Below are 139,020 nucleotides of genomic sequence, written 5' to 3'. Positions count from 1 at the left end.
GGCTCTTTGGGGGTGACTATTCTGGTCCCCAGAGGTGAGGGGCAGGGATGGTCTCTCAGGCGTCCCTGGAATCCGTGGGAGGTGATTAAAGGGATGGAACAAAAGGCACAAGGGAGGGGACAGCAGATGACAGGCCTGCCTTCAAGGGTCGAGAAGGCTGGTGAGGGCACCAGGAAGAGACTTGAGGACATCCTGTGTGGCTAGTGACATGTGAGCTACAGCAGAGGGCCCAAGGGTCAGTGGTGGGGGTCAGTGGTGGGGCCGGGGAGCAGAGGATCAGAGAACTGGGGTGCAAGGGACAGAATGGAAGAAAGATCCACAGGGAGAGACAGGAGAGGGAATGAGGGCAAAGGCCCAGAGGGTCCGGGGAGAAGGTGGATTAAAGGCTGACCAACCAGCGTGGTCAGGTGGCCCAGAGCTGGAGGAGGAGGAAAAGGAGAAAGGCGGGCATCGAGCCTTCGGCAGAATTACCTGATGAGGGGGCCACAGCCACTCCACCGCGGCTGGCACTGTCGGTGGGCAGCACTGGCTGGGCCTGCACTGATGTGCCTGTCAGAACAGTTCTTCCAGACTTCTCTTCTGAGGGGGTCTCCAGCTCCCTGGTACCCACAGGGGCCCATGTCGCCGGAAGGAGGGAAGGGCCATCCTCCAAGCTGGAGCTCCCTGCCTCCTCGCTTTCTCGAGGAACCCCAGAGAGCTCAGGGCTCCCAGTTTCCCCCCCTACTTCTCTTGCCCCATCTGGAGTGGATGTGAGGCTTCCCTCCCTTGGGGGTTGCAAAGTCTCTGCAGGCGGTCCATGGACCCTTGGAGGCCTGGGAGAAGGTGATGCACCCAACTGTAGAACTGCCTGGGCTGGTGGGGACACCTGGGAGAGTGAGTGCTCTGTTTCCAAGCCAGTAGGGAGAGGGCTGCTGAGCTCCGTGGGCCACACCCACAGGTTCTCCTGCTCCTTCTCTGCCTTCGGAGTCTCTGTGTCTTTGAATCTTTCTTCTTCCTCCAGGGCTTCGCCTTCCTCTTCTGAGGACCCGGTAGGTGGTGCAACGGATTGGGTTTCTGATTCTGACCATAGCAAGACAGTTCAGCACCAGGGACAGCGTCCCAGATCAAGCAAGGGAAGGTGGGGAAGGGTGGGGCCTGAGGGGAGGGGAAGAAGTGGTGCTTTTGGCGCGTTGCCTGTCGGGAAGAATTCTGACCTGCGGGACTCTGCCTTTTACTCAGGCAGAAGAGGCTGTTGCATCTCCCTCTCCTAGACTGCCAACATTTTCCAATCTGTCTGGGGTAGGTAAGGAATATAATTCCTTTCCAGAGAGCACCCTCTAAACCAAGTTTCTCTAGCTGCAGAGAATGGGGGACGGAATTTACTTGAATACTAAATTTTGGAGAGTGATAGGAGAGATACCTAAGGCAGAATTATGCCAGTCATGATCCCAGTATCCACTAGGGCTTACCCTCCTACCCCCAACTTCTCTCATAGTGAGAACCCAAGGTAAAAAGGCTTACAGTTACCTAGAGGAGTCCTGGGGGCCTCTGCTGGGTCTTCTGGGGTAGAGCTTCCTCCTCCCCCATCTTCTGTGATGGGGATGGAGTAGATCGCCCCACGAGACTCACTCTCCACAGCTTCCTGAGGCAACTGCAGTTCCTCCAGCTTCTCTGTCACTGTGACAATGGCCTCTAGTCCATCAGAGGCTGGGCTGGAGGTCTCAGAGAAGGCAGAGGGATGGGCAGAGTCTATGGCAAGAGGAAAAGGCCAGTGGCAAGCTAAATATGCACCTGAATCCTCCCAGGGTATGCCCTGCGTCTGAGGCTCTAGGCTAGAGCTCCACAGGTTCTGGAAAATGCTTCATCCTTCCATAGCTCTAGATCACAGGGAGTTCGAGGGCCCCCTGGAACTTTACCAGTCATCTCTCAAGTACTAATGGAGTGTCTGTTAGTTTTAGGCCAAGCATTCTCTGGGTATGGTATAGAGAATGCTAGGGAAAACCCATCCTGAAGAAAATAGACATAGGCAAGAAACACAATACACAGTAGAAAGAACACTTGGGAAGTAGTAAGACAAAGTGGAGGCTCGCTTTCCTTCAGAGGGGTTCGGAAAGGCTGAGTGAGCTGCTCTGTGTGAATACGGAGGGGGTGGATGGAGCAGGCTCTGTACCGGGCAGGCTAGGTTTGCATGGAGAAGGGTACAGACTCCACACCCAGGAACTGTACTCAATGGTCACTGTCTGAGGAGCTTGGAGCTCAGCAACAGGAAAGGGAAGGGACCATCTTTTGGGTGCGGTGCTCCGTGGCTCAAGGTAAATTACCTCATCCTCTGGGGAGGGAACACAGAGCAGAGAGCCAATGACTCCAAAGTAGAACTGGGCTAAGAGATGCCCAGAGGGCTATCTCTAGTCAGGACAGACAGGACTTGCTCCAGGTCACCACAGACCAGCAAGCCTACATCTGTCCTCCATCTTCCCTCTGCCCCTCCACACTAGTGCCTCTTACTGCTTCTATCAGGACAAAGTGCTTGGCTCAGAATCTGCACTCAGCTGACTTCCCAGTACTACCCTCTGTCCCCTCCTCAATCCTCAGTGTTGAAAGTCCTGACACCGGTAAGCTGTAGGATCTGGAACATTCTAAGGGGTGTTCCACTCCCACATGCATTTTGCTCACTGAAGAACAGAACAGTTCGTTCATGGAAGTGAAAGAACGTCAGCCACCTCTGTTGTCCAATATGCTGGCAGACACAAGGATTGAGGCAGCTTTAAAACCAGCAGAAGCTCGTACAGACTACTGAGGGAGCAGCAGGTGAAGTTATGCAGAGACTGTAGAGGAGGCATGCAGACCCTAGATGACAAACTGTCACCACACCCCTGTGGTCAAATGACCAAGAAGATTGGTGACAGCAAGGCTAGAATTCTCGGCCTGGCACTGTGCCTGGCGCTCACCTCGGAAGCAGTAGACATTGAAGCGGTTCTGCTTGCTCGGGAAGCCAGTCTGGTTGGGAAAGAGGAAGAGGGTCTTGACTCCTGGCAGGCCTCCCCCACAGCGTTGGCTGGGTGTGATGATGGGGTACCGCACACTGCCATCAGCCAGCCAGCCAGGGCTACATCTGTCCAAGCCGCCATTCCATGCTGCGTATAGCTGGCCCGTGCTAGCTATCTGAGCACCGCGTTCCAGACAGTAGTCCCGAGCCTCCTCCCATGTCAGCTTGCTGGGAGGGGCGCCTAGGAACAGTTCTCCTAAGTGAAAAGAGGAGCTGGGTCATCAGGCAGTTGGCAGTCCTTCCACCCTAGACTCTCACAGGTCCCTAGGCAAGCTCACTCCTAGCATGGGGTCACCTTGCCCATCTGATAGTACCAAAGTCTGCCTGAAACCCAGGATGAAAATTAGTGCTTAAAGGAGCCTGGCCCCAATTCCTTACTCTGTAGGACTGCTGAAACTCACTGCCCCAGCCCTAGTCCCAGCCCCAACCCCACCCCCCCCCCCACCCCCCAGCCTCACTCCAGCTCCAGCCCCACCCCCAGCCCTAGTCCCAGCCCCACCCCCACCCCTACCCACATTGGCTGCTATTAGCTAGGTTTGCTCAAAGGCATGCCTCTGGGACAGTGTTTGGAGGAGTACATCAAGTGCCTGCCTAATCTGCCTGTCCCCTTAGACACATGAGGTCTAGTGGAGGCCCCAAGGGCTCCCAATCACCATTTAGGTCTTCGGCATAACAGTAGACATCGTAGAGATCATCAGGACCCACCACTCCGTAATTCCGCACTCCAGGGTAGCCATCCATGTCTCCATAACAGGCTTCTCGTGGGTTCTGGATGGGGTACCTAACAGAAGAAGAGGCTAATGACTGGTATCTTCCTCCAGAAGGCTGTCCCATATCAACCCTACTGCTGTGTGACAAGTGGGGAAGGGGCATTTGTCAGGATGCAGGAAAGTAAGCCCCAGACAGGGCCATAGGCCAATTTTCTTTCCAGAGGCAGGAAGTCCCGAGGAACCTCAGTGGAGGGTGGAGGCAGCAAGCACCCTGATGTGACCAGGAGTTCCTGGTCCACCCCCCAGCCCACCTCACGGTTTGGTCGGACAGCCAGCCAGCATCACACTGTTCATAGCCGCCGAGGTAGGCAGCATACAGCTGCTCAGGGGTGGCAATTCGGGCTCCGATGCGAGCACAGGCTTCCTGGGCTCCAGCGAAGGAGAAAGCATAGCGGGCAGAGCCCTCTCGGTAGAGGAAGACGACCCCTGAGGAGCAGAGAGAACTCCTGAACTTGGTGGTCAGCTGCACACTGACCTCTCCTCCCCTCTCTGTCACTTCCTGTTCACAAAAGGCAAAACCGTGTTCACTCTACAGCTTGTGGAGCTATCTCCTCACAACTCCCATCCCCGACCCCTGTTCAGCCTGTGCCTCCCACTGCAGGGTTTGCTAAGAAGCCTCACACTCAGCTCCGTGGGGGACGAGTGGGGGGGTTTCTGGAGTCCTTTCCTCCCTCTCTTTAGGGATCTCTACTTTGTCCTCTCACCTTTGACCTTGACTTCCACAGCATCACTGCTGTCGTCGATACCGTGCTGGACCTCGCAGCGATAGACCCCGGAATCATTGGGCCGCAGTTCGCTCAATACTAAAGACACATCTGTGAGCGATGCGGGGTACGCAGGCAGCGCCACGCGGAACCGATAGGCTTCGTTTACCTTGACGCGTAGCCCGCGCGCCACCAGCACCTCCACCTCCCGGTCCCCGGACAGGAAGGTCCATTTGACTCGGGGAAAGCCCGGCGCGGCCCGGCGGCTGGGCGGCGGCCTCAGGTGGTGGACGTGGCATGGGATGGCCAGGGCACCGCCCAGCACACCCCGCAGCTGCGCCGCACCGATGCGCACCCGAAAGGCTCGATCCTCTGTAGACAGGGGTCAATGCTGGCTGCAGCCCGACGCAGGACGCAGTGCGCCTGTGCGCGTGGCTTCAAGCCCCGCCCCCCAGGACCAACACGCCTGGGGTGCAACGCCGGGCTCAGGGTGCTGAGCCCTGCCCAGGGTCCTGAATTTGATCCTTCACCCTTAAGATCCTATCTTGTGTCCCTTTGCAACCCTGCTAGGGTCCCCAATTCATCCCTATTTTGCAATCGGTTCCATCCCTTGCTCACAGGGCTTCCCTATCTGTCTCCGTCCGTGTGCCTAGGCTGGAAGCAGGTGACTGGGGCTGCCCTCTGCCCTGGGAGAGATGTAGCAGAAGCAATGGCCCTCCGGAGGGTTACTCACCTGAGCTGTCTTCTTTCAGGTCATCAGCGAGGGCTGCAGGGGCTTGGGTCAGGACCAGAGCTGCCAGCAGGGACAGAAGCAATGGGATCATGCTGCAAACTTGGAAGAACTTGAAGAGGAAAGATGAAAGTTGTTAGACTGTGGGGTGGACTTCCATCCAGCACATACCAGATTCACCCCTAACTCTCTATCTATTCCTATCTCAGCGGACAGCACCAAGAGGTGTCCCCAATCAACTCACTGTGTGACCTTACCATCTCTGAGTCTGTGTCTTCTTAATTGGAGAAAAAAAAAGCACCATTATTATCACCTTATGAATTTTGATGGGGCCGTATGCTTGAGTCATGTCTGTCTACCTATCTAGCTGTCATCTACATATAGTTACCATTATCTATTAGCTACTTACCTAACTATCTATAATCTACAACAAAAACTGCCCCGGGCATATGCCAGCACCAGACACACAACAGATGTCAGCGAATATGTGTAACACGGGGACGGGTGGTACTGTGTAATCTGCTCTCTGTACACTTGTATTCAAAATCTATACATCCAAACCAGCCACCCGTCAAACATGCAGAAAAAAGAGTTTGTACTGAACACATACAGAGGCTTTTGTCACTGTTCCCTAAACAGCATGCATACTCTTAGGAATTACAAATCACCTAGAGACCGGTTCCTGTGTATGAAAGACATGCGTAGGTGAGATGCAAAGACATCATTTTCTATGAGGGACTTGAGCAGGTCCAGGCAGCTACTGGGGGTTGGAGACCCAAACCCACAGATGCATGGTGTGGGGAGCACAACTGTGGTCCCACTTCACCCCCTCGGCCCCACGCTCAGGTGCCAACTAGGGGTTTCTTTCCCCCACAGTAAAGCTCCAGTCTTCCTTGCCTGACACGTCCTCTTCCAGGAGGGCCTCCTAGACTGAATCCCGCTGAAACTGCAGCTTCTCCTTCTGCTTCCTCTCCACCAGGACTGACTTGTAAGGAAGCTTCCCTTGGCGCTCAACATCCTCTGCCCCTTCCCTCCCTCCCGCTTTGCTCCCAGCCATTCCCCTCTGCCTGGCACAGGCTTTCCCACCGGATCCCCTGGCTCAGAAGCCAGCCGGGACAAAGACCCTGTCCCTGCCAGTCTGGCCTCCATCCAGTTGCTCCTTCCCCCACCCATCTTTTGTGAAAGCCTACAACTTGGAGTGTACTGGAGAAGGGTACAGGGAGAGGCCACCCCCCAACCCCCCTGGCCATCAGCTCTGGAAACAGTTTCTCTTTCTGAGGAGCCCATTGCTCTTACATAGGGAAAGTGAGGTGGATGCCCAGAGAGGGTTAGGGCGACCTCTGAGCCAAATCAGGATGCCCTCAGGAAGGAAATGAACACACTCTTTAAGAGCCAGGCCAGACTTGGACGTATATGGGGGTCCAGGTCTACAGTGCTGAGGATGCATCCAGGGTCAGTTACGATGTCAGGCAAGATTTCCTACCGATTACACTTATTCTCACTGGCTACGTCTCCCACTCCATCTGCCTTCATATTCTCTTCTTGCCTAAGCCTAAGCGGTCCTCCCAGATCCTCCCAGGACAGACTTCCCTGCTAAGCCCTGCTCTGGCCTGTGCTGTGCTGCAGGTCGTGTGAGCAATAACTCGGGTTATCGCTGCGAAGTATGAAGGGAGCAGTCAGGTGCTGGGGCTTTCTGAGGAGGGGAGGCTGGGAGCAGGAGCTACTCACACGACGCCCGGCCCTGTAGTCACCTCTTTTACCGGTGTTGAGGCAGCACAAGACGAGGATGGAAGCTTGAGATCAGAGGACCCGACTGCCCTGAGACATGAATTTCCAACACGAGTGGGCCAAGAGTGGCTCCTGTTCAGAGATCGGCCGCTCTGACACTTCCGGGAGGAAGGCCACCCACCACAAGGACCCGAGCTCGGCAGCCCCCTGTCTCCAGCCTGGGCATCTTCAACCTCTCCTCAGCCCAGATGACCCCTGGCTTCTAAAGGCTGCGCGGCGGCACCTTGTGGCTCAGGGTGCCCATGCCGAGAGGCGCCGCTGCCAACCGCGCCCCCGAGTGCCTATGGGACCCCAGAAATCTACACTGGGTGACTGTCCCCGTCGCCCACAGCATCCTGGCTTGCGGTCGGCCCTCGCCCACGCCCGGATCCTCAGGCTCAGAGAGGTCAAGAAACTTACCCAAGGTCACACAGCAAGTAAGCGACAGACAGGGCCAGGCCTCCGCACTCACCTTGTGAGGTCCCCTCCACACACCGCGCGTCCCGCAGCCGCAGCCGAGACTGCGGCGCAATGCGCGGGCGCGAGCAGGGCCGGGCGCGCGGGACGCAGACGGGGGCGCCAGCTCGCCGGGAGCCGCACAAAACCCCCTTTCTTCCCACGCGCCCCGCCTTCCCCGCCGTCCCCGGCCTTTGCCGCCCCCGTGGGGGGCTCTGCGCGGTCACGGGACCCGCTCCCTTCTCTGCGCGGGTTCCGGGCGACAGTGGCCAGAGCGAGGACAAGCGAAGTAGGACAAGGTTCCTTCCGCGGATGGGAGCCCAGGACTTGCAGAGGGGAGGGCAGAATGGGCGGGGAGGGAGCGATGGAAGGCGCTGTGGCGACGCAGGATGGAGAGTTAGAGCACCGGAGGGACTTCTCATTGGTTAAAGGGAGGAGGATCGGCTCAAACTTAGCCGCACAGAGGATGGAGGGACGGTAGGAGCTTTGCTCCGGGAAAGAGGGCACTGCTGGGTGAAACAGGGAAGCCCTTTTCTTAGGCCAGAGAAGATGCACGTGACCACAGCCACCCCTCTGGAGGAAGCTTTGATCGGACTGTGCTCCCCTGGTGCTCCCTCTCCCTCCACAGCGGAGAAGCTGACTTTGCCCTCATTGACCAGGTGGAGGTTGAACCTCAGAGCCACGGGTTAGGCAACACAAGTCAAGAGAGTCTAGGCGCGCGGAGCCAGTGGCACAGTGAGCGATGGAGCAGGCATCACAGGTTGCAGGCGAGAGCTTGCTAACCCTGGCTGGGCTGCCCAGTGTACAGCCAGGCGCCTGAGGGACGGGCCTCGAGGACGGCCAGTTGCCCGCCTCCACTTCACCCGTTGCTTCTCCCTGCTTTCCCAGGCTCCCCACTTTCCTCCTCTCCTCCTCTCTCTCTTGGGACTCCAGGCAAAGCCTTGGCACCAACTGTAGGCCACTCAGCCAGATCCCTGTCCTCAGTCCTCTGGACGACAGCAAGGCTGGTGTGGGGGCTTTGACCTTATCATTTCTAGATCCCCAAATGCAGCCTGCTTGCAGACACCTTAACCCCCAACTCAGGGGTTAAGGGTCCTAACCATGCCCCACCCCCATGCTGTGGATGGAGTTCCAAAAAACGCCTTCAGAACCTCTGGAAAAAAACAAACTCCTCTCCAAAGCCTTACAAGTTTAAAGAGAGGGTTCCAGCTGATGCCGCCCACTGTAAGGACAGGACAGAAGGGCCTTGGAACCCGGGGCAGAGTCACCCCGGGAGACAACTGCCAGGCAGTGGTGCCAGCAGGAAGCAGACAGAGTGGGGCTCCTGAAGAAGCTGGGCAGGAGGCCTTCATTTATTCAATCCTTAAGTTTGAACCAGAAGTCATCCGTGTACCAGGCCCTGTTTGGGGTCCTAAGACTGGGGGAGTCACCAGCTAGGAAGGACTTTGAGGTTCTGGGTGCAGGATCTGGGTTGCACCTGTATGGCTCACCAACACATGGGCTCCACAGGGCCTCAGGGCCACCAGATGGAGCTAGGAAAGAAACTAAGGGACTGCTGTAATCGTCCCAGTTGGTGTCTCAGATATAACACAAATCTTTGCCTGGGAAAAACCTGACAGTGATGAGGAAGACAGGAAAGAGACACCCCTCACCCTTGCTCAGAGTTACCAGTGTGCCCATCCTGGGGGATCCTGAGGGGGATTCTGGAGACAGGGGAGCCAGCAGGTAACCATCTGTCAGGGATGCCCCGGCCTCTGATCCACCCGCACTCTTCTGCTTCTGGTATATAACCCCACCCACCCAGCCAGCAGGGCCCCGCTACTCCTATGGAACCCTATTCTGCATCATCCACACACTTATGAGGGTCTACCTGAGCGTTCTGACTAGGGGCTCGGCAACCCGTGGGGTTTGAGCCTTTGAGAGAGAGCCCTTTACAACGACCTCTTTCTCTCTCTCTCTCTCTCTCTCTCTCTCTCTCTCTCTCTCTCTCTCTCTTGTTGTTGTTGTTGTTAGCCAGGGGGCATTTACACTGAGTTCTACCCACACAACTCTAACCATGGCTGATAGGTACTTTTTCTCCGATTATGGAGTCTGGCATCTTGACTCATAGCCAAAGGACTCTGCTCATTTCAATTCTCCATCTGAGGTGCTGCTGGACCCAGGCCTGCTCCTAGCAAGCCTTTAGATCTCAGACAGAGATCCTGGCACTGGAAGCCAACAGAGTCGGGAAAGACGGCTTTCCTGCACAAACCCGTGTCCTAGCAACAGGGCATGATGGTTCTCATAGCCTCATAGGTCTTCTGGATGCCAAATGGTAAACTGTGGTATCACAAGGGTCAGGCGGTTGAATCAGAAGCAGCCTGCCCTGGACTGCTGCCCCGAGGGCTCAGAAAGAGAGCAAGGAAGAAAGACGAGCTTGGAGAAGGCCAGACAGTGACTCGCCTTCCTTGTCCCCACATGGTGCAGCTGGCTGTCTCCCAGCCTGTCCTGGAGACTTTTCCAGGCTCTCTTGAAGAACCAGCAATCTCCTGCTGCTTCCACAGGCCAATAGCTCCCATACAGGCTAACACTGTGGCCTGAGGTGAGAAACCACGCTGCTCCCAAAGCTCCTGTCTTCCAAACATCCCTCTTCAGTGCTGGCTGTTGCTGTGTGCCCATCTGAAATGGCCGCCCAGAGGGCTGTCAGGACTTGTGCCCTCTCCTACATTGGCGGCCAGCCCTCTCAGGGCCCGGGCACCTGGCTTCTTGGCTGGGAGGAGCCGAGTGCTGGTACAGCTGTGCTCAGAGAATGGGGGCTTTGATAGCCTCAGAAGGGCCCAGAAGTACAGCCCAGCTTAGAAATGCCAGGGCATGGCTCTGAGAAATGGTAAAGTTGTGGGGGAGCCGAGGCCTGGAGCTGGATCTGCAGCTGAGCATCGGGCCACCCAGGGGCAGGCTGGGAGACCACAGAGGTACCCGGTGTGCATCACCACACGCTCACTGTGGTGTCGGGGTATAAACCTTCTCTCTGAGACTCAGACTCTCTACATGTGAGACGTGCCAACACATTGTGGAGTGGTCTTGTTGGAGCATGTACATGTGGTTTTTAATTTAATTTAGTTTAAATTCTATCTCTATGTGTGTAGGTGCCCCTGGAGCCCAAAAAAAGGGCACTGGCCCCCCTGGAGCTGGGGTTACAAGTGGTTGTGAGCCATCCTAGTGAGTGCGAGGAACAGAACTCAGGTCCTCAGCAAGAACACCGAGTGCTTTTGTTCTGTTTTGTTTTTGGAGCCAAGATCTCTCTCTCTCTGTAGGCCTGGCTGTTCTGGAACTCAGTATGCAGACCAGGCTGGCCATGAACTCACAGAGATCTGTCTGTCTCTGCCTCCTGAATGCTGGGATTAGAGGCATGCGCCACCACAGCCAGCAAAGCAGGCACCCTTAACAGCAGCATCCCCTCCACCACTTCCCCCATGCCGTGACCCAGACTTTGTGGACAGCCCAGCCATCCCATTTCAGAAGGGAGAGGAGAAACAGCCAGGCTTTGTGCCCATGTCAGGGCACACACTCTGGGCCCATAGACAGAGTCACCAGTGTGTGTGTATGTGTGTGTGTGTGTGTGTGTGTGTGTGTGTGTGCGTGTGTGTGTGCGTGTGTGTGTGTGTGTGGAGACTCTGCTGGACTCCTCAGCAGGACTAGCTCCTCACCAGGTCTGCCTCTGCGCTCGGTGCTGGAAGCTTGCCCCTCCACAGGACGGCAGTCCTTGAGACCCACCAGCTACTTTGGGGCACACTGGTCTGGAAGGGAACAGATGCTTTGCCAATGCTTATCTTGACCCAGAATTGCCGTTCTGACCTAGGCCAGCCCTGATGTCCAGGGTGCAAAGGAAATGATGAACCCTGCAAGTCCCCTTCAATCATGGCCCATGAGCAAGGGGTTCACTCTACAGTGGAGAGGCCCACAGGGCCACTGGCTCTTCAAATGCAGGGAGCTACTCACCCAGGACCCTCACGATCTATTTTTCTTTCTCTCTTCCCTTCCTCTCTCCCTCTTTTTTTTTTTTTTTTGCTTTCCCTCTCTTTCATGTGTGTACATGTTCATGTGCGTATTGCTAAAATTCTTTCCCAGGGAAAACATATACACACCTACCCCTTCACTGTCCCAATGACAAACTGTAACTTTAATTTTTTTCCAGCCCTATTTCTAATGATGGTTCTTAAACACTTTAACCTCCCTTCTAGCCCACCACCACGGGGAAGTGGATCTGCTTAGAAAGGTTCTTTGGAGCAAATCCCATCTGAATTGTCAGGAAACCAGCAGTTCAGATCACAGGTCAGCAGCGGCAGCTTGATCCACTTGCAAACACGCCACGGATTCACCAGTAGTCAGCTGGGTGAAGCTGGGAGGGCAGCAGTGGTGGCATGACCTAGCAGAAAGAGCCAGGCCTCAGCCAAATCAGCATGTGTGAGCAGGAGAGACCAGGGCCAATAGCAACGCCAGGAAAAGTCCTCGGCTGTGCCTCTCTCAGCGAAGCAAAGATCAGTGAAGATGTGAGACCAGCAAGGCTTGCACAGCTACCTCCACCAGCAACCCTCTTTTCACTGCCCATTGAGTCCTAGCCGTCCTCCCTCCAAACGCCATGTGTGCTCTACAAGTCTTGCCTCACCACGTGTCTTCCCTCACCATGAGTCTTGCCTCAGCAAAACTCCACACGAGTCTGTCTCAGCTGACATCACTCTGCCAACCGTCTGAGTCTATGGAAGCGGCAAGAAACCGCAGCGCACCACCAGAAGTGTTTTGGTGTGTTTCTGTCTATGGAGCCCTGACAAATGGCGTTCAACTACACAATGTAAGGTGGACCGATACATGTGTATTGGTAGCGAAGAATCCTTCACCCCGTGCTTGCTTTAGCAGAACAACATCCTTTCACCTGTGTCCGCTTCGGTGAAATGTTCCTACACACGTTTGCCCTAGCAAAACACCATCCAGCACAACTGACTTTCCAAAGAACCCTTAAGTTTCCACGTCAAGAGACTGAGGTTCAGCTCCACCAATGTTCATTCTGGGGGAGCCAATGAGTTCATGGGCTGACTACCAGAGCACAAGTAAGGGAACCTTATGGGAGTGTGGGTCCTTCCTTCCTGCCAAAGGTCACACTGGAAAGTCTTTACCTAGCAGGGATGCTGGCTTTCCAGTAGCTTTTTTTTTTAATTTTTTAAAGATTTTTTATTTATTATATATATGAGTTACACTGTAGCTGTCTTCAGATACACCAGAAGAGGGCATCGGATCTCTTTACAGGTGGTTGTGAGCCACCATGTGGTTGCTGGGAATTGAACTCAGGACCTCTGGAAGAGCAGTCCTCGCTCTTAACCACTGAGCCATCTCTCCAGCCCTTTCCAGTAGCTTCTTAGATGGAGCACCATGCCCCTCATCTTCCCTGACCCCTTCCCAGGCCACTTGCAACGCAATTGGGGCAGAATGGCATGGAGAGAGGCTGGAACTCAGGTGAGAATCTCCTGACATTTACAGTCCTCCCTCTACGAGGGGCGAACTGCTCAAGATTGGCTCAGAGGACAGTTATGTGTAGCAATGTGTGCATGTTTGTATCTGCATGCTTATGTGTGCATGTATGTGTATGCGTGCATAGGCGTGGATGTGTGCAAGTCAAAGGTCAATATTGAGTGTCTTTCTCTATGTCCCTCCACCTTATTTTTGAGATATGCCTTGTTGGGTGGGGCATGGTGGCACTCATCTTTAATTCCAGCACTTGGGAGGTAGAAGCAAGGAGATTTCTGTGAATTGGAGGCCAACTCGGGCGTTCCAGGACAGCCAGAGCTATACAATTAAGAGTGTCTGTCTCCCCTTGGTTCGGTCCCCAACTCCGAAAAAAAAAAAAAAAAAAAAAAAAAAAAAAAAAGAGTGTCTGTCTCCAAAACAAAAGAAACAAAAGAGAGTTAAGCTATGTCATTGTCTTAGGGTTTCATGGCTGTGAAGAGACACCATGACCACAGCAACTCTAATAAAGACAATTATTTAATTGGGCTGGCTCACAGTTTCAGAAGTTTAGTCCATTATCATCATGGCAGGAAGCATGGCAGTGTGCGAGCAGACATGGTGCTGGAGGAGCCAAGAGTTCTACATCTTAATCCAAAAGCAGCCAGGAGGAGACTCTCGCACACTGGGTGTAGTGTGAGTTTATTATATATGAGGCCTCAGAGCCTATCTCCACAGTGACACACTTCCTCCAACAAGGCCACCACCTCCTAAGAGGGCCAAGCATTCAAACACATGGAGCTATGGGGGCCACACCTATCTAACCACCACAGTCACTAAACCCAGAGCTAGGCTGGCTGCTAGTGAGCCCCAAGGATTTTCCTGCCTCCTCCGTGATGGGATCACAGACGCTCACGGCTACACCTGGCTTTTATGTAAGTGCTGAGGATCCGAACTCATGTCATCATACTTGCTTATGTGATAAACACTTTTTACCTCTGAGTCACCTCCCCACCCCACCTCAGCCCTCTCCTTGCTTCCTTCCATCTCCCCCAACCCGTTCTTTCCTCCCCCTTTGTTTTCCCTTTTGAGACAGGAGTTCCTCCCTGTGTAACCCATGCTCCAGGGAATCCCACACCTTTGGGGTATCCTTACACACAATGTATACAGTCACACAGACATACTACATACACCCGATTTAAGATAATTTTTTTAAAAAATTCAAACCAATTAGAATTGTCAGATCTGGGCTAGAGGAATGGCTCAGTGGTTAAGAGCACTGACAGCTCTTCCAGAGGTCCTGAGCTCAAATCCCAGCAACTACATGGTGGCTCACAACCATTTGTAATGAGATCTGATGCCCTCTTCTGGTGTGTCTGAGGACAGTGACAGTGTACTTATATATAATAAACAAATAAATCTTTTTAAAAAGCAAATTAAAAAATTGCCAGAACTAGTGGCACAGGTCTGTAAGCCCAGCATTCAGAAGGCAGATCCCCATGAGTTTGAGACCAACCTGATTTACGTAGAGAGTTCCAGACCAGAACCGCACAGTGAAATTCTGGCTCTAAATAAATAAATAAATCAGAAGTTACAGCAGGCCACCACCTTGAAGTGTCAGGGGCAAGACAGATGGAGTCAGCATGAGGCACGGATGATCCAGCAGAGCTATGACCCGTGTCCTTCAGCCCTCACCCTCATGAGAAGTCTCTTGACACCATCTGGGCTTTTGGGAGGTTTTGTTCTGCTGAGGGTACCTGTCTGGGTCAAGGGCAAGACAGGAATGTCAGTTTAACACTGCAGGAAAGTGGTTGCACTCTGCAGGGGAGCTGCTAGGTCACAGATGACTTCCTTTGCCATGGAGGAAGGATTTCAGAGGTAATCATCTGGTCTCCCTGAGTTCTCCAGTGAACCCCCAGTCTTCCTGCCCTGCAGTACTCTGACTTTCTGCCCCACCTCCCCATTCCTGTCCAAAAGTCTCTTCGCACCTCTTCCCCAGCATGCTACAAACTTGTTCCCACCTCAAGCCCTGCTCCAGGGGAGCCCTACCCAGGACGTGGACGGAGGCCAAGCACAAGCCTCCTTTTCTGAATGCTGTATCTAGGACAGCAAAACTTGGAGGAGGGACATATGTGGTAAGTGACGCCATTGTCACACGGAAAGCTGTGGGCATTGGCTTTCAGGGTGGCCTTTCCTAATTCCTAGAACCTGTGATTCACTTGCTTTAAGGCGGGGTCTTCTTGGTGTCTTTTGTTGCATGTATGTGTATGTTTTAATGTGTATTGCCTGCTTGTCTGTGCACTGTGTGCATGTAGTACCTGAGGAGGCCAGAAGAGGGCGTCGGAGCCCCTGCAACTGGAGGTACAGATGGTTGTGAGTCACCATGTGGGTGCTTGGAACAGAACCCATGTTCTCGAAAGAGCAGCAGCAGTCTTTCCTAAATACTAAGCCAGTGGTTCCCAACTCATACAGTTCCTCATGTTGTGGTGACCCCCCCAACAATAAAATTATTCCAATGTTACTTCATAATTGTAATTTTACTACTGCTATGAATTGTAATGTAATATCTGATATGCAAGCCCTGTGAAAGGGTTGTTTGACTCCCAAAGGGGTCACGACCCACAGGTTGAGACTACCTGGGATAGCAAAGTGGGCAGATCTTGAGGCGTATCCTTCTGAGAGGCAGAAGAGGCAGTTGCGTGAAGAGGAGGAGGCATAGTGACCACAGTGGTAGAGCTGGCATGAGGAGCTAGAGGAAGCAAAGCTGTCCCAGAGATGTACCCTTGGTTCTGACCTCTGTGGTTTAAAACCAAGTCTGTGGTCATTTGAGAAGCCACAAGAGACTTCCAATGGTGCACTTCAAAAGGAACGGGTCACAGAGCATCCCCAGCAAGTCTGGCCGGGCCAGCCTCCGTATCATGAAGAGCAGCTGTCATAGTGTGCCTCCCGGTGCTGCAAAAGAGGAGCCTATGATGTCATTTATAGACTATTTCTGGGGACAGAAGTGAATGGAATTTAGTAAAACTTCTAAATATAGTTACAAGGGACAGAGGAATGCAAGGACACTCAGCTACATCTAGAATGGGGAACTCCTAGCTTTGTTCTGCTTTTTTCTTTTTTCTCCTTCTCTCTCATCACTGGTGTGTTTACTCATGTGTACACATGTATGTGTGCACTCGTGTGCATGCAGGGGCCGGAGGTCCATGAGGAGCATCTTCCTCCATTGCTCGACCCCTTACTTTCGACACGGTCTCTCATTGAGCTGGAGCACTGGCATACTTGGCCTTCGTGTGGATGTTGGGGATCCGAACTAGGTCCTCATGTTTGTGAAACACTTTACCCACTGAGCCATCACCACCAATCCCCACTGAACCCAAGGATGACCTTGAGTTCTGATCCAGCCTTCCCTTCCATGAGCTGAGATTACAATCGTGCACCATATTCAAATTTTATTTTCTCCTTATTCTTTTAAGGATGTTATATTAAACTTTTGAGCCATCTCTCCATCTCCAGCCCCTAAACTAAAAACTTTAATATAGGGTCTCACTGTGTAGTCTGCACTGGCCTGGAACAGATATCTGATTGTATTTACTTCCCATGTGCTGGATTAAAGGCTTTCACTCCCATACCTAGCATTCAATACAATCTTACCATGGACCAGAACTCCAGAAACTCTGGGTGTGTAAAGGGCAGCTATCAATGCGTCCCAGAACCCAGACTACTTAATGCAGGCCAGGAGCTGGTGCTGCTTGGGCTCCCCAGCAGGAGTAGGGGTTTTCTCTCCTGCCCCTTTGTGGGAGGGAGAAGCTATGGGCGGGAACCCCCGCAGTGTTCTTTCCTCCCTCCTTCTTCCTGGATGACTGACTGGTGGTATTTGACTATCTCTTTACAAAAAGATTTATTTATTTATTTATTTATTTATTTATTTATTTATTCATTCATTTTATGTATGTGAGTACACTGTCCCTCTCTTCAGACACACCAGAAGAGGGCATCAGACACCATTATAGATGTTTGTGAGCCACCATGTGGTTGCTGGGCTTTGAACTCAGGTCCTCTGGAAGAGCAGTCAGTGCTCTTAACCACTGAGCCATCTCTTCAGTCCTTTATTTTATTTTATTTTTTTTATTTTTTAAACTGTCCTGAGACAGCTTCTGACATTGTAGCCCAGGCTAGTGCAGAACTCATTCTGAAGCCTAAGCTCTACTCTGACTCCCAGCTTCGCCTCAGACTCCAGCGTACTGGATTCCAGGGCTGGCCAACACACCCCCAGTGACATCGAGACGCCTGGAGCCTGAATGGCTACGGTGAGAAGCATTCCTCACTGAGGAAACAGAAAGCTTGGGTTAGAGGAGGACCTTTGGGGGACCTGATGGTCTAGACAATCCTGATGGCCTTTTTTTCTTTTCTTTTTTTTCGGAGCTGGGGACCGAACCCAGGGCCTTGCGCTTGCTAGGCAAGCGCTCTACCACTGAGCCAAATCCCCAACCCCATTGCCACCGTGTTCTTGTTAGTAGTTATTAATTGCTAGGAGCAATTGATATTAGTAATAATACATGCACCAGGAATTTACTGGTTTGTGCAATGTCTCAAACCCACAGCACATCCAGGAGACCAAGCTGAGGAGACCGAAGCCTGGCAACCGGGCTGAAGTGCCTCCCCTGCTGTTGGCTATTGGAAGTGCTGTCTGTCTGCTCACTCCTTGTCCCTTACAAACTGTCCCATGGGATGAATTCGTTCTTAGTGGTTATAGTAAATGATTTAGTGATTATCACCTTGGAAAGCAATTTTAAAGGATTTATTTATCATTTGTACTTTATGTTTATGAGCATTTTACCCGCATGTGTGTATATGCACTTAGTGTGTACCTGCTGTTCTCAGAGGCCAGGAAAAAGACGAGACCCCTTGAAACTGGAGTCTAGGACAGATGGAAGCTGCCATGTGGGTGTTGGGGACCGAATTCTGGTCCTCTGCAGACAAGTGCCCTTAACCACTGAGCCATCTCTCCATCCATACAGCATTTCATAGGATACCTCAGGCACCATTAGAGTCCTCCCACCACTGCACTGATAGAGTCCTCACTCCACTGCACACTTAGTCCTCTCACCACTGCACAGTTAGTCCACCCAATTCCTGTCTTATCTAACGCTCTTCTCCTGTGGTACCTGTGGTGTGGCCACGGCTTCAAGAGCAAGTGCCTTCTTGGACCACACAGCAACGTTTTCACCAGTGCAGGCCACGAATACCATAAAGGCAATGGTTCCAAAAGACTCGGCTAGAGTGGCGTCTTCCTACTTCCTGCTGAAGGGGAGAGAAGAGGATCTGTGGAAGAAAAGAAAACTCAAGGAAGGGGGTTGGGGATTTAGCTCAGTGGTAGAGCACTTGCTAGGAAGCGCAAGGCCCCTGGGTTCAGTCCCCAGCTCCAAAAAAAAAAGAACCAAAAAAAAAAAAAAAAAAAAAAAGAAAGAAAACTCAAGGAAGACTTTTGCAGACCTCACTTGGCCTCTGAAGTTCAGAAACGAGGAGATTTGGTGCAACAGAGGGATTCTGGGTAGAATATGAGTGCACAGGAGAAGAAACTGGCAGAGCGACAGCGTACTACCAACCCAGTAACCGACCTGAAACTATGGTCTTGTTTGACCAATGCTGGCTGCACACTGGCATATAGTCAAGTTGATCTTGAACTTCTGATCCTCCCACCATCAGTTGGAATTCCAGTTGTGGGCTGCATTACCGGATTACATGGTGCTGGGTGTTGTCCCACCCAGGGGTTCATGAATGCTGGGAGAACACTAACGACTGAGCTACCCTCTTCTCGCTCTCATTTTTAAAGTGGCCGGCCTAACAGTGTAGACAAGTTCCAGGTTCTCCAAACAACAGAGTTGAGAACACTGGTTAGGCTCAGGCACGGTGACGTACATGTGTAACACAGCACTGGGAAGGTCAGAGGTCAGACAGGAGCTCAAGGTCAGCTCCAGCTGTAGAGTCAGTCTGAGCACAGCCTGGGCTGTGGAGGCGCGTGCCTTTAATCCCAGCATCCGGGAAGCAGAAACAGGCAGATCTCTGAGTTCTCGGCCAGCCCTGGTCTCCAGATTGAGTTCCAGGATAGCCAGGACTACACAGAGAAACTTTGTCTCAAAACAAGAACAATAACAACAAAATTGAAAATATATTCTGACACAGAAGAGTTTCTATAACAAATAGAAAAGGGTTTTGAGATTTTTACTGTTGTGTTGTTGAGTTTTGTTGTGTTTGAAACAGGGTCTCACTATATAGCCCTGACTAGCTTGCCTGTGCTGAGATTAAAGGCATGTACCACCATGCCTGGGCCCTAATAGAGAGAAACATTAGTGGGGTGTTGTCTGTTCATAAGCAAAGTCAGTTTTTAGTTTGTTTGGTTTTGTTTTGAGAGGAAGCCTGTCGTGTGACGATTCCTCTGAATTAAAATACTCTAGGCTTCAGCCTCAGTCCCTCAGGAGGCAGAGGTAGGTGGATCTCTGTGAGTTTGAGGCTAGCCTGATCTACAGAGAGAGCTCCCAGCCAGCCTAGGCTACCCAGTGAGACCCTGTTTCAAACAAAAACCCAAACAACTTTAATTAAAATAAACAAATAAGCAGTTAATCCTCAGAGGATCCAGAAGAGGGTGCTGTGACCACAGGAGATTGGAGCTGCACAGGTTCTATGGCCCCTCAGGCCTTTCCATGGGACAAAATGCAAGTAAAATAGGGATGACCATGAACCCAACCCCAGGCAGGCCCTGGCTAAATTGTAATTATATGTAATTATGTCTTATTTTTAAACAAGAAGTTTAAAGAATAAAAAAAAATAAATAAGAACAGGCTAGAGACTAGGACATAAAATATTTTTGCAATAGCCATAGAATGTATTTGAGTTGAAACCTAAGTGTTAATAAAGGTGTAAAAAGTCACCCTGGGGGCAGGGCATGGTGACACACAACTTTAGGCCTTGTCTTAACAGTGAGTTCCCTCTTCTGAGTCCTCTGAGGATCAACTGAGGCTTATTTATTTTAATTAGAGTTGTTTGTTTGTTTGTTTGGAACAGGGTCTCACTATGTAGCCTAGGCTAGCCTGGAGTTCTCTATGTAGACAAACTCACAGAGATCTACCTGCCTTAATAGGGAGTTTCAGTTCTGCACAATAAGATTGTCTAAAACCAAACCAAACCAAACCAAATCAACCAAACAAAAAGGCTCCAGGTAGGGGGGCAATAAGCTTATTATTGGAAACACATTTTAAATAATCTTACTATATGTATTCATGGGTGAGCTTGGTGTACCATGCATGGCACTTGTGTGGAGATGAGAGGAAAACTTAAGGGGGGAGGCTCTCCTTTTCTAATAGGTCCCAGAGATCAGATTCAGGTCGTCGGCAAGTGCCTTTACCTGAAGAGCCATCTCAGCTGCCTGGGAAACTGATTTTAATCACCTTAGTGTATGTAGCCTGGGTAGAGTCATAGGGTGTACCCCGGGCTCTCCCTACATCACCAAGGACAACTCCTGGGCAAAGACGCTCTGTATATGGCTAGGGTCAGAAAGAGAGGTGTCTGCCACATTTTGGCTGTAACATTTAGAGACAAATGTTTACTGTAACATTTAGGGGCAACTGTGTCGCTAGTGTCTGCAGCATTGAGTTCAGTGCTGTCCAGCTTACAGCCTAGAAGCACCAGGCTACTCCACGGAGCTGTGTGGAGGCTGCATCATCTGAGCTTTGGAAATATATTCTGCCATGTCCATGAAAAAAGAAAATCACCCAGGATGTTTCTCACAGCATATTAGCCCTGTTCAGCAACCGTGTGTATAAAATCTGCACATATGTATGCATAAGTAACCAATGGAGGCTGGCCTTTGACTCGATAGCTATGCTCTTGTTTTGAGACATGGCCTCTATGTAGCCCAGGATGTAGACTTGGCTAGCGTTGGACTGACAGAGATCCTTCTGCCTCTGCCTCCTGTGTACTGAGATTTAAGTATTAGGCCACTAGGCCTGGTTAGCCACAGTCTTAGGATGCTAGTCACTTGCTTTGGTGATATTTTTCTCTTTTTGCAGGATTAATTCCCTGCAAATCTAACCATCTGAGGTTGTTTATTTGTTTGTTTGTTGACAACATCTTCCTATGTAACCAGAGCTGGCCCTGAACTTTGCAATGTAGATCAGGCTAGACTGACCAAGTAGTTCTTACCTCAGGAGAGCTGTTCTCAAATGCTGAGATCACAGAAACAGGAGTGAGTGAGTGACTGTGTAGAGACATGGCCTCTATGTAGCCCAGGATGTAGACTTGGCTAGCGTTGGACTGACAGAGATCCTTCTGCCTCTGCCTCCTGTGTACTGAGGTTAAAGGACACAGTAGAGATGGACTTTACTATCTTTTGGGAGTGAGGTTTATTTTATTGTATGTGAATTAGTGTTTTGCCTTTGTATGTGAAGTGACTAAGGTGTCACCATATCCTGCCTTCATTTTCTGTCCTCTTAGGTACTTCCCAGCCCCTACCCATCACCTCTAACGTTCATGTCTAACTTGGTACACACTTGGGACTTCCCTGACTCTGAACATGTTCTGGATGTATTAACCAAAATAATTAATGTTTACAATAAATGAGGAAGGTATAAATAAAAAATAATTGCTATATTGTGCATGAAATAACCACTATGTTCTTTTTTTTATTCATTTATTATGTATAAGTACACTGTAGCTGTCTTCAGACACACCAGAAGAGGGCATTGGATCTCTTTACAGATGGTTGTGAATCATCATGTGGTTGCTGGGAATTGAACTCAGGACCTCTGGAAGAGCAGTCTGGTGCTCTTAACCGCTGAGCCATCTCTCCAGCCCCAACCACTATGTTCTACCAAAAACAAATGTTGCAAGTTTACTCTGACCCTCATCTTTGGCACTAAGAGACGCAGAGGCACAAACACACACTTGATCACAGGCCAAAAATAAAGGGCTCCTTTACTTTTAATATTCTTAGTCAGCTTTCTTGAGTGGATTTACTACATTTTTGTGAGGCCCCAGCGAGACAGCCCCACACAGGAGTCAGCTGTAGCCGTTTGTGTTCTTATATTAATTTGTGTCCCCAAAACTGTTTGCACAGAATATCTGCACACACATAGCTCCTGGGAACCTGACCCCAGTTGGTTCTGATTGACGAATAAAGATGCCAGCAGCCAGTGGCTGGGCAGGGCAGACAGAGGTGGGACTTTTAGGATTCCTGGGCTAGGGACAGAGAGGAAGGAGGGCGAAGAAGGAGATCCACCATTAAGAAGAATGAAGAGGAGAGGAGAGAAACCGTACCTGAGAAGGTGCGGGACAGAGATCATAGCTGCCATGTAGGAGCCAGAGGAGAGTGGCCCAAGACAGCCAAAATGAAATATAGGATTTAGTAAGGTAATAACTCGAAGTTAGGAAGTGGCCCAGCCACTGAGCTGATTAAGGCATATCAAAATATAGTGTGTGTGTGTGTGTGTGTGTGTGTGTGTGTGTGTGTGTGTGTTTCATTCGGGAATGTAAACTACTGGGATGGGTGGCATGGAACGCACTACTGCCAAGATTTATATTTAAAATGTTACTACTACAGTCAGCCCCACTCGGGACCTCCCCAACTAGCGTGGCGGATACAAGGGAGGCGCCCTCTGAAGACATTCCAGGGCCTTGTGCCTCACATGGAGCCTGGAGGGCTTTGGAATGGTTTCCTAAGTTCCCAGACACCACAACGGATTGAGTCCTTCTGATACTCCTAGGGGGCTGGATACTGAATTCAGTTCTGGTTCAGTGAACCAGGCCTCTTGAGGATCCTTCTTAGTGACAAGAGGGACAGGCCTCTTAGGGATATTCTTAGGGTTAAGGAGAAGCCTTCTACTAATGTATATGAATATACAGTTATCTTCAGACACACCAGAAGAGGGCATTGGATCTCTTTACAAATGGTTGTGAGCCACCATGGGGTTGCTAGGAATTGAACTCAGGACCTTTTGACCACTGAGCCATCTCTCCAGCCCAGGAGAAGCCTTTTTTTTTTTTTTTTTTTAAGATTTATTCATTTATTATATATGAGTACACTGTAGCTGTTTTCAGACACACCAGAAGAGGGCATCGGATCTCTTTACAGATGGTTGTGAGCCACCATGTGGTTGCTGGGAATTGAACTCAGGACCTCTGGAAGAGTAGTGGGTGCTTTAACAGCTGAGCCACCTCTCCAGCCCCCAGGAGAAGCCTTTGGAATAAGAAGTCAGACCTCTAGAAGCCTCCTTAGAGAAGAGGGTGTATCCCCTCTGAGGTGCATTCTTAGGGGTTAGGGAGAAAACCCACGACAAGGAGCCTTTCCTGTCCTCTTATGCTAAGTTGGGAAAACAATAATAGAGGACCTGGTTTCCTGATTCATTCTAATTCTCTCTGTGTGTCTCTCTGTGTCTCTCTGTCTCTCTGTGTCTCTCTGTCTCTCTGTGTCTTTCAGTCTGTCTCTCTGTGTCTCTGTCTCTCAATCTGTCTCTCTGTTTTTCTGTGTGTCTCTGTGTCTCTCTGTCTTTCTCCCTCTGCGTCTCTCTATCTCTGTCTCTGTGTCTCTCTGTCTTTCTCCCTCTGCGTCTCTCTATCTCTGTCTCTGTGTCTCTCTGTCTCTATCTCTCTCTGTGTCTCTGTGTCTCTGTCTTTCTCTCATAGGAATACATTTTTTGCAACCTACTTTTAATAATAGTTCAACTTCTCCTCTAGCCCACCACCTAGCAGAGGGGGAAGTGGATCTGTTCAGCAGTAGTTCTTTGGGGGAAGAGCTCAAACTTCTCTGGCAGCAGTTCAGTCCTATAGCAAACACCAAATCTGATTCAGCTGCAGACCAGTCCTCCAGGCAGGCAGGCACCACACATGAACTAACGACTTCAGTCCAGTCCTTTCAGCAACCAGACACCAGGCACAAACCAGCCACTGTAATTCAATCCTGAAGAAACCGCCAGGCTCACCAAACCGGCCTGAGGTGAGACCGCAGAAGCAGCAAGCTGCTGCAGGAGCCTCTAGAGCAGTTCTTGGGAGAGCTTCTCTCAATGGGCGAGCCTCTCTCAATGGCAACATTACAAGTTGAGCTCAACAACGCTATACTAGGCAAAACAATACATGTGTGTCTTTAGCGAAGAATAGCAAGGCAGAGCAAACCAAACCAATGCTCAGTGCTCGTCTCCCACTGTCTGTGAGGTCATCTCTACACTCCTTCATCAAGCGTCCTTTCATGTGTCTGCTGTGTCCAAACATCCTTTCACCTGTGCACCCCAGCAAAACATCATTTGACATAACTAACCTTCCAAAGAACTAGAAGTTTCCACTTCACTTTCTCATTTTTCGAGTGTAGTTTTGGCTGTCCTGGAACTTTCTCTGTAGACCAGGCTGGCCTTGAACTCAGATATTCACATGCCTCTGCATCCCAAGTGCTGGAATTAAAAACCTATGCCACCACCTTTCAGCCTGACTCTATCTCTTATGATAGATCTATGTTCAGAGCTAAGTTGGGATGAATGGCCAGCCAGCTCCATGACTGAACTCAGTGGGCAAATTCTGCTTGGTGGGATATTTTGTTTTTGGCATCTCTGTCTTGTTTTATTCCTTCCCGTTGTTGGTCCTCAGAGGACCAAGAAGTCTACTGTTCTCTAAGCTCACTTTTGTTTAGTGGCAACTGGAAACTCAGACATTAGGGAGAGATCTCTAGCCCCATCACCTGTTCCAAGAGTGATGCTAACCTCTTCCTGGGATTATATTTACAGTTAACTCCAGGACCTGACTCCCCTACCTTTCAGTTTGCCTCTGTGCACTTCCCGGCTACCCCTCCTCTTACAAAGGCCTTTCCTTTCCAACTACTTCTTTCTCTGCTTCTCTCAGCTCTCTACCCTTCAGAGTCTCATCCTAATTCATTCCTGTTACTCTTCTCCCACTTATGGCCATGCCCAGAGCCTGAATTTGATCAATTCCCATCCCCCTTCTCCCAAAGGGCAAGCCATATCTTGCCAGTCAATCTCTGCAGGATAAGGTCCCAGACAGCCTGTAGCACAGGGCAAGTGGTGGCGGCTGGAGCCACAGGGCAGGATTGCAAGATGGACAGGGGAAGAGCAGCCTTCCCAATTCTGTAACTCCACAGAGACTCCAGCATCCTGGAGCCTTGCCAGCTTGTGAGTCCAGGACTGTACCTCAGAGTGGCCGGAGGAAGCATACAAGACGATCTGTGTGGAAGAGGCAACTGTAGGGCTCTAGAGGGAGAGTGGAGACAGCTATCCTTGGTACCATGTCTGCCCCTTCCACTGGGTCTCCAAGCCCGCTTCCTCTGGGATAGGACAGTCTATCTGTTCTTGAGACTCCTTTGCTTTATGCCTGTGGTCTGCCCTACCAAGTCCAAATACTCTTGCTGAGAAACTGCCAGGATTCTATGGTGGAATCAGGAGCCATTTTGATTCTGTAGCCAAGTTAAGTTTCTGTTGCTGTTTGTGAGTGGCCAGCCCTACCACATGGGGCCATGGTGAGGTCCCAGCCTGAGCTGGCACTGAGAGCTGGATCTGGGTCTGTGACTGTGCAGTGGCAGGGGTCAGTGTTGATGTTCATGGCTCATTTTATCACTAGAGAACATGGGGATATCCAGGGACTATGCAGAACTGTCCTCGCCCCTCACTAGAAGCCAGGCTCTGGAGAGCTGGCTCACCTCACTGCTGGCAGAGTGGGCCCTCTGCCTTGCCCAGGGAGCACAGTGGAACTGGCCCTAATGGCAGGGATGTGGGTGACCTGACCCTGAGGGCATGTGTGTGAGAGAACTGACTCTGCCACTTGTGTGGTATGGGGCGGCACAGGTGCAGAGGTGCCCCCCAGTGGAGCTGGCTCTGGGGAGTGAGTGCAGGTGAGTCGGCCCCCAAGGGCAGGAGAGCAGAACTGACCTGTCACCTGCGATGGCAGCACTGGGTGGCCTAGGCGGAGCTCACCTTGGTGGTGCCATTAAGGGAGGGCTGGTGGGCTGACCAGCTCAAATTCCACCCAGGCTTAGATCCAGGGCTCTGAGGTGGCCCACCCCAAAACCTACGTCATCTGCAAAGGGTTTGGTTGTGTGAAAGGTCCAGTTCTTCTGTCCCAAAGCTGCAGGATCTCCATGACACAGGGCAACAACAAGAGGAGTCCAACAAGATGGGGACCCAATATTGATGGTGTTGAAGAAGCCAGAGACGTCAAACCAGATCAATGACTCATTGCAATAAGCATTTGCAAGTGAAGATGTGTGGACAGAGGGATATACTGTGGAGTACACTGAGGTATTTTCTATGACTTTTTGTTTGTTTGTTTGTTTTAAAAAAAAAAACAAAAACCTGGCTAACTCTTAAATAATTGAGATGAGACCTATTGATTTATTCAACAAGCTTTAGGCACAATAACTGAGCAGATGTTCCCAACCCTCTATGCTATCTTAGCTATTTCCCAGCCAAACATCCTGAGATACTAGCATTTAGTCTCTCCTTGGCTCCATCCACTGTAGCTGTCAGTCCTCATGAAAAACTCCCTCTTCATGCCCGACTTCATCCCCACTCCCTTCTTCCTCCCTCTGCCCCAGTCCCTTCTTCTCCTGGCCCCTTACCTGCCTAGTGGTGATCTCCTCCCTGACTCTTCTCCCTGGGACCCCTGGCCAGTCTTTATTTCCTCTTCCCAGTCATTGGCTGTTCAGCCTTTTATTAACCAATCAGAGATAATTGAAGGGCAGTCTTTACACCGCATTAATACAGGAGATTCTTCAATCTTTATGACAAGGCCCATGTCCAGATTGTAACTAGATCCTGGGGCACAGAAATTAGCATCTGAATACACAGAGCACAAGACCCTCCTCCAACAGCAAAGGGTGAATATGAAGGGACAAGAGATGAGTAGGACTGGGGTACAGGGTGTGAAACTCACAAAGAATCAATAAAAAGGTCTGTAAAGGCCTGGAGAGATGGCTCAGCGGTTAAGAGCACTGGCTGCTCTTTCAGAGATCCTGAGTTCAAATCCCAGCAACCACATGGTGGCTCACAACCATCTGTAATGGGATCTGACACCCTCTTCTGGTGTGTCTGAAGACAGTTACAGTGTACTTACATAAATAAAAATTAATTTTAAAAAATTTAAAAGTTTTTTTAATAAAAGAATTAGAAAAATGAAGTCTTTCAGTTTCTCCATGGAATATACCTATGAATTAAAGTTTATTTTGATATTAAATGAGATTCGGTTTTTAAAAAAATTATTTATTTATTTCATTTATATGAGTGCACTGTCACTGTCTGGACCCAAAATTGATGGTGTTGAAGAAGCCAGAGACGTCAAACCAGATCAATGACTCATTGCAATGAACCATGTGGTTGCTGGGAATTGAACTCAGGACCTCTGGAAGAGCAGTCAGTGCGCTTAACCACTGAGCCGTCTCTCCAGCCCCCTGATCAGATGTCTTTAATGTGTCCCAAATTGTGTTTGTAATCAAGCTAAGAACAAATGTAATTCATTTACAGAGACAAGCTTAGAGAGATCAATTTATATCTCCATTGTATAGTCTTCCGCATATATTGTCAGTTAAACCTAAAACATGTAACTCAGAACAATTTGAAGGTAAACTTAAAGTTTATTGAGTATAAAATAACATTCAAAATCAGGTATATTTTAAAAGCTGGTTATGAAAAATGGAAAGCTTGAATAAAATGGGTTAAGTTATACTTCACTTGCATGGCAGGACATCCCCAGGCGCAAGTAATTCCCTTTTCCTTGGATGGGACCCAGACCCCATCAGCATAAATTGCCTCATTACAGGAGAAAGGCTCATGGGAAATTATACTTCCAGGAAGCCTGCTGCTCCTGTCTCTGGCTGTGTTAGCCCGACCTGGAAACCCTCCTCATCTCTAGGGAAAATGAATTACTGTTCATGTCTCACATGACAGGGGGATGAACTCTCTCACCCAGCAGCAGATCTTGCAGTCTGCATTTACATCCTAAATATCTCCAGCAACAGGGAGACAGAGAGTAATTACTCTGCCCTCAATGTCTGCCCAACTGACATTTGGGGATGCTGTGAACAGGGGAAGCCTGTACCAGCCACCTGACTGGCATGGGACCTGCATGCTCGTTCCGTTGGCTATGCCCTCTACTCTGGCTTTCAATTATTTCTCCTAGTTGACAGGCAATTATCTGATTCTGTCAGAGTCCCCTAGAGAGTTTCAAATCCTATAAGACAGAGACTCCACCACAGGGCCAGTCAGCCTAGCAGGCTCAACTACAGGCATTCACGTAGCACTGAGCTAGGGGTGTCACCTGGACCCACCGTTACTGGGTCCTGAGGAAGAAGAAACATGGACTGTGAACCCTGGAAACCCATATTAAGGCTTAAGAAATCCAACAGTGGACATTCGGAGCCAGGTGTGGTCCTGAGGCACCATAAGGAGACAGAGGCAAAAAAAGACCAGTCTAACCTTGCCAGAGAAGGCCTTTTATTTCAAACAGCGATGGACAGACATTCTCCTGAGGGAAAAGGGGTGCCTTTGAAAAGAGAAGGAAACAGGCTGGAGAGATGGCTCAGGCTGGAGAGATGGCTCAGAGCACTGACTGCTCTTTCAGAGGTCCTGAGTTCAATTCCCAGCAACCACACGGTGGCTCACAATGTAATGGGATCTGATGCCCTCTTCTGGTGTGTCTGAAGACAGCTACAGTGTACTCATAAAATAAAATTTAAAAAGAAGAAGAAAGGAAACACTTGGAGTTTTATAGGGGAGCATGGAAATGGAGAAGTTAAATGTAGCTGCAGGGCTACCATTCTTCCCTCTCTATTTCCTGGAGGTACTTGTCCAAGGCCATTTCAGCTATCAAGATGCAGGCGACAGTGGGGGGTGGAGTTAGATGAAGGCTGTGGGGGGAGGGGCTGGAGTGCCAACAAAGGGACAGAGATCTCAGCAAGTCTTAGGGCACCTGAACTTCCTGGAGTTTTATCTCTTCAAGGATCTTGATGTTCCTTTCTCCCCTCGGATTCATAGTCACGTGAGACATAATGCTTCCTATCAAGGTAACCCTGACAGCTCCCCAGCACTGGCCTCGGACAAGATTTTATTAGCTCTGCGGGATCTAAAAACAATAGGTTTAATATTTTTTAACCTGGTTTCTTTAATAATTCAGGTCTGACTATACACCTAATAACAGTTGGCTCTTAGAAATAATGAATAAGGGGTTGGGGATTTAGCTCAGTGGTAGAGCGCTTGCCTAGCAAGCACAAGGCCCTGGGTTTGGTCCTCAGCTCCGGAAAAAAGAAAAAGAAGAAAAAAGAAATAATAAATAAAAGAGACCAAAAGTCCCCCGTTCCATAATTGGTTTCATTGGAATCCATGGCCAACAACCTAATTCACACGCTCCAGGGGTCTGTTTGTCCTTGCCCTCCTGGGTCCAGTGAGCAGGCCCTGCCTCATTAACTGATAGTTACTCTTCAGAAAAACCAATGATTTAAAAGTAACTTAAATAAATGGATGAGTGAAGAGTCCTAGGTAAGACTGTCTTGTCTAGACTCCATTTTGTCTGCTTAGACACTTCTCAGCCCCTGCCCCTCCCCACAGTCTACACATTGGGGACGTCCGTGACTCTGAGCATGGTCCAGATGCATTAACCAAAATAATTATTTTACAATAAGTGAAGAAGATATAAGTCAAAAATAATTGCTATGTTGTGCATGAAATAACTATGTTCTGCCAAAAACAAATGTTGCAAATTTACTCGGACCCTCCTCTAACATTGATGCGACTATGGTTTGTATCTTTAAAAGTGCTGTACGCCTGAGCTTGAGCTCAGAGCCACTCTTGATCACAGTCAAAAGTAAAGGACTCCTTTACTTTTAATTATCTTTATCAATGGCTGTCTGTATCTTTCTCGAGTGGATTTATTAAAGCATGCAAGCTCCCAGTGTGTCTGCCTGGTGCCTGTCAGAGAAGGATGTTGGATTCCCTGGAATTGGAGTTACAGATGTTTGTGGTCCTGGTCCTCTGAGAGAGCATCAAGTTAGCTTAGCTGCTGAGTTCTCAGTTCACACAGAATTTACTATCGTTAATTGTAGACTTTGATGTGATCCCAGCATTTAGGAGGTAGAGGGAGGCTGATCTGTGTGAATTCAAGGCCAGGGAGTTCCAGGACGGTCAAGGAAAACTTGAGAGACCTTGCCTCAAAATAAAGAAATTAACAAACTAAATAAAGCAGACCTTGGAAGTGCTAAGTACATTTAGAAATGAGTTTAGACCCATTGAATATTTGTTTTGTAGGGGCCAAAGAGTTCTGGATGTTTGGAGTGCTACTGGAAAATTTGGGTGGCTGGTTAGACATAACAGCAGCCTAGGTTCTCCCGTGTAGATGACCAGGCCTGCTGAGACTTCCTCTCCTCAGTCCTTCGTGCTGTGGGTGCTCTCTAGTCACAAACCCAGTGCATGGCCGAGCCATAGACTCAATAAAGCCTCTTTTCTAGATTGTAGGCCTGCAGTAGGTACTTTGAGTCCAGGGCCAGACCCTCTAGCACAGGTACTCCAAAGCCTCCAAGCCCTAGAGCTTATCGAACAAAGAAGGTGCCATGTTATTTTATTGGTCAGTTAATGCCCAGGAAGCCCCTTTACCCAGGAGCCCGGAGCACCTCGCTGGCCTGGGAAGGCAGGTGTGGGGGGCTCGGCCTTCGTCTGTCCAGAGGGGACCCGCCACTCTGTTGGGCGTGGCAGGGCAATGCACTCCTACTTCTCGGCATAGCAGTAGGTCCCGTAGGCCGCCTGCTGGGGCCGTGGAAAACCGAAGCTGCGCACCCCGGGGTCAGGGAGACCCCCGCAGCGCGGCCGCGGCGTGGTGATGGGGAAGCGAACGCTGCCGTCCGCCAGCCAGCCTCCGTCGCACCGATCCAGCCCCGAGAACTTCCAGGCGGCGTAGAGGTGCCCGACCTTGGCTACTACAGCTCCGCGCCGCCGGCAAGCCGCGTGGGCTTCGGACAACGTCAGCCGTCCAGGCACGAAGAAGACCTGGCCTGGGAACGTGAGCGGGTGAGCTGCGTCCAGAGCAGCTGGCCTGGGACAGGGACCTGGCCGCGGAGCTCCAGAAATGGCAGCACGAGAACCCCTCCCAGGACCGTGTAGAGGAAGGTTGTCTAGGACGCGGTCGCCCTGACACCAGACCCCGCCCACACCCTTTCTCTCTGCCTGGCTTCTGACACTGGGCTCCGCCCCCAGACCTAGGCCCCGCCCCGGGCCCAGGCCCCGCCCCGTTCTTCCTCCAGGCCCGGCCCCTGACACTGGGAGCAAACTAGACCCTGCTCCGCCAACAAGTCGAGCTTCTGCCACCTCCTGGGTCCTTTCTCCCGGCCCGGGAGTCCTCTTTCCTGGCCCAGACACCGCACAGACCTTCCTGCAGGCAGAGCCGCCTGCCAGCAGTTGGCTCACCTGCCAGGGCCGAGGTGAAGCAGAAGGCGTCGTAGCGGTCCCGGCTGCGGTCGCGGGGCCCGTAGCTGCGGATGCCTGGCCGCCCGTGGCCGCCGCATGGAGCCCGCGCGTTGAGCACAGGGTAGCGCACGGAGCCCTCGAGCAACCAACCGGCGTTGCACCAGTCCAGCCCCTCGGTCCACGCTGGCGGAGGAGAGGGTGGAGAGGACAGGAGTCACCGGCGCAAGCCAGGCTCTAGCTCCCCGCAAGAGCGCCCGGGCCTATATGCAGCCGGGGGCGGGGAAGGGGCGCCAGCCGGGAGGGAGGCCGCCGCTCACCCTGGTAGAGTTGGCTGTAAGTGGCCAGGCGTCCGTCCTGCTCCTCACACGCCCGCTTCGCCTCGAAGTAATTGAACTGGTAGCGGCCCCGGCTGGGTTGGTACGGAAACACCACACCTAGGGAGCGGAGAGCTTGGGCAGGGTAGCTGGGGAGAGCGGGGAGCGCAGGCAGGGGAGGCCGGCAGAGGTGAAGTGCCCCATGCAGCTAGGGAACCTCAGTGCCCGCGCAGAAAATCTCACCCTCCAGGCGCAGGGTCAGTGCCACGCTCTCGTCCTCGATGCCATTGATGAGCTCGCAGCGGTACCGACCCTCATCTTCCAGACGCACGTTCTTGATGATCAGGGAGGCGTCCAACCGATGCCCTCTCCGCAAGCTGGCGCGCCCTCCCAGGAGCCCGTAGTCCCGGGCGTGCAGTCCGTTGGTGATGAGGATTAGCGTTTCCCGGAGCTCCCCGGGCTCCACTTTGCTCCAGCGTACTTTGTAGCTGGGAGGCGAGGTGCCCAGGACGCAGGGCAGTGTGGCCGTGGCCCCACGACGAGAGTGAATGACCTCGTGGATGGGGGGCAGGAGGTAGTGGGGACCCGGATGGGGGGCTGAGCAGAGGGGCCACAGTGGCAGGCTTCTTATCTTCCCTGCCCCAAGTGCCCACTCAGACCTAGTCCCCAGAGACTTTCCTCGGGCTCATCCTTACCTCTCCCCACTGATTCTCACTTCCTAGGTACTTTCAACAGCTGCCCTTTTTATTCCTCCATCCCTTGATCCCCTACCCCAGTGTCCTGGTTGGGGGCTGGGCTGGGGTCTTACCGGGGTTCCCCAGGGTTTTGTGAAAGACGGTGAAGGCCCAGGGGAGAAGGAGGCAGCAGAACGCAGGGAGAGGGATCCAGCTTGGCATGGTGGTGTCAGCAAGCACTGTCTGCAGGGCACAGTTGATGGGCACGCCTTAGTACTAAAGGGAAGGATGGGGGCGGGGCAGAGATGAGGGTCGGCTTCCTGTTTGATGCATGGAGGCATTTGTCAGCTTCGAGCCAATAAGCCAAAGGGCTGATGACAGGTCATCTCGGCCAGCAAGTCCTGACTTAGCATCTCCTCTCTGGGTCCCCTCATTCCAGCTACTTCCCAGTCTTCTATTGGGATTTGAATCTTGCTATTCATTTGCCAGCACCACCTTCTACCCGGGAGCTAAATTAAATATGATTTCTCTTGCTTGAAAGAGTGGCGCTCTCCCCAAGCCCCTCTCTCATGCCTCTCATAAAGTGGAACCTTCTTCACCCCCAAGGCTCCAGGATCCAGCCTCCCCTGCTGTCAATGATGTCTCCCCTAACTGACCCCTGATTCTGTACTGGAGTCCGGGCACCCTGCATTTGAGAGACATCAAATTGGACCTGACCTCTGGAAAAACCTTCCCTATCTCCAGTCTGTCTCATATGAAGTCTCCTGGAGCAAATGAGGAACTTTTTCCTTAGACCCTTATTATAGCCTAAACTCCCATGCACATGATGGGTAGGCTGTGTCACTAGGGTTTTCCAGAAGTTACACTGCATGATGCCGGAAAGTTACAAGAACAGTGTGAACTGCAGCTGTCTGTCTGGGCTATGGAGTCTCCTCCCAACTGGACCCTGGTTTTGTTTTTGTTTTTTGTTTTTTTTTGTTTTTTTGTTTTGTTTTTGGTTTTGTTGTTTTGGTTTTTTTTTTGTTTGTTTGCTTGTTTGTATTTTTTTGGTAGTTTCTATTCTTATCACCTTGAACTTTTTTTTTAACCAACTGGTGAACCGATGACCCCTTGTTTTTATTTATTTATAAACTGGGCTCTTCTATTATACTAATTGCATAACTTTAAAAGAGCAGCTTGACCTCAGCCTCAGTGTCTTGGTTAGTAAAGTAATCATCTAGCATCCTGCCTGTGGTAGCTAGTCCTCATTGCCAACTGGAGAGGACTTAGAATTACTTAGTAGACTTTGAGGCAAACCTCTGGGCAGTCTGTGAGGATGTAGTCAGAGAGAATTAGCAGGGGAGGAGGTCACTGAATGTGGGCAACACCACTCCATGGCAGGAGCACCAGACAGAATGAAACAGAGAAGGAGGAAATGGGTCAAGGCCCAGGATTCCCTTCCTGGTCCATGCCAGTGAGAACTGCTATTACACCATTCCTACAAGGAATTGTGAGCCAAAGCCAATCATTCTTTAAGCTCTTTCTGATGAATATTTTGGACATAGGAACAATAAGCAAAAACTAACACACTGTACTTCATAGTTGCAAGAATTAGATGAATTAATCATGTATTTGTATAACACCCAAAACAGTGCCTGATGGGTAATATGTGCTATGGAGTACAGAGTAAGGCCAACCTGTGCGTGCAGTGCTATGAATTAACATTAAGCAATTAGGGAAGAAGGGACAGTAAGGAAAGGTCTCGAAGAGTACCCAATGCACTGGGCCCTAAAGACTTGTAGCTAAAGAAATAGATCAGTTACATTAAGAACTTCCCTGGGGTTGGGGATTTAGCTCAGTGGTTGAGCGCTTGCCAAGCAAGCACAAGGCACTGGGTTCGGTCCCCAGACCACGAAAAAAAGAAAAAAAAAAAAAGAAAAAAAAAGAAAAGAAAAGAAAAAAAGAACTTCCCTGCCAGGTGGTTGGTGGCACATGCCTTTAATCCCAGGTGGTTGGTGGCACATGCCTTTAATCCCAGGACTTGGGAGGCAGAGGCAGGCAGTCAGCCTTGTCTACAGAGAGAATCCTAGTGCTATACAGAGAAGCCCTATCTCAAAAAACCAACCGACCAAACACAAACAAGAAAAAACAAAAAACAAATAAAACCCAAACAAATAAACAAACAACCCCTCACCTTTCCAATGGGGGTTGGAAACACCAGAGTTTGGTGCCCAGCACCCATGCCAAGCCAGTCACAGTTCCAGAGAATTTGGCACCCTCTTCTGGACTCTGGGGGCACCTACTTTCATAAGCAGACACCACCCCCAGACACAGGTAATTAAAAAAATTCCAATAATGAAAATGCCGTAGTAGCACATGTCTTTAATCCCAGCATTCAGGAGGTAAAGGCGGGTGAATCTCTGTGAGTTTGAGGCCAGCCTGGTTTATATAGAGTTCTATGACATCCAGAACTACACAGAGAGACCCTTTCTCAATTCAAAATAAAAGCGTGTGGGACAGGAGTCCATATGGGGCAACCTGGTAAGTTAGAGTGATCCTTACCTGTAGGAGCTGCCAAGATAGCTCAGCGTATAAAGATGAGTCTCACCAGGCCTGATGACCTGAGTTCATTTCCTAGGAACCCATATGCTTAAAGGAGAGAACCGACTCCCACAACTTGTCCTTTGACTCCATTCATGCAAGCACGGCACGAGCACACCATACATAAACACAAATAAAAATGCAATAAAAATGGGTGGGGAGCGATCCAGGACAAGCTACAACGGGCACATTCAAAGTCCAGTCTGACTTGGGCACTTTACCATATACTTCTATTCTGGCCCCTCTGGCTCTCCAGGGCATTGATAAATGCCACAGGGACAGTCACAGAGCTATGAAAGGAGGGCTGGCTGAAATTTGAATCCAGATTGGACCAGCTTGAGCTCTTAGTCATGGATCTAGAGTTTTGTATTTCCAGAGAAATACACATGTAACATTTCTACACCCCTCGCAGAAGGAAACAGCACAGTAACCAACAGCCTGCTGCCTACCTACCTGCAAGATGATCTCTCCTCAGAGGCAAAGAGAGCAGTGCTCAGCAGCTTCCTGTCCTGCAGAAGGAAGAAGTTGCAGTGGGGGTGCATTAGGGATCCCAGCGGTTCAAGGCACTGAGGCCTAGGTTCACACAGCGCACTAAGCCAGCTGTGACTGAATCCACGGTACTTGATGTTCTGGAGCCAGGGCAAGACTCCAGTGGGATGGTGGGGAACAGACTAAAGCAATCCAGGCAATTACCTAAAAGAGTGTGGAGAGTGGGCCTTGCTACTTGTCCTGTCCTTAGACCAGGGGTGGGACAGACTGACTGTAAGTACAAGAGTGCTGGGCCAGGAGGGGTGGGGACCCAGCTCTGTATTTCCATATGGACCCCATCCAAACAACAGAATTGCCCTTCCCCCACAAAGCCCTCACCTGTGCCCTCTGCGCCAGGCCACATATGGCCTTTCGGAAGAGGCTCTCAAGATGGGAATCAGACTTTCAGGATGTCCGGCTGCTTCAGGACCCTGACCCTTTCTGTCTGTCTGTCCTTTTCTTTTCTGTCCACACCCTATTGGAAACACAATTTCCCATTGTCTTTGTCTTCTTCCCTATTGTTGGGGAACAGGGGCCCTTTATTCATCCCCTGGGCAATGGCATGGAAATGTCAACAGCTGGGGATGTGGGATGCAGGACAGGCTGGCACAAACCACCGGAAAAAGGCCTGGGTGGGTGATTGGCTCAGAGCAGAAACTGACATCCAGGAAGAGGATAGGAGAAGGCTGAAATGGGGCACCCTCAGTACTCCAAATTCCAGGATTATAAAAAGATGTGTGATGGAGAACCACCTCATCTGCAGGGCACAGGGGAGCAGCTAGAGTTGTTGCTGGAGAGGTAGAAATCACATGAAAATGTTTCTGTGTCTGGGAAGGGACTCTTAGCAAGGACGGACTATGGACGTTCTCTCACTATTTTTATTTTATTATTTTAGATGTATGAGTGTTGCTTTTAGATGTGTATGTATGTATGTGCACCATGTCTGTAATACCTAAAAATGCCAGAAGAGGGCACAAGATACCGTGGAATGAAAGTTACAGACTCAGACCTGTAACTCGGGTGCTGAGAATGAAACCTGGGTCCTTTGAAAGAGCAACAAGAGCTCTTAACCCCTGAGCTCTCTCCAGCACCATGGGAACCTCTCTAACATAGTCATCTGATTTCACAGTTCCTCCTTCCTCTGCACCGATGTTTAAATTTTCAGGACTGGTGAAATGCTCGGTAGGTAAAAACCACATCCCGGCAACTGAATTCAATCACCAGACCCATAACGGAAAGAGAAGATGAATTTCCAAAAGTCATCCTCTGATCTTCATACCCAAACTCAACCTGCAGTCCCTCACACACAACAATAACATTCTAAAATTCTGGAGAGGCCAGAGATGTGGACCACCACTTGAAATGCTGAAGCAGGAGGATTGCCATGAGTTTGAGTCTGCCTTGGGCTACAGAGTGAAACTTTCCTCAAAGACTAATAAAAACAGGGCCAGAGAGGTTAAGAGTACTGGCTGTTTTCTAGAGGATCTGAGTTCAATTCCCAGTGCACACATAGCAGCTCACAGCTGTAACTCTAGGCCCAAGGGATCTGACACCCTCCTCTGGCCACAGCAGGCACTAGGCACATATATGGTCTGCATGCAGGAAGACATCCACACATATGAAATAAGATTATAAAAATAAATGTCTGAAGAGGAGAATCTTTAGTGTCTCAGGTGGAAATGTATTTCTTCTGCAGCCTCCTTGGCCTCTCCTCATGCTGAAGTCCACTCCCACAGACCAAGTGAGAACTCACACACATGCACAGAGCCGAGGTGTACACCTGGCCTGGTTTATTCATGTGTGCACCATATAGACAGGTGACCATCAACGATTTAGAGTAACACTAAGGCTTTGGCTTCTATCAGTGCAGAGGACCTGCCGCCAAAACAATTATTTAGAAGCCTTCGAAGCTTCAAATTTCTTCCTTCCTTCCTTCCTTCCTTCCTTCCTTCCTTTTTAAAGATTTTATTACTTTTAGCTGAGAATGGTGACTATGCCTTTAATCTCAGAATTTACCAAGTAGAAGTGGGTAGGAGTCTGAAGCCAGTCTGATCTACATAGCAAGTTCTAGGACAGACAAGGTTACAAAGAGAGGCCCTGTCTCAGAAAAACGAAGCAAAACGAAATTTTGTTATTTTTTTAAAAAGATTTATTTATTTTATGTATATGAGCTGTTTTCGGACACTCCAGAAGAGGGCATCAGATCCCATTACAGATGACAATGAGCCAGTACATGGGTGCTGGGAATTGAACTCATGACCTCTGGAAGAGCAGTCGGTGCTCTTAACCACCGAGCCAGTTCTCTGGCCCCTATTTGTTATTTTTAGTCACGCATGTGTCTGAGTCTGGACAAATGCACGTGAGCTACTGAGAAAGCCAGAAATGTCAGGTCCCCTAGACTAGAGTTATATGCATTATGACTCCCGGATGAGGGTCCTGGGACCTGAACTCAGATTCTCTGCATAAACAGTTCCGGCTCCCTACCACTGAGCCATGCGTCTACCCCCTTCAGATGGCTCTGAGCCGTCTTTTCTTTGCTGGACAACCCCACCTGGTTGCTTCAGGATTCTAGACTTATCTAGCTTTAGCAGAGGGGAGCAGACACTGAAGAGATGAGAAGGACCGTGCTGTGCACTAAGGCGGGGCTATGACTTAAGCTTTCCGACCTCTTGTTGTTTGTATGCATTATGGGTCTCATTAAGTAGTCCCGACGACTGGCCTGGACTTGATATGTAGACCCAGGCTGGCCTCAGACTCACAGAGATCCACCTGCCTCGGCCTCCTGAGTGCTGGGATTAAAGGCAGTTGACCCCTTCCTCCACTCCCATCCCTTTAATGTGTATAGATTTTTTACTTGTATGTGTGTTTGTGCATCGGATGCTTGCTTACTTCCTGCACAGGTCAGAAGGGGTCATCAGATCTCCTGGAACTGGAGTTACAAATAATTCTGACTTTCCAAGTAGTTCTGGGAATCGAACTCAGGTCCTCTGAAGAGCAGCCAGGGCTCTGGACCACTGTTCTCTCTGTTCCTTCAATTTTTCTGCTAACCCTTCTGCTCTCCCTAAATCCAATGAACCCCCAGAATATCATTTGCACGGTGTTATACTCTTTAGGGCCAGGCTGACTGTCCTTTTCTAAGCAGCTACATCCCCCCACCTCCCAATCCTGCAGCTAAGCCCTCCCCTCCTCCTGGGACTTACCCATCCCTTCCTAGTGAGAGGACAAACAGCCTTTGGTGTCTCAGGGTTCAGGACGGCCTGATCCCGTGCATCTGATTGGCTTCCTCCCAAGACAAACAGAGGAGAGAGGAGGGGCGAGTCTAGAGCTCTGGGGTCACTCCTCCTCTCAGGAGCTGGCTCATTCCTCTTCTTTAGTTGCACATTAAGTTTCTCCAGCACGAAGGCTGAGCTTGGCCAGTTCAGAACTACTCTAGCTGCAAGAGGAGGCTTCTGAGGAAGATTGAGGAAAGAACAAGCTGTGAACCGCCCGTGTGTGTACTCGAGGCTACTCCAGCTCCGGTTTCCAGCCGCTGTGAAGAGGAAGCAGGTAAGTGCTCCAGGGCGTAGTGTCTTCCCCAGAGAGGTTTGCTCTCAGTACTCAACTCCGTCTGCAGCTTCCGACTTAGTGGCCGTGGTAAAGCCAAGCTGTGGTCTCAGTTTACCACCAGATGGTCGAATAAGTTACTGGAAAGGCTGGCAGGATGCCGCTGCAGGGGTTAGAAGAGGGGTTCATATGATTGGCAGGGCTCCCATCCCTTTTAGTGACTTTTACAATGCTGCATCCAGGGTCCTCTTTAGGTGGCTGGGTATTAGCACGCTAAGAGGCCAGCCCGAGAATGAGCCGCGAGGACATCACTCGGGACGCTTTAAAAGTCCCCCCCTCCCATGAGTTAGGGTGAGGGTTCAAATAGGAAAATGAGAAGGGCAAAGGTGAGGGTCCCTGAACGGAGAGATTTGACGTTACTAATTAGCAATAGCCACACTTTCTCAGGTGGAAGGAAGGGAAAGGCAGGAAAGAGACTGGGAGATAAAACATATATCAGCCTTCTGGTGCAATGATTAGAGAAGACTGCCCTGGCAGGAGACTGCGGCTCCTCTCGCTGCCCTGTCAGCCTAGAAGTCCTGACTGGGATTCAGCAACCTGTTCCCCTCTCTGATCTTGTTATTTGGGACCCCTGAGTAGGAGGTGTCCAATACTTGCTGAGAATCTGGAACCCAAAGGAGGCTGTGGGAGGAAAGAACCCGGGAGCAGGAGATGCACCTTCTCACTCCAACCTAGACGAGACCAGAGGTCCAGGAGCTCTTCTCAGGGATGTGGAAGACTCATTGATTTTTGCTTATGAACGATCATGTCAACCCACCATCTGCTTGCAAATGTCAGTCCACTCTTAAGTCTTATTTTTGCCCAACTGCCCCTGTAGATAATTTAAGATCTTGACCCCTCACTCTGTTAACCCATCTTGTTCTCCTGGACCTCAAAGCTCACTTGTTTCTGAAGCCTAGGCAGGCTTTAACCTCCAAATCCTCCTAGCTTGGTCTCCTGGGTAGCTGAAGTGTACTTGAGACACTATACACAGCCTCACCTTCTCAGACTCTGGCTGTCTTCCCTGTCTGTTGGTGCACACACCCAAATTCACTGCGGTCAGTCTTTTTTTTTTTTTTTTTTTTTTTGGTTCTTTTTTTTCCGGAGCTGGGGACCGAACCCAGGGCCTTGCGCTTCCTAGGTAAGCGCTCTACCGCTGAGCTAAATCCCCAGCCCCCACTGCGGTCAGTCTTAAACCCACGAGTGAGGTCTACAAGTGTGTTAGCAGAATGGTTAACAGAAACAAGCATGCCCCGTTTTACTACATTCTTCCAAACAGGAGAAACCAACCTCAGCAAACGGGACTGTTTATTTCAAAAACAAACGGTGAGGGGCAGACGCAGTGGGCATGATGGCTTATTCTTGGTTGTCAACTTAGTGATATGTGGAATGGATTAACTAAAACCCAAATACCTGAGCACACCCGTGAGGGATTCTCTTGATCGGATCGGATAGGGAAGACCTGGCATTGTTCCTGGAGCAGGAGACTTCGATGCCCAGGGTCAGTAAAGGGCTTGGAGGTGAAACACTGGGAGACAATTTCAGGGAGCAGGGTCTGCTGTATTGCACATGAGCAGCCGTTATCTTGTGGAAGCCTAGCTACTGTGATTAGCACATTACCTCAGCTTGGCCAGCGAGCACTTCATCACAGGGTCTCTAGCAGAAGAAGCACATAAACAGGAGACCGAAGAGTGCAGACTCATCAGCAGGTCAGCCACCACCTAGGGAGCTACTTTAGCATTCAGTGTTCTGAGTCCTGGGAATACCCAGGAGTGTGGACTGCCATGTGTCTTAGAAGCAGTGTGCTTGTAGTCCAACTCCCAGGACAGGTCTGCATTTTCTCCTGCAAAGACCCACCCTAAATCTGGATCTTTTGAGATGGGAATCTTTATCTTATAATTGGACCACAGCTCCTGGTGGCAGACTCTATAAAGGACATGGAAAAAGGAAGGTTTTGCTCTTTGCCTGCTTGCCCCTGCTCTTGCCTCATTGGTCTTAGAGCCTATGTATCCTGAAGACCAGCTGAGACCCTCAGGCTTGTGGACTGGACAAATATTGGATTCTTGGACTTACTTTGGAGACAGACGTTGGACTAGCTGAACCACAGCCTGTAAGCCACTCCAATAAATCATATATGATTCATTCAATTTTGTTTCTCTAAAGAATCTTGACCAGTACAGTGGGAAAGTGCTGTCTGAAGAGGGAAGGGGATACTTGGAGTTTATACAGTGGGGTTGGAGACTGGGAAGTTAAGGTAGCCCCTACTGGGGCTATATGTAACCCCGAGGTTTCTGGAGTTGTCTGTTCATGCAAAGCCATTTGATCTTTAGAAACTGCCTTGCCCCGGCTACCAGGATGCAGCTGATAGTGTTTGGATGAGCTAGGCAAAGGCAGTGAGGGGGACATAAGGACTTGGTCAGGGTCTTCCAGAGTTTATTCAGGTTTTATTCTAATGTACCCCAACAGTTTTCAGGGAGCCTCTTCCTGCTGATCATGGGTGGAGGTCTATAGGCATAGTCTCAGTGATGAGGAGGGTGATTGTCAGGAGAGGTTGGGTCAGAGACTGTTGAAGAGGTGGGTCCTCTGGTCATTTAGCAGGAGGAGAGCTTTAACCTGATTGGCTGTAATGGATTATGCAATTGCCCTCATGCATTCCTGGAGAAAATTTTGAGAAATAATTGCTAATGGGCTGAGTACATGATTTGCTTACGGAGTGAAACTGAGAGACTGCCCAGGAAGGTGGGGGAGGGAGGAGGGATAGAGACGGGAGAGACAGAGGGAGTCTGGATGTGGTACACAGTTGATTCAAGGTGTGGTGGCTGGAATAAGAATCACCCAACACACATTTAAATGGTCACCAGGGGGCGCACTGGTTGAGAAGGATTAGGAGGTGCGGCCTTGTTGGAGGAAGTTGATGGACCAACCCGATCTCATTTTAAGATTAGAAACTATCTTGTTACAAGGTCAAAATAAGTTCATTCCTATTTTCTGTAAAAACTTAAATTTGACCATGTCTTAACCCATTTTCTGGAATTTGACATAATTTTGAGATATTCTGCTAAGTTTCTTCATAACCAGAACCCCTGGAGGTCCCCAAGCCTTGTAGTATTTGGCTATAAATGTTTTTTTTTTTCCTACTGTGTTCAAGGCTCTTCTCTTAAACAGGGAGACAGTCTGTCTAATAGGAAATAAAGCTTGCTTAATTCAACCAAAAAAAATTGGTCTTTACTCTCATTTGCTGGGATTAACGAAGCACATCACTGGGGGGTGAGCTTTGAGTTTTAAAAATCCCAGAATGGACTTAGGGACTCTCTGTCTTCCTGATGCCTGCAGATCTGGATGGAGAGCTCTCAGCTCCTTCTCCAGCACCATGTCTGCTTGTGTGCCACCGTGCACCCTGCCACGATGGACTAAACCTCCAGAACTGTAAGCAAGCCCTGATCGCATGCTTCCCTTTATAAGAGTTGCTGTGGTCATGGTGTCTCTTCACAGCCATAGAACAGAGACTAAGACAGAAGTTGTTATTAGGGTCTGGAGTATTTATGTAACAGGCCTGACCATGCTGCTTATTGGCAGAATGTGGACTTGGGGACAGTAGAAAGGACTTAATGGGCCATACTAGTAGGACCTCAGAAGACAGTGGAGCTAAATGCAATGCAGATTATGATGGCCCACCTCGAGACGTTTCAGAGGAAAAGAATATTAATTAGTAAGTGGCCGAGAGACTGTTTTTGCATTTGGTGATTTGGTGAAGAATGGGCTTTTTCTTTTTTTTTTTTTTTTTTTTTTAATCTGCCTGAGTCTAACTAATGTCATTGACAGAAGAGATTTCAAGACGACCTGATATTGTGTAGTTACTAGTGATCACTTGTGTGACGACCTATACAGTAGTGATAACTAAGACACAGAGTGACAGTAACTGGTCCATTGCCTGAACTGCTGTGCTGGAATGAGCTAGCAGAAGCACCAGCGGGCCACGGAGCATCAAGGGAAAGGAAGAGGAGAAAACAGAGACGAACGTACAGAACTGTGTCTGGCCTGGGTGAGCAGGCTGAAGGCCCACTGCAGCCAGAGTTCCTCCGCTCCAACCTGAGAAAGGCTCTGGGCTGTAGTAGGATCCCGAACACCCAGCTAATTAAGACTTTCTGTTATCTGTTGTTCTTTTTTTTATTTTTTATTTTATGTGCTTTGGTATTTTGCCTGCCTGCATGTCTGTGTGAGGGTGTTAGGTCTTGGAATTACAGACAGTTATAAGCTGTCACATGAGTGCTGAGATTTGAACCCAGGACCTCTGGAAGAGCAGTCAGTGCTCTTAATGGATGAGCACCCTCTCCAGTCCCAGCTTTCTATTATCTTACCCTATGTCTGAGCAGCCTTTTCTAGTGAATACCCCCACAACACACGGGGAAATGAGACCTTCAGGTGTCTGACTGGATCTGGCTATAAGCAAAACCACAAAAACCTCCTCTTATCTATAAGAAAGATGAATTACTTCTCACGGCTCAAGTGACAGGGGAATGGATTCTCTCACTTAATGGAGGATCTCAGAGTCTTCATCCACATCCTAAATGTCTCAAACCAGGGAAAAGCAAATAACAAGTACTCTGCCCACCCCCGTGTCTCCAGAACTGACACGTGGGGATGCTGTGCACAAAGGAACCTGTACACAGGCCTGACTGGGATGGGACCTGCTTGCTACTTAACTGGCCACACCCTTCACTCTGCTTTCAATTCTTCCTCTTAGCGCAGGCTAACTCCAGGGTCCACACCCTAGCCGCCCATGGTTCCTTATTAAAGGAGGGTTCGTTCGATTGTTTGTTTATTTATGGCCTTTCAGACAGGGGTTCTCTGTGTAGCTGTGGCGTTCTCAGACTGAGATCTGCTTGCCTCTACCTCCTGAGTGCTGGAGTAAAGGCACGAGTGCACCAGACTGTGGAAAGTTCCCCTAATTCTCACCTGAGCAAGTCCTGCAGGCTCGGTGGAGAGTTCCAGGACTCTCAACTGAGCAAGGTTTGTGGGTGTGTGGAAAGCCCCCAGAACCAATTTCAGAATGAGACAGAGGGGTCCTCCCCTGAGCCTCTGAATACCTTGTCGCTAAGTTTTGGCTGTGTTGATTGGAAATTGCCTCTTGTCTGAAAATCAGACTAAGTCAATAAAACAGACATGGGAGGAGAGGAATGTTAGATTTTTTTTTTTAACTAAGGAAAGGAAAACTGATGGCGGAGAGAGGAGGATCTTGAGAGGGACGAACAGGCAGGTCTACCCGTTAGGTGGTCTTGAAAGGGCTCAGCAACAGTGCTAGACAATCATGTTCACCAGAGCCCAAGCTGTCAGTGACCTTCAGAGACTTGAGGCTACCAGGAAGGGTCCAAGGCTTGAACAAGATAAGAAAATGGGGGGGGGGGTTAGGGGAAGAAGCGGCTACCTGGAAGACAGATGGCCCTGCCAAGCTCATTTGGGCCCCAAACTGGGTTAGAACACCAATGAAGTCCTCAGGGCCAGAGAGCCCATCCATGGGATTTACATTGAAGTCCTGAGGTGCTAGGTAGACTGGTGCTGTTTCAACTGTATAGTGAGCTTGACTGGCATCTGTACTCACAAGAGGAATGGGTCCCAAGAGTAGGCAAGAATGGTAAGAAAGACAAAAGGTCTCAGGAAGAGGGCTTGGAGCAGTCTGCTGGCGGTAGGGGTCCAGGTGCCCTCCTTGGACTTCTGGTGCAGTGCAATGTTGGACTGCTGGGGCAACTTAAAGAGACGGGAGGTAGAAAGAAGACAGTCCAACTTCAGCCGACTTAGTCAGGGCCAAGGGGAATATGTCTCTGCTCTTCCCCCACTGCACTTGCTGACTCCCCAGGTCCAAGAATCCCTGGGTTGACTCTGTAACTGTTGCCTCCTCTTTCACTATACCTGGCTGTTGGGGGAATTCCTGGCTGGGAAAACCATCCCCACTCCAAGTATATCTTTCCACCTGAGAGAAATGTACCCTTCTTTATCTGGGGGATAATTATCCACCCTTGAGACAGGCTTGACCCGCTTCCCTTGTATTGTTCTAGCATGGATGCCCTCTATGAACTGCTCCTTCGGCCTTAAAACTTTCAAGTAGCTCCTTAACACACAATCTGGCTTTTTAACAGTTTTTTGTTAGGATTTCTGGCTTCACACAAATCTTGGCACATTTATCTTCTGGGGACTTTCTGGAGCTATTTTGAGTTATTGACCTTCTGATTTAGCAAGCATCCTTGCAAGATGGAATGTTTTAGCCTTGGAGGTGCATATGGTGCCCTTGGAGATCAGAAGATGGCCAGAAGAGGTTCTCTAGAAATGGATAGTTGATGAACTACCAAATGCATGCTGGGAATCAAATTCAGAACCCAGGTCCTCTGCAAGAGAGGCAAGAGCACATAACCCTGAGTCATCTCTCTAAACCCTCTTTCTATGTCCCTAACTTCTCTTGTTTTTTAAAGATATTACTATATAATTTTGACTGTTCTGGTACTCAATCAGCAGGCCCTGAACTCACACAGATCACAGAGATCTGCTTGTCTTTGCCTCCTGAATGCTGGGATTAAAGTCATGAACCACCATATCCAGTAGGTTTTTTTTTCTTTTTCTTCTCCTCTTCTCCCCTCCCCCCTCCTTCCTCCCCTCTCTTTCTCTGTTTTGAGACACAGTCATCTCCTTACTTAGCCCAGGCTGACCTAGAGCTTGTAGCCATCCCCCTGCCCCAGTTTCCCAAGTCACAGGATTACAAGTGTGTCCCATCACGCCTGACTCCAGTAGAAGAGAAGGAAATTGAGTACCTATCTGTACAATCTCTCAGCAGTCCCTGTGACACCACAATAAAACCACAGTGTGTGACTGGGCTTGGTGGTGTGGGAAGGCGGAGGCAGAAGGATTGTTGCAAATTCAAGGCCAACCTGACCTACAAAGTAAGTAAGTTCTGGGCTACCCAGGACTATGTAGCAAAACTCTCAGAGAGCAACAAGGAATCCAATAGAGAGGCAAAACAGCAAGGATAAAGGCAGAAGGTTCCACACTTTAACAATTGAACTCTACGTGGAGCCTGACCTTTGTTCCACTGTGGCTTTGGTTCTGCCCTTAAGACAGGTTTTGACGTAGCAGGTCTTGAAACTGCTATATAGCTGAGTATGACTTTAAACTCACGATCCTTCTGGTTTCACCTCCCACGTGCTATGAATACAGGCACACACACCATAACACACACCAAGCACTTGTGATTCCCTCTGCAAACACCCAGAAGCTGACATCTAAGGATGCACTGGCCTCGTCTCTTCCTTTTGGGATTAGAGTTCATGGTCACCATGAGAGAGCATAGAGGCAAACAGGCAGGCTCAGCACTGGAGTAGTAGCCAAGAGCTTGATCCACAAGCACAAAGCAGAGAAGGAGCTATTGGGAATGACATGGGCTTTTGAAACCTCAAAGTGACACTGCTCCTCCATCAAGGCCATGGCTCCTAATCTTTCCCAACAGTTCCATCAACTGAGGGTCATGAATTTAAACATAAGAGCCTAGCACCATTGGTGTTCAAACTACTACAGGAGTTGCCGTAAAAATGTATTGGCCAACAGGATAGTGAGAATGCTCCTGTCTGTGGTAGTTTGAATAGGTTTGGCCCCCCACAGATTCATGTGCTTGAATGTTTGGCCCACAAGGAGTAGTACTATTAGTAGGTGTGACTTTGTTGGAGGAGGTGTCTCCTATGCTTAAGCTCTGGCCAGTGTGGAATTCCAGCCTCCTTCTGGCTGCTTGCAGAAGACAGTCCCCTTCTGCTGCCTGTGGATCGAGATGTGGAACTCTCAGTTCTTCCACCACCATGCCTGCCTGGATGCCGCCATGCTCCCTGCCATGATGATAAGGGACTGAACCTCTGAAACTGTAAGCCAGCCCCAATTAAATGTTTTCCTTGTAAGAGTTGCCTTGGTCATGTTGTCTCTTCACAGCAATTAAGACACTGTCCTAATATGGACCTCACACAAATGGCACACAGATGTGACTAGATAACTTCTTTGTTACAAAAGAACTTCTATTCTCTTGGCAGGGTCAGGGTAGTAGAATGATTCTCAGAATTCACCCATTGTATCTCTCTCTCTCTTTCTTTCCTTCTTTCTTTTTTAAAAGATTTATTTATTTGTTTTAGGTAACACTGCCAATGTCTTCAGACACACCAGAAGAGGGCATTGGATCCCATTGCAGATGGTTGTGAGCCACCATGTGGTTGCTGGGAACTGAACTCAGGACCTCTGAAAGAGCAGTTGGTGCTCTTAACCACTAAGCCAACCCTCCAGCCCTGCATCTCTGTTTCTGCTGGCATGTGTGGTACCCTTGAATCCTTTTAAGGATTCATTTCTGTGAGTGTGTGTGTGTGTGTGTGTGTGTGTGTGTGTGTGTGTGTGTGTGTGTGTTTACAGATACCAGCAGAGGCCACAGGTGTTGGGTCCCCAGGAGTTGAAGTTTGCAGGTAGCTGTGAATACCCAACATGGGTACTGGTAACTAGACTTGGATGCTCTGAAAGATTCCCCACTGTACTTTCTTTTTTTTAGTTAATTTTAAAGGTTTAATTCTCTCTCTCTCTCTCTCTCTCTCTCTCTCTCTCTCTCTCTCTCTCCTCCCCCCCGTGTGTGTGTGTGTGTGTGTGTGTGTGTGTGTGTGTGTGTGTGTGTGTGTGTGTGTGTGTTGCCTGGCTGTATTCATCTGCACTTCAGAAGTCAGGTGTTCTGGGAACTGAACCAGAAACAAACACTCTTAACCAGTTAGCTATCTCTTCTGCCCTCCCCAGTGTGTTTTCATTATTACATCCTTTATCCTAATTACGTTCTAGATGACAAGCAAATGGATATTCCGATAAGAGGAGGCAATATGAAATGCTCCCCTTGTTTTTGGGTGGCCGCAGAAGCCTACAACTGCTGGTGGAGACCGTGTTACTTGTGCAGCTGAGGTATTGCCTTCGGACCCCGTCTCGCCTCCTCTTTCCGGAGCAAGTCTACATGCTCCTCCAAGTTAAGGGTCGAGTCTTTTTTGTCCTGTGTTCCAAGTACGGAAGGCACTAGTCCTGGCACAATGTAGTGTGCAAGCAGTGTTGATTCCACTGAACTACAGAGCTCTGCAGAGCCTGAGTGTCCACGCCCCTGGGTAGTTGCCACGGAAACTGAGGCCTCGGGAAAGCTCAGGATTGGCTCCGGGAGGGACCCGAAACCGAGGTGAACTGCGGAAAGGAAACTTGCCTGAACTCAGTTTCCGTGGCAACTACCAAGGGGCGTGGCCACTGTCAGGACGTCTCTATGGTTTCTACATCCTAGAGGGACTTAAGTGCACTTCCTGGAAGATGGCGGCACCCAAGTCGGGTATGGCACGTGCTTCCACGGAGAGGACTGTACACTGATGGTAAGGAGCTTGCTTTCTCCAGGGGCGGGAGCCAAGGCCAAGATCCGAGAGTAGGTCCACCCTGCTGGCTCTGTGACTGCGGGGCTTGGATTTATAACAGGAGAAAAAGGCGGCGGCTGATCTTCTAGGCTGCAAACGGGTGGCTCTGGCCATCCCTGGAAACTGGCTGGAGAGGAGAGACAGCGTCTCACAGTGTACTTGCAGCCTTCACAGGTCAGGCTGCGTCTGCCCACTCCTGTCCATTGTAAGTGCGTTAAAAGCGATTCCTACTGTGTCACTCAGTTTAATCCAGAAACACTAAACGCATTCTCGCTGTAATTGGCAAGGGTACCTGGGAAATTACACAGTCTGCACTCATAAAAGAGGGAGCCGGGCATTGGTGGTGCATGCCTTCGAAGACAGCCTCGTATACATAGCTAGTTCCAGGACAACCAAAGCTGCACAAAGAAACCTGTTTCAAAAAACAAACGATGGGGGGTGGCGGGGAAGGCAGTAATGTGGGAGGATTTCTGAGAAAAGACTTTGACCTCATAGGTCTCTAGAAAAGTCTCAGCTCAAAAAGGGAGCTCTGGATCACATTTTGGGAACTGATAGAACTGATTATCTATTATCTATCTATCTATCTATCTACTATCTATCATCTATCATCTATCTGTATTTGAGACAGGCTTTTACAATGCCCCCTTTACTGGCCAGGAACTCAATATGTAGAAGGGGCTGACTTCCAACTCACTGAAATCTGCCAGTATTAAGGTTAAAGATGGGCTTCACCGTACAAGGCTGGAAGAACTGTTTTATGATTTTATTTTTTTTTTTTTTTTTTTTAGAGACAGGGTTTCTCAGTTTAATAGCTCTGGCTGTCCTGGAACTTGATTTGTAGACCAGGTTAGCCTTGAGCCCACAGAGAGTCATCCTCTGCCTTTATCCCCCTAATTCTAGGACTAAAAGTGTGTGACACTATGACTAGCTATTTAGTTTTTTAAAATTCATTTATTATTTAATGTGTACAAGTATTTTTGCCTGCTTGTATTATATGCATCCAGTGCATGCCAGATGCCAGTAAAAGGTATGGGGAAATATAAGCTTCCTTCTTCTTGCAGGGAACCAAACCCCTGTTCTCTGCAAAAGCAGTAAGTGCTCTTGACTATTAGTAATCTCTCCAGGCCTGAAAACTTGTTGTATACATCATATCAGTAACTTCATCACTATCCTGTGTATTAGCTTCATTGCTACATAACAAATTACAGACTTAGTGGCTTAGTTCAATAAATAAAGAAACTTAAAAAGAATTTTTGTGTGCAAGTGTTTTGCCTGCTTGTATGTCTGTGTGCCACATGTATGGCTGATTCCCTGTGGAGACTAGGAGAGGGTACCTAATCCCCTGGAACTGAAGGTTGTGAGTTGCCCTATGGGTGCTGGGAATCAAACCCAGGTCCTCTGGAAGAGTAGCCAGTGCTATTAACCACGGAGCCATCGCTCCAGCCCCTGGGGTGTGTTTGTTAATTTGTTTGAAGTGTGTATGTGAGCACGTGTATGTGTGTGTGTGTGTGTGTGTGTGTGTGTGTGTGTGTGTGTGTGTGTGTGTGGTGTGTGCATATTCGAGGCCAGAAGTCAACCTCAGAAATTACCCATCTGTGTTTTGGGACTGAACCTCTAACTGATTGGGCTGGGTTGGCTGGCCATCATGGGAATTACAAGTACACACCACCATGCCTGACTGTTTCCAGGTGCTTTTGAAGTCCTGTCCTAAAGTCATGACCACTTTTTATCTCCTGGTCTCTTTAGTTTTTGGAGGAGTTATGTTACCTTGGTGTTTTGTGTTCCTTGAGATTTGCACATCAGTGATTAGGTCATTGGTTGAATTTATTTAGTGGATGAGAGAGGTGGCTCAGTCATGAAGAGCACTTACCTGTCTTCCAGAGGACCTGCATTAGTTCCCAGCACGCCCATGGTAGCTCACAGCCATTTATAACATCCGTTCTGCAGCATGGAACAGCCTCTTCTGGCTTCTGAGGGCACCGTGTGCACATGGTACACTTACATGCAAGCAAAACGCTCATACAACCAAACTAATTTTTTTTTTTTTTAAGTTTTCAAAAACACCTTTACTCTTTCAGAAGTGTTTACAGCTGTTTTAGCAGCGCCAAGAGAAAGCCAGGCATTTGCACCCACTGAGGTGCTGTGAAGAAATTTGGCTACTTAGAATCAGGGCTAGTATTCAAATTTCCTGAATAGACAAGAAACCCAGGTCCTTTGTTTCCTCACTTTTAGATGAGGATGACACCTATTTGACGGGCCTGTCTTCTGAAGTATAATGAGGTAATAGTGTAGAACAGCCATCTTTGTTTACTTAGTGCTTAGTTAGCAGCCCCTTCCTATACTTGACCATTTCTAAACGGAAGCCTCTGAAAGCCTGGTAAGGCAGTAACATGGGTGGAAGGTTTGGCCAGTACAAATGTTGGCCCATAGGTGTAGACTAGGCTCTCTTAAGTACCAATCTCCAGCTCAAGTTACCAAACACCTCTTAGCTTTGTTCTCACAATGTAAACAGACTCTGCACACGGGCTTCCTGGTTTGAATTCTTCATACGTTAGTTGTGTGACTTAGTCTAGCAAGATATCCATGCTGTCCTATACTTTAATATGTGTGTGTGTGTGTGTGTGTGTGTGTGTGTGTGTCAGAGAGAGAGAGAGAGAGAGAGAGAGAGAGAGAGAGAGAGAGAGAGAGAATGAATATGAGCATGGGTATAGGTATGGGGGCAAAAGACAGCCCATGGAAGTCTCTCTTTCCACTAAGTAGGTCCCCAGGATTAAACATCGGCGTTGACAGGAAGCACTTTACCCACTGAGCCATCATTCTGGCTGTAGCTTCTTTTAGTCCAGGACTTGAGGCTAGTGTATGGTGCCACTGATTGAGGTTTTTCCACCTCAGTTAAAAAGGCTACCCTCACAGACCTGCACAGAGGCTCACTAATCTAGTCTGCAGGGGTAACTGGAGAGTTGCCATCTAGGTCATTCCTGCCATGTTGTCAGTAATACCAACCATCACACCACCTAAGCTATTTAAGGCTCAGCTTCCTTTGTCACCAGAGTAGGGTGAGTGCAAGATCGAGTTTTCACGTTATATACTGAAGCCACACACATAGGTATCAGTATCCATATTACCCTTCCTTCGTCCTGTGTTGTGTTGGGTGTTGGCTCCTTTGACCAGAGAGAGGACTCCCCAAAGAACAGCCTTCCTCCTGGTATCTCCCAGGACTCAAGAAAAAGAATTCAGTATCTGAAGAGATGGTTCAGTGGTTAGTAGCACTTACCGCCCTGGCAGAGGCCCTGGATTCAGTTGCTAGCATCCGAGTAGCATCTCACAATTGTAATTCCAGTTCCCGCATGCATGCGGTGCATACACATACACTTGGGCATACACACACACTTATTCTTCTGAAAGAAGAGTCTTACACAAGTAGCTTTAAGTGCTTTAGGCATAGACAGGTCTCACGTATCCCAAGCTCCTAGTCAACCTTGAACTGAGCCTTCTGCTGCCACTTCCCCAGAGCTGGAATTACAGGCATGCACTACCACACCTGCTTACACAGTGCCGGGGATTGAACCCAGGACCCACACATGCTAGGCAAGCACTCTACCTACTAAGGTATACTAAGATACAGCCCCAGCCCACACTCCTTTCCTTTTCACTCATTTATGGTCTCATAAAGCAGGGGCTGGCTTCAACCTTTCTACATAGTTGTAGACGATACGAACTTCTGATCCTCTTGCCTCCACATCCCAACTGTGGGGATTAACATGTGTGGGCCAGCATGCCTTGTTTTACATGATGCAGGGTTGAAGCCTGGGGCTTTGTGTGCTAGACTAGCGCCCTGCTGTCTAAGCTGCACCTCCAGTCCTTTCTTTCCCTCTTCAGAGGATGGTGCCACATTTTCCCTGCTGAGAACCTGAGGACAGAGCCTCTCCCTGCCATGAGTGTCACCCCAGAGGTGAAGAGTCGTGGGATGAAGTTTGCTGAAGAGCAGCTGCTGAAGCATGGGTGGACTCAAGGTGCTCTAGGGTCTCTTCCACATCCACCCAACTCCTCTCCTCTGCCCCGGGTCCCTTCAGCCAGAGGAGAGACTAGTAAAGAGAAGTCTTTAGAAGCATAAGTTTTCTGACCCATTAGATTAGGGAAGATGGGAGAAATTCTCATTTTGGATAATAAGGGACAATGAGGAGCAAATGGTTGGGCAGACTAGAGGAGACTGCAAAGAGAGACAGAAAAGATAGTTCTGGCTCAGACGGAGGCACTGAGCAGGGCTTGAAGGAATGGAGTGAGGTGGATTTCTGAAGGCACAGAGCATACCCCATGATCAGTATAAGGAATGGTACTTAGCCTGGGAAGGCTCACGGCAGGCCTCAAAATAAATCACTCTCCTCTGCAGGCAAAGGCCTGGGCCGGAAAGAGAATGGCATCACCCAGGCCCTCAAGGTGACACTGAAGCAAGATACCCATGGGGTAAGACTGGGAAGTGGTCAGAATGAATGGGAGAGGGCACCCATGAGGGCCAGTGGGCAGTGCTCAGATTGACTTCTACTTATCCATCTGGAGGTGGGACATGATCCTGCCAAGGAATTTACAGACCACTGGTGGAGTGATCTCTTCAACAAGACTGCCGCCAACTTGGTAGTGGACTCTGGCAAGGTATGAGCTTGTCAGGTATATTGAAGAAACCTGCAGGCCTGGGGTCGGGTAGGACAGTACAGCATGCCACTTTCTCACCAATATTTTCCAACAGGATGGAGTGCAGATAAGGCGCCTTTCCAAGGAGACCACCCAGCGCAGTCACTCAAAGCCCAGCTTGCTGTATCAGAAGTTTGTGAAGGTACTAGAGTGAGAGGTCCAGCTCTCCACTGCTCCCATCTCCCCTGGGTCCTGAGCAGTTGCCTTGTGTGTCCAACTAATTCTCAGGATATCCCAGTACATGCAGATCCTGTGTCCAACCTTGTTGTGCCCATGCCTTACCTGGAACTGAAGTGTTACGGTTCCATGGCCCATCCCATCTGCTGGGGAAGCAGCAGTGCGCAGTGGGAGGGAGGGCTGTCGTTTAGTTAGGAGCTGCTGGGATGGGGCATGTTGGTGTATAATTTTAAAGAGTCTGAAGCCAGGAGAGTCCTGTGAGGTTGCCTGGTTCATTCTTACTTCATATATGTGACCCAAAGAGTAAAGAGCCCCCAGCTGACTAGTATAGGCAAAAAGAAGAGAAGCCAGCAGTAAATGAGCACAGATTCTGTGCTCAGGGCTTCCCAAGTCATCTAGAAATCCTTCCCAGTTTCTACATCTTGACATCTACTCAGTTCTGCCCCTTTAAGAGCCTCTGCCTCTGTTCTCACTCTCCACCACAGTCAGCTAACCTACAAAGCATCCATAGGGGTCTCTCTGAAACACAAACTGTATTATGTAGTAAGGATTTTGGTCTCTTTGAAAAACAAATATTATGGAACTACGTTTTTACTTTAATCTCAGGTGTGGGATATGGGGGGCTGCTTCAGATTGCAGTCAGCAGCTGACTATGATTTGCCTCATGCTCTAGCAGGGGTGTGGTTTTGCCAGCAACAAGTAGTTTCTGGAATTCTGGGGATTTTTCAGAGTGTATATAAATGCTAGGCCCCAGAGGAAGGGTGTTGTGGGTTATTAGTTGTGGTTTGTTAAGAAATTAGATATCCTGTCAGTGAAGATCAAACTTACCTCAAGGAATTCCATGCCCTAATCAGTAAGAGGTAGACTAACAATAACTTTGCCTCCTTTTCTTCCTATCCTTTCCCCCGTCTCCCAGTGTTGGGGGGGTTGAAAGGATGGAAAAAGGGTGGAGAAGAGTGGAGGAAATTACCCACAAAGTAGCAAAAGACAGCTACCATATCATGATCCTTTTTGTTAGTTTTTGTTTTTCCACACAGATTCTGTGTAGATCAGGCTGGCCTCGAACTCAGATCTGCCTGCTTCTGCTTCATAAGTGCTGGGATTAAAGTCGTGCAACACCACCGTCCAGCTCCATCCTTTTTAATGAGACTGTCTTCTATGGCCCTCTATGTTTCAGGTCTCACTCACTTCTTTCTGGGTACACACTAGCCAGCAGGTCTTTTTTTCTCCTTTAAGAAGATGTGTTTTCCTCTGTCAGTTGTTCTTGCTTTACCTGCTAAACATTACTTGCTTTCAGATTGAGAGCACCCTCTAGAAACCACTCCCCAGACTCTGGCCTGAGTTATCTGTGAGACACAGCATTCATCACAACTGCCCATGTAGTTACCTATGGGCATTCTCTTTCTTTCTTTCATTTTGGTGTATCTAGATGAGTGAACATAGGTGTGGGAATGCTAGGTATCTTTTGGCCTCTACCTTATATACTGAGCTAGGGTCTCTTACTTGAATCCAGAGCTTGCTGATTTGTCTAGTTTAGCTACCAAGCTAGCTTGCTGAGACTGCAGGTGAGCAGCATGCCTGCTCAGCATGTGTGGGTGCTGGAGATCTGCACATAGGATCTCATGCCTGCACAGTGTTATTACCAGCTGAGCTACCTCCCCACCTGAGCCCATTTCAGCTCCATGGCCTGTAATAGGTTGAGTCCAGTTAAACAAGAATACTTTGATAGGGGCACTGTCTTTATTGTCAGTGGCACTTACTTCACTATGGAAACTCAGAGCACTTTTCCTGCTTGTTCTATAATCAGCCAGCTGTGAGTCAGAGAGACCCTGGCTGCTCTTAGTAACTATGGCCCATCATCCCCTGCCCCAATTAAAATGTGCAGGCTGCATGACTTTGCAAGTAATAATGGTGAGAGCTGTAAAATTCATGCCTTGGGCAGTGAATCCCTAGTGGTTTCAGAAATGGTATTACGTTGGCTTCATCCATCTCCATGATCCTTTTCTTCTAGACAGCCACACTAACCTCAGGTGAAGAGAAGCCTGACAGAGACTTGGAAAGCTGCAGTGATGTTGACAACCATGAACCCATACCCCCAAAGATGTGAGACTTTATTTTGGTACTGAGGACATGTGGGCGATGCTTTGGGATCTTAAGAGAATAAATATAAACCTAATGCCCTAATGCTTGACTGAGCTCTTGTCAGAGGAGAGTAGGTGCATGGTTGTGGAATTAGATTGTACTAATCCCTGTATTCTTAGCACTTCAAAAAGTGCCAGGTTTTGAATAATAGCAAAGATGAACATGAGAGAGAGAGAGAGAGAGAGAGAGAGAGAGAGAGAGAGAGAGAGAGAGAGACCAAGCCTTCTTCCATATCTGTGACTTGTCATTGTCATCTGCTCTTACAGTCTGACTGATGAGATGCTACTCAAAGCTTGTGAGGGGCGAACAGCACACAAGTAAGTTGTGGTCACCTTCTGGGTCTCCCATCTTTTCTGCCACTGCTTAAGGACAGCCTGTGCCACCTCTCAATTATTTTCACTCCAAGGGAATAATTGCTGGTGTTGACAAGTTCATGTTTGAAGCTAGGCAGCTCCCTCCCTCTGTTCCCAACTTTCCCTATAATACCCTTGTTGACTTGGACCCATCATCTGTCTTAGGGCTGCCCGGATTGGAATCACCATGAAGGCCAAGCTTGCTCGCCTGGAGGCCCAAGAGCAGGCCTTCCTGGCTCGGCTTAAAGGCTCAAAGGACGTGGGCACCTCTCAACCACTGACTGACAGTGAGCCCTCCCAAAAAAAGAAAAAGAGGAGGAAGCAGAAAGAGGAGGAAGAGGCTGCAACAACTGAAAAGAGTCTAGGTGAGGAGCTCCTGGAACACACTGACAAGAGCTTTAGGAAACGTAAGAAGAAAAAGAAGAAGAAGAAAGATGAGAGAGAGGGAACAGCTATAGGAAGTGAGGAGGAAGAGGCTGCAGGAGTGTGTGGGCCTGGAGAACTGAGCACAGAGCAATCTGATCAGTCTTCTAGGAAAAAGAAGAAAAGGAGGAGGCGGCACCATGAAGAAGAGGAAGAGATGGGAGTCTGTGATGAAGGAGGCAGAGATGTGACAGGCGGGCCAAAGGCAGTCAACAGTGGAGCAGATACAGATCCCTGGAGAAGCAGCAAGAAGCGACAAACATGTGAGGAGGACTTGGATACCCAAGATGAAGAAGATAAGGATGACCTAACAAAAAAAGAGAGAAAGGTCAGAAAAAAAGACAAAAAGAAAAGACAGCAGTGCTGTGAGGAGGTCTTGGATGTAAGCAACAAAGATGATGGCAGGACTTGGGAAGCAGAGGACGGAGGTGAGAGAAGTCAGCCACACCCAAAGGCGAAAGCCAAAAAAAAGAAGCGGAAGACGGACTGAGGGTCTAGAGCAGATCTCAGCTGACTCCCTCTCAGGGGTAGCTGGTTTGGGGCAGGGTTTCTGCACACTCCTCTGTAAGCAGCTCTGGAGAACCTGTCTGCCGAGGAGAGCCAAAGCATTCTATGCTAGCTGAGGGGTGGACATGGTCCCCCGTCCAAAAAATATAATCCTGGTGCCCGGCAACTTGGCCACCTAAAGGATGATGGGAAGAGGAATCAGGATGGAGGAATGTTTCAAGGAGTGCCTCTTCTAACAGTCTGAAAATGTAGATTTATATGAAATGTCTTGTTTTGGAGACAGGGATTCTCTAATGCAGCTCTGGCTTTCCAGAACTCAGAGGTCCATGTGCCTCTGCCTCATGGGTGCTTAGATCAGAGGCATGCACCATCACCCTGCAAACTGTTTTCATTTAAGCAACATGAACGCTTAACATACATTTCTATGTATTTATATGTATGGGTTGGGTTACCCTCCCAGACTGCCTGTTTCTAATCATGATTAAATGAGAACTTGGGCCCCAAGCTTATAGGTCATTACCAGCACAAGAAGGTCTGAACACAAATTAGATGGCACTTGGAGACTTGAAAAATTCTGTTAACCTCTGGGGGTCTTACTACAATGCTCAGCTGAATTAGTTCAGAGGCATCATTTACCTCCCTGTATATATATTTTTTTAAAGATTTATTTATTTGTAAGTACACTGTAGCTGTCTTCAGACACACCAGAAGAGGGCATCAGATCTCATTACAGATGGCTGTGAGCCACCATGTGGTTGCTGGGAATTGAACTCAGGACCTTTGGAAGAGCAGTCAGTGCTCTTAACCCCTGAGCCATCTCTCCAGCCCTACCTCCCTATATATTACAAATAAGTATGAATCATTCCTGGGTGAAGGATATCACACCTGAGTTATTTTCCATTGCTTACAAATGCTGGTGCTTTCCCCAGAGAAAGCATAACCCACTGATAATTATTAAGGCCAGAAGACTCCAGTTTCAAGATAGAAGGTACCAAGTCTTTATTGAGAAACCTGCCTCCTCACCTCCCTTACTGAAGACGGTAGACACACTCTGTGTCAGGGTAGGCTGGCAGGTTCAGCTGGTACTTCTTTTCTAGAGCAGGTGGTACAAAACGGCCTCCGAGGTAATGATATCGGCCAGTAAACTGAGTTGCAGACTTCTTGGGTGCCGTCAGTGAGATGAGTAAGTCTGGTTGGATTCCGCTAGGGTTTCCCTTCTCTACATCCCATCCTGAAGAGAGAAAGTCATATAAGCAAGTACGAAGGCCTGGTCCTAAGGAAGAAGGAAACCCCTCAGTCCCATGTACTATGAGGCTCATGTTTTCCCACAGGGCTGGCCAGCATGATCTTTGCCCCCCAGCCCTAATGTGGAACACCAAAGGGTACGTTCAGATTATTTTAGACCTAGGCTATACTATGGGCCAAGCTCCCAGGTATCAGCCCTAGCCAGGTTTGAGCATGACTCCCCCCACCATCTGAGTCCCAGCACCTGAAGGAATGTCGATGCTAGCGATGGGCACAGTGAGTCCACTCAAGACACTCAGGATACTGTGGAACGGCTCCCGAACATCGCCCTTGAAACTGAAGCCGAAGATGGCATCCACCACCAATTCATACAGCTCATCCACCATCATGGGCTGTGAGGGTGCAGGAAGAGGAAAGACAGGAACTGCTGTCACATAGGGAGGGCTGTCCCTGTACCCACTGACCACAGAAGCACAGATATAATTGTCCCCTAAGGCTCAGTAAAGAGTAGCTCATTCGAGCCAGTCTGAATCCAGGCATACTTTCTGTTCTGAGCACCTGCCTGTCAGTGGTGAGAGGCTGACTGCCAGCTTCAGGCTTCCTGAGACTGGAAGCCAGGAGGGACTAGTTCTGCATGTTAGTATTGTCATCCATAGAATGTTTTTTGAAAAAGTTTTGGTTTCCCACCATCTATGCATGCATGCATGCATCTATAGAAAAGGTTCAGGATGAGGTCCTGAGGGCCAGAATACTGTTTGATGCACGTTGCGGGTGTGTGTGTGTGTGTGTGTGTGTGTGTGTCTACAGAATGGGGTGACTGGAGTTGCTAGTGTTGGAAAGTCGTGGCACACACACAATATGGAGAAGCATCTACACTTCTATTTAGAGAGCAGTTTTTAGGACAGAAACTAAACAGGCTTGCTTCGTCTGAAACATGAGGGGTTAGGGCAGCGGCAGTACTTACTGGAGATGAGGCATCAACCCACATACCTCTGGGGGCATTTCACCAAGGAAAGGGATGTCCATTTTCTGACACTGAGTCACTAGCCCAGTGAAGAGTGGTTTGTTAGGTCTTTTGGGGTAATAGATAGTTGGCTGGTAACCCTAGTTGAAAAGGAAAACAGCCATTCAATCTCCGGTTCCAGAATCCTTATACCTTGCCACAAAAACTCAGTTCATATACTCACAAAAAGTTTGAGGTGTCGCGCACAGACCAGCCCATCCCCTCCGTTATTTCCGGGGCCACAGATGACCAAGACAGTCGGGGGACTCTTGGACATAGACGTGGGGGGATAAGCCTGAAGGCAGAAGTGCAAAGGATTGGGCAGTCACCGCTATGTGCTCCACCGCCCGGGACTTCCCCACCTGCTCCTCACAAAGGCTTCTCGCTGTGCCACGTACCTTGGCAATGGCCGTGGCACAGCTCAACCCGGCCAGCTCCATGAGTTGATCCACGCTGAACTGGTATTCGTTAAAAAGCTCCTCGTCCACGGCCTGAGCCTCCTCCTGGCTGAGGGAAGTCCTGGCCTGAGTCCGCCGCTGGGGTGCTGGGGCCGCGGCCTGCCCCGCCCCGCCCCCGCGGGAGAGCGCGGCCGTACCTCAGGTACTTCACCGCCGCACTCGCCATGGTCTCCGAGCTCCGGTGCTGCGTTCCCCACCAGATGGGCCCTGCACGGCACACACTCTGCCGGCTTGCGATCCGTGGCAGGCGCGAGCCTGCAACTAGCAGCCCCAACCCCAGCAGCGTCCGCAGCCCGGACATTCGACACACAGAGCGTCGCCTGCACAGCGCATGCCCAAGCCCGTCCCGCCCCAGCGCCTTTTGCCACGAACCGTCTGTTCCCAGTCCCAGACTATCAGACGTTCCGCGCACCTTCGTTCCGGCCTGCGTTCTCACCTTTCCCCAACGTTGCAAAGTTCCAGATGTGCTTCACTCCCTCTGTGGTCCTGGCTGGCCTCTATCTCGAAGCAGCTCTATTGCCTTCAGCGTCCTTGCTGAGAGGTGGGATTGCACACATGTATCGTACCCAGCTTTTTTAATTATAAAAGAATTATTATCTCTTCTAGGGAATATCTTTGACCTCCCGCTACCCCTGCTTTTGTTTGTTTTTAATATTTAAAATTGTTGGAGGGAAGAGGCATGCACGTGCCCTGTTGCACATACAGAGGTCAGAGGACAATTTCTGTGCGTCCTATCTCTCCTTCTACACTGTAAGATCTGAGGATCAATCACAGGTTGTCAAGCTTGGTGGTCAGTGCCCTTACCCTCTAACTCATTTTGTGGGCCTCTGCCCTGTCTATTTTACTTATTTGATGTATAGAATTTGTAAGGCTGCGATAGTGGCAGGAACTTTAGATTGCTCGTGTAGTTGTGCTTTGAGTCCGAGGTTCCATGGTCTTACCCAGGACCTCACTAGCTTTATTTTCTGATTTCACTAGCATGTGAGTGACTTCACCTTTGCAAGTTACTCAAGACTTCTTACGCATTTTCTGGAAAATACTTATTTAGTTTACTTTTGGTTTTGTTCTTGATTGTTTCAGAGTGTGGGTATGTGCACATGACCTCAGGTGCCCCAGGAACCAGAGGTGTCAGATTCCCTGTGGCCTAGGCTGCCCTGGATCTTATGTTGCCAAAGATGGCTTTACATCCCTGATCCTCCCTCCTGTTGAGATTCCGGGTCTGGGCCACTGTGGCTGGCTTTATTTAAGTTTAGTGGTTCTAAAGATTCATTTTTAAAACACAATGTGAAACATGTTTATTTAGCATAGATATGTTAAACACACATGCCAGATGCTAACATGAACCACCACCTCATTTCATAGCAACGCTATTATTCCTGTTTCAAAGGGGGGAGAAAAAAGAGCTGCCCAGTGCCCAGCTGGTCTTACAGCCTTCTGCAACTTATCCTGGTACAGAAAGATAATAATGACTTATCCTGCTTGGCTTCATTCTGATGGGAGTAACTATAGAGCAATTCCAAAAACATCCCACCCACAGATCTCAGGAGACAACCAATGAGAGCTGTCTGCAGGAAGGCCGCCTCTGAGCACCAGTCCCCGCCGTTGCCGCCTGGCGGCCTCTTAGGTTTTCCTTGAGGAGTGGTTCCAAGTCCGTGCGAGAGTCACATGGATTGAGTCCCTGCTGAGCCCCAGAGACTTTGCATCTAGATTCCATTTTAATTCTGCCAAACCCATAACGTGTCTGTAGCCTATCATAGATAAGACTACTCGATCAGATAAATGGGCAAGGCCATGGGGTTGGTTAGGGGCCTGGTGCAATCACAACATTCTCGTGTGGCACTCACCATCATTTGCACCTCAAAACCCATCCCTCCTTTCCTAGCAAATCCCGATATTCACGTTTGCGTGGCCGCACAGCAAAACCCAACATTCTCTACTCTCCTTCCAGCCGGTAAGAATGACCATGCAATTAAATGTTGACCACTGATGAACAGAAATGATACGGATAGGCAGACAGAGCGGTAGAGCCACTCCCATAGAGTACTCTTTTGGAGGGATGCATTACTTTGTTTGCTTGATTTTTTGTTTTTGAGACAGGGTCTTACCCTGAGCTCTGGCTGTCCTGGAACTCACTATGTATACCAGGCTGGTCTTGAACACACAGAACTGCCTCTCTCTTCACTCCAAGTGCTGAGATTAAAGGAATACAACACTATGCCTGGCTTCATGGTGTACTTTTAAAAGCTGTCCTCTGCTTCTTTTCTTGTTACTGGGCTGGAGTGAAGGTAGGATGCTTGTCTTAGTCTGAGAGTCACTGTTGCTGTGATGATTCGTGACCAACAAGTAAGTTGAGGAGGAAAGGGTCCATTTAGCTTACACTTCCACATCACAGCACATCATCAAGAAAGTCAGGAACCTGGAGCAGGAACTGATGCAGAGGCCATGGAGGTGTGCTGGCTTGCTCAGCCTGCTTTCTTATAGAACCAGGACCACCAGCCCGAGGATGGCACCACCTACAATGGGCTGGGTACTCCCCCATGGCTAATTAAGGAAATGCCCTGCGGCTGGAACTTATGGAGGCATTTCAGTCAAAGTTCCCTCCTTTCAGATAACTCTAGCTTGTTTCAAGTTGGCATAATAGCTGGCTCGACGCTGTAAGTGGAGCGGCCTTTTCCTTCCTCCCTGGATGGCCTGTGCACGCTAGCCAAGCTCTTTATCACGGAGGTACTTTCCCAGTCCCTGCAGCTATGCAGTGGAAACCCCATGTCATGTCAGAGTCAGGGCTGTAGAGATGTGTCAGCAGTTAAGAGCACTTACTGTGACAGGAGGGGCAGGGAGAGGAGCCCTCAAGAGATCCACCTGCCTCTGCCTCCTGAGAGCTGGGATTAGAGTTGTGTGCCACCTGGCAAGATTCCAAATTTTTTTTTTTTTTATACAAACCTTACCAGTTACCCGTTGACTGCAATTTCCAGTTTGCTTCTTAAAAAAAAATAGATTTACTTTATTTTATGTGTATGAGTGCTTTGCCTGTGTGTATGTCTGTGTACCATATACATGCCTGATGCCCTCAGAAGTCTCAAGGCCCTGATCCCCTGGAACTTGAGTTATGGACAGTTGTGATTTACCATGTGAGCGCTGAGAATCAAGTCCCAGCTCTTTAGAAGAAAAACAAACGCTCTTAACGTTCTCTCCAACACTGCCCACTCCCACTTTGCATCTTTAGGATTGACTCTATTTTATGTTCATTTTGTTTTTGTCTATATGTGTGTCTCTGTGAGGTTATCAGGATCTGCTGGAGCTACAGACAGTTGTGAGCTGCCCTGTAAGTGCTGGGGAACGGACCCAGGTCATCTAGAAGAGCAGCCGGTGCTCTAACGGCTTCCCCCCTCCCCAGCGCTAGTTTGTTTCTTTAAAGGGAATCCGCTTATGGTCCGAAGCAAGCAGAGTGCCAGATTACTCTAGAATCTTAAGACTTGGGCCACTTTGTAAAACCTCCCTTGCTTGTGTCTAATTCAACTGCAGCTTTTGAAAGTGACTAACCTTGGCCTGGAGCCAGCTGTGGAATGCTTGCTTAGCACAGGATGCCCTGTTATGCCTCCAGTCCCTAGCTGCAAGCAAAATAAACAGAAACAAACTGAAAAGTGACCTAAATTGAACGAGTCTGTTAAGGACCCAACTCAGCTTTGTAGAAACAATGCTTCTTTTTACACTTAGGTCCCAGATTTGCATTTTGTACTAAATCACATCGGACTGCCGGCCAGCTCAGGTGGGAGTGGGGTGGGGGTAGGGCTGTACAGTGGGCTGTGTCACTCAGTTCTGCCTCCAGGTCCTGTTGGTATGACTGAATCTTTAACCCATTTAGCCTCTGAGCTTTCTTTTCTTCATCTTGGTTTTTATTGTTGGATTTTTGTTTTTTGGTTTTGTTTGTTTGTTTGTTTGTTTGTTGAGATACTGTCTCACTATATAGCCCTGGCTGGCCTGAATTTTCTATGTAGACCAGGTTAACCTCAAACTCCCAGAGATCTGCCAATCTTGGACTCCCTAGTTGTTTTGTTTTTTGAGATAAAGTCTTGCTACGTAGCGCAGGCTGGCCTTGAAGCAGGGATCTTCCTGCCTTCTCTGAGCTTTAGGATCATAGGCCTGTGTCACCATGCCCAGCCTTCTCTTTTCCTCCTGCATTCCTGTGAGGAAATACCTGTAAAGTGTTCAGGGTGTGAAGCTCAAAAAATGTCAAAGCATCATTATTGTTGCCGTGACCTCAGATACGCATGGGGACAGTGATTGGAGCCTCTGCTCTCTTATCTGCTGTTGTGTGGCATTCATGCCTCCCACGTGAAAAGGGGACATGGAGAAGCTCAGTGATTCCAAGTCATCTGAGCTTCATTGGGTGTCATTTTTAGAACTGGGGAAAACTTTAACAGTCACGACATTCTAACCCAGAAAAGCAAGGGTCAGTGCTCACTGCTCATTTGTTTCTTTGTTTTGGTCTACTGAGTTAAAGACCTTCCCCCAAAGAAGAGCAAAGGGAATCTCAATGTGGAGTCAGCAGAACCCTTGGCTGTCTGTTCACCACGCCCACGTCCATACTGACTAAAGAAGGTCCTCCCCAAGGCCCTAAAGGCCTCTACTGGGAAGTTCCTGTGGAGGTGAGCGCTGCAGCCAACAGGTCTAGGTCACACGATGGTGCAGAGGCCAGACTGGATGGGTGTCCTCTGGAGGTTCCTGCCCAGGGCTTCCTTGGTCCCTATGGATGACCTAAACAAGGCAGAGGGGCCTGTCATGGGGCAACTGCAGAAGCACAGGAGGCTGCCTCCCTGGCTGCAGCTTCTCAACCCTGTTTTCTTTAGGACTCTGCCTTTCTCAAGCCTGCAGACAGGCCTTGCAGGAGCCTGGGATACTGCCAAGCACTAGATGTTTTCTTCCCTCAACCTAAAGTGGCCCTGCTCAGTTAAAATCACCACAAGCTACCTCTTTACTGGAGCCGCCCATCCTCCAGGCCCCCGCCCTCCTCTAGGACTTACCTATTGTTGGGTGCTGTGTTGGCGAGATGTTCCACTCCTCTGGGCCATGGGCCTCCAGATGGAAGATGGACTGAGGCTCCTAAGCCTGGATGGAGGGGGTTGGATACATTTATTACAGGCCTCTTCATAACCAGGACATCACAGTGGGAAAGAGGAGGAAGCGAAGATGGGGACAAGTGGGTGGATATCTAGCCATGTATCGGTCACATCCTCGAGGATGCCCTGGACAAGCCAGGTGCTTGATCCACACGAATCGCCTAATGATGGAGGACTGATTCCCTAGAAGGAAAGACCCTGGACACACATCAGGAATCTAAGCCAGCTCACCAAATGGTAAGGCCTTCAGCTCCCTGAGCTTGAGAGTTTCCAGGGACAGCCCAGTAAGGAGTAAAGCCTAAGGCCCCAGTGCCTGACATGGAGCTGGCTCTCCACACCCTGTGCTCTAAGATACAAAGTTTAAGTTGCTGAAATGAAAGCTAGGGAACAGGCAACACACATCTGGGAAGGCCTTGGGAGAAACGGGCCAGGCCCCCAAAGATGTGGAAACGCTGCTGCAGGCAGGGGTCGGCAACCTGGGATGCCAGGGGTGGGTGACAGGCATAGGTGGGAGAACCAGGAAGGTGAGATGAGGATTCCTTCGGCAGGAGTGGGGCGTTTTCCTCCCACCCCCCAATCTTTCCACTCACTGTCCTGTCTCTGAGGTTCTAACACAATGGTCATGTTCATCAGCCCCTCCTTTTTCTTCTCACGGTCTTCTTCTGACCTACTGAAAGGTTTTCAGGGACAGACTGGATGTGGCCAGGCTGTGGGACACCCCAGGGGTCAGCTCCCCACCCCCGGCCAGCAAACCCTCTTCTACCAGGTCGGGACTGCTTGGCTCACCTGTCCTGGGCATCTTCTGCACTACTGTGTACCCTGGCTGAGTTCTTTGCCTCTAGGGAGGCCTCCCATGAAGTCTGGAGTTTTTCAGGAACAGAGGGCTGGTGAATTCAGAGAACATGGCATGGGGGAAACCCGCCTTGCTATCACTGCCCCACAGTGTCCCCACACAGACTTAGGTGCTGGATCAGAGGCTCTGTGTGCTTGTCAGAGTTAGTGGAAGGCCTTGCCCTGAGGCCTAAGACTTTTGACTTTTAATCCAACCCCCTACCTGCTCCAGGATAACTACCTCTATCCCAGTATGGTAACTGAACCTAGGGACTCACGTTTGCTGGGCGAGCATTCTACAACTGAACTACACCCTCTCTGCTTCAGGTGAATTTAACTGTGTTTGAAGATTATACAGTGTCCTGGGCTTTAAAACAAGAGGGCATTGAACCCATTGAGTCCCTATAATAAAGCATAAATATCCATTCTTGTGGTGAGAGGATGTTTCCTATAGAGGAAAGCATTTCAAGAGCCCATGACCTGGTGGAGAGAGACCGGGAGGCAAAATGCGTTAGAAGTAGATAGAGTCCAAGAGGACCTGAAGAAGTCCTACCAACGAGACAGCTCCTGGAGTTTTCTTGGAGCACCACCCCCATCCTGTGGCCATTTAGGGAATTGCACCCAAGGACGGCCTCCCAACTCTTCCCACAAATGCCTGAAGGCCTTGACCTTAACCCAATGGGGCTTGTGACCTCAGCTAAAATCCGGAGAAACAGCCCGTGTATAAAAGGTATGTCACAATCTCCATCCACCTCCCTGCCCCACCCCCATAACCTGATATACATGCATCCCTCATGCAAGCCCAGGGGCAAATGAACACGGAGTGGTTTTAAGTGTGGCATTCCTGAGTACATCCTTTCTGGAGCATCTCGTCCCCACTCCCACCTCCTGGTCTTAGGTGTTATACTACCAGAAAATGAGCCTGGGCTAGCTTCTCCTGAGTCACGAAGGTCCGCGTGGCATCTGCCAGTTTAGCCACAAGCCGCTCTCGTATAGAACTTGGTTCGTGCTGGGGAGGAGGGACAGGGTTGGAATGAGGATGGCCTGAGCCATCTGCAAAAATAGAAAAGGGGGGTTGGGGATTTAGCTCAGTGGTAGAGCGCTTGCCTAGCAAGCGCAAGGCCCTGGGTTCGGACCCCAGCTCCGAAAAAAAAAAAAATACAAAAGGGACAGAGGGAAAGAGTGAGGGGTCTGATTCCCACTTTGTGCACCGCCACCATGCCACCAGGCCACTATGCCACTGAGCACAAAACTGTAGGCAGACTGCCTCTTCCCCCAGGTAACAGACCTGGACCTGATATTATGGTGTTTCTAATCGGTAAATACGTGGAGGGAGCAAGGAGCGAGGCCAGCAGTATCAGCCAGCAGTATCAGCCGGAGAAAGCTTCTCTGCAGGAGGGGAAAGCAGGAAGTCGGAGGCCATCATGGAGGGTCTCACCTGACACAGGGCCAGCGCTTCCTTATAATACTTCAAGGCTTGGTCATGTTGCCCCAGTCTGGCTGCAGCTGCCCCAAGGCCCTCACACGCCTGCCACTGTCCCTTCACGTCCCCTAAGGAAGAGAACTTGAAAGATCTTTTCGTGTTCCCTGTTCCACAGACCCTCCCGGCATTGTATACCCTCAGTCTTTGCGTCCCCCACCCTGAGTTCCAAGCTAACCCTCTCATTCTTACCAGTGTCTTGGGCAGCCTGCAGGGCATGCAAATAGCTGTCCCAGGCAGCCCTGTGGTCCCCCAGCTGGCTCAGTGAAAATGCCAGGCCGCTAAAGCTGCGACCCTGCTCCCACCGCTGGCCCACAGAGCCTGAAATCAGAACAGATCCGTTTGAATAGGGACTTGGTTCCTGGGGCATTGAGACCTTGCCCTCAGCAGGAGAGGGTGCCAGGAGTGCCAAAGCCCAGCCTCAGTACCTCTAGGTGACCCACAAAGACCTAAGCTATTCAAGTTAAGCCTCTCACCTCGTTTTACCCCAAATACCTCCCTAGCAAGTTGGGAGACTATGTTAATAGGTTGAGGCAAAAAAATAAAAATAAAAATAATAAAAAAATAAATCAGAGATCTGTCTCTATCTCTGGAGTGCTGGGATCAAAGGTGTGCACCGCCATACCAGGCAGGTTAAAAAACTCTTTAGGTGCTGGGCACCCAGGTCATAGTTACAGTCCCACTTGTGTGATTGGATGCCGTGTTTTATTTTTGTGTTTTTGTGTAGTGCTGGGAATGGAATCCAGGGCCCTGTGTACACCAGGCAAGTGCTTTGCCACCGAGCCACGCCCCCAGCTACCCATTATTTTTTCATTTTTTTCATACTTATTTCTGGAGGTGTATGGCTGAGCACAGATGGGAGTCAGAGGACCACTTGCCGGAATAGGTGCTCTCCATCATCCGCACGGGTTCCAGGAGTGACCTCAGGCCGGCATGCTTGGTTGCGAGTACCCTTAACCTGTTGAGCCATCCCATCTGCCCCTCATAGCCCCATCTTTATGTGTGGAAACTGAAGCTCAGAGATGGCAAGGTGTTTGCTGCTGAAGGAGGAGATTCAGGACAGCGCTTCTGGCTTTCCAATCTGCAGTCCCAGGCCACTGAGCCCTGACCTTCTGCTCTGTCTGGTTCTCCCATTCCAGGTAGTTCCAGCCTAATAATTGCTCCCAGAGATCCAGCCAGCCAGGGCTCTGGGTGTAGAGCTGTACAGGTCAGGACCCAGACTCCTCAGTCCCCTCCCAACTCTTCCGATACCACCAGGTTCATTGGAAACACTTTATTCTTTTTCTTCTCTGACAGGATACCATGTAACCCGAGCTGGGCTGGAATTTGACTATGTAGCCAAGGATAACTTAAAGCTTCTGATTCGCTTGGCTCCCCCTACTGAGCACTGAGAGTGCAGATGAGCACTTGGTTTATGTGGTGCTGGCAACCGAACCAGGGCAAACACTTCAGATCTATGTGTATATATGTACACACACACACACGCACACGCACACACACACACACACACACACACACACACACACACACACATCTCCTCCCCCCAGGCATGAAACCTCTTTTTAATCCTTTAGTCCTGGCCCCATTCCCCAGCCCCTGGGACCCACCATGCAGATCGACAGCCTTCTGGTGAAACTCCTGTGCTTCCCAATAGTTGCCAAGGACATTGTGGGTCATTCCAAGGTTTTGAAGCACTGTAGCCTGCTCTGCTGCCTGTCGACACAGGGGTAGGGCCTGCAGGAAGGCCTCTACTGCCAGAGGGAACAGCTGGAGTTGGAAGTAACCCATGCCTACATCATTGTAGAACGGCCCTGGAGAATAGAAGCAAAGTCACTGATAGTCAGGTGAGCCGCAGCTAAGGCTCATGTATAGCTCCTGACCACTTCTTCAGGTCCCCCAGCCCTCAGGACACTGCCAGGCTTAGGCTCAGCACCTCTTTAGATCTCACACCTTGTTTATTAAGGCTCACCCAGCAGTCCCTGGTCAGCGCCCCGATCAGCATCAGCAAGCTTACAGCTCTCTTCCAGAGCCTGCAACACTTCACTCAGTCTATACTGCCGGCTGCTCAGCATACATCTCACAGCAGCCACCTGAGCCACGGCTGCATCCCAGAGCCGGCCTGTGTGAGCATAGGCCTGGCTAGCTTCCTGCAAACTGCAGGCTGCTTGCTTGGGCCAGCCCAGGGCCTGGTAGCAGGCTCCTATTTTTGCCTGTGCTTCCCCATGGTAGTCCTGTGGCTGGTAATGGCCCAAAGCCCTGCGGTACCAGTCCAAAGCTTGAGTCAGGTCACCAAGGGAATGATAGGCCAAAGCCACATTGAAACACTGGTCGCCATGACACCAGCCTGCAGATTTCTCTTCAGGACGGGCTCTCAGAAGTAGCTCAAGACCTGTGGCTGGGTCTCCAGTCTCCACATAGGCAGCCCCTAGGTTGAAGGCACAGGCTCGAAGAACAGGGCTATCTCTGGTTGATGGGGCCTTGGAGGCCAGCAGGAAGGCCTTCTGGAAGCTGCCCAAGGCCTCCTGAATCTGGGCAGCATGCAAGGCCCTGTGGCCAGCCCTGGTGAGGCTCTGGATCTTGGCTTCTTCTTGCAGCCTCTTCTTTTTCTCTTTTTTCTTCCTGCAGTTTGGGGGTTTGGGCACAGTCTCAAGCTTCTAGTGGCTGTCCTCAGGGGATAGGGGAAGACCCAGGGTTGATACAATGAACAGAGGGGTCAGCATATCAGTCTTAGCTCTCTCCCTCTACCCCTCCAAGTAGGAGCCCTCAAGGGAAATTTGGTCACCTCTGACCTCCAGGGACCAAGGATTTTCCTCTGACCTCTTACCTTACTTCCTGTGTCCCACTGGGCAGCATTTTGACTCCCTCTCTCTTTAGAGCTCTTCCAAGTTCTTTGTCAGGAATTCAGACCAAGTAACCTTCTGAAAGCTGCTTCTATGAATCCAATCCTCCATGTCACCAAAACCAAAAACACACCAAACAAAAGTCCCTGCAAACAAAAGTTTTGATTTCACAGGATTTTTCTCCCTAAGTCTTGCCTTAACGTCTGCCCCCAGTATTAGGGATTAAACGCAACTTTCAAGGCAAGCACTCTGCCACGGAGCTGCACCACCGGCTGCATTTAGCACACTGTGTCACTAGCCTGGGAATGAGTTGAAGGCAATTAGATCTTCAATGAGAGTTTACTGAAGGGTTGGGGCGGGAGTACTGGCCCGGCAGGTAAGAGCACTTGTTGGTCTGCCAAAGGGTTCAGGTTTGGTTCCCAGCACCCACATGGTGACTGAAACCATCTGTAACTCCAGTTCCAGCAGCTCCAACTCCTCTTCCTTGTCTCTGAGGGCATCATACGCACTTGGTGCACGGACATGCATGCAAGCAAAACAGTCATAATAAAATAAGTTTTTAAAAGGCTGGAGAAATGGCTTAGCAATTAAGAGCATTTACTGCTTTTTCCAGAGGTTCTGAATTTGGTTCCCAGTACCAGGTCAGACAGCTTGCTCACAATCACCTGTAACTGCAGCTTCAGGGAATTCAAAGTCTCTGGTGCACACACACACACACACACACACACACACACACACACACACACACACTTACTTAAAACAAAAAAAAATCTATCTTTAAAAGGTTAGTGAACTTTTAAATTAGTCACTTCTGTGACTCACTTTGTGACTTCTGCAGGCACTTGTACTGACATACACATACACATAATTTTAAAAATAAAATATTTTAAGCCTGGTGTGGTGGCACAGACCTTAATCCTAGCACTCAGGAGGCAAAGGTAGGTAGACCTCTGAGATCGAGGCCAGCCTGGTCTTCCAGACAACCAGAGATATACAGAAAATCTGTATCACAGGGTGAGGGCGGGGGACCAGCAACATATACAATTTAAAATCATCTTCAAAGGTCCATTTCAGTGACACTACATGGACTCAACTGTGCACCCACCATCTGCCATTCCCTGGGGATTACCATCTTTTAGTCAACTTCTAAAGGATTTATTTTTGTTATTTTGAATTATGTGTACATGAGCGCATGTGGGTTTGTGCATCAGAGGCTTTGAATCACTTGGAGCTGAACTTCCAGTTGCTTATGAGCTGCCTGGTGAACTCAGGGCTGGGAACTGAGCTCAGGTCTCTGCAAGATCAAAAAGTACTCAGTTTGTCTTTCAGCTGATCTGAGCCCCAGCATTTCCCTAAAGCAAAACAAACAAACAAAGGCTGTCACAGCAGCATTCACCTTTAATCCCAAGTCAGGATATAAAGACAGGCAGATCTCTGTGAGTTCAAGGCCAGTCTGGTTTGCATAGTGAGTCCAGGCCAGCAAGGTCACAAAAGCCAAACAGCATAGACAGGGCTACCCTCTCACCTCTCATGCAAGGTCTTGTGAACATGTGCTGCTGCCTTATAAACCAATGGGAATACAGCACAGTCAGCTCCGGTGTGTGCCAGTCTAGCCCTGGGCACTCAAAGCTGAGGCCGATGTGGGAGGGGTCTGTCTGCAATGTCTCCTGTTATCTCCTCTACTTTCTGTCAGGTGGTTTCTGCTCTGGTCCCCAGAGAGCTCAGGTTCAGAAACATTCCTCTCATCAGCACATTTCTCCTGGCCTCCCTCTCTCCCCAGGAAACAGGAAAAAAAGCTGAAAAGTGAACCCCCACCACACACACACACTTTTTTCTCTTTTACAGAGAAGAAGGCAGAAGGGATGCCTCTTTTCAAATAAATATTCTCTGGGGTTGGGGATTTAGCTTAGTGGTGGAGAAAAGGCAGGGAGAGAGGGAGGGTGAGAGAGAGGGAAATTTAGGAAGAGTTACTTCTGAAAACACACAAAATCCTGACCTGATGAAGCTCCCCACCTTGAGGCACTCCTGGCTGTCCCCACCACAGGACCTCTTACCTCTCTACTGTTTTCTCCACAGTCATAGTGGCTGTCTGGAATGGTTCTGCTGACTCAGGTTACTTCTGACTAGCTTGGAGCTCAGAACTGTGTTACCAGACACCTGACACTGTCCCCTACTCCCAGGTAATCCGTTGAGTGACAGCCGTGCTGGCCTATCTTAGCGGAGAACCCTAATGGTGCACAGGCATAGTCACCTCCCCCTTCCTGCTCAGCTGCCCCACCCCTGCAGACACATCTTCCAGCTCCTTCAAATAATACATCAAAATGCCATGAGACTATTATCCAATTATAGCCATGAAGATCGTCTATCCCTTTCCACCTTTTTTTTTTTTTTTTTTCTGTTCTTTTTTTCGGAGCTGGGGACCGAACCCAGGGCCTTGCGCTTCCTAGGCAAGCGCTCTACCACTGAGCTAAATCCCCAACCCCTCCACCTTATTTTTTAATTTTAATTTTAATTTTAAGGGAGGTTTTTGAGGTGATCTTTCCTTAGCTAGCTTCCTGAGTGCTGGGATTACAGTTTGTGTCACCATGCCCTGCTTATCATTCCCTTTCAGAGTGATGTGAAAGGACAAAGAACTCCATCTGCTACAGGGTGACTGCAAGTTTTTTTTTTTTTTTTAAAGAATTATTTATTTTATGTATATGAATACACTGAACTCCAGGTTCTGTTTGATGAGAGGACAGGAGGCCCTGCAATCACCAGGACTCACGAACCCCACCAACCCAGGAACCTACCACCAATGGCTGCATCTAAATGTAAATGTTCCCATTTGCCTAGGGAAAAAGCTTTTTAAGTAGAAAGGCCATTCCCAGAAACAGACTCCTGAAGTAGATGCGCTGACCACAGTTGCAACACAGGCTTTTGTGCAGGCCTGGTACCCAGGGCCATATCCATGCTCCAGACAGGCTGAAGCTTCTGGTCTGGCTTGGCTTTCAGAGGTGCTAGTACAGCCTGTCCAGGCCAATTAGGCCACTGAGTGGTCCCAAATTCAGCAGGCTTTCCTTGAGGATAATCTGGGGCGGGGCAGGGCCTGAAAGTGTTTTATCCAAGGGTCCTAAGGAGCCCCCTCCAGGACCCTCCATCATTCTGAACCATTATCTGGTTCCCTGCAATGTCACATCCACCACATCCTTGCAACTCCTTCCATAACTAATAAAACACAGAACACCATGGGGAGAACACAAACAGCACCGACAATCAACATGATCACAATTAACACAGACATTTCAATAATAACCTTAAACGTCAGCGGACTCAATCCTCCAAAAGCCACAGACTTGAACTGATCAAGAAAAGCCAGGGCTGGAGAGGTGGCTCAGTGGTTAAGAGCACTGACTGCTCTTCCAGAGGTCCTGAGTTCAAATCCCAGCATCCACAAGGTGGCTCACAACCACCTGTGATGGGATCTGATGCCCTCTTCTGATGTTTCTGAGGAGAGCTACAGTGCACTCACATTCATAAGATAAATAAATCTTAAAAGCAACCAAAACCCAAAATCCACCTATCTGTTGCTGCCAAGAAATACATCTTAGCTTTAAGGATAGGCACTGCCTCAGAGTGAAAGGCGCTCCATCAGACAGAACCAGGGAGAAGCAGGGATTGATAATAGCTGACAAAATGCAGCAAATTAGAACAAATCAAAAGAGATAAGGGGACACTTCCTTCCAGCCAAAGGCACAGTTAACCAAGAAGATGTCCCTATCCTAAACATACATGCACCCAGCTCTGCGGTGCTCAATTTCATTTTTTAAAAAAATCTACTGCTGTATTTAAAGACAGAAATTATCTTCCATCCATTAATAGTTGATTTCAGTACCCTTCTTGTGTCCTTTGGACAAAAAATAAACAGGAACATAATTCACTGACATCACATCAAGTGGACTTAGCAGATGTCTGCAGACCACCCAAACATCAAAGGATACATATTCCCCTCAGCCGGACATGGAAACTTTTCTAAAGTAGACCATATCTGGGGCCCAAGTCTTTACAAATTGAGGAAGATGGAAATAACTCCTGGTATCCTGTCAGAACACAATGCAATAAAACTTGAAATTGACACCAAAAAAATTCTAGTCGGTATGCAAACTCATGGAGATTAAACAACTCATTACTGGGGTCAATGGAGAAATAAACAAACAAATATTCCTGTAACTCATCGAAGGACACCTCTGGGACACGCAGATGGGAGCCCTTCAAGGGGAATGTATAATGTGCCTATATTAAAGAATCAGAAAGAGCACAAATGAATGCTCTAAAAGTTAGGAAGACAAGAAGAGCTAAATAAAAAAATCCAAGGCCAGATGGATTCACAGAAGAATTCTATCAGACACTCAAGGAAATCTACAGTCAGTCCTTCACTACTTGCCAGTGATGGGCCACACAGAGGCAGAGGTAGGCTGATCTTTGAATTCTAGGCCAGCCTGGTCCACAGAATGAGTTCCAGGACAGCCAAAAATACAGAGAAACCTTGGCTCATAAAAGAGTAAATAAATAAATGAAAGAGAAAGAAAGAAAAAGAAAAAAGAAAACAGAACTACTCTCAAATTTCTACAAAGTCATTCTACAATATCCTAAGCAGGTAAAGACTCAATTTAAAAAAGAAAACTACAGGCCAATATCTCTGATGCACACAGACTCAAGAAAATACTTGCAAACAGAATGCAGACATACATTAAAAAAGACCGAGTTGGCTTCATTCCCAATGCAGAGATGATTCGGCATATTCAAGTAAATGTAAACACCTAAGTGGACTTAAAGATAAAAAAAATATGAGCCCAGTGAATGCAGAAAAGACTTGACAAAATCCAACATTCCTTCATGACAAAGATCCTAGAGAATGTAGGGTGAGCGAGGACAGACAACACGAAAGCTGTATATGAGCAACCCACAGCCAACACCATCCTAAACGGAGAAAAGCTTGAAGCAATCCCACTGCAGTGAGGAACGAACAGGGATGTCCACTATCCTCACTCCTTTCAACATGGGGCTTGAAGTACTAGCTGGAGCAATCAGGCAAGAAAAGGAAATTAAAGAGATACAGGGGTTGGGGATTTAGCTCAGTGGTAGAGCGCTTGCCTAGCAAGCGCAAGGCCCTGGGTTTGGTCCCCAGCTCCGAAAAAAAAAGAAAAGAAAATACAAACAAAAGAGATACAAACAGGGAAAGAAAGTCAAGCTCTCCCTGCTTGCAGATGACTATACATTAGAGATCCCCAAAAGTCAAAGAAGCAATAAACAGCCTCACCGGGGTGGCAGGAAGCAGAATCAACTGGCACTTTTCTACACCAAGAAATGTACAACAAGATCGTGGGTGGGCACGCTCCCATTCATTATAGCCTCAAAGAAAACAAAATGTCTAAGAATAAACATAACTAAGAAGTGAAAGACTTCTACAATAAAAACTTTAAACCTCTGGGGGTTGCGGGGGGGAGAGAGAGAGATATCCCATGCTCATGGATTTGTAGAATTAACGTTATGAAAATGACTGTTCTACAAAAACCCATTTACAGACTCAAGGCAACCCCAATCAAAATCTTCATCTCATTCTTCACAGAAATAGAAAGATTTTTTTTTTGAGGAAGGTTTTGTGTGTGTGTGTGTGTGTGTGTGTGTGTGTGTGTGTGTGTGTGTGTGTGTGTAACACCTTTGGTGTAATGGAATTTACTTTGTAGACAAGACTGGCCTGGAACTTGCAGAGATCCACCTGAGTACTGGGGATTAAAGGTGTACTCCACTACATTTGATTACTTAAATGTTATCTGGAACCACAGAAGACCCTAAACAGTTGAAACAACCCCGAGTGAAAAGAACAGAGCTGGAGGGGAGGGTACTACCATTCCGGATCTTACGATATAGTACAGAGTCATAGCAAAATAAATAAACAAACAAACAAACAAACACACAAACAAAACAAAAACCCATAGCAATAAAAACAACTAGTCACAGCTTGCACCAAAACAGGTGCATAGGCCAAAGGAACAAAATTGGAGACCTGAACGTCAGTACAGAGGACTTCAGCCAAAACCACACATTGGAGAAAAGATAGCATCTTCAACAAATGTTGCTGGGATGATGTTAGACCCATGTCTGATATCTTGCACAAAATTGAACTCCAAATGGATCCAAGACCTCCATGCAAAACCCAAAACTGCTGGAAAAAAACACAGGCAGTGCCTGGATGACATAGGCGTAGGAAAGAACCTCCTTAAGAGGGCTCCATTTGCTGGAGTTGGGGATTCAGCTCAGTGGTAGAGCGCTTGCCTAGCAAGCGCAAGGCCCTGGTTGGTCCCCAGCTCCGAAAAAAAAAAAAAAAAAAAAAAAAAAAAAAGGAAAAAAAACAGGGCTGGAGAGATGGTTCAGCGGTTGAGAGCACTGACTGATCTTCCAGAGGTTCTGAGTTCAAATCCCAGCAACCACGTGGTGGCTCACAACCATCTGTAAAGGGATCCGATGCCCTCTTCTGGTGTGTCTGAAGACAGCTACAGTGTACTGGTATAAATAAATAAATCTTAAAAAAAAAAAAAAGAACAAGTGACCCATTCAAAAAATGGGCGGGCCTGGACCTTGCATAGAAAGTTCTACAATGAAGGGGAAAATGGCTAAGAAATATCTCAAAAAATGTTCTTTGTCCCTAGTAATTAGGGAAATGCAAATCAAAACAACTGTGAGTTCATCTTAGCCTAGCAGAATGGCAAATATCAATAGCACAACGAACAACACACACTGGAGAGGATGAGGGGGAAGGGACCCCTCATTCACACCCACTGTTGGGGATTGTAAACTGGTACAGCCCCTGTGGAAATCAGCGTGGAGAATTCTCAAATAGCTGAAATTAAATCTACCACTTGACCGAGCTATACCACTTGGTGTTGGCTCAAGGGGCCTCAACATCTTACTTGAGACACTCGCTCAGCTATGTTTACTGCTGCTCTAGTCACAAAGGCTGGAAACAGAAAGAACCCAACCGCCCTCGACCAACACATGGGTATGGAAACTGTGCTGCGCATACACCATGGAATACCTCTCAACAGTAAGGAAAAGTGAGATCACGCGTTTTGCCAGTGAATGAATGGAACTAGAGAAGATCTTAGAGGGAGGAAATCGAGACCAGGAAGGACAAATGTGTGCATGTCCTTCATCACTGAAGGCTCCTACGTCCAGATCTACAGACGCGAGTACAAAGTCTGAAGTGACTGCAGAAACCAGGAGAGTAAAATGGGACCACAGCCAGGATGGGGGTGGGGGACAATAGAGAGAGGGAACAGCAGGGTACAAGAGATCTGAAAGGGGGCTCTTTAGGGATGGAGAGAGAGGTAAAGACACAGGAAGGTGGAAGAGGACCCTGTTGTTGTAAAAATATAAAAAATAAAAAAAGTAGGGGTTGTCTTTTATCTCCACTAGGTCACACCGCAGTGCCCAAGATGTCTGCTAGATATCTTGGTGGAAACACATCCCAACTCCTCGACGGCCTAGTGTCTCCAGCCACCGCACGCTTTCCTACACTCAAACAGTCACATAAAAGAACACACAACACAATAATCTTTGACCCAGTTGGTAAGATATAATTGCCCACTTAAACATACAAAGCCCGGTACCACCCATCCCTTAAGAACATTAATAACAACCTGTAAATACACAGAGCGGAATCTTAACGTCACCTGCCATGGCTTCTCTCCCTCTCTCCTGTCTCTTCTCCTTTCCTTTCCAGTCTCCTCCTCTTCCTTCAAACTTCTCTCCTGCCCATCCTCCCTTCTCCTCCAATGACAGGCCTCCTTCTATCCTGTACCTGCCCCTCACCTGTATTTTACAAATTCAGTGGGGAGAAGGTTCTGGTGAAGTCACCTGATTCCTGAGTATGTGAACTGTCCTTGGGGCAGTGGAATTAGCATCAAAATACAGATAACTCCAGGGCAAACCACAACAAGGCCCAGAGAACATTGTAGAAGAAAGGCAGATAGGGTTGTAAAAGCGTTCAGGCTGATAGAGTTGTCTATCAGATTGAGTCTCCTAGGAATGTCAGAAGCTGCACCCATAAAGTCTCGCCAATGTAACTCCCAAAGGAACCGAACAAGGACAACATCAACAACTGGCATGTCAAAATGGACGGGAAAAAGTCCAAGCTTCACCATTACACAAAGAACTATAGGCAACTGAGGAGAGCGGAGAGCAAGAGGTACTCTTCCCCAGGGAGGTGCTCCTCAGCTGCACGTTCAGTGCCAAATGGTCAGCCCTAAAAACACACACACACAAGTGACACTATACAGACTGGGCAGGTAGTCCTTAGGAATGTACATGTATAAACATATACACAGAAGAACGCAGTAACAGTTAGTGAAGGAAGAGGTCCTGGATCTGAAGGAGAGTAGGGGGGGTATATAGAAGGGCTAGGGTGGAGGAGAGGAAATAGATGATTCTTGTTATTATATTACAACCTCAAGAAAGCATTCATATACTTAACACTGGCAACTTAAGCGAGAGACAGTTTATATTAGCTCATGTTTGAGGAATGATGTCAAGGCAACAGGAGCTTGACATAGAGTATCTACAACTGGAAAACAGTGAGGGACGAGTACAGTGCTTTCTGGTCAGCTACTCTCCTCCACTTTGTATACTCTAGGGTCCCCTGACCAGGGAATGGTCCCACCCCAAATTAAAAATGAACATGACAAGATAATCCCTCACTGGCTTCCCAGAGGCCTGCTGTACAGGCGACTCTAGGTTTAGTCAAGTTGACAATTAGCAGTAACCATTACAGAGCCTTTTCAAATGTCTGCCATGAGCTTTGAGTCTTGGCCACCCTGCTGCTCACACAACGTGTGGAGAAGGGAGAAATACAGATCAGAAAAGCAGATCTCATAATATGCCCCCTCCTTTTCCCACCACAGTTGTTATCATTGTCATTAGCGAAGCCTGTATCATTTCCCCTCTGTGCCACTGTGAGGCTTCCCAATTAGTCTGCATCCAGTCTTCCTCTCTCCACTTCCCTGCTGTCATATTTTCTAAACTGTAAGGCTGCTCTGACCTGCTTCTAAAGGGCTTGTGGTTGCTTGCTAGACCCGTACCTTAGCAAAGTGCCTAAGATGTGTAGTAGAATGTGTCCTCCCTAGCTGACCTGTTTTTCACATCACTAAGGCAACTTTAATTTCCCTAATATTCTTTTTTTTTTTTTTCTGGAGCTGGGGACCGAACCCAGGGCCTGTGCTTGCTAGGCAAGCGCTCTACCACTGAGCTAAATCCCCAACCCCAATTTCCCTAATATTCTTACACAAGCTGTGTCCACTGTGTGGAACGCCCCTCCCCTTTGTCTGGGAAATTCTTCAATCTTCAGCTTCGATTGTCAGGGTCCAGAGACACAGCTTTATGCTGCCACCTGTAGTAGCCCGAGAGTTTTGGTTTTTTTTTTTTCCAGAAACTTCTACCAAGTGAAACCAGGATTCTGAATTTGCTGCAGAAAAGAATTTCAGACATGTCAGAATGAAGAATTGGCATTTATTAATAAGAGTTTTGAATATAGATTTAAGCACGTGTATTAGTAGAGAAAAAGAGAACACACACCCAAGCTGGGTGTGAGCTTCTGCATGAGTCATGCTTTCTGTACCTTTGTAGTAACCGTGTATCAGGTTTTCATGGCATCTGAAGTTATGTCTGAGAAGACTGCCAAGCAACCTTAGTGGGATCCTATGGTGGCTGTGAGAGTTCACAGGACAAGATCGTGGTAAGAAGGGGAGGCCATAGGCAGACAGGAAGGTTGTACAAGATGGTAGAATTATGTTTTTACTGTAAACAAAGATATATTTTTATTGTGCAATTCCCAGGATTGCATATGAAGGTCTGCCCGTAGCACGGCTCTGCAGGGACCTGTAGCAGTGAGCAGGTAATGTGTGTGTGTCTGCTCTCTTGCTCTGTAATGCCCTCGAAGCGCAATGTTCTTAATTCCCAGTTCTGGGGCTCCAGGATCAGAAGAATGTCGATGACTTAGATGGCTCCTTAAAATTTAGCAGTTACCATACTTGCCAAAGGCTACCACATGATGGGAACCCTAAGGAACTTGGGGAACCCTAAGTCTTTCATTCCACATTGCTGGTTCATATGGCCAAATCAGAAGGCACACATGTGCTGCATGGTGCACTGTAATCTTAACATGATTTTCTTTTCTTTTTTCCTTTTGGCAGTTTCATATGGTCATGTTTATTCCTCATATTGCATCATTCTTTTTTTTTCTTTTTTTCGGAGCTGGAATATTGCATCATTCTTATTTGAAATATTTCTGTATAAAAAGAATATTATCTCTATAGGTAATCTTTACATCATTGACTTTGTTAGTTGTGTAGGAAGTCTGTTGTTTGCTTGTTTTTTGAAACAGGGTTCCTCTGTGTAGCCCTGGCTGTCCTGGAACTTGCTCTGTAGACCCGGGCCGGCCTCAAACTCACAGAGATCTGCCTGCCTCTGCCTGCCCTAGTATTAAAAGAATGTGCCACCACCCCAGGTGAAGTCTTTTTTTAATGACTTATTTAGTTTCTCTTATTTTATGTGCATTGGTGTTTTGCCTGCATGCATGTCTGTGTGACGTTGTCAAATGCCCTGAAGCTGGAGTTGAGGCAGTTGTAAGCTGTCATATGAATGCGGGGAACTGAACCAGGATTCTCTGGAAGAGTAGCCAGTGGTCTGAACCACTGACCCATCTCTCTAGCCCCAGTAGGAAGTCTTAACCCTTAGCTGGCGATTTCAGTCAGACTCCATGGTGTGTGTGTGTGTGTGTGTGTGTGTGTGTGTGTGTGTGTGTGTGTGTGTGTGTGTGTGTGTGTGTGTTGGGAGGGGGGGGGCTCCATTCCCTTCCCATACCCTTTTTAATTAATCTGTTTTTCTCCTGCCTCAAGATTTGCTGAAATCTCTACTAGGAAGGTCTCTACCCTCCACTGCAGTGGATCTTTCCCTCCGTGCGGCACAGACTTCCAAGCTTTTTGACTACGTCTATCTCTTGTTGCTGTAACAGCACTGATCTAGAACATGTATAACCCTGCATTTGTCATCCAGTTCAGAGTATAACACCAAATAGCACACAGGAAGTCCTGGGAATTCTATAGGAAGTGGGACAGGCTAGTGAAAGGAAGGGCAGCGGCAGGGACTATTTGTTAAAAAGCCAGCTGGGCAGCGGGGGCCTTAGAGAAAGAGCAAATCAAGACACTGCCCTAAGCTATGGCCCCAGCTCTAAGAGGAACTACAAAACCCAGGATTCCCTGCGGCACGAACGGGAAGCGTCCCATCCCAGCGTGACCGCAGTGAGGGGCGGTGTCCCAGCGGCGGGAGATTCAAAACTGGCAGGAGAAGGAACATGGAGTCGTGCACGGCAGGCCAGGCTCGGACAGCCTGTGAGTGCGGGAAGGATCTGAGGGTGGTGCGGGGTGCTGCTGGTGGGGCTTGGTCTTCGCGGGAGTGGCTGCCCGGAGCACAGTTCGCTGGGGGAGTTCGCCGAAGTGTGCGCAGGGTAACCGAGCTGCAGAACCATCAAAGGGCGCTCCCCCTTATTCCCAGGTTCTGAGGCTCTAGGGTCAGGGGAATGTAGATGATCTAGATGACCCCTTAAAATTCATTAATTACTATACTTACCAAAAGTGCCACGGGACGGGATTCCTCATTGAGACATTGCCTCCCAAATTACTTGATACCTGATCACCTGGCTGTTTAAAATGCAGAACCTGGAGGGCCGGTTTGGCGGTGCACTCCGGTAATTCCAACAGTTGCAAAGTGGAGGCTGAAGGTCAAAAGTTCATGGTCATTCTTAGCTACATAGTACATAAAGAACAGCCTGGGCTACCTGAAACACTGCTTTCTTAGAGAGAAACTCAGGTTCATGGGAAGGGCTGAAAGGATTCCACTCGATCATCTGAATGAAAAAGAAAACCTGCTTTCTTTTTACTCCTTCTCCACTAGGACACAAAGAGCAAAAATCTGTCCATCCACCTCATGAAGGAACGAGAGTTCCAGGAAAATCATTTTGTGGTGGTTGTTTTGTTTGTTTGTTTGTTTGTTTGTTTGAGACACTTTGGTATGTGGACTTGTGTGCGCAGGAGGCATACTCCAGGCCAATGTCCTTGTTTGCTCAAGGCCCCTCCCATTCCATCTTGCTGAGTCCCCAACTCATAGCTCGGAGGTGATGTCACTCACTTACTGGTTTATTTTCCATGCTTCAACAACCAACTCTTGTTCCTTGTAAACTCCCTCAGACCAACCCATGGATTTTCTGCCGTTGGCCAGCACTTTCAAATCTGTATTTGGTAGTGTGTGTCTGTTGAACTGCCAATTCAAATAAGCCCAGCCCTTCCTGAAGTCATACGGCAGGATATTGAAGATGAGGAAATAGGATAAGGAGTAAAAATGACTGGAGTGCCCAGTCAAAGACAAATCGACCATGCTCTCCTGCATGTTTGTTTGTTGTTCCTGTGAAAAGTTGTCCCGCACCCTGTGTTTATTTTTATATTGTGTTCCCCATGAAAAACAGATGGAGAGGTAAAAAGACCATGGCTAAGGCAAAACAGGAATGCTCACTAGCCCAGGGACTGGCAGAAAGGTATTGCATGAATGAATGACTGCTAATGGTTGATCATGTCAGCTGTGCTCCCAAGGGACCACACGTGACAACACAACTTTGAGAAGTTAGCATCTAGTGAAGGCTGCGATGTGAAGCTACACTCCTAGTGGAGGAAAGCTGTGAAAGGTCTGGCTGGGGCCACTGAAGGAGGTTCATGAGGTAGACTTGAGAAAGAGGAGAAAGATGGGAAGATGACTGCATAGGAAAGAAGGAAATGTCTCTGGCACAGAAGGATGCTCCCTGACAGTGGGACGAACTGGGGCACAGAGAGTGTTTCTGTGCTCTGAAGGGGCTGCTGAGGGAATATGTTCAGAAGCAGTTTCAGAGCTGAGGTCTTCTTTTATTTATTTATTTTTTTCCGGAGCTGGGGACCGAACCTGGGACCTTGAAGCTTGCTAGGCAAGCGCTCTACCACTGAGCTAAATCCCCAACCCCTTCTTTTATTTTTTTAAGATTCATTTTTCTTTATGTGCTCGTGTCTGTGAATATGCACCTTCTGTGTATGGGTGCCCACGAAGCCAGAAGAGGGCATTGGTAGTTGCAAGCTGCCCAGTATGGGTGCTGGGATTCCTCTCTAATGCGCACTCCTTGCCTATCTCCCCTCACGATTTAGATGATCGTCTCACAGCTGAGGAGATGGATGAGCAGAGGCGACAGAATGTCGCCTACCAGTACCTGTGCCGGCTGGAGGAAGCCAAGCGGTAAGCAGGGTCCACTTTCCCTATCTCTCCTATTCCAGTCACCTGTTCCCAGAGCAAATGCAGACAAGGGGCGGTGCTGCGGGAAACGGCAAGTTAAAATGGTTTTGTCAAGCCAGGCATGATAATACACACCTGTACTCTCAGTGCTCAGAAGGTAGGAGGATTGAAAAGTTCAAGGTCAGCCGAGAAGGAGGTAGCTCAGTAAAGTGCCTGGCATGCAAGTGTGAAGACCCGAGTTCAGACCCACGGCACACAGAAGAAGCCAGCTGCAGCAGCATGTACCTGGAATCCCAGTCCTGGGGAGGCAGAGGTGGGCAGAACTATGGAATTTATTGGCTGGCCAGCTTAGCCAATTAGGGAACTCTAGGTTCAACGAGAGACCCTGCCTCAAAACCTAGGATGGCAAGCGATCAAGGAAGATACCTCACATCAGCCTCTGGCCTCTGCATGCACGTGCACACACATGCAAAAGGGTTCCCTTATGAACAGGCACCCCACCCCCACCACTCCCACACACAGAGTTCAAAGAAGTCAGCCTCAACTACATAGCAAGTCTGAGACCAGCCTGGACTTCACGTAAACCCTATCTTTTTTTTTTTTTTTTTTTGGTTCTTTTTTTTTTTCGGAGCTGGGGATCGAACCCAGGGCCTTGTGCTTCCTAGGTAAGCGCCCTACCGCTGAGCTAAATCCCCAGCCCACGTAAACCCTATCTTGAAAAGGCCAGCAGTGGTAGCACCCATTTCTAATTCCAGCACTCAGGAGGCAGAGTCAGGTGGATCTCTGAGTTCGAAGCCAGCCTGGTCTACAGAGTTCCTGATAGCCAGGGCTACACATAGAAACCCTGTCTGGGGGTTGGCGGGGGTGGGGATAGGGGGTGGGGGAACAAACATAGTCTTGATTAGTTTCAGGTTCAATAGAAGACACCTTATTTTACTTAGACAAGGCCTTTCACTGAACCTGGAACTAGGCTGCTGGGGTTACAAGTGTTGTAGCTGTGCCTGGGCTTTTATATGGGTGCAGGGGCTTTGAGCTCAGGCCCCCATGCCTATGTGGCAAGCACTCTGACCTCTTGAGTGCTTGCCACTTCCCCACTCTCTTTTTCTTTCCTTAAGAATTTTTTTTTAATTTAACTTAATGCATATGAGTGTTTTGCCTGCATGTTTGTCTGAGGACCATGTGCATGTCTGGTACCCTTGGAGGCCAGAAGAGGGTGTCAGATCCACTGGAACTAGAGTTACAGATGTTGTGAGCTGCCATATGGGTGCCGGAATCAGACTCAGGACCTCTTAACTCTGAGCCATCTCTCCATTCCCCTTGCGAGAAGCAAGGTCTGCTTGACTCTCCTTGGAAACATACTAGTGTAGAGCTCAGTATCTGGAGAATCTACCCAAGGATTCACTGTGCTTGACTTATATAGCCACCAGCAGTAAAATGCATTTATAGTCAAAGTGTGCTCAGAATCAGCCCACTGAAGCCGGCAAGACCATTGACGTTGACCTCATTCCTGCAGAATGCAGTTGAATTTCAGAGATGAAGTGAGGGAGATGGGTTGGGAAGTAGGAGCTGTGGCTTTTCTGTCCCTTGTCCTGTCCTTCTTCCATCAAACCACAGGGCCCCTAATACTCTCATTATCCTCAGAACTGCATAGTGAACTGTGGAGGTCATTCCATCAGACATGAGCTTTCTGTACCTAAGTTCTCAGAACTGTAAACAAGGAGAGAAATGGCAGAGTCCATTTAGTTTGAATCTGGTGTGTAGCTAGACAAAGTGAGCAGTTACCTTACACAACAGGGTAAGAGTCTGACTACACCTGTCCTTGAAGACAGGCTGAAGTGACAATTTTGGAATTTTGGGTCTCCCTCTCTCTCCCTCCTTCCCTCCCTCTCTCCCTCCCTCTCTCCCTCTCCCTCTCCCTTTCTTTTTTCTGAGACAGGGTTTCTCAGTGTAACCAACCCTGGCTGTCCTAGACTTGCTTTGTAGACAAACTGGCCTCAAATTCACAGAGATCCACCCGCCTCTGTCTCCTGAGTGCTGGGATTAACGGCGTGCACCATGATGCCCAGCTGGTTTCTTTAAAAATACAGAAATATTGTAAGAATGTGGGTTTTTTTTTCTTTTTTCTTTTTTTCGGAGCTGGGGACCGAACCCAGGACCTTGCGCTTGATAGGCAAGCGCTCTACCACTGAGCTAAATCCCCAACCCTGTAAGAATGTGTTTTTGTTTTTAACCCCAGGCATAGGGATATGAGGTTGCTTTAGACTGCCACAGAGGCTGTCTAGGATTTGCTCCAACAGAGGCATGGTTTTTGCCAGCTGCAGATAGTTACTGTATGATGTTTGGAATTTTGGGACCTTTTTAGAGGGTGTATAAATGTGAGGGTTGTAAGAGGCATTGGTGGTGGTTGCTAAGGGGGTGGGTTCATTGTAGTTTGTTAATAGCCATAGTCAAAAAGAAAAGAAATTAGATTTAGAGATCTCTTTCTCCCCTATCAAACTAGGGATTTAAGGGTTGGATAAATCTTTAAAGGGAGGGAAAAAGAACACATAAAGTAGCAGAGACCAGCTACAACAGGCAGGTGTGGGAGCCAGTCAGGGAGGCTTTCCAAGGTGAACGAGGCAAAGGGTTGGCTTATTTAGGCCTCTGTGGCAGTTTGGGGAAAGTGGGGACTCTAGGAAGAGAGGGGAAGTTTGGGTAGGGATGGCCTGGTGTGTTAAGTCACTTGAGGGGTGGTCAGGCCCTGCAGGTAGCAGGACCTGTATGACCTGCCAGTGGTAAGACAGACATGCTCTCCTGTTCACAGCTGGATGGAGGTGTGCTTGAAGGAAGAGCTTCCTTCCCCTGTGGAGCTGGAGGAGAGCCTCCGGAATGGAGTGCTTCTGGCCAAGCTGGGCCACTGTTTTGCACCTCTGTGGTCCCCCTGAAGAAGATCTATGACATGGAACAGCTACGATACCAGGTGGACACAGTGTAATTAATCCCCCTTACCATCTCTCCCTCCCAAGATGCCGCTTCTCACAGCTATGAGGGTTTGGTGACCATGGAATTTAAGTGTCCATAGATGAACCAGGTGTGGTGCTCGTGCCTATAATCCCAGCACTGGGAAGGCAGAGACAGGTAGATATCTGCCAATTTGAGGCCAGCTTGATTTACAAAACATGTCCAAGCTGGCTATACTGAGAAGCCCTGTCTCGAAACACACAAAAAGAGTCCATACGCTGCCATTTTTAGGAGGAAAAGTCTATAAATAATTGTACAGACAGTATCTATTCACTGGCATCTCTGCCAGGTGAGTGCTCCCCTGATAGCAGGGAGCCCTGCTGCCTGGGCCATACGGTGCCAGGAGGTGAGACTGGCCTGGAGGTTTTTCTAGCCACAATGCACACTCCAAGGCTCATGGGCTTTGCCACCCTGAAGGGCCTTGCTGGTCCTGTATCTCTTCTCCATGCTCTAACCAGCCCAAGCATCTTGTCCAGCTTGGAAGCCTTACTGCGCTGCCCTCTCTGTGCCTGCCTTCCCACTGTCTAGCTGGATCTCTGTTCCTGGTGGTTTCGGCCATTTTTCTGTTCCATGATGCAGAGGATCCACAGGATAGGGTCTGTTGGCTCCTCCTACCCTTCTTCCCCACTTAAGCTGACATCTGGGCTTCTCCTATAGGGAGCCTTGAGACCTGTAGAAACATTCCCCCTTTCCTCCCTTTCAGGCGACCGGCTTGCATTTCCGGCACACGGACAACATCAACTTCTGGCTTTCTGCGGTAGCCCACATCGGTCTGCCTTCGGTAAGACTCCATTTAATCTAAGAGGACAGTTCTTTGAGGCTCTGTGCCTTTGAACATGGTTGCCTGGTCTCTGCCTTCACCTCCCTGTGGATGAAAGAAGGGAAGGTCTCCTGGGCTGAGGCACATCAGTACTGTCATGTGGTGGCGCCCCCGTGTAATATATATGGGGCCTGTTTAAGCCAGGCATCTTCCCACCGGAACTGCAAAGTAAAGCAAGAGCCTACCATATCCCCAGGTGGGAGACTTCAGGCTGGAGCCTTGGGCTGAAGACCCTACAGTATTCATGTTACACGTCCTTTCCCTCTGTGAATCCCAATTTGTTTCTTATCTATAAAGTAAGTATAGTAATTCTCATCTATAGTGTTAGCAGGAGAATTGCATGGCTTATGTAAATTCCCTTTGCAAAGCACTATACAAATTAAGGCCTGGCAGGATTCTACAGTGTATGGGTCCGTTGTGTTTCTTCCTTGTACCAAGGTAACTATAAAAAGATGAGGTAAGATGGCTTAGCAGGTAAAGGAGCTTGCTGCTAAACCTGACAACATGAGTTCAATTCCCAGGCACCACATGGTGGAAGAAGAGAACCAACTCCTACAAGTTGGCATCCATTCACATTTTGCTGGGTGTGATGGTGCAAACCTGTAATCTCAGCACTTGGGACGCTAAGACAGCATGATCATGAGTTTGAGGCCAGCCTGCATTATATAGTGAACCCTTTCTCAACAAAAGAAAAAAGGTTGTCTTGATGCCACATGCCTTTAATCCTAGCTCTTGGGAGGCAGAAGCAGGCAGATCTTTTATGAGTTCAAAGCCAGTCTTGTCTACATAGTGAGTTCTGGTCCAGTGCTCTTCCTGTGGGGGTGGGGCAACTTTACTAAATGAGTGGCTGGATTTGCCTCTTCCTTAGTGGGAGGACAATCAGAACAGGTACTCTGGGGGCTGGTTCAGATTTCCCAATGGGGCTGAGCCCCGATGCCCACAGTGGTTACCAGTCTACGGAAATCTTTCCGCCCTTCATCATGGTTTGCCAACTCTAGCCTCCTGGGGTCTTTTTCAGTATAGTCATGGAGGATAGAGTCTTGGTGACCTGTGGGGACTGTGAGCAGGACTCAGCTGGCATTTGGTGGCACACTGCCCCATATATGCAGTCTTGCAAGGCACACACAAAACAAGGTTAGAGAGGAGAGAGAGAGAGAGAGAGAGAGAGAGAGAGAGAGAGAGAGAGAGAGAGAGAGAGACCCCTCCCCCCCCAAAAAAAAAAAGGAAAGGTAGGCAGGTTTAGAGGTGGACTGCTCTTGCAGAGGATCCCAGGTTCTATTCTCACAACTGTCTGCAGCTCCAGTTTCAGGGTATTCAATTCCCTCTTCTGTCCTCAGTGGACACTTGCATACAAATGGTGCTCATATAGACATGCACACACACACACACACACACACACACACACACACACACACACAAAATAAATAAAATATTTTAAATTTTAAAATAAAATAAAATTAAAATAAATAAAAAAGAAAGAGGAGCTGGAGAGATGACTCAGTGGTTAAGAGCACTGGCTGCTCTTTCAGAACCTGGGTTCGATTCCCAGGACCCATACAGTGGCTTACGACCATCTGTAATTCTAGTACAGGGGATCCAGTGCTGCCTTCTGCTCTCCATGGGCACCAAACACACAAGTGGTTCACAAACAATGCAGGTAAAACACCCACACAGATTTAAGAAAAAAAAAAAGGAAAAGGAAAGGAGTCTCAGGTTCGGACACAGCTCAGTGGTAGAGGATTTGCAAGATTGTGAGACCCTGGACTCCTTCCAGTTTTATAGAAGAAAGCAAAAGGTTGAGCTTAGTGGTACAACTCTGATTTTGGGTTCAGGAGGCTAAGGCAGGAGGGTTGGGAGTTTCTAGGCAGGGCCTGGGTTACTCAACAAAGTGGATGGCCGCTTGGGTTATGTGGTGGGACTTTTTCTCAAGAGTGGAAGAGCAGCGGGAGAGATGGCTTTAAAGGCTCAGTGCACTTACTGAGTCTGCAGAGGATCCAGGTTCAATTCCCAACATCTACTTGGTTCATAACCGTCTGGAAGTCCAGTTCCCGGGACCCCAGTTCCCTCTCCTGATCTCAGCAGGCCTGTGGTGCGTAAATACATATAAGCAAGGCACTTGTACACATAAAAGAAATAAACCTCAAGTTTTAAAAAAGATTTATTTTTGGGGATTTTTAGAGCCGCCCAGGAAGCGCAAGGCCCTGGGTTGTCCCCATCCGAAAAAAAAAAAAAAAAAAAAAAAAAAAAAAAAAAAAAGATTTATTTATGTATGAGTGTTCTATCTGCATGTACAACTGCAGGCCAGAAGAGGGCACCAGATTGCTGTATGTGAGCCACCATGTGGTTGCTGGGATTTGAACTCAGGGCCTCTGGAAGAGCAGCCAGTGCACTTAAAAACTGAACTCTCTCTCCAGCCCCATTTTTTTTCCATTTTTTTTTTTTTTAAAGAAAAAGACATTTTGGTGGGAGAAGAAACAGTGAAGGGTATATGCTGTGTTGGTGTTGGGGCAGCTCCTTAGCTTTGGTCCCGTCTTAAGAAGCTGAATGTGGCATAGGATGTATGAAGCATATGTTTCGGCTCTCTCTCTCTCTCTCTCTCTCTCTCTCTCTCTCTCTCTCTCTCATGTTTTATGATTTGTTTTTTATTTTATGTACTTTGGTTTTCTGTCTACATTTATGTCTCTGTGAGGGCGTCAGACCCCCTGGGACTGGGATTACGGAGAGTTGTGAGTTACCACGTGGCTGCTGGGATTTGAACCTGGGTCCTTTGGTTGAACCTCTCCCTTTGGAAGAGCAGCAAGTGCTCTCAACCACAGAACCATCACTCCAGCCCCAGGTTTCACTTCTTAAAGAGGTTTCTACAGATCAGAGGCCTTTGGCTTGAAAATGGTGGTGTGCCGGCACCTTTGTGGGCCGTAGCAATGTGTGCCCTGTTGGGGCATCCCAGGCGCATGGTCAGCTCCCCAGTACGTTATCTCTGTGGTGGAAATCTCAGGTCGAGGACCAGACTCACTCAGGCCGAGTGCCTGGGACCTGATTTTCCTCCAGGAAACGGTAGCCTGCATCCTGTAGCTCCCGAGGTCCCACCGAGTGGCCAGCTGACCCTGAACACTCTGACTATGTAACTGGCCCTGTCTTGGCTTCTAAGCCTTTTTGGCATTGGTCTGAATGGGAATGGTTATAGGAACTGACGCAGAAGCCTGGGCTTCGGGCACTCACAGCTCTGGTTGGAGAGGATACGTTGCTCAGTGTGATTCCTCCCTTCCTGGGCCAGCTTGGAAGCCTCGTTGCACAGCCCTCTTCTGTGCCGTCCTTCCCAGCGTGCAGCAACTGTGTGGTTTCTCCTCTAGACCTTCCTCCCAGAGACCACAGACATCTATGACAAAAAGAATATGCCTCGGGTGATCTACTGCATTCATGCTCTCAGGTGAGACGGCCCTGACTTTAGTCCACCAGGTTCCTCTACCAGGATCAGCCAATAGCGATAAATGCAGTAGGAGGGAGGGAGGGAGGGAGGGAGGGAGGGATGTCAGGCAGGCAGCAGCCGAGATTTTAGATCTGCGTTTGTATTTGCGTTCATGAGTTTGTGAGCACATTTGTGTGTGAGCCTTGTAAACGAAGGGACAGCACGATAAAGCCCTTAGTTTGCGACTGGGACATGAGTGAGTCAGAACCAGGACCCATCAAGAGATCGAATGCAAGCCACTTAGTGCTAGCAGGGAGGCTACTTGGTTCTATTCACAGGCAGGCATTACAGTTGGCCAAATCATAGAATGGGAGTGGCCCGTTCCCAGGTCCACCATGTCACCTCTTCACACTTTCTCTTTCGATGTCCTTCTTTGCCTCCATTCCTGGCCTCAGTGGCTTTGTTTGCCATAATCTTCCCCTTGTCCATCTCTACTGTGACTTCCACTGCAGTGTGCCTTCCATGGAGCTGTCACAGCTCCAGAGACTTCTATGGCTCTTGTCCTGGCCAGCTCTTCCTGTGTGCTGGAGTGACTGCAGGGCAACTGCTAAGTGCTCTTCACCTCTGGGTCTCCAGTGTCATTTTGCCTGTTTTGGACAAGGTGTGGAAATTAGTAGACCCAGTGTGTCCTAATACCTCCCATTCTTCTCAGTCTCTTCCTCTTCCGGCTGGGATTGGCCCCTCAGATCCACGACTTGTATGGAAAAGTGAAATTCACAGGTAAGCCAGCTCCTTCCCCTCGTCCATAGACTAAGCGGGGGCTTAGGGGTTCAGGCCTAATGAAGAGCATCTCTGGTACCTTTGCAGCTGAGGAACTCAGCAACATCGCCTCTGAACTAGCCAAATATGGCCTCCAGTTACCGGCCTTCAGCAAGATCGGGGGCATCCTGGCCAATGAGTTTTCAGCCGATGAGGCTGCAGGTATGGCTGGACTCTGCCCTGGAGTATGAGGTGGGAGCAGCATGGGGGCCACTGCAAGCTTTATAGGCCTTGGGTGGCCTCATCTGTAGCAAAGGGGTCAAGCTCCCTGGCGCCACAGCAAACTGCTCTGCTCTGGACCCTTTCTGGCTTCTTGACCTTGCTGTCCTGCCCCTCCAAGTCCATGCAGCTATTCTGGCCATCAATGACGCAGTGGAGCGAGGGGTTGTGGAAGACACCCTGGTGGCCTTGCAGAATCCCAATGCTCTTCTGGGGAATCTTCGGGAACCTTTGGCAGCTGTCTACCAAGAGCTGTTGGCCCTAGCCAAGATGGAGAAGGCTGCCAATGCCAGGAATCATGTAAGAAGAAGCCTTGGGTTATAGGGGCCAATAAGTTGAGAGACCTGGGGATTCCTCAAGGGGAACTAGGACGACAGTTTGTCCTGCCTTGGGTGACCGTTCAGAAGGAGCAGAGGAGGGGCTGGAGAGACGGCTCAGCGGTTAAGAGCATTGACTGCTCTTCCAGAGTCCTGAGTTCAATTCCAACCACATGGTGGCTCACAACCATCTGTAATGAGATCTGATGCCCTCTTCTGGTATATCTGAACACAGCTACAGTGTACTCACATACATAAAATAAATTAAAAAAAAAAAAAAAAAAAAAAGAAGGAGCAGAGGAGCTGGAGGGTGATTTCTGTGAGTGAGACGGCTGGGGAAGAGGCTGGAGGGGTGAGCCTCAGGCAGCTGAAGTGGTCTGGAAGGAAGCGTGAGCTGGAGACCAGACTGCTGACTGGCTTACTTGTTGGAGTCTAGAGGTAAACCCTATGTTCTCCTCAGTCCTAAGCAGGCTGGTCTTGGTCTGGCTGTCGGTCTGCAGAAATGACAAGGATAGGAAGAGATTGCGCTGACCCTCGCAAATCTCTCTCTTCATCTCACTTTTGCAGGACGATGGTCAGGACCAGGACATCTATGAGTCCTGCCTCACCCAGGCAGAGATCCAGGGCCACATCAACCTCGCCAATGGTAAGAGATAACTGAGAGAACCTGGAAGCTTGACTAAGCCCCGGGGCCTTACGTGAGCCAGAGCCTGCCGTAGGGAAAGATCATAGGCCAGGGACGCTATGTCCTGCTCTCTGGCCTCAGCAAGGAGGTTCTTACCAGGGAGATCCTGTGGGGATGGAGAACTATTAAGACAGAAGCTAATGGACAAGGCTTTCAGCTCCCAGGGCTGGGGTGGATATTTGGATCAGGTCTTTGAGGAAGGAAGTATAGGTGGGAGTAAGACCACGCACCTGTGATCCCAGCAGTCAGGAGGCCAAGGCAGGATGATTAAGAGTTCAAGACCTTACAGGGCCACATTGTAGGACGTTCTCAAAAGAGAAGGAAAGAGAAGAAAGAAAGGGAAGGATGAGGACAGGTGGGGTAGAGAAGGCGGTGGGCAGAGGGGCAAACTGAAGGCTCACACTGAGGGGACGTTTGTCGGATAGGATCAGAGTGTTCTCAGGGTCTGTGACAGTGGGACAGGAGTGCTAGGAAGAGCAAGAGGAAGATGTAGGCTGTCCCACATGGCCCTCTGTGTCAGAGGTCAAGGACAAGGCAACTTTTGGGAGGCCGGAAGAAGGGAGATTTCCAAGAATGGCGGGGGTTCATAGGAGTAAGCTTCTGCACACTTGGGGATTTTCTGTCTTTCAGTCCAGGGGGCTCTGGAAGTTGTTGATGACGCTCTGGAGAGGCAGAGCCCTGAGGCCTTGCTTGAGGCCCTTCATGACCCTGTCCTGGCCCTACAAGGGGTGAGACAAGCCTTTGCTGACTGGTACCTGGAACAGCTGACTTCAGACAGAGAGCAGAAATCACAGGTCCGCTCTGGCCAGCACCCCTCTTCCTGTAGGGTGGGAAATGGCCTCTTGCATGCATGTCATCACTGATTCCATGTTTAAATGGCCGAGTCACCCCACAAAGCCTTGTGGACCTAGCGGGCTGTCTGGGTCTGCTTAGAGTCCCTCAGAGTGAGACGGAAGGACCAGGCCAGTCCACTGGGTAACAACAATATGCTTCCCATTGCTGAACTGGGATCTTGATTTATCAATTTTATTTTTAATGCATTGACTCCTCTCCCACATTTTTCGTGTATATGTGTCTGTGGTCTGAGTGTATGTATATATGTGTGTGCGCATGAGGGAAAGGCAAATGTATGAACGTGTAAGAGGCATCAAGAGTCATCCGCAGTCACTCCTCCACCTTATTCACTGAGACAGGTTCTCTTAAACTGAACCTAGAGCTTACAAGTATGACTAGTCTCACTAGACAGGAATCTTGCACTTACTTATTTCATGGATGTGGATACACTGTAGCTGTCTTCAGACACACCAGAAGAGGCCATCGGATCCCATTACAGATGGTTGTGAGCCACCATGTGGTCGCTGGGAATTGAACTCAGGACCTCTGGAAGAGCAGTCAGTGCTCTTAACCCCAAGCCATCACTCCAGCCTGAGGCTAGAGTCACAGGCAAGATTTGCATGGTTCTGGAGATTCAAACTCCAGTCCTCTTGCTTCTGTAGTAAGCACTTTAGCAAGGAAGCCATCTCTCCAGCCCTTAATGCTTTGACTTAATGTCTGATGCTCTCATCTTGTCTGTTGTTATTTTAGATGTATGCAGGGGAAAAACAACTAGAGTGCCAGAGATAGGTGGACCAGGACCTTCTACCTAAAGAGAGGTGGGCTGAGGACTAGTGGTTCCTAATACATGTTCATGACCTGGGGACTCTTCTACTGCACCTCTGCCCTCTTGCAGGAGCTGGGCCTGGTGAGGCTTCTAGAAAAGGAGGAGATCCAGGCTGGTGTGGCTGCAGCCAATGAGAAGGGTGATCAAGAGCAAGCTAGTAAGTCATCTCCAGGTGGGGGCTGGGGGGTTTGCTGGTTCTTGCGAGTGTCTCTTGGCCCTTTACTGGCATATGCGTCAGACAACACAAACTCCCATCCAGCACCAAGCCCAGCAAGGAACCTTTCAGGCCCTCTGTCCTCTGCACCCACTGGAGGGACACATTGAAGGAAAGATCATGACATCTTGCTGCCAATCAGGACTTAACCTCTAATTTTGTTTATGCCTGTTTATATTTCTTTGGCTTCTAAAATGTGATTTCTCAGGTGAGGAAAGAACACACTCTAATTCAGGGTCCTTTAAAAAACCATGCAGGGCCGGAGAGATGGCTCAGTGGTTAAGAATGCTTGTTCTTGCAGAGGACCTGGGTTTGGTTCTTAGCACCTGAATGGTGGTTCACGGCCATCTGCAACTACAGTTCCAGGAATTCCAAACTGAGTCTGATGCCTTTTCTGACCTCTACAGGCATGAAATACATGTGGTACACATACACACACACACACACACACACACACACACACACACACACACACAAGCAAAAAAATCCCACATGTGTGATAAAAGAAATATAAATAATTAAAACAAAAATTTATGCAAATTTATGTCTCCAGGGTGTAAACAAAGACAACTGCAGGACTTGGTCAGCCATGGGGTCTGTAGCTAGGCCTGACCTGGTTCAGTTTTGTCTCCACGTCAGGTTTGAAGTCACTTGAACAGTTTGCAGCCTCCCTTAGGCTGCTCCTGGCTGCTGCCTGCCCTATAAGCCCTATAAGAGGAAGTGTCATTCCTGATTGCCAGAGTGATCTCCGTGCAGATCTCTCAGTAGTGCAGCTTCGCCTCGCCATTCTTGGTTAGGTTTTGTTTTTTGTTTTTTGTTTTTGAGATAAGATCAGCTTAAGCTAGCCTGGAGCACCAGTGAGCGAGCGACAGTGTTAGCCGAGCCTCCTGCGTGCCCCTGCTACAGGCCTGAGCCACCACACCCAGTGGGCTCATCCACTCTTTCTCTCTTAAGGTTTATCTATTTGGGGGATGGTGGCCCATGCCTTTAATCCCAGCACTTGGGAGGCAGAGGCGGGTGGATCTCTGAGTTCAAGGCCAGCCTGATCTACAGAGTTCCAGGACAGTCAGAGCTACACAGATATTCTGGGGTAGAGGGGGAGATTTGTTCATTTTTATATATTTATGTCTGTGAGTGATTTGTTTGCACGTATGTCTGTGCACTGTATGTGTACAGTGCCCGTGGAGGCCAGAAGATGGTATCAGACCCCTGGAACTGAAGTTAGGGATGGCTACAAGCCACCATGTGGGTGCTCGGAACGGAATCCTCCCCTCCGCAAGAGCGGCAAGTGTTGGGGGCTGCTGAGCCGTCTTTCCAGCCCTGGCTCCTTCCTTCCTTTCTTTCTTTCTCTCTTTCTTTCTTTCTTTCTTTCAGATTTATTTTATTTTATTTTATTTTATTTTATTTCAGACACTCCAGAAGAGGTCATCTGATCCCATTACAGATGGTTGTGAGCCACCATGTGGTTGCTGGGAATTGAACTCAGTCAGTGCTCTTAACCGCTGAGCCATCTCTCCAGCCTGCTTCTTCATCATCCCCCCCCCCCTCCCCGGAGCTGGGGATTGAACCCAGGGCCTTGCGCTTGCTAGGCAAGCGCTCTACCACTGAGCTAAATCCCCAACCCCCCGCTTCTTCATTCTTTATCCTTCACTTTGGGCTTTCTTTTCATTTTTTATTTGTTTTGTTTTATTTGTCATGTTTTTCCAGACAGGGTTGTTTCTCTGTGTAGCCCTGGCTGTCCTTGAACTCACAGAGATCTGTCTGTCCCTGTCTCCGAGTGCTGGTATTAAAGGTGTGCACCACCACTGCCTGGTCTCCCTTGCTCTTCCTCGCTTCCTTCCCAGCCCTGGCCTCTGGGCCTCTGGATAACTTTTCCCCCATACTTCACCTGTCAGAAGCAGGTGAGACATCTGCAATGCTGTCTCCGAGGTGTTTGTAAAGTCATCTGCTTGCTCCCAGTCAGAATCCCTCCTCCTCAGCACTGCCAAAACACTGGGGCGGGGCTCGCTTCTACCATGGCCTCTAGAGCTGGCCACTGGGTCTTTTCCTATCTTTATTCCTCCTGGGTGCTCCTTGGATCCAGTATCCATTTCTGCTGCTATTTTCCTAGCCCCTGAGTGTGTAAGCTCTAACCACACTTGTGTGCTATGGCCGCTTTTAGCCTCCACCACCTGCTGTGGTGCAAATGGAGCTGGCTCTTTATTTCTCTGCGCTGTCACTAGGGTTTGGTCCCCAGAGCCCTTTGACTCACTTCATCTTAGTTCTGCACCATTGCCACTTGTCAATCTTGTTCTCACTGCCTTAGGAACTCGCCTCTGCTGTGACAGTCACTTTCTGCTGCATTCTGAGCTGCGCAGCTCCTGGGCCTAACACATTGCTTTACACAGAGCCTCTCTTTGAAAGTGCCCCATCCCCCTTTCCTCCAGAACATTTAGAAATGCATTTTGAATCTAGCAGAATGGCTTTCTAGAAGCATCACAAAGCCATTTCCCTTAGAGGTGCCAGCAGAGCCTGGTTGGTAAGGGCAGCCGAGATGACAGGGGACACTCAGCCTGTGTGACTTCCTGCTATCCTCTGCAGTGCTCCAAGCTGTGTGGAAGATCAACAAAGCCATCCAGAGGGGAGTGGCCACTGACACCGTGAAGGAGCTCATGTGCCCTGAAGCCCAGCTGCCCCAAGTATACCCCTTTGCCTCTGCTGTGTACCAGCAGGAGCTGGCTCTCCTCCAGAAGCAGCAACAGGGGGTAAGCAAGCTCTGGGGGTCCCAAGCAGCTGTTGGGATAGGGGGCTAGCTGGTCCTTTGATGGACAGAAATTAGGGTGTTAGAAATGATTAGAAACCATGCCAACAACGGCCTCACCAGGTAAGCGCCGGCTTTCCTGCTTTAGAGGTAAGAATGGGGGACACAGGCGTTGAGTACTTGCCTGCTCAGCTGACTGGCAGGATGTGCTTTAACCACCAGGCTGCCCCACCTCAGCTCCCGTCCACACGGCTCTTCTGATAGCAAGGCATGAACTTTCCTTAGGGTCATCCCTCTCAGCTGCAGGAGTTAGAGTACACCCAGGGGGTCAGACAGAGGTGGAGAGAGAATAATGTAGGTTGAAGATGTTTTCACAAGGGCCAGTAAATTAGAGCAAGCAGTGTTGGAGGAAATCTGGGAAGGCTTCCTGGAAGAGACTCCACAGTGAATCCCTCCATAGAACATAACATAGACAAGACCTGCACATAGCACTCGTCTTCAGAAAGGGCATGGTGACAGCAGCCGTGCGAAAGGAACACAGGGTTGATTGCAGAGTCCTGAGGGTTGTGGACTTGAGAGTTCAAGTATGACATGTGCCACTGGCATTTTGCTTACTTTCTCCGCTTCTTGGTTTCTTCATAATGGTAGCGACCTCCCAGGATTGTTCAAGGACTCCGTGAGTTCTCTATGTGCCTAGAGAAGCACCTAGCCGAGAAGTCTTAGCAGTCTTTATTGCCATTTGCAGCTCTCCTTGTCAAATATAGGTAGAGTGCCCCAGACAGAGAGAGAGAGAGAGAGAGAGAGAGAGAGAGAGAGAGAGAGAGAGAGAGAGAGCAGCCTAAGCAGGTGTTTGAAGAGAAGCAGGAAGAGAAGAGAAATGGGAAATGGGGCCAGGGCCTCATGGCGTATAGCGTAGCATGAGATAGCCATTTGGTCTTCTCTGCCCAGGGCCTTGGGCAGTTCTGTCTCTGTCTGACTATCTGACTCCCTCCCCTCCCCCAACCCCTCTGTCTCCTTTTTGACCCTTTCAGACATGATCTCACATAGTTCATGCTGGCCTTGAACTTGTTAACTTGTTATAGCTGAGGATGGCCTTGAACTCCTGATTTTCCTTCCTCTGCCTCCCGAGTACCACAAGCCCCCATCCCTACAAGTAGCTTAATGCAGTTCTTGATGGGACATGGGGACCAGAAGGGTGCTGGCAGAAGTCATGTGTTGAATGTGGGCTCCATAGCCCCATTTAATCTATGTTCCTAGCGATAGGTTTGGCTGGGGGAAGGGGACATGAATGGTACCTGCCTCATTTAGCTTGTTATGAAAATTAAGACGATACTGTGTGTGAAGTCTTCATGATGGTGTTCACAGTAAACATCCACAGGTATAAAGTATAAATGTTGGTGAATGAATGCATCCTTGAGCAAGTGTACTGTGGGCGGAGAATGTGGCCCAGGTGCAGCCCAGGTGTGGCCCAGGTGCAGCCCAGGTGTGGCCCAGGTGCAGCCCAGGTGTGGCCCAGGTGCTGGCCAGGCTGTGAGCATGAATGGTGGTGCGGAGTGAATGGAGCTCCTGGCCCTTGGGAATGGAGATGGGATGTTGGAGAACCAGGGGCTGGCTGACTCCACCAGTCCCCCAACTCCCCTCACATCTCTTCCTCTCTAGGAGCTGGACCAGGAGGAGCTCTTTGTGGCTGTGGAGATGCTCTCAGCCGTGGTTCTGATTAACCGCGCTCTGGAAGCTGGAGATGCCTGTACCTTTTGGGACAATCTGGTGAACCCCGCAACTGGCCTGGCCCAGGTTGAAGAAGAGAATGCCCAACGGTGAGTGAGAAAGTCTAAACTACATGTTAGAAGTGAAGGGATAGCATGAATGTGGCTGACACCGGGCAGACAGTAGACTGTGTCCAGTGCCCACTCTTCGTCCCAGATGCCTAGTTCTGCTCAACGTTGCCCCTCCTGTGTTTCTTCCCCTGTGGGGGAGCACAAGATCATCCCCTTGGTTTCCATTTTTTTTCAGAGCAAATGTTTGAGTGCCTACACACTGTCGGGTGGCACTCTAGGTATTGAAAACAGTGACCAAAACCAAGGGTATATAAATGCAGGGATCATAATTGGATGGACACAGCAGTATTGGATGGGCCAAACAGGACAGGATAGAGTGGGTATGGGCAGTTTTCCTAGCCACATAAGTTATAGATGGCTTTTGAGGAAGAGGGTCACAATGAGCCTGAGTTAATCCCATGATGCTCTTCAGGACAGGAGAGTGCCCTAGGGGCACTCACAGAACATCAGGAAGGGCTTGGGAGTAGCTCAGTGGGAGAACACTTGCATTACATGCCTGAGGCTCTGTGTTTAACCTCCCAGCATTGTAAAAATAAAAATAAAAACAAAGACTACCAAGAAGCCAGAGTGGTGAGAAGCCAGAGTGAGGCAGGGAAGGAGTGGGCGAGCAGGAACCAGCATGTGTCCTCAGACAAGGAAGGAAGCTGTGGACTGTTTGGCAAGGAAGGAGCCCTCCTGACCTGCTTTGCCAAGATCATCCTGGCTGCTGTGCTGAGACTCCACCACAGGGCCCAGGCCCGCAGAGCGGCAGGGACGCCTTTAGTCACGCTGCTAGATCCACAGTGGGAGCAGCAGGAGTGGGAAGAAGGTGGCAGCGTGTGAATGTACGCTGAAAGCAGATCTGACAGGGCTTGGTGGCGGAGGGAACAGAGTGGGAAATGACCCAACAGATGTTCATCCAGAAGGGACAGGCTGAAGCACAGAGACAGACCAGGGCGATTGGGAGCTCAGATGTGAGCTGGGGTGTTTCAGATCTCCACTGACATTCAGGTGCAGATCCTTGAGGGTCCCTGGGGGGCTGTGAGGGATGGTAGTATGCTTTTGGGGTTCATTAGCCTAAGTCATTAAAAGCCTGGAGAGTGGGTGAGATCTGGGGTAAGAGCATGAATGGAAAAGGGGTCTGTAACTCAAAGGGCTCCATGTTCCACACAGGGGGCTTGGAACTGTCTGTGAAGGGAGAAGAGACCCTGGAAATTACAGTGGTCCAGGGTGGAACCAACTCAGAGCTTTCTCCACTTAGTGGCTGTGTGCTCACCCCACTCACGTGACTCACATCACTCCTCTTCTTTGCTGCTAGTTACTTTGATGCCCTGGTGAAGGTGCAGCAGCTTCGAGGAACGCATAGAGGCTTCCTGAGCTGGAATGACCTGCAGGCAGCTGTGAGTCAAGTCAATGCACAGGTCCAGGAAGAAACTGATCGTGAGTACCCCCTCAGACACTCCCTCTCAGACAATCCCCCTCAGAAAGTCCCTCTCAGACAGCCTCCCTCAGGCAGCTCCCCTAGACAACTCCCTCCTTAGACAATCCCCCTCAGACAGCCCCCTCAGACAACCCCCACCTCAGGCAAGCACACACACACACACACACACACACACACACCAGACAGCCCAGTTCTTCCCATAGTTTTCTGTTTGGAGTTCATCTGGCTGTCTTCCTCAGAGGTCCTCGCCATCAGCCTCATCAATGAGGCTCTGGACCAGGGCTGTCCTGAAAAGACTCTGTCTGCCCTGCTGCTTCCTGCAGCTGGCCTGGAACATGTCAGCCTTCATGTTGCACCCCGGTACCATCTCCTTCTTGTGGCTGCCAAGAGGCAGAAAGCACAGGTAAGGTTAGGGGAGAGATGGCTGAGTTAGGCACTAAAGCAAGAGGATCAGCCTTGAGCAGATCTGTGCCAACATGAGCTCTGAGACTGTTCCAGGCTAGTGGGTACAGACCCTTCCCGGTGAGGCACGAGCAGGATTTGGCCTGTTACGGGAAAGTGGACTTCATTCCAGGATGGGGGTTGGGTGGGGGTCAGACCTGAGTGAGAATTGGGTGACTGGATTCGCCATTCTGGTCCCCAGTAATCACCTGTTCTTGAGTAGCCCCTCAGTACCCCTGGGGTGTGTAGTTATCTGTAAAACACTACATGCTCTGCCCCAGCACCTCGTGATGCAAATCCAGTGAGCTAAGGATGGATCAGGGATTTGAACTGACACACCCCTGAGTTGTGTGGCAGCGGAGTGAGGCAGAGCCATGTGGTTGAGCTACAGCCTGCAGTCTCACCCTGCACTTACTGAGTTTTCATTCCGTCTTAAGAGTTGCTTAACGTGCCTCACAAGTATTGATTTGTGAGGCTAGAGAGATGACTCAGTGGTGAAGAGTGCTCGAACGTGAGTTCAGTTGCCAGTGCCCACATCAGACTGCCCCAACCACCTCTATTTCCAGATACAGGAGATCTAATATGCTCTTCAGGGCACTTACACTCACATGTACACACCTCCACACAGATACATACATACATACCTAATTAAACACAGTCTTTTTTTTTTCTTTTTAGTTCATAAGAAACATCTTAGGAACAGTACCCGGTAGCTCACACCTGCAGAGTGAGGTTGGCTTGGGCCACAGACTCCACTAGAAGGATAAGACAGGGCTAGAAAAGTGGCTCAGTGGTTAAGAACACTGACTACTCTTCCAGAGGTCCTAAGTTCAATTCCCAGCAACCACATGATGGCTCACAACCATCTGTAATGTGATCTGATGCCCTTTTCTGGTGTGTCTGAAGACAGCGACAGTGTACTCATATACATAAAATAAAAAGAAAGAAGAAAAGAAAGATAAAACAGTCACTTGACACATAGTTGGTGTTCAATAAAATGTTAGTTTACATTGTTGGTTTCCGATGAGGAGAGCCGGGAGTTGGGTTGGGTTTCAGACTGACCATAGGAAGCACAGGCTTACTTGACCTGTGTACACACAATTTTCCTATCACTTTTTGGTGATAGGAAATGTGTAGCCAGGAGAAGAACAGTCAGGGCCAAGATCTGGCTGAGGGCTGTGAATGATGTAGCAGGATATGGGGAGGGCTGTGGGGTAGGTGTCCCAGCCATGGCTAAGGCACAAAGGCTAGCAATAAATCGGTTAGAAGGCACTGGATACTGAGGGTATGAATGCCGTAGAGAGCCCTGAGGCCAAGTTGAGTCGACGCTCAGGTCTAGGACAGCAGAGTAAGAAAAGAGACTTAGGTGCCTGGCAGCCATCCAAGGGAGCCACAGGGTCCTGATCCACGGAGCAGGAGGAAGGGAGCAGAGAAAGCCTTCCCTGTTGCTCCAGTGTCTGCTTGTACTTTGGTTCCGCCACTGGGCTTGCAGGAGCCCAGAGATACCAGTTGGGGGGGTCTTGTCTTTTTTTCCTCTCTTGCAATTTGCCAGAAAACGGGAGATCCTGGAGCTGTGCTATGGCTGGAGGAGATCCGCCAGGGAGTGGCCAGAGCCAACGAGGACACAAACATGGCTCAGAGAAGTAAGCAGCCCGGCAGTAGCAGCCGGGCGCTGGGAGGGGAGAGTGAAGCTCAGCAGCATTGCAGGGAGGGGCCCCCACCCCATCTTGCCTTAGCCATGCGAAGCGTCTTAGTTAGCTTTCTACTGCTGGGTAAACACCATGGCTAAAGGTGACATGGAGAAGACAGGGTTTATTCAGCTTACATCACTGTCCACCATTGAAGGAAGTCAGGGCAGGAACTCAAGACAGAAACCTGGAGGCAGAGGCCATGGAGGAGTGCTGCTCACTGGCTTGTTCCTCGGGGCTTGCTCAGTTTGTTTGTTTGTTTGTTTTAAAGACTTATTTATTCATTTATTTATTTATTTTATATATAAGTACACTGTAGCTGTCTTCAGGCACACCAGAAGAGGGCATTGGATCCCACAGATGGTCATGAACCACCATGTGGTTGCTGGGATTTGAACTTTTGAACTCAGAACCTCTGGAAGAGCAGTCAGTGCTCTTAACCACTGAGCCATCTCTCCTGCCCCTTGGTTTGTTTTCTTATACACCCCAGGACCACCTTCCCACGGGTAATACCATCCACAGTGGGTTTCCACATCAATCGTTAATCAAGAAAATGCCCCGCAGGCTTGCCCATTGGCCAGTCGGTGGGCACATGGTCTCAAGAGTCCCTCTTCCCAGATATACCTAGATTTGTGTCAAGTTGGCAGAAACCAACAAGCACAGGGAGGTGGGACAGAACTGGAGCAGGAGGGTGCTTTGACCATAAGGTAGATTTCCCAGCACACAGCAGGACAGGCGCCCTTCCCTGGCTGCCACCTTTCCTCGGCGCAGCTCCCTGCTGCTACCTCATGTGCAGCCCGGTCACTCTGCACACTCCCCCTCCCCTCCATCAGCCATGGTGTTTTGTGTGTCTCCTGAGTCCAGCCTCACTGGACAGGACAGGGCTCAGAGGAGGGACTCCAGGAGGATTGACTTCTCTCTCCTGATGCCCATCAGTAGCCCTTGGTGTGGCTGCTATCAACCAGGCCATCAAGGAGGGCAAGGCAGCCCAGACAGAGCGTGTGTTGAGGAACCCCAATGTGGCCCTCCGAGGGATAGTTCCTGACTGCGCTAAAAGCTACCAACAGGCCCTGGAAGGCGCAGCGGCAAAGAAGCACCGTCCTGGTAATAGCTCTGGCGTAACCTCCCTGCATGCCGCCTGCCTCTGGCCTCCTCCGAGCCTGCTTGGCTCACTTGAGTTTCTACTTAGGGGACACAGCCTTCTGGGTTCCCCATGACATGAAGGATGGCACCGCCTACTACTTCCATCTGCAGACCTTCCAGGGGACCTGGGAGCGTCCTCCCAGCCGCCACCTCAATGCCTCCCATCTCACCTGGGAGGAGATTCAGGTTGGCAGGGTTCCTGCCAGGGTGGGGGCGTTGTACATGGGAAGAGGCTCCTTGCCACAGGAGGACTGCTGTCTCCACAGTCAGTCATCACCAAGGTCACCGCGGCCCACGACCGCCAGCTGCTCTGGAAGGCCAACGTTGGCTTTGTCATCAAGCTCCAGGCTCGCCTTCGTGGCTTCCTCGTTCGCCAGAAGTTTGCTGAGTCTTCCCACTTCCTCAGGACCTTGTTGCCAGCCGTCATCAAGATCCAGGTACCACCTTGGCTTCCCCCCAGGCCTGGAAAGATCAGGATTACTGGGCATCCACCTTCCTCCCTTGCCCTGGTTGGGGTTTGGATGGTTCTTGGACCTCTGGGCAGTAGTGACGTAAGCTGTGGACTCTGTAGCCAAACTGCTGTGGTTTGAAGCCCGATTCCTTGGCCTGTTAGCCCTATGTCCTTGTAAACTTGTCTTTCTGTTTGTGCCTCAGTTTCCTCACCCCAAAAGATGGGAATGGCATTACTGCTTTACGGGGTACTAAGGAAGGTTTAGTAGGAATGCTCTAGAATTTCTGTACAGTAAAAACAGGACCTAACTTCCAGTTACTGGTGCCATTGTCACCATCCAAGGAAGCGTGAACTAAGATTCAAACATCAGGAAGATGCTTTCCCTGGAGCAGGATTTGTGAGGAGTGGCATGGGCTAGGCAGAAAAGGGAGTCTACCCTTCCCTGAGAGATGTTAGTAACTAATCTGTGGTCCTCCCCTATGGGCATCCCATTCAGTTCTTCTGGCCTGGGCATCACCCATGGGACCTTTGGAGCTGACCAACCAGTGACTGGAGCAAGAGAGTAGCTAGGAGGGCAGCCAGAGCACTCTGTGAGGTAGAAATAAGGAAAACCTTCCCTGGCCAGGCATGATGTGGAGAGCCTCACAGGGATGCTGACAGTGTAAAGATAGCTTTGTTTAGTAAGCCTCCCTGGTACCCAGTACCTACAAAGCAGGCCCCAGTACACAGGGCAAGGTTGGGAAATGAGTGTAGAACCCACAAGTGAGTAGCCACATCTGTCCCCTTCAAGAGCTAGAGTACAGTTGGCATTCGATGGGACAGGAGAGACACAAAGATTGGTAGCCCTGGGGGCCCCAAGGGAGAAGCACAAAGCTATGGGTTGGCATGACCTAAGCCTGCAGTAGTATGTAAAGGCTCAGACTCTGGAGTTGGCCTCCTGGTCCTGCTTCCCTCTGGTTAAGGACTGTGCATCCTACTCAAGCCCTTGCAGCACTCACTTCCTCTGTAAGGACACTTGCTTAATGTACTAGCTGAGGAATTAGGAGGAAGTTCCATGTGCCTCGAGTGTGGCAGAGGCTCCCTTAACGCTGGTGTCAGCACTGGCTCAGTCACGCAGTGTGGCCCAGGCCACAGTCTCCTCTGATTCCAGACTAGGGTCCGCATGCACATAGACAGAGGTACCCCGCTACCCTGGCCACTTGCCTCAGCTTTGAGAAAGTGAGACTCAGAAGTAGGCAGCCTAGATGCCCTGAGACTTTACTCCGTCCATCGCTGGATCCCCACTGTTCTCAGCACTTGTCTATATTGTACTGGGGGGACAGGGCATGGCATACACTGAGGTCAGAGGATAACTCAATAGGAGTTCTCTCCTCTCACCATGTAGATCCTGGAGATTGAGCTCAGGTTGTCAGACTTGGCTACAATCACCTCAACAGCCTGTGAAACATATTTTTAGGAGCCTTGTCAGGGCTGGCAGAGTGTATGGGGACATGGTGCATCCTCTGGTGAGCAGGGGCTGGGAGGGGCATGGCACACTCTCTGGTGAAGCTGGTGAGCATTTGTGCTTTATTAATAGTTTTGAGTCCACGTCTCACATGAGCGTCTTAGTCTTTCTCATAAAGCCGGCAGACCTCTGGGAACAAGGCCAATTTCTCTTCCCCATTCTTTTGTCTTAGTTTCTGTTCTATTGCTATGAAGAAACACCATGACAAAGTAACTTAGGGAAGCGTTTACCTGGGGCCTTGCTGAGACTGTAAGTTCCGGAGGGTTAATTCATGGTCATCAGGCAGGAAGCATGGCGGCTGACAGGCAGGCAGGCAGGCACTGGAGTAGTAGCTGAGACTCTTACATCCGTTCCACAGTTTGGAGACAGAGAGAGACTAGACCTGGTGTGGGTTTTTGAAACCTCAAAGCTCACCCCCAGTGACATACCTCCTCGAACAAGGCTACACCTCCTGATCCTTCCTAAACACTCCATCACTGGGAACCAAACATTCAGATATATGAGCCTATACAGGCCATTCTCATTCACGCCACCACAGCATCCGAAAGGGCCTGGAATGAAGCTGTTGCCACTGGCCTCAAGCTCCAGGACATCTGCTAGGGTTTCCTCTTCTGCTTGGCAGGCCCACTGGCGGGGTTATAGACAACGGAAGACTTACCAGGAGCGGCTGCAGTATTTTAAAGCAAACCTGAATGCTATTATCACGGTAACTATGGTGGTTTGGGTAGTTCCTTTCTCTTGAGGGGTCCTCAGAACACTTTTCATTCTGGCCCTGGAGTTGGCCGCACTGGCTAGGGCCTGAGGGTGGGTCTCAGCCTGAGGTCCTGAAGGTCGTGTCTCTCCTCTCAGATCCAGGCCTGGGCCCGCATGTGGGCAGCACGGAGGCAGTACCTCAGGCGTCTGCGATACTTCCAGAAGAACGTGAGCGCTGCCCCCATCACGCCCGTCCGTACTCCTAGATCAGAGCAAATCAATTGGACACCCACCCTGTTCCCTTGTGTTCACGATAGGTTGACTCCGTTGTGAAGATTCAAGCATTTTTCCGAGCCAGGAAGGCCCGTGATGACTACAGGATGTTAGGTATGCTGGGAGATAGAAAACCAGAGCCAGACACAGCTCTGTGTCGCCCTTGGGGATGCACAGCAGGAAAGAGTGAGGTCATCATCAGGTTATCTGAGGAGCACAGAGTCGGCACCTCCCGGTAGCACATAGTTTTGTCATAGACAGGGCTCCTGTGTCCAGGTCCTTTCTGAGCAGGCCTAGCATGTCTATTCCCCTGTGGTAGGCTCTTCTCCCCTCCATGAGCTTCCAACTTTGCCATTTTCCTTGGCTCATGTGCTGGCTGTGAGGCCCCCAGGATCCTCCTGTTCTTGCCTCCTAGCCTGAGATTACAGGCACGTGCCTCCATGCCTGGCCTTTCGTAGTATTCAGGTCCTTATGCATGTGTAGCAAGAACTTTCTGGTAGAGTCAGTTTCCCAGCTTAGTCCCTGTCCTGCTAGTCCAGGATTCCAGCCTTGGGCGTGAACTAGCACTCTGGTCTATCTCTGTGTTCACCTCTTGCTCTGGATTCCTGGAGCAGGAGGGCTCTTTCCTTTCTGTGCTCCAGGTGGGGGCCTCAGGCGGCTCACGCTTAGTCCTCCTCCCTCCGGCAGTCAGCATGGGCTGCTTCCTCTCTCCCCTCCCTGCCGTCTCCTTTGCTGTTACACGGCTCTACGTGTCCTTTATCTTTCTTCCTTCCCTCCAGTATTTCTGGGGGAAAGTTATTCCTCCAGTGATTCCTCCAACTTCCTTGCCCCAGCATCCACCCAGAATCGGCCACGTACTGTATATGGGCGTGGTGACGTCTGCGCTGAGGATTCCTCCCATCAGAGGTGGTCACTTGTCATCTCTGCAACCATTTTATTCCACTAATCCTGAGCCTAAGCCCACTCCCGTTGGCTGATCCCTGGTGTCCATGAGGTTGGGGTCCTGGTTCTCAGGCTGACTGGACCAGATCATCCTGACTTCTCCATGGGGCCTTAGCATCTCCACTGCAGCTGAGCAGTCCTGCCGCTTGCCGTTCTTCTGTTAGCATGCTGGGGCTCCTGTTGCCTGAGGTCCAGTCCGCTAGTCACAGCACCCCTTCCGCCCCTTCCCCCTGTCCTCCTGTACCTCCTCACCCCTTGTCCCATTAGGTTCATACGGCTGTGATAAACACCAGGACCGAAAGCAACGTGGAGTGGAGGGAGGGTTAATTTCATCCTCACACCTCCAGGCCACAGTCTGTCATTGAGAGAACTGAGGCAGGAATATGTGGGAGGGGACTGAAGCAGAGCCCATGGAGGGGTGCTGCTTACTAGCTTACTCCTCTTGGCTTGCTCAGCCTGCTCTCTTATGTACCCCAAGACTGACTACCTGCCCAAGGATGGCCCCGGCCATAGTAGACCTGGCCCCTCTACATCAGTCACTAATCAAGAAATGCCCAACAGCTTTCCTACAGGCCAGTCTGGTGGAGGCATTTTCTCAGCTAAGGTTCCTTCTCAGATGATTCTAACTCGTATCAGATTTACAGAAAGCAAAGACAGTGTGGTGTGCCATGCTCCATGCATCCCCAGCTTCTGATTTCTGCCGCTGTCCTTTGTCACCTCCCCCGAGGACAGTAGGTGGAACCGCACAGCCTCTGGCCACGTTTCTTTGCTCCCTTGTAGGAGTGAGGCTCCCTTTTGTTTCCCCAAAATCCCTCCTGCTTGCCCCTCAAAGCAACAGACGTGCAGTATCTAACAGTGGCTTATTTGCCTAGATTCCCTTACTAGATTCCCTCCGGCCACAGAGTCTAGAATCCCACGGCCTCCAAACACGACTGCCTCTTTCATTACTAGCTGGGGGTCACCTGGGGCACATCACCTACCCCTCTCTGCCTTTGGAAGCTCATCTGTAAGAAAGATGCTGCAGTGTTGGACCCATTGAGTTGGCAGTTATTTTGGGTTTTTGTTTGTTTGTTTGTTTGTTTTTAAACCACTTAGATTTGGGGCTGGAGAGATGGCTCAGTGATTAAGAGCACTGACTGCTCTTCAAGAGGACCAAGGTTGAATTCCGAGCACCCACACATAATAGCCCACAACTGTCTGTAACTCTAGTCCCAAGGGCTCTGATGCTTCTTCTGGCCTTTGTTTGAATAGTGCACAGACACACATGCAGGCAAAAGCACACATGTACGTGAGATGTTATTGTTGTTGTTTATTTGTTTTTGCTTTTTTTTCTCTTCATGATAAAGTTGACCACTTGCCACACGGACACACCACACAAGTGCAACATGCAGCTAGCAGGGCTGTGTGGTGGCCAACAGTGGGGTGGGGGAGGGCATGAGAGACAGGCTAGCCCAGCAGGAACGGGGACAGGTGGGATAGAACCAGGATGCCCTTGTGGGCATCGAGAAGGCTTGTGGCCCTGGTTTTGGTGGGAAAGTCACTGGAAAGGCCAACATGGGTTGGTACGTGAGGGGCAGAGAACAGCTGTGCTACCCCGAGGCGTGAGACAAAAGCTCATGGGGAGACCTGGCAGTTAGAACAGGCCTGGGGCACAGGGGATCGTCAGGGGGCAGCCGCTGGCAGAGGCTTGATGGTACCCGCCTAATCAATTCTCCCCTCCTGCTAGTGCACGCACGCCACCCTCCCCTCTCTGTGGTCCGGAAATTCGCTCACCTCTTGAACCAGAGTCAGGAGGACTTCTCGGCTGAGGCGGAGCTGCTGAAGCTGCAGGAAGAAGTGGTCAGGAAGATCCGCTCTAATCAGCAGCTGGAGCAGGACCTCAACCTCATGGACATCAAGATTGGCCTGCTGGTCAAGAACCGGATCACCCTGCAGGTGAGATGCCCCCTGAGCCACCCTTCCCCAGGCCTGCTGCTCCTGAGAGGGAGCCCTGCCCCTTTCTTCAACTAGTAATTCCATCCTTTTCAGATGTGTATAGGTTACCGCCTGGCTCAGGTTCCTGTGCCTACGGCCTTCTGCCCTTGGTCAGCCATTGGATGTGTGTAGTGCAGGAGAACGAACCCTGCAGGTAGAATGCGAATGTCTCGCTCTGCTGAGTCCCAGTGCAGGGGCCGTGGGCGATCAGTTAACCGCGAAGTCTGTTTCCCCCTTAGCTCATTCTGGAATAAGGGGTTGGCAGAATGCAGAGACAGACAGATACGAAAGCTACTGTAAATGACATTCAGATGTGGAGTAGCAGGCTGATGATGCCGTCATGTCTTCCCCCACAAGGCTGTATAATGATTGATAAGAAATAAGAGAAAAAGCCATGAGTAGGCACAGGGCCTCTGCCTGGTAGCCCAGAGCGCTGAAGACCCACCTGTGAAAGCAGAGGAGCCAAGCGGAGCTGTGGGCAGTAACAAGAGCTTTCTCTCCTCTCATGAGCCCTGGCTCTTCCAGACACTGAGTCTGGACCATCTCTTTTGTGCTTGGTACGAGTCCGGCCTCGTTAGTTTGCCCCTACTACACCCATATCCAGGAGGTAGTCTCCCACTGCAAGAAACTGACCAAGAAGAATAAGGAGCAACTGTCAGACATGATGATCCTGGACAAACAGAAGGGATTAAAGTCACTGAGCAGAGAGAAACGGCAGAAGCTAGAAGCCTACCAGCACCTCTTCTACCTGCTGCAGGTGAGCAAAGAGCTCTTCCCAGGAGGAGCCTGGGGTGGGGGTGGGGGGCAGGGTAGCACAGTGGTGAGTGCTTGCTTGGCACACACAACACTAAAAAAACCCAGGAAGGCCCCATCACCTCCTGAGCTGAGGCCTTCTCTTTACCTTTCTTCATGCCCTATTCCAATGCCCAGTTTCCCAGGAGAGCCTACCCCTCCCCATTTGTGTGGACTATTTCCAGCCCCCCCCCAGAAGGTGATACTTTCTCTGTAACTCCTCTGATTGCTAATGCTCCAAGAACATTCCCAGCCCCCTGTCTCCCTGATCGTTCACAGACTCAGCCCATCTATTTGGCCAAACTGATCTTTCAAATGCCCCAGAACAAAACCACCAAGTTCATGGAAGGCGTGATTTTCAGTCTGTACAACTATGCCTCCAACCGCCGGGAGGCCTACCTTCTGACCCAGCTGTTCAGAACGGCACTGCAGGAGGAAATCAAGTATGCGCTCCTGACCGCAGGTGTGGGGGACAGGGAGGGCGGGGCAGAGACTGCGGCTATTGTTGTATAGCCTAGAATGGCGTGGGGAGGCCATGCCTCTTCAGCTTGTAGGAAGCGGGTAAGACTCTGCAGCAGCACAGTGGGGCTGCAGGCTGACCTGTTAGCAGGTAGGATGACACCCAGATAGAGGGGCCTTTCTTAGGGTGGGCACTAGAGTTGGTGTGAACAGGCAGCTAGGTCCTCCAGCATGGGGCCAGTGACTTATTGCACCACAGGTCAAAGGTGGAACAGCCCCAGGATGTGGTGACAGGCAACCCGACAGTAGTGAGACTGGTGGTGAGGTTCTACCGCAATGGGCGGGGACAGAGCGCTCTGCAGGAGATCCTCGGCAAGGTCATCCAGGATGTACTCGAAGACAGATCAGTCAGCATCCACACAGATCCTGTCCACATCTATAAGAGCTGGATCAACCAGGTGGAGGCCCAGACTGGACAGCGCAGGTGAGCTGGCAGGACGGGAAGGCATGCTCCGATCTGTAGGGGAGCCTGGGTGACATACAAAAGCAGAGATGATGCCCAGCCTACAGGAGATTTGGGCCTTGACTTTCTCTGTTACCACAGCTGCCAGAGATGATTTTGATAGGAGCATGTGGTATCTGCCTTTGAGTCTGGCCGGCATTTCTCCCTGCTCTTTTCCAGCTGCTCTGTGACACCTGAGTCCTCCCTCCTCACTGTGTACCCTCACTGCTCAGTCCTCCCTCCCCCCTCATTGTGCATCCTCACTGCTGCAGTCCTCCCTCCTTTCTCCTCCCTCCCCCCTCATTGTGCATCCTCACTGCTGCAGCCCTCCCTCCTTTCTCCTCCCTCCTCCCTCCCCCTGTGCATCCTCACTGCTGCAGTCCTCCTCCTTTCTCCTCCTCCTCCCCTCCCACTGTGCATCCTCTACTGCAGTCCTCCCTCCTCCCTCCCCACTGTGCATCCTCACTACTGCAGCCCTCCCTCCTTTCTCCTCCCTCCTCCCTCCCACTGTGCATCCTCACTGCTGCAGTCCTCCTCCTCCTCCCCCCTGTGCATCCTCCTGCTCAGTCCTCCCCCTCCCTCATTGTGCATCCTCACTGCAGTCCTCCTCCTCCTCCCCCTGTGCATCCTCACTACTGCAGTCCTCCCTCCTCCCTCCCCACTGTGCATCCTCACTACTGCAGTCCTCCCTCCTGTGCACTGCTGCAGTCCTCCCTCCTCCCTCCCCACTGTGCATCCTCACTGCTGCAGCCCTCCCTCCTTTCTCCTCCCTCCTCCCTCCCCTGTGCATCCTCACTGCTGCAGTCCTCCTCCTCCCTCCCCACTGCATCCTCACCAGTCCTCCTCCCTCCCCTGTGCATCCTCTGCTGCAGTCCCTCCCTCCTCCCTCCCCACTGTGCATCCTCCTACTGCAGTCCTCCCTCCTCCCTCCCCACTGTGCATCCTCACTACTGCAGTCCTCCCTCCTCCCTCCCACTGTGCATCCTCACCTGCAGTCCTCCCTCCTCCCTCCCACTGTGCATCCTCCTGCAGCCCTCCCCTCCCTCCCCTCCTCCCTCCCACTGTGCATCCTCACTGCTGCAGTCCTCCCCCTTCCTCCTCCCTCCCCCTCCCCTGTGCATCCCCCTCCTGCTGCAGTCCTCCCTCCTCCCCCCCCTGTGCATCCTCCTGCTGCAGTCCTCCCTCCTCCTCCCCACTGTGCATCCTCCTGCTGCAGCCCTCCCTCCTTTCTCCTCCCTCCTCCCTCCCACTGTGCATCCTCACTGCTGCAGCCCTCCCTCCTCCCTCCCCACTGTGAATCCTCACTGCTTCAGTCCTCCCTCCTCCCTCCTCCCTCCTCCCTCCCTGCTGTGTATCCTCACTGTCGCAGTTCTTGCTGAGTGCTGCCTTTTTCTCTGGCCCTTCCTCCTGGTCTGATCTGTCTCGACCCTGTCTGTAGAAGACCATATAGAGGAGTTGATGGGGAAAGCCCGGGAAGGGAGGCAACAGAAGGGGACACCAGCTCTACGGTGTGTCTCTCTCTGCCCACAGCCATCTCCCCTATGACGTCACCCCCGAGCAGGCTCTGAGCCACTCTGAAGTGCAGAGACGATTAGACATCTCCCTGCGCAATCTCCTCGCCATGACTGAGAAGTTCTTTGTTGCCATCAGTTCATCGGTGGACCACATTCCGTATGTATCACCCCCTCCCCGGGGATAGGCTGGTTTGGCAGGAGAGCAGAACACGTGACATTCTGAGGGAAGCGGGTGGGAAGAGGGAGCCAGGGGGGCCTAGCAGGGTTCAGGTGTGTTCAGCCCTTGCCAGCGAACTGAGCTGAGATGCTGCAGGTGGGTCCGTGTGGCTGGAACAATGTCACTGGTCAAAGGGGACTCCAAAATAGCAGAGATACACTTTTATCTGAGAACAATTGGAGAAAAGATAGGATTCTCTGGCCCACAAAGTCAAAAAGGTTAATATTTCAAACTGGAAACATACTTCACAGTTACAGTCCTCCCTCCCACACTTTCTTTTTCCTTTTTTTTTTTTTTTTTTTCTTTTTTCTTTTTTCGGAGCTGAGGTCCTATCCCGGGTTTTTGCTTTTGTTAGGCAAGCGCTTTACCACTGAGCTAAATCCCCAACCCCTCCCTTTTTTTTTTTTTTTTTTTTTTTTTTTTTTTTTCGGGGCTGGGAATGAGACCCAGGACCTTGCGCTTCCTAGGCAAGCGCTCACCACTGAGCCAAATCCTCAACCCCTCTTTTTCCTTTTTTTAAGACAGGGTCTGTCTACATAACCCTGGCTGTCCTAGAACTTGCGATATAGACCAGGCTGGCCTCAAACTCACAGAGACGCACCTGCTGAAAAAAAAAAGATTTTTGTTTGTTTGTTTTTTGGTTTTTTTTTTGTTTGTTTGTTTGTTTTAGTGTGTATGCTGTTTTGCCTGCATGCATGTCTGTGCACCATGTGTGTACCTGGTACCTTCAGAGGCCAGAATCGGGTGACGGATCCCTGACAGAAGAGTTAGCGGTGACTGTGAGCCGTCATGTGGGTGATGGCTTTCTTTCTCTGAAAGAACAGTCAGTGCTCTTAGCTGCTGATCCATCTCTCCAGCCCCCAGTTCTCTTCTTAAATATCAACCAGTAACCTGGAGGTAGATGCAGGGTGGTCAGAGCTATAAACAAGCCTTACACTACCGAGTTTGAGTCCAGCCTAGGCTACATGAGACCCTGTCTCAAAACAAGCACAAATCATTCAATGTTTGGTTGAAAACTATTTGAAGCTGGGTGTGGTGGTGGATGCTTTTAATCTCAGCGCTCAGGAGACAGAGGCAGAAGGCTTCCTATGAGTTTGAGGCCAGTCTGGTCTACGACAGCGTGAGTTCCAGGACAGCCAGGACTACACAGAGAAACCCGTTTCGGGAAACAAAACAAAAAAAAAAAAGAAGAGAAACTGAGCTATTAACCTCTAAATTATTCAGCCACTGGATTTGGTTCTTAGTTCTGAGGGCAAAGTTGAGCGCCAAAGGGGAAGCAGCCCCAAACTGAAGAGCTGAACTGAGGTTTTGCAATTGGAAGTAAGAAAAAACCGAAGTCTAAGGAGAGAAATACACAGTGAGTTATAAATCTCCATCTGGTCGCTGGATATAGAGATAGCGTCTAACACAGTCTGATTAGTTTTGTGGTGGTGAACCCATCACAGGACTTGACAAAGAAGTTCAGGCTGGAATAACACCGCTGCTCTGACAAAACCCCTGTGCGATCGAGGACCCACTCCAGTCTTCCCGTCAGGGGACAGAGGGGCAGCTGGGAAGGAAGTGGCTGAGAGCAGGCAGGCAGACAGGCAGGTAGGTCCCAGCCCAGGCATGCTATTCAGGACCTCTGGGAGCTGGCAAAGTTGGCTGCCTTGGAGCTTCCTGAGCCGTCGGCTACCCAGGAGACAGCATAACGTGCCTCTATGGACGGTGAGGTATATAGTAAGCAGAGGTGGTCTGGGGGAAATGAGAAAGGGTCGGGGTAAAAGGCTCTCGGGCTGCATGTGTCGGCACACAGCTATAGCAGCAGTCCTTGTAACGTAGAGGTTTTGATCATGAATTTGAGGACTGCTGTACTCCATAGCAAGACCCTGTCTCAAAACAAACAGTTGGAGGCAGGGAGCACTGTAGGGGGCCAAAAGGGCCCTGTGCCTGGTATTAACAGGAGTAAGGGCAAAGGCCCAGGGGTAGAGGGCTGTGGCAAGGAGCACCAGAAGGTGGAGGACTGCCATTGGGAGCAGTAGAGGTGGAATGTATGTGGGCTCAGCTCTAGAGTAGCTGGGATTAGAGGGGAGAGGCTGCTGGTTTCTCATACCTTGAGTCTGGGACGGGATGAGAAGAGCCCTAACATCCCTATTCTGTTCCTAAGGTATGGGATGCGGTATATGGCCAAAGTCCTGAAAACAACCCTAGAGACAAAGTTCCCCAATGCCACAGAGAGGGACATCTATAAGGCAAGTGTTGTGTGTCTTCCGCCATCTCCAGGAGCCTCCTTTGTCCGCTTTTGCCAGTGACCCCCAGACAGGATGACAAACGATATTATAAGTATCCAAGGAGAGAAATGGTCCCATCCTGTGAACTGAGCCTGGTGCACCAGTGGGGAATGTGGGCCTCCGGCTGTCAGACCTTTCTGGAATTTCTCCTCTGCACTCAGGTGGTTGGAAACCTCCTGTACTACCGCTTCCTGAACCCTGCTGTGGTAGCTCCTGACGCCTTTGACATTGTGGCCATGGCAGCAGGCAGCAGCCTGGCCGCCCCACAGCGCCATGCGCTAGGAGCTGTGGCTCAGCTCCTACAGCATGCGGCTGCTGGCAAGGTCTTCTCCGGGGAGAGCCGGCACCTTCGAGTCCTGAATGGCTACCTGGAGGACTTGCATCACAAGTTCAGGTCTTGGGTCTTGTCACCCTATTCCTCCCTGGACCTCTCTCCACGTCCCATGGTTCACTTGAAGAAGGGAAGGCCAGAGGCACAGGGTTTATGGGGGGTCTCGGGGGGCAGCAGGAAGCCTCCCAGGGGACAGAGAGGAGCATCAGTGGGCTGGCTTGGGTGGCATACTGAGAGCAGACAAAGCAGGGCAGGGGCCAAGGCTAGCCTCAGAACGGACCTGCCGTGGATGGCGACCATCGAAGTGGTGAGTGTATTGGTGCCCTCTCTCTGGGCAGGAAGTTCATCTGCAGAGCATGCCGGGTACCAGAGCCCGAGGAGCGCTTCGCCATAGATGAATACTCAGACATGGTGGCTGTGGCCAAACCCATGGTGTACATCACTGTAGGGGAGTTGATCGGCACACACAGGGTAAGGGGTCAGCGCTGGAGGGCTAGGCTGGAAGTCCACACAGAACCCTGACCACTGCCCCCACCCTACCCTTGTCTGGCTCAGCCCTGCACCCTCTTTCCTTCTACCATCCACAGCTCTTGCTGGAACACCAAGACCAGCTGGCCCCAGGTCACCAGGACCCACTGCACCAGCTCCTGGAGGACCTTGGGGAGCCACCCACCATCACTGACCTCATCGGTATGTGCCCACACGGCTTCTGGAGCCTTCAGGGATGGTTGTGGGCTGGCAGCTCCTCATACCCTGCTAGTGTTCCCTATGACTGACATACACAGACTCCCAGCCCGGTGGCCAGTGCACAGATGTTGATGCTAGATGAGGCCAAACTATGGCAACACAGTCATACAGAAGAGGCATGAGGGGACAAGTCCACTAGGTCTGGTCTAGGTGTCTTGCTCTGGAGCTCTGGGATGAGAGGGGTTTGGCATGCAGTGGAAGGCAGTGTCAGTGGGATGCTCCCAATACCTCTAAACTGCAAGGCCCAGCTGACACCCAGATCGAGATCATACAGAGGCCCAGTGATGGTAACTCAAGCCCATGGGCGTCAAGGCTGAGGGCATGGCATGGTCCCGTGGGACAGTGTGGAAGGGCTTCCTCAGAGGTATACAGAAGGGCACCTCTACTGTGAACCCATCTTTGTGTGCCTGTCCCCACTCATCCCTCAACCCATCACAGGGGACAATGTAGCCACCGATGGGCATGAGGATCTGAGCAGGCTCGAAGTGTCCCTGACACTCACCAACAAGTTCGAAGGGCTGGAGACAGATGCTAACCACAACAGCACCCAGAGTCTGCTTCTGAGGTGGGTGTGGTGGTTCTCCCAGGCAACCCTGCTACCTATTCAGTGGTCCCACTCAGAGAGGGCCATCATACTTCCTTGTCGCCACCCCTCCCCAGCACCCCGTTCTTCAAAAAGTTCTCCCCAGCCCAGCTCACACTCGCCTTGTCCAGAATAGCATCCGATAGGCTTTGGCAACCTCTCTGCCTTTTCCTTGGAGTCATGGTTGAAAGCATGGGGATGCTCAGGAGCCTGCTCTGCGTGCAGACCGTGCTTTGCCTTACTTACTTTGGGAGCCAGGACCTCCCATGTGTGTACATGCGTGACAGAGGGAGCATATGTCATGGCACATGTATGGAGGTCAGGACAGCTCTGTGCACTCAGTTCCATCTGAACGGCTTCCATCTTGACGTGAGTTTGGGGTGTGGAAGTTAGACCGTGTCAGGATTGCACAGACTTCTCGGACAGCCACCTTACCAAGCCAGGCCAGGAACTCACTTCACACTTCTCAGTCAGGATGGTCCACAGAGGGCTGGGCTGGCCATCTGCACCAGTTAGCGGCACCATCGCCCTGAGCCCGCTCTTCGCTCATTCACACACTGTCAACAAGAGTTGGTGACACAGCAGAGAGCTTCCCAGAGGGAGGGGTCAGACGTGGGGGTGGCTACCAGGAGGAAATGAATCCTTGGGCTGAAGGATCAGAGGAGGCCAGTTTGGGGGAGAGTGTTCTAGGGGACAGCACCTCCCCTGGTCCCTCTCTCTGTTTTCATCCTGGGCATCCCTAACAGTCCAGACCTGGGGCAGGATCCACTTATCCTTAGCTCTTTGTCCTATCCTGCCCAGACCTTTCCTGGTCCTCAAACTGCCCTTTCCCGCAGCACCAAACAGATGCTGGCCGACCTCATCCAGTTCCACCCTGGGGATTCCCTGGAGGAGATCCTGACCTCCTCAGCTCCCAGGGAGCATGTGAGTAGCCAGGACCATCCATAACAGCTAAGTCTTTGACTCCACCTCACCCTTAGTTTGCCACAGAGGCCACTGGGTGCATAGAAGACCAAGTCTCTGTCTGACCTTGATGCTGGGGCGGTGGGGGGGCCACAAGCCGAAGAAGCAGCCTAAGCAGCTCGCTCGCTCTCCCCTTTCCCCTCCCCCTGCTCCCTACACAGTGCTGGTTAGGATAGTGCTAAGTAGTAGTCTGCTCTGAGGACTACATAAGGGAATTGACTGGAAATAGAGAATGTTGGGGGGTTTGGAGGCAAGAAAGGATGCCAGGTGGCCTCGCTGTTGGGGTTGGAGTAAGGGCAAAGCCAGGAGTTAGTTCCCGAGTAAAGCTGGGAATGGCAGGCAGAGGCATATCCCACAACAGCCGGGCAGGCTCCACCTACACTTCCTGCCCACAGAGTGCCATGCTGGGTTAGGAATCTGTCTTTTGGCAGCTGGGGTGGCCGTGTCTCCTTGATCTATTATGGATCCTTGGGTCACCTGTTATCCATAAGGTTCTTCTATGTCACTGCCTGTGTGTTCTCCACTGTCCCCACACCCCCAAGAACCTAGGCAGGGAAGGTAGGAATGTGCATAGGGCTCCCAAGCTCTGGGGTTTGTCCTGTTTTGAAGTAGAATGGTAGAGCCTAGGACCCTCTCAGCATTTTTGCTGCCCTCCCAGGAAGAGGCCCATCATCGGTTGATGTGTTGGCGCCAAGCCTGTGACACCCAGAAACCAGAGCCGCTTCAACGACGACACTCACTGATGGCACACTCCCTCCTGCCACTGGCAGAGAAGCAGCAGCGCGTCCTGAGGAACCTGCGTCGGCTACAGGGCCTGGGGCTGGTCAGGGCCAACGACTGCTACCAGGGACTTGTGGACGAGCTGGCCAAGGTGATAACCCAAGCCAGGACTGCATGTGGCGGCTGCAAAGCCACTGTGCTGGCCTCCCAAAGGCAGACTTCTCTCCAGTGGGTGATCCCAAGTCGCCCACCTCGAGGAGGGCCCAGGGTTTTTTGTTTGTTTGTTTAAGATTTTCTTGCTTATGAATGCAGTGTTCTGTACTACATGTATGCCTACAGGCCAGGAGAGGGCATCAGATCCCATTACAGATGGTTGTGGGCCACCATCTGACTGCTGGGAATTGAACTCAGGACCTCTGGAAGAGCAGTCAGTGCTCTTAACCGCTGAGCCATCTCTCCAGCCATAGCCCCTTCCAGGGTTTTGTTGTTTTGTTTTGTTTTGTTTTTTTTGAAGGGAAGGCCCTAAGTCTAAACAGACAGACAGATTTCTCCCAGCTCTCTTCCACTGGGACATGGTAACCTGGAGAGAGGCTAAACATCCCCACAGTAAGCCTTGTGGGGTGTCCCAGGATTTATGAAGGGTGCTGACCTGCTTCCTCACCCCCACCTGCAGGACATCTGCAACCAGCGCAGGCACCGCCAGCGGCGGAAGGCAGAGATGCTGAGGCTCCGGGCCACACTACAGGGCCTAGATGCAAAAACCATCTTCTATGAGGAACAGGGCGACTACTACAACCAGTACATCCAGGCCTGCCTTGACCACCTGGCCCCCAACCCCAGGTACGTGCTGTAAGCCCAACCCTAACCTCTGGGTTCCCTCCCCACCATTCCTTCTACCCTTGCCCTGCCATCTCCCAACTCTGGCTAGGAATTCACCCTGGTGTGGTACTGCCTGCTCCTAACTCTGGTGTCTGTGGCTCCAGATCACCTCCCACAGCAGGGAGGTTTCTTGGGGCCTGGTGTCTTCCTGCCAGCCACCCAGAGCCCACAGCCAGCGTGGAAAGTTTGTCTCTGGGGCTTTCTTTTGAACAGGAGTTCTGGGAAGGGGAAGAAGCAGCCATCTCTTCACTACACAGCCGCCCAGCTCCTGGAAAAGGGCGTCTTGGTGGAAATTGAAGATCTCCCTGTCTCTCAGTATGTGTCGTTGGGGACTTTTCATGTCTCCGGGGAGGGTCATGGCTGGAATGAAGCTCTAAGCGCAAGGCGCTGGTTTGGAAGGAGGGAGGAACTTGCTAAAGGGGAGGTGGGGCATCTTCAAGCAGAGCGGAGGCCATGGGATGCATTCCTGCTCTGGTAAGGGTGCTGGGAAAGCGACTTGGAGGTGAGAACAGCTTGGTAGAGCCAAGCAAATCAAAAAAGATTAAACAGGCAGAAGTCCAACTAGCGGAGGAGAGCAGACCCTGGCACTGACGCGCAGGAGAAGCCTGGCTCTCAGTGGCACGGTGCTGTCCCAGTGGGCAGCCGAGGAATGGGGGTGGGGCTCTGGAAAGAGGAACCCTGTGTTGACTCTTATCCCTCAGCTTCAGAAACGTCATCTTTGACATCACTCCTGGAGATGAGGCAGGAAGGTTCGCCGTCAATGCCAAGTTCCTGGGTGTAGACATGGAGAAGTTTCAGCTCCACTACCAGGTAAGATCATTTCAGCACCTGCTAGAGCCAAGCCCGTGCGAGAGCGCAGGTCTGTACTCCAGACACCAAGGAGGCTGAGGTAGGAGGATCAAAACTCCAAGGCCCAGGGCTGGCAATGGCTCGGCTCATGACCCCGCTTACTGAAAAAGCCAATGACTTGGGTTTTGATCCCTGAGGCCACCCACACAGTGGGGTTGGGGGGAGAACTGACTCCTGTAGGTTGTCCCTGGCCCTCTCCACATGTACTGTGGTGTGCATGACCACATGTCTATATACACGCACAGATAAAGCTGGATATGGTGGCACGCATCGTTGGTTCTGTACTGGGAGGCAGAGTCGAGTGTGTTCCAGTCCAGCCAGGATTACATAATGAGATCCTGTCTCAAAAGAAGGACACAAGTAAAGAGTAAAATTAAAAAGAGAGGTGGGGGCGGGGCTGGAGAGAAGGCTCAGAGGTTGAGAGCACTGACTGCTCTTCCAGAGGTCCTGAGTTCAATTCCCAGCAACCACATGGTGACTCACAACCATCTGTAATAGGATTCGATGCCCTCTTCTGGTGTGTCTGATAAATATATAAATCTTAGAGAGAGAGAGAGAGAGAGAGAGAGAGAGAAAGAGAGAGAGAGAGAACGAACACTAGGGAGGATATAACTCAGTGGTAGAGTATTTGTTTAGCATAGGTGAAGCCAAAGGTAAAATCCCAACACATCCCTGGGTTCTAGTTTAGTTCCGTACACTGCCTTGTTTAATCCCTTAGCCTCTCTGCAGGGTTTCCCTGTTTCATAGGCTCTGAGGCTAAAAGGCTAAGGAAACTGACCTCAGTTTTAACTAATGTTCAGGGAAACAGTGATTTTGTTTTGATTTGAAACAATGTCTCCTGTCACCTAGGACGGCCATCACTAGCTGAGGGTGACCTTGAATTTATGGTTACCTTGCCTCTGTCCAAATGCTGGGCTGCAGGGAGTGCTGCCACAGCTGATCTGTATGGTACCTGGGCTTCACACATCTTAGACAAGTACTATTCCAGCTGAGCTACACCCCCAAGCCCTTATTTTTTTAATATTTATTTATTTTATGTATATGAGTACACCATAGCTGTCTTTAGACACCCCAGAAGAGGGCATCAGATCTCATTACAGATGGCTGTGAGCCACCATGTGGTTGCTGGGAATTGAACTCAGGACCTCTGGAAGAGTAGTCGGGTGCTCTTAACCACTGAGCCATCTCTTCAGCCACCCCATATTTTTAAAGTATTATTTTTACACGGGTTCTGGGAATCCAACTTAAGTCCCTGATAAGCACTTTGCCAACTGAACCATAACTATTTTCTGTTGCTGGTGGTGGGGTGTGGGGGTGTGTGTGTGCCCTCATGGACCTGTGGAGCCCAGATGTTCACATTTGGAGTCTCCCTCTACTTTTTTCCTTTTTTCCTTTAAGATGCAGGGTCTCTCACTGAGCCTGCCAGCTCACGGTTTTGAGTAGGCTGGCTAGCCAGAGGGCCTCTGGCCTCTACCTGTCCCTGCCTCCCAGTGCTGGCTTATAGCGAACGCCACTGTGGACGCTGAAAATCCACACTCAGGTTCTCACTCCACTAGCACCTCTGCTGAGACACACCCCTAGACCCCCTGTCTGTCTGTCTGTCTGTCTGTCGGTATGTTTGATCTATTTGTGGATGGGTGAGTGCCTGAACCTATGTGCTTATGGAGTCCAGAAGAAGGCATCAGATCCCTTGGGGCTGGAGTTACAGTCATTCGTGGGATGTGGGGGCTGGGATCTGAACTCTGCTCCACATGACTGAACAGCAAAGCCTCTCATTCCCGGACCATTTCCGGTCCATCTTTTGTTGTTTGAGGTAGCGTGTTCTCTAGCTCAGGCTGCTCTTAAATTCAAGGCAACCTTCCTGTCTCAGCCTCCTGGGCTTACAGGTTTGTGCCACCACATCCAGTGAATCAGGGCTTTTATATTTGTTTGGGCTTTTTGCTTTTTTTTTTTTTTTTTAAGGCAGAGTTTCACTCTGTAGCTCAGGCTAGCCTAGAACACAAAGCTGTCTCTGCCTCCCCAAGTGCTAGAATTAAAGTCATGCACCAACCATGTCCAGCCATATTTACTGTCTGTTTTTCTTAGGATGTATTTTATTTTTGATCTGTGTATATGCCTGCGCATTTCCATTCAGATGTCCAGGGAGGCCAAAGGGGGTGTTGGATCCGTTGGACCTGGATTTAAAGGCAGTTGTAAGACATCTGATATAGGGCGCTGGGAACCAAATCCAGGCTTTCTGCAAGAGCAGCAAGTGCTCTTAACTGCCGAGCCATCTCTCCAGACCTAGCTGTTGTTTGTTCCTTTGTCTTTGAGAAAGGGTCTTATTTTATAGCCCAGGCTGGCCCGGAATTTGTAACTCTCCTGCCACATTCTCCCCAGTGCTGGACTTACGGGTGTGCACCACCATCGCTTGATTCAGAGCTGTGAATGTCAGTACAGATTTGCTGCTGTTTGCCTGGAGTAGGAAACCTGGTCAAGTCCTGGCTCCACTTGGCTTGACATTTGCTTAAATCACTGGACCTGTTTTTCTCATTTGCAAAGTGGGTTTTGAACGCCCTGCTTCAATGGCCAGTGCTCCTGGCAGCTGTTAGGCTGTGTGACATTAGTGTTTCATAGGCTGGCCACTCCCAGAAGCTCTTAAATCCCCCTCCCTGTTTCTCCCCTCCTAGGACCTCTTGCAGCTGCAGTATGAGGGTGTGGCTGTCATGAAACTCTTTAACAAAGCCAAAGTCAACGTCAATCTCCTCATCTTCCTGCTCAACAAGAAGTTCCTTCGGAAGTGACGGAAGTGACGGGGCAGCCTCTCAACTGACTGGCTGCTGTGCTTCTCCATTAACCAGCTCTGCTCCCCGCTGACCAGAGCTCAGGTCACAGTGCTTGACCCTCCCACCCAAGAGGAATTGTCCTACTTGGCTGAAGTGGGCCATGCGTCCAGGTCCAGCTAGGTGGCTTTTACCACATCCCTGTGAACCAGCAACCTGCTCTCTGTCCTGGAGAGGACCATGGTTTTGTGTCACTATTGTTTTCGTGTGGTCACCACCGTGTCTGCCAGGACTTCTAGCACTGCCCAGCAGCCCTATCTCCCTTCCTTTTCACAGACTTCCAAAGCCAGGGCCAGACTGTCTGTCCCACCTCCCCTTCATAAGCCATGGGCGTTGCTGTCCCCTACAGCCCAAGTCCCCCCGTGCTGTGTCCCCAGCAACCTCTTACCCCTCATCACATCCCAGTATCTGACTTGGGTGCAGCATTTGCTGATGTCCATGATGGCTATGCACACCTCGAATCTCCTTTCTCCATTTCTGCTGTTTCTTATGTGGGTCACCAGGGTATTTATTCTAACCTGATTGTTGTGTGGTCTTAATCATGATTTTAATTCTCAGTTTCTGAACTCAGAGAGTTCTCATTCCCCCACTGGAACTACTGCACATTCCACTGTCTCCCTTTAGCTAGAGTCAAGTCTCTTGGGGTCTGAGCAGGGAGGCCCCAGCTGAAGAACTCCTTAGCTCACTTCAGGACAAAGAGCAGTCTTGCCATCTTCTTGTCACCTCAGCTGACTTCCAGGTGGTTCCCATAGATCTGCCTTGGCCACTCTCTGTCCGCCCCACATCTTCCATCTCCCTGCCTCGCCGCCCTCTAGATTTCCTACCAATAAAATGTCATTTCCTATGTTAACCCCCATGTTGTTCCTATAGTGCAGCCCTCCCTCAGGTGAGAGGGTGCAGCTTCTGAGAACTTGGGGATGCATCCTCTGCAGCCTTCTAGCAGCCACGAGCACAGGCCCACTATGTCTGCCTACCCAGGCTTGTACACGTGGAGGAAGTAGCATCTCTTCTCTCTTTCCACCACGGGACAGAGAGGAGGAGGAGGGGATGCTTAGGTTTGAGTCTGTCTGTCAGGCACTCTGACAGCTCAGGCTGAGAGGAGCCCAGTCCAGGCTCCTTCCACCCATTGTACACAGCTCCAGTGTATGCCGTGCCTAAGGCTGGACATACCACACGGGCCTCAGCTGCTTATGTCCCCCTTTATTTTTTTAAAGATGTATTTATTTTATGTATATAAATATACTGTGGCTGTCCTCAGACACAACCAGAAGAGGGCATCAGATGCCATTACAGATGGTTGTGAGCCACTATGTAGTTGCTGGGATTTGAACTCAGGACCTCTGGAAGAGCTATCAGTGCTCTTAACCGCTGAGCCATCTCTCCAGCCCATGTCCCCTTTCCAAGAGAAAGTTTCCCTGCTTTCAGGAATTTACCAAGGCCTGCCTGTGGGGAATGGGACGGTGGACACCTGCCTGACACTCTGTGGCATCTCTTGGGTGTCCACATTTTCCTGGCACAGCCTGCCTGCCTCTGCTCCGTTCCATTCTGTCACCCAGTATCTATGTCGTTGTCACATTCAATCTCACTCAAAGCCTCCTCCCCCTTGACATGTCACAGCAAAAACTTCAAGTGCTGCCTCGCCCTGGGTGACAGTGAAATGTACCAGGATCCGAGTCTCTCTGCATGCTCCGTTGTAGGCGCGTTAAAAACCTCACACTCACCAAGTGGCTCTGACACTGTCCTGCTGCAGGACCACACCCCCACCCCCACAAATACGCACCAGTCACGAGCTCAGCCACACATACCACACGGAGAAATGTCACAACAGCTAAGCTGGGAGGGCATCACAGGACTCCATCACTGTCTCCCTCCATCCCTTCCCGGCCACACTCCCTCTTCTGCTAACAGTCCCCAGTAAGCTCAGGGCAATCCACTTGGGCCTGACTTCCAAGGCCCAGTTTGACATACAGAGCCTTTGTGGGTGGGAGTATCAGAAACTTAGATACAAAGTGCCTGCTGGCAGAAAAAGCATTCCTTTCCAGGCATGATGGCGTACACCTGTCCTCTCTGCACAGGACGGAGAGGCAGCATAGTCAAGACCAGCCTTTACTGCACTCCGCAGTGTAGTGTGGGTAAACGAGACCCCATCTCAGACAAAAAACAAAATATAACTTAGTGGCTCTGTGGTCAGGCGATTATCTAGGATACTCGAATTCTTAGGCTGAATCCCTGCAAGGGAAAGGTGGTGACTTAGAAGATGGTCCTCAGAAAGACCAGGACTTCACACTTTTAGAAAAAAGGTAGCATTGAGCCCTACACCCCTGTCATACACAATATGCAAATGCTGATTTTTTTTAAAAAAAAAGAATTATTTATTCCATGTGTATGAGTACACTGTAGCTGTCTTCAGACACACCAGAAAGAGCATCAGATCCCATTACAGATGGTTGTGAGCCACCATGTGGTTGCTGGGATTTGAACTCAAGACCTCTGCAAGGACAGTCAGTGCTCTTAACTGCTGAGCCATCTCCAGCTTTTCCACCCTCAGTTCTCTCTCTCTCTCTTTTTTTTTTTTTTTTTTTTTTTTTTTTTTTTTTTTTTTTCCGGAGCTGGGGACCAAACCCAGGACCTTTCGCTTGCTAGGCAAGCGCTCTACCACTGAGCTAAATTCCCAACCCCGCTCAGTTCTCTTTAATCTTTACTTGTGTCCTTTTTTTGAGAACCATCTCTCCAGCCCACAGATGCTGTTTTTTGAGACAGAGTCTCGCTACATAGTACAAGCTGTCCTATGTATGTCCTTGAACTTGTGATCTTCCTGTCTTAGCCTCCTCAGTGTTGGGAAAAAAAATTCAGTGTGGTTCATGGGATCTAAATGGAAAAAAAAAATAACCATAGAACTCTTAGAAGAAAACAGACTAGGGCTAGAGCTTAGCTAGTAGGGAGCCTGTCTGGCAAGCACAACACTCTGATTCCCAGCATTGCATAAAACCAGATGTGGAGGTGTACAGCTGTAACCCCAGCATCTGAAGGCAGAGGAATCAAAAGTTCATGTTTGAGGCTATCCTGCTCTATAACACCAGCTCCAGGATAACAGTCAGCTACACAGAGAAACCCTGTCTGGAAAGACAAATATTTTAAATGAGATTTAAAATTCAGGGTTTGGGCTGGAGAGATGGCTCAGTGGTTAAGAGCTCCGACTGCTCTTCCAGAGGTCAATTCCCAGCAACCACATGGTGGCTCACAACCGTCTGTAATGAGATCTGATGCCCTCCTCTGGTGTGTCTGAAGACAGCTACAGTGTACTCACTCTACAGTGTACTCACATACATAAAATAAATAAAAATCTTCAAAAAAAAAAAAAAGATAAAATTCGGGGGTTAAATGCACTGGCTGCTCTTCTAGGGGACCTGAGTTCAGTTCTCAGCACACACATGGTAGCTCACAACCATTGGTAGCTCCAGTTCCAGGAGAGCCGGTACCCGCTTCTGGCCTGCAAGATACCAGGCACATAAGTACATGCAGGCAAGACACTTGAATACTTACAAAAGACTTTTGTGTGACTATATGTTTTCAACACTCTTTTTAAAGGTTTGTTTTCATTTGATGTCAGCATTGTTTGTAAAAGCTCCAAATATCCACCAACTGATAACCTGGGTAAACTCCAGGAGAGCTGTCCACACAGTGGGGAGGTAGCCGTCAAAAGCAGCAGGGTTCTGAAGTACAGACAAAGCTTGACACACAAATCAAGTCAGCCCGGACAGCCACATGTCAGATCTGCCATCTCAGATAGCCAAGGCAGACAGAGCCGTGACACCAACAGAGAGTCAATGACAAGTCACTGAGGCAAAGAAGGGACCTAGGGCATGGGGAATGGTGAAAATATTTTATAATTAGAGTTGGCCACGGTGGTGCACGTCTGCAATCTCACCAGTACTGGAGACCGAGGCAGGAGGAACAGAAGGGCAGCCTACGTTATGTAGTGTCTGTGTCAGGAGGCCGTGCAAGACTGGAGCTCAGTGGCTCAGTGAGATTACCAGCCTAACTTATGGTGCTGAGTTTGACTGGACACCGGGGGAAAATGTGTGTGTTTATTTTCCTGTAATTGGATAGTGGAAATGGCTCATAAACAGAGAGTACCGCTAGACTGTACATTTTAAAGGGCTGAATATTATGGCATTCAAATTATACTTCAATAAACCTTTGTTTTTGTTGTTTTCCTTGGTTTAAAAAAATTGACTGGGTGGTGGCACATTCCTTTAGTCCCAGCACTTGGAAGGAAGAGGCAGGTGGATCTCCATGAGTTCAAGGCCCTGGGCAGCCAGGACTATACAAAGAAACCCTGTCTTGAAAAATCATAAATAAATAAATAAATAATCTAATACACTAATAAATAAAAATTAAATGGCTTGTCGTCTTTGTTTTCTTACTATCGCTGTGGCCAAATGCCAAGCAAAGGAGGAAAGAGTTTATTACATTATACAGCTTATAACCCATCACTGATGGGACTTAAGGCAAGAATCTGGAGACACGAACTAATCGGAGACTAAGGAATTGTGGGGGAACACGACCTGCTGGCTTGTTCCTTATGCCTTGCTAGGCTACTTTCTTACAGTACCTAGGGCCACCTGCCCAGGGACAGCACCTACAGTGGGCTGAGTCTTCCACAGCAATTATCAATTAAGAAAATGCCTTACAGGGGCTGGAGAGATGGCTCAGTGGTTAAGAGCATTAGCTGCTCTTCCAGAGGTCCTGAGTTCAATTCCCAGCAACCACATGGTGGCTCACAATCATCTGTAAATGGGATCCAATGCCCTCTTCTGGTGTGCATGAAAACAGCTACAGTGTACTTGTATAAATAAAATAAATAAAGAAAAAAGAAAAAAGAAAATGCCTTACAGGCCAATCTGATGCAGAAATTTTCTGAACTGAAATTTCTCTTCCCGATGACTCTAGCTTGTATCAAGTTGACAGAAACAAACCAGGACATTTCCTTATTTTTAAAGAGTTTGAGGTTTTACCAGTGTGTATGTAAATGTACCACAGTGCCTTTGGGGGCCAGCAGGGGGAGACAGATCCTCCGAAGCCCGAGTAACAGAGGGTTGTGAGCCACCAAGTGGGGCTGGGAATTGAGCGCCTATCCTCTGCGAGAGCAGCCAGCGTTCCTAACCACTGAACCATCTCTCCAGCATAGCCCTCTTCCAACTCTCTTTTTCTTTTCTTTTTTAAGCTGGGGAAGGATCGGGGAGGCAGACTTCTGTCAGGTCAGAGTACAGCTTGTGAGGATCAATTCTCTCTACCATGTGGGTCACAGGAATTGAACTCAGGTCACCAGACTTGGCAGCGAGTACTTACTTTTACCTGCTGAGCCACCCAACTACCAGGACAAAAACTTTATTTTTATTTTAATTTATTTTTCTAATAATACTGTTTTTGGGGGAGGCGGGGGAGGCTTTCTCTGCGTAGCCCTGGCTGTCTTAGAACTCACTTTGTAGACCAGGCTGGCCTCAGCTAGCTTTGTTACCACTGCTGTGACTGTCTGTGGCCACCTCCTAGTGAGAGACTCCAGCTGGAAGTCAGCCAGCCTCAATGATAGGCACCTCCCAGGATTTCAGCATCGGACATGTGATTTGGCTGTGGTTACTATTTTAAGACTCAGTTAATAAATTCTGAGTTATGTATATAGTTGTATATACCCCCTTGGTTCTGCTGCTCCAGATAACTCTGACTAAAACACCAGGCCATAGAAAACTGAGGTCATCAAGGACTCTCGGCCAGGAAAAAAAAAAAAAAAAGCAAATCTGTCAAACTCAAGAAAAACAAGCGTGTCCTGGAGCGCTGGCTCAGCGGTTAAGAGTATTTACTTGGGGCTGGAGAGACGGCTCAGCTGTTAAGAGCATTGACTGCTCTTCCAGAGGTCCTGAGTTCAATTCCCAGCAACCACATGGTGGCTCACGACCACTGTAATGGGATCTGAAACCTTCTTCTGATGTGTCTGAAGACAGCGACAGTGTGCTCACATACATTAAAAAGAATACTTACCGAAGCCTCAGAGGAGGCTCCCAGCACTCGGACGGCAGCTCACAACTCCTGTCCCGAGGATCCTATGCCTTTTGCAGCCTCTGAGGCACAGCACGCACACATTGCACAGACGTACACAGAGGTGAAATATCCACACACACAACAGTAAAATAAATAAACCCGCAATAAAGGAAGAAAGAAGACAAGTGTAACAGGAAGCTTTGCACGTGCTGCCGCAGATGCCTTTCGGCCTCGGTCATCACAGACAGCGGAGAGAGTCCCTGCAGAGCTCCCTGCCCCGGCTGCCAGAGAAGGGGCCCGATGAATCACACGCTGTGGGCTGCTAGGAAAAGTCCTAAAAAGCAAACAATGTAGTAAGTTATTTTCGTCTGTGTTGGCCGTGTTGGGAAGGTGGAGGTAAGGGAGTCAGGAGGTCAAGGTCACCCTCAGAGACACCCTGAGGTCAAGGCCCAGCCTGGGAAAAATAAGTCAGACCTTGTCTCAAAAAATAAAAGTAAGCTGGGCAGTGATGATGCACAGCTTTAATCCCAGCCTGTTCCACAGACTGAGTTCCGAGACAGCCAGGGCTACCCAGAGGAACCCTGTCTCCAAAAACAAACATTAAAAAAAAGGTCTAACATTTCTGGGGCCAGTACGTTTGAGAAATGCTGCATGATGCACCCGAATTTAATGAAGGCATTTAAGTTTGATTGCAGTAGTTTTTATTTTATATTTCTGGAGTGAGGTCTTACTGTGGAGACAGTGAGATGGCTCAGTGGGTACCCCGACCACCTTAGTTGCATCCCCAGAATCCATATAGCGAAGGAAAGAACTGAAAGTTGTCCTTTGAGCTCCTTCAGCTGCCTATTCTAGCATGCATACAAAGTAGATAAATGTAGAAAATGTAGAAAAAATTATTCTTCCGAGACAGGGTCTCACTGACAGTCCTGGGTGACCTGGGACTTACTATGTAGAGCAGGCTGGCCTCAAATTCACAGAAATCTGCCTGCCTCTGGCTCTTGAGTACTGGGATTAAAGTGTCACCAACACTTGACATTTATTTTTAGTTTTTTAATTAAACAAAGTTTCTCTTTTTCAAGATAGGGTTTCTCTGTGTGTCCCTGTCTGTTCTGGAACTCAGTCTGTTGACCAGGCTAGCCTTGAACTCAGAGATTCACTTGCCTCTGTCTCCCAAGTGCTGGAATTAAAGGCATGTGTCACCACTGCTCTGGCTAAACCGTTTTATTCCTATGTTTTGATGTTCTGGGTTTGTATACGGTCTTCCTGCTTACTGAGCGTGCAGTCTCCGGTTGAGCTACCTGTCCCCAGTCCTTCAAACCCTTCTCTCGTAAAAACTTACACCAAATTTCCTTTGTTTTTCTCTCGTTTCACTTCAAACAAACAAGATGGTACACATGCTCTCTCAGCACAGAAAAACTTCCATAATTTATACAAAAGTAAAATCCACCTGGCCCACCTCCCCCTCCTGTGGCACTGTCTGCAGCCTGGGACAGATCCTTCTCAGCCTTCCTCACTGTTCCCTTCAGGAGCGTGCTGAGACCATGGCTAACTATTTCCCAAAGTGACTGTCTATCTCTCTTCTCATCTGCTCACCTTCCACATGGAGGCAGTGGCTCTGGCCTCCACCCTAGAAGTTAGCCAGCCTAGTGGCCCCAGTGACTACTGTCTGATCTAGTAATGCTGTACCCCGTGAGACCAGGTCACTGCTATGGTTTGGACCTGGTCTGCATCCTGCAAGGGTTTCTAGGTCCAAATTTAATCCCCATCATGTAGTATCGAGAGGGTGGAAACTCATCTGGGAACATGGATAGGGGAATGTGAGGCTCCAGGTTCAATCCAAGGCCCCCAAAAGAAAACAGAAGAGGGCAGAATTTAATATGAGCATGGTATTTGAGGTTGGCCTTTGGGAGATGATTAGGGTTAAGCAGGGACACTTGAGTGGAGCCTTGTGAGTGACTTTACAGGAGACACCATGCAAAGTCTCTGATATTGCCATTTGATGTCCTGTGCCATTCTGGGGTTCCCCTAGCAAGAAGACCATCATAAGGTGTGGCTAAGATGTCAAACACTGTGAGTCGAAAATAAACAGGGCTGGTACTGTTTATAAATTATAATCCTGTGGTATTGTCTCACCATTTTGTTTGTTGTTGACAAGTTCTCACTATGAAGCTCAAGCTGGTTTTAAACTCACTCTCTGCCCTGCCTCAGTTTCCTCGGTGCTGGGCTTACAGGGCTAAGTCACTCCGGTCCTTTGGTATTGTGTTATTGGCAACAGAAAACAGGCTAATGGGGTCATCAAAAAGCAACAGTGAGGGCTGGAGAGACGTTAAGAACACTAGAGCATGGGTTGGGATTTGGCTCAGTGGTAGAGCGCTTGCCTAGGAAGCGCAAGGCCCTGGGTTGGTCCCCAGCTCCGAAAAAAAAAAAAAAAAAAAAGAACCAAAAAAAAAAAAAAAAAAAAAAAAAAGAACACTAGAGCATTAGGAATGCTAGAAGCTAAGAATATCAACTGCTCCTGCAGAGGACCAGGGTTCAATTCCTGCCCCTCTGTAACTCCAGTTCCAGAGGATCCATCACCCTCTTCTGGCCTTCCTGGGCACTGCATGTGCATGTGACGCACATAAATATATGCAGAAAAAAATAAAATAAAATAAAAGTAAAGATGTTAAAATAAAATAGAAGCTAGGCCTGGTGGAGCAGCCCTGTAAGTCAGGCCCCTGGAAAAGGGGGCTGGAGCGCAGGATCAGAAGCGCCATGCCAGCCTGCCGGTAAGAGGACCTGCTGTCTCCAAACAAAACCAAAACACAAAGCAAGGGTCTGGAGAGCTGTTAGAGAACTGTTTGCTCCTCCAGAGAGCCGGGTTTGACTTTCAGGACCCGTGTGACAGCTGACAACTCCCCGTAGCTCCAGCCTCAGAATCTGATGCCATCTTCTGGCCTCTGGGCACCAGACCCTTATGTAGTACACAGACATACATGAGGACAAAACGCACATACACAGACAACTAAATTAAGAAAAATATTTTTTGAGATAGGCTCTCTATGTAGCTATGGTTGTATTAGAACTCACTATAGAGAACAAACTGGTCTCAAACTCACAGAAACCACCTGCCTCTGCCTCATGGGTGCTGGGATTAAAGACGTGCGGTGCCTCTATGCCTAGCACTAAATAGATGGTTTTTCTCTTTGGTTTTTTTTTTGACACAGGGTTTCTCTGTGCAACTCTGGCTGTCCTGGAACTCTGTAGACCAGGCTGGCCTCAAACTCGGAGCTCCTCCTGAGTTTGTCTCCTGAGTGCTAGAATGAAAGTTGTGTGCCACCATCGCCTCGCTATTTTTGTCAGGTGGAGGTAGTGCACGCCTTTAACCCCAACACTCAGGAGGCAGAGGCAGATGAATCTGGATCTCTTGAGTTCTAGGCCAGCCTGGCCTACAGAGCAAGTTCCAGGACAGCCATGGCTACACAGAGAAACCCTGTCTCAAAAAGCAATCAAGCAAACAAGCAAACAAAACCACTAGAGAGATATAGCTCAGTGCTAAGGCATTTGATTAGCACACACAAGATTCTGAGTTCTGTTCCCAGCACCACACACACACACACACACACACACACACACACACACACACACACACACACGAAAAGAAAATCTCAAGAGAGTGGAGAGAAAGGGAGAAGGGAGGGGGGAAATAAGAGAGAGAGACAGGAGGAAGGTAGAAGAGAGAAAGGTAGAGAAGGAGAGGAGGGGAGGGGGAAGAGGCCAGAACTTGCCAACGTGGCTACTTGGGCAGGTTCCCTCATTGTACATGGTGAACTGCACAGGGCGGGGCCAGGAAGTCATGGGGCTAATGTGGCTGCAGATTTCATTCTCATATCTAGAACTTTTGGTTTCTCTGAGTTTTCTCAACATCTGCCTTAGAGAAGCAGAAAGAGCAGAGCTGGGAGTTTCATTTTCGCCCTCTGTCACCAGCGTCCATCTGCTCCTGCAGCTGAGGCTAGCTGAGGCCACCCTGGGAACTCTTGCCTAGACCCCTATTGTGTCCCTTGCCTCCCACCGAGGCACTCCACCAAGAGGTCTGCCCCTCTCTTGAATCTGACTTTAGTGACATGACTTCTGCTGGAGCTGTGAGCAGAAGTATCGCCGGGCGTTTCCAGGCAACAGTGGGCATTCCACAGTGTTTACATTATTTGCTGTCGTTTTTGCAGCCCTTTATGAGTAACTCTCCTTACATAGCACTAGAGAAGCCGTGGCTCAGTGATTCACCCATGCTCACACTAGAAATGATGGTGCTGGGACTGGATCCCGGAAGGGTCTAACCCAACCTTCTCATATGAGCAATTTCGAGAGGCCCATGTGACCAGACTGGAGGTTTTGTGGATGTGTGTGCATTCTTTATTTCTTGTTTTAAGATTTATTATTTAGGGCCCAAAGAGATGGCTCATCAGTTAAGAGCACTGGCTGCTCTTGCAGAGGACCTGGGTTTGGTTCCCAGCGCCCACGCGGTAACGAGCAACTACCTGCAAGTCCAAAGACGGAGATCTGAAGCCTCTTCTGACCTCTGTGGACTCCTGCATGCACGTATTGTACAAAACACACACAAAGGCATACACGATAGACATAAAATACAATTTAAAATTATAGATACAGTTTATAGATACAACATATATTTGTGCGTGCGTGCATGCGTGCGTGCGTGCGTGCGTGCGTGCGTGTGTGTGTGTGTGTGTGTGTGTGTGTACTTGTCCCCAGAGGTTAGAAGGATTGGATCCTTTGGCCTGGAGTCCCAGGCAATTTTGAGTCACCTGATGCCTTACTTTTCTGTTGTGGCAAAGACACCATGACCAAGGCAACGTATTGAAGACGTAGTCTATTGGGGCTTACAGATTTAGAGCGTGGGCCCATGACCATCATGGTGGGAAGGACGGCAGCAGGCAGGAAGGCATGGTAGTGTGGCAGTAGATGATTGAGTGCTTACATCTTTCATCCTCAATGATGTGTGTGTGTGTGTGTGTGTGTGTGTGTGAGAGAGAGAGAGAGAGAGAGAGAGAGAGAGAGAGAGAGAGAGAGAGAGAGAGCACCTGGGAGTGCGGGCCTGGTATGGGCTTTTGAAACCGTCTCCAGTCACACACCTCCTCCAGCAAGGCCACACTTCCTATTCCCTCCCAAACAGTTTTACCAGCTGGGGACCAAGCTTTCCAATATGAGTCTATGGGGGACATTCTCATTCAAACCACCACATGTGACCTGGGTCCTGGGAGCTGAGCTCGTGCAGTCATCTGGAGGATCAGCAAGCGCTCCTCACCTCTTGCTCTTTTCTCATGGGCACCTTCACCGTGTGCTTGTAAGGTCTGTTGTAAGTGCTTCAGCGCTTCCCCAGCATCTCCTCTGTACACACCTGTGAGCACCCACTCTCTTCCTCGGGCGGTGGTGAGAGCCGAGTTGTTTTTTCCCCTGTACCCTTTACGCTTGTCTGGGCACGTGAGGTCCTGAATTGGAATCCCACAGCTACTTTTTGAGTTTTGTTCCATCTTATTTTCTGAGAAAACAGAGTCTCACTAACTTTGACCTCTCTGCAGTCCTCTTGTCCAGCCTTGTGTGTCAGTTAGGGTTTTACTACTGTGCAGAGACACCAAGTCCAAGGCAACTCTTGTAAGGACAACATTTAATTGGGGCTGGCTTACAGGTTTAGAGATTCAGTCCATGATCATCAAGGAATATGGCAGCATCCAGGAGGCAGGCATGGTGCAGGAGGAGCTGAGAGTTCTACATCTTCATCTGAAGGCTGTTAGCAGAATAGTGGCTTCCAGGCGGCTTGGGTGAGGGTCTTAAAGCTCACACCCACAGTGACACACCCACTCCGACAAGGCCACACCTCCAAAAAATGCCACTCCCTGAGCCAAGCATATTCAAACCGAGACACTTGGGAAAGCTACGGTTTTAGGCATGAGGAGCCAGCCAGTTCCACAGTGACTTGTTGCGTGATGAACATGATAGAACCCATTGGCTTCCATGATCTTCGAGCATCCTTGTCCGAGGGGCCGCCAAGCCTTTGTGGACAGTGTGATAGTACAAAGCAGTGTCTGGCAGGAATGAAAAGAATAAACACTTATACCTTTTTGTCCTCAGTTTCTTCTCTTCATAAAATGCTCTCTCACTGCCTCATGTCTTGTCAGCAGTCAGCCCTGGCTTGGGTCTGGAGCACGTGAGGCCAGGACTTCAGCTTTCATGTCCTCTTAGAGGAGGGGGGCCGTAGGAGGCAGAGGCCATACCAGGATGGGTGACAGAAGACTGGTGGCCAGCAGGCACCACGTGTGGGCACTCACCGTCATAACAAACCTGCTGAGGTGCCGGCAGCTGGGTATGAGTCCCCAGTACCCCCTCGAGGGCCTCCCATACTTTGACCAGTGGGTCGATTCCGTGAAGGCCTGTTGACTCTCATTAGGAGAGATGGAGCCTGCAAAGAACAGCAGGAGAGTGGTGCTAGCCCTGCATCAAAAGGGAGAGACCGGCATAAATCCTGCCATAGACACCGTCACTTGAGTGAAGGCCAGGGGAGGAAGAACAATACTGATTCCACGGGGCCCTCTAGCTGATGGGCCCTGCTCGTCTCTGGCCCAGTGCAGATAACTTGGGAAGGCTCACATACTTCTTCCTCAGTGTTTGCTGGTCTGTGGTCACCCTTGCTCTGAGCTATGAGGAAGCAAGAGAGAGCTATAAACTTGGCCCACTCAGCTCTTTCCAGGCTCCTCAACCTCCATCGGTGCCAGGACCCCTCCTACATGCCTTCTGTTGCTTGGTAACTATGCCTCCTCTCCATTCTGCAGCAGTATCCTGGAAACTCCAGGGGTGATGCTATAGGAAGGACCTCGATGGACTCTGTAGGACCTGCCAAGCCACTAGTAGTCAGTATGTGGGAACATGGTCCCAAAAGGCATAGGTATGAACTGGGCTATCTTCCGACATAGCTCATATTGGGAGGGTCATGCCTTAAGAGCATTGTTTCTATCTCAACTGGGTTCCCAGAGAAACTACAGTGGCCTTAGGGCCAGGCAGACAAAGACTGGGCCTGAAATAGAGAATCTTGTACCCTTACTTTGCTTCCCTTATGTGGGCAGAGTTCCCAAGAGGCCTGAGAGACTCAGTGTTTATGCGAGCCAAAACCACTCCACCCAGACCATCACTCCACCGACAGCAAACAGCAAGTACCCTCCAAAGGCATGGTGCCTGTCTGGGTCCACCCGACTGTCCTCTGCCACTCAGCTGTCCTGGGTCACAGATGCTGAGTTTGACAATTTTTTTTTTTTTTTTTTTTGTTTTTTTGGGTTTTCTTTTTTTTAAGAGTTGGAAAGTAGGGGCTGGAGAGATGGTTACCAGCCAATTTTTTTTTTTTTTTGTGGGTTGTTGGAAAAAGGGCTGGAGAGATGGTTCAGCCGTGAAAGGCTAGGCTCACAACCAAATATATAAGAAGTTAGAAAGTAGGGGGCTGGAGAAATGACTCAGTGGTTAAGAGCACTGACTGCTCTTCCAGAGGTCATGAGTTCAAATTCCAGCAACCACATGGTGGCTCACAACCATCTGTAATGGGATCTGATGCCCTCTTCTGGTGTGTCTGAGGACAGATACAGTGTACTTATATATAGTAAATAAATAAGTCTTTTAAAAAAAGTTGGAAAGTGATGGGTGGTGGTACATGCCCTTAATCCCAGCACTTGGGAGGCTGGTGGATCTCTGTGCCAGTGTGGTCTACAGAGTAAGTTCCAGGATAGCCAGGGCTATACAGAGAAACAATGTCTCAAAAAACAAACAAACAAACAAACAAACAAAAACCAAACAAAGAAGAAGGACAAGAATAAGAGGAAGAGGAACAAGAAGAAGAAGTGGAGGAGGAAGAAGAAAGGAGTGTAGAAGGAGGAGGAGGAAGAGGAAGAGGAGGAAGAGGAGGAGGAGGAGGAGGAGGAGGAGGAGGAAGAAGAAGGAGAAGAAGAAGAAGAAGAAGAAGAAGAAGAAGAAGAAGAAGAAGAAGAAGAAGAAGAAGAAGAAGAAGAAGAAGAAGAAGAAGGAGCCGAAGCAGCAGCAGCAGCAGCAGCAGCAGCAGCAGCTGGACCGAGAGGTTAACACAGAGCCAGATGAGACTAGACAGACTGGAGGGATATGCAGGAGCAGGGCACAGATAGCTCCCAGCAGGCTGGAGGAGTGCACTGGAGTGGACAGCCTGCAAGCTGCCTTCTGGATGAGGAGGCCAGCAGACAGTAGACAGCAGAAGGTACTTCCAGTCCTGGGCCAAGTGATCTCACCAAAACCCATTGCCTGATGCTGTTGCAACCTGGCACATCTCCCAGCTCTCCTGGGTCCCCAAGTAGAAGGGCTTTATATAGCTCACTCCCCAACTTGGGTTTGAATAATTAAACAGAGTGGACAGAAATAGCAGCCGGACAGTGAAGATGGGTTATTTTGAGGTTTTCTGGAACACAAGGCTCTTGGTGTCACCCAGCCTCTATAGAGGGAGGAGTCGGCACAAAGACTGCTGGGAGATTCCTGTGGGGAAACCCACTACAGTCTTTGGGCTCCATGGGCTGGCTGCTAGGACTGCTCAGAGCCAGGGAAGAGTCTTAGCTCTCTTCATGCCTCCTCTTCAAGCATGAGTTGGTGCCCCTGCTGGCTGATCACAGTTATTCCCAGGCAGGAAGTGCCCTCTGGTGCCTGTCGGGCCTTCAGCCTGGGAGGGGGGTAACAGAAATTGACAAGCAGATCGATAAGCAGCTACAAGACAGGAGGAACAAGGACTAGGTGGTCTCTGAGCACAAGAAGCCAGAATCAGGTGGCAGCAGGCACTGTGCCCTCCCCAGGGGGAATGAAGGTTAAGGTGCGGAGCGGAGGCAGAGAGAAAGAGGAGTGGCAGCTGGGACTAGGGGTGGAGGGTGGGGGTAGCAGCAGTGACGCTATAAAGAAGAGAAGCCTAAGTTGAGTTAGTATCTGGCCAAGAAGTCCGTGCATTGGACATTGTATTATACATCTGTGTAATACTCTAGGCTGAAGTCAGATTGCAGATTCAGGCCTTCCGAGCTACAGCTTGAGTCTGAGGGTTGCAAGTGCCCTGGCAGGAAGCAGGTGCAGGCCGCCCATGTTTCAAGAGAAGTTGGCTAGCTGAAGAAGCACTTTTTAGCTACAGAGCTGAACCTCATCTCAAGGGTTAAAACCTGGCATACCTAGAACCTGGGAGAAGAAGGTCCTACAACTCATTCTCTCCAGATAATTTCAGGGTGAGATAGTTCAGATTTGGGAGATGCTAAAATCATTAACGATTTCATCTTTATTCACTTAACAAGGTGTGGATGTGTGTGTTGTTTTGTTTTAAATGGAATCTCATGTAGCCCAGGCTGGCTTCCAACTCTTTATACAGTCCAAGGATGGCCATCTTAGTCACTGTTCTATTGCTGGGAAAAGACACCATGACAGAGGCAATTTACAGGAGAAATCACTTAACTGCTTGCTTACAGTTTCAGAAGGTTCATTATCATCATGACAGGAAGTGTGGCAGCAGGCAGCCATGGTGAAGGAAAAGTAGGTGAGAGCTTACATCCAGATATGAGATGGAGGCAGAGGGGGGGGGAGGGGGGGAGGGGAGGGAGAGGGAGAGGGAGAGAACCTGGAAGACTGGGCAACATCCTCCAACAAAGCAACATCTACATCAACAAAGCCACACCTCCTAATACTTCCCAAACAGTTCCACTAACTGGGGACCAAGCATTCAAACCTATAAGCCTATGTAGCCATTCTCATTCAAACATCCACAATGACTGAATGCTTGATCCTCCTGGGTACTAGTATTACAGGTGAGCACCATCACACCTAGACTAATTCTTTAAAAAGGAATTTTAGTTATATGGATCTATATGTCTGTGTGTGGGCAATATGTACATAGGTTACCTGACGTGGGTGCTAGGAAATGAACTCAGGTTCCTGTAAGACAGCAAGTGTTTTCTCTCCTCTCCTCTTCT

The 139,020-nt window shown here is 49.6% G+C and overlaps 6 protein-coding genes across 15 annotated transcripts in view; 2 read left to right on the top strand and 4 right to left on the bottom strand.

Annotated features, from left to right (window-relative positions):
- Positions 1-7,700, bottom strand: part of Bcan (brevican) — a 12,817-nt gene extending 5,117 nt beyond the window's left edge. For 2 of the 8 annotated variants that reach the window (XR_004387360.1, XM_032898120.1), the window contains exons 1-8: positions 7,469-7,589; positions 5,233-5,341; positions 4,500-4,871; positions 4,047-4,221; positions 3,679-3,806; positions 2,928-3,221; positions 1,507-1,728; positions 472-1,059 (exon numbers count right to left, since the gene is read on the bottom strand). Coding sequence is in view for 6 of the 8 variants with exons in the window: in XM_032898120.1 (XP_032754011.1) it covers positions 472-1,059; positions 1,507-1,728; positions 2,928-3,221; positions 3,679-3,806; positions 4,047-4,221; positions 4,500-4,871; positions 5,233-5,323 (1,870 nt within the window). In the remaining 2 variants the exon portion in view is untranslated. Of the gene's footprint in view, positions 1-471; positions 1,060-1,506; positions 1,729-2,927; positions 3,222-3,678; positions 3,807-4,046; positions 4,222-4,499; positions 4,872-5,232; positions 5,342-5,897; positions 6,190-6,957; positions 7,160-7,416 lie in introns of those variants that run through there. The other 6 variants (XR_004387359.1, XM_032898119.1, XM_032898114.1 and 3 more) reach the window with 6 other exon arrangements.
- Positions 7,701-30,493: 22,793 nt separating this feature from the next.
- On the bottom strand, positions 30,494-35,926 carry Hapln2 (hyaluronan and proteoglycan link protein 2). Of its 2 annotated transcripts, none has more exons than XM_032898112.1 (7): positions 35,800-35,926; positions 35,386-35,441; positions 32,487-32,628; positions 31,922-32,275; positions 31,682-31,798; positions 31,365-31,547; positions 30,494-30,952 (listed from the first exon to the last, which is right to left on the bottom strand). In XM_032898112.1, the coding sequence occupies exons 3-7, from the start codon at positions 32,572-32,574 to the stop codon at positions 30,669-30,671; spliced, it is 1,026 nt and encodes a 341-aa protein (XP_032754003.1). In that variant the 5' UTR covers positions 32,575-32,628; positions 35,386-35,441; positions 35,800-35,926; the 3' UTR covers positions 30,494-30,668. The 2 variants fall into 2 exon arrangements, with proteins under 2 accessions (XP_032754003.1, XP_032754004.1); XM_032898113.1 differs by having other exon boundaries at positions 30,497-30,952; positions 32,487-32,595.
- A 10,994-nt stretch (positions 35,927-46,920) lies between these two features.
- Gpatch4 (G-patch domain containing 4) lies at positions 46,921-57,280 on the top strand. 2 transcript variants are annotated; one of them, XM_032898110.1, is made up of 9 exons: positions 46,921-46,939; positions 47,884-48,446; positions 52,365-52,498; positions 52,876-52,949; positions 53,043-53,135; positions 53,230-53,316; positions 55,363-55,454; positions 55,760-55,810; positions 56,012-57,280. In XM_032898110.1, the coding sequence occupies exons 3-9, from the start codon at positions 52,420-52,422 to the stop codon at positions 56,757-56,759; spliced, it is 1,224 nt and encodes a 407-aa protein (XP_032754001.1). In that variant the 5' UTR covers positions 46,921-46,939; positions 47,884-48,446; positions 52,365-52,419; the 3' UTR covers positions 56,760-57,280. The 2 variants fall into 2 exon arrangements, with proteins under 2 accessions (XP_032754001.1, XP_032754002.1); XM_032898111.1 differs by lacking the exons at positions 46,921-46,939; positions 47,884-48,446 and having other exon boundaries at positions 52,120-52,498.
- Positions 57,281-57,750: 470 nt separating this feature from the next.
- On the bottom strand, positions 57,751-59,824 carry Naxe (NAD(P)HX epimerase). Its single transcript, XM_032898109.1, has 6 exons — positions 59,620-59,824; positions 59,423-59,531; positions 59,209-59,319; positions 59,012-59,125; positions 58,266-58,413; positions 57,751-58,007 (listed from the first exon to the last, which is right to left on the bottom strand). The coding sequence occupies exons 1-6, from the start codon at positions 59,781-59,783 to the stop codon at positions 57,805-57,807; spliced, it is 849 nt and encodes a 282-aa protein (XP_032754000.1). The 5' UTR covers positions 59,784-59,824; the 3' UTR covers positions 57,751-57,804.
- Positions 59,825-64,155: 4,331 nt separating this feature from the next.
- Ttc24 (tetratricopeptide repeat domain 24) lies at positions 64,156-69,763 on the bottom strand. Its single transcript, XM_032896943.1, has 10 exons — positions 69,740-69,763; positions 68,880-69,564; positions 68,518-68,721; positions 67,103-67,231; positions 66,869-66,981; positions 66,341-66,439; positions 65,386-65,483; positions 65,190-65,269; positions 64,504-64,582; positions 64,156-64,237 (listed from the first exon to the last, which is right to left on the bottom strand). The coding sequence occupies exons 1-10, from the start codon at positions 69,761-69,763 to the stop codon at positions 64,156-64,158; spliced, it is 1,593 nt and encodes a 530-aa protein (XP_032752834.1).
- An 11,338-nt stretch (positions 69,764-81,101) lies between these two features.
- Positions 81,102-123,836, top strand: Iqgap3 (IQ motif containing GTPase activating protein 3). The gene is given in 39 exon segments (XM_032898108.1): positions 81,102-81,173; positions 83,007-83,094; positions 85,895-85,998; positions 86,001-86,050; positions 86,795-86,872; positions 90,262-90,338; positions 91,030-91,097; positions 91,185-91,298; positions 91,477-91,655; positions 92,240-92,318; positions 92,988-93,151; positions 94,087-94,174; positions 96,812-96,975; positions 98,631-98,788; positions 100,107-100,228; positions 100,469-100,632; positions 102,223-102,313; positions 103,295-103,462; positions 103,548-103,687; positions 103,768-103,938; positions 106,079-106,162; positions 106,306-106,377; positions 106,467-106,536; positions 109,091-109,299; positions 109,943-110,095; positions 110,410-110,573; positions 110,849-111,073; positions 112,622-112,762; positions 114,969-115,053; positions 115,254-115,486; positions 115,762-115,894; positions 116,011-116,113; positions 116,609-116,735; positions 117,590-117,677; positions 118,375-118,587; positions 119,110-119,276; positions 119,529-119,630; positions 120,017-120,125; positions 122,834-123,836. Coding segments are annotated over 39 exon segments (4,896 nt in total). The 5' UTR covers positions 81,102-81,136; the 3' UTR covers positions 122,948-123,836.
- The last annotated feature ends 15,184 nt before the right edge of the window (positions 123,837-139,020 follow it).

The sequence above is a fragment of the Rattus rattus genome, chromosome 3 (genome assembly GCF_011064425.1).
Source record: "Rattus rattus isolate New Zealand chromosome 3, Rrattus_CSIRO_v1, whole genome shotgun sequence".
NCBI lineage: Eukaryota > Metazoa > Chordata > Mammalia > Rodentia > Muridae > Rattus > Rattus rattus.
This window is presented reverse-complemented; position numbering and strand designations above follow the sequence as displayed.

Excerpts from the sequence above, each read along its gene's own strand:
- Hapln2 (XM_032898112.1), bottom strand. The coding sequence starts at position 32,574 with ATGCCAAGCTGGATCCCTCTCCCTGCGTTCTGCTGCCTCCTTCTCCCC. Across the intron at positions 31,799-31,921 it reads ACTGACCCTGCGCCTGGAGG|GTGTGGTGTTTCCGTACCAA; the intron begins GTGAGATTTTCT and ends TCCGCTCCCTAG. Across the intron at positions 31,548-31,681 it reads TTACAGCCAACTCTACCAGG|CGTGGACCGAGGGGCTGGAC; the intron begins GTGAGCGGCGGC and ends CTCCTCCGCCAG.
- Ttc24 (XM_032896943.1), bottom strand. The coding sequence starts at position 69,763 with ATGCTGCCCAGTGGGACACAGGAA. Across the intron at positions 69,565-69,739 it reads TGCCCAGTGGGACACAGGAA|AAGCTTGAGACTGTGCCCAA; the intron begins GTAAGGTAAGAG and ends GACAGCCACTAG. Across the intron at positions 66,982-67,102 it reads GCAGGCTGCCCAAGACACTG|GGGACGTGAAGGGACAGTGG; the intron begins GTAAGAATGAGA and ends TCTCTTCCTTAG.
- Gpatch4 (XM_032898110.1), top strand. The coding sequence starts at position 52,420 with ATGAGTGTCACCCCAGAGGTGAAGAGTCGTGGGATGAAGTTTGCTGAA. Across the intron at positions 55,455-55,759 it reads GAACCCATACCCCCAAAGAT|TCTGACTGATGAGATGCTAC; the intron begins GTGAGACTTTAT and ends CTGCTCTTACAG. Across the intron at positions 55,811-56,011 it reads GAGGGGCGAACAGCACACAA|GGCTGCCCGGATTGGAATCA; the intron begins GTAAGTTGTGGT and ends CATCTGTCTTAG.
- Naxe (XM_032898109.1), bottom strand. The coding sequence starts at position 59,783 with ATGTCCGGGCTGCGGACGCTGCTGGGGTTGGGGCTGCTAGTTGCAGGC. Across the intron at positions 59,320-59,422 it reads GTGCCACGGCCATTGCCAAG|GCTTATCCCCCCACGTCTAT; the intron begins GTACGTGGCACA and ends TTCTGCCTTCAG. Across the intron at positions 59,126-59,208 it reads CGCGACACCTCAAACTTTTT|GGTTACCAGCCAACTATCTA; the intron begins GTGAGTATATGA and ends CTTTTCAACTAG.